General features: G+C 43.0%; 2 protein-coding genes and 1 long non-coding RNA gene across 6 annotated transcripts in view; 2 read left to right on the forward strand and 1 right to left on the reverse strand.

The window, feature by feature from the left end:
* The first annotated feature begins 1,063 nt into the window (after window positions 1-1,063).
* On the forward strand, window positions 1,064-104,111 carry AATF (apoptosis antagonizing transcription factor). 3 transcript variants are annotated; one of them, XM_082440026.1, is made up of 12 exons: window positions 1,064-1,312; window positions 2,337-2,528; window positions 4,960-5,388; window positions 5,842-5,979; window positions 38,117-38,231; window positions 39,804-40,011; window positions 40,550-40,714; window positions 43,029-43,112; window positions 69,729-69,796; window positions 72,026-72,106; window positions 80,001-80,072; window positions 103,824-104,111. In XM_082440026.1, the coding sequence occupies exons 1-12, from the start codon at window positions 1,222-1,224 to the stop codon at window positions 103,885-103,887; spliced, it is 1,707 nt and encodes a 568-aa protein (XP_082296152.1). In that variant the 5' UTR covers window positions 1,064-1,221; the 3' UTR covers window positions 103,888-104,111. The 3 variants fall into 3 exon arrangements, with proteins under 3 accessions (XP_082296152.1, XP_082296154.1, XP_082296153.1); XM_082440028.1 differs by lacking the exon at window positions 103,824-104,111 and adding an exon at window positions 76,971-77,066 and having other exon boundaries at window positions 80,001-80,051; XM_082440027.1 differs by lacking the exon at window positions 80,001-80,072.
* Window positions 11,167-19,722, forward strand: LOC309649804. Its single transcript, XR_014257311.1, has 2 exons — window positions 11,167-14,718; window positions 19,390-19,722. It is a non-coding gene; the product is annotated as an uncharacterized lncRNA (long non-coding RNA).
* A 16,915-nt stretch (window positions 104,112-121,026) lies between the features above and the next one.
* LOC309649735 (acetyl-CoA carboxylase 1-like) overlaps window positions 121,027-144,179 on the reverse strand; it is a 24,616-nt gene continuing 1,463 nt past the window's right edge. Inside the window, exons 2-6 of one of the 2 annotated variants that reach the window (XM_082440165.1) lie at window positions 133,010-133,164; window positions 132,181-132,351; window positions 125,330-125,466; window positions 123,258-123,377; window positions 121,027-122,183 (exon numbers count right to left, since the gene is read on the reverse strand). In XM_082440165.1, coding sequence (XP_082296291.1) covers window positions 122,141-122,183; window positions 123,258-123,377; window positions 125,330-125,466; window positions 132,181-132,351; window positions 133,010-133,164 — 626 coding nt within the window. In that variant the 3' untranslated portion in view covers window positions 121,027-122,140. The remainder of the gene's footprint in view (window positions 122,184-123,257; window positions 123,378-125,329; window positions 125,467-132,180; window positions 132,352-133,009; window positions 133,165-144,179) is intronic. The other variant, XM_082440166.1, reaches the window with a different exon arrangement.

Raw genomic sequence — 144,179 nt, forward strand, 5'->3', positions numbered from 1 at the left:
GCCTGGGCTGTTCCCAGGAAGGGCACAGGGCACCCCTGACCCTGTTTTCTGGATCCATTTGAGGCAGTGTCCGTTTAGGGGCTTCTAGGTCTTTACAGGTGACCTCAAACAGATACTGGAAGGATAGACCACTTTCTACTCCCCTGATCATCCCTTTTTGCAGTTTCTGTTTACATGTTTGTCTGCCCCCCTAGGCTGATCACTGCCAGAAGAGAATCTAACTTACTCATCTTTGTATCTCATTTAGCAGTGCCTGCCACATAGCGGGCAGTCAGGGAATGCTCGATGAAGGAAAGAGCATATAAAGGGATTGTATTTTTCTATGTGCCTGGGTGCAGTTAAATTGATCCTATTGGGTCTTTATATTTTGAGTCTACCTGTGCCCCTCTAACTGTAGACCTGAGTTTTCCCGCATCTGTGCACTGCTTTCAAGTGTCTGAGTATGCCCTCATCCTTGAACAGCAAGGATATCAATACCGATGGGTGTGCAGTAGAGTAATCCCCACTCCATCCCTTTTCCCTGCACAGACAAGGCTACTTGCAGAAGCTACAGAATCAATCTTTATTTACGCACAGCTATAGCGCTTGCTAATTCGTATTAATAAAAATGCCAGTAGTGAACCGCACACTTACACATGCCCATCCCTGAGGCACGATTTCCAAATCGTGGCCATCGCGGGGCCAGAGGCGTGTGCCCGGTCCCAGACTCCTCCAAATTGTGAAATGCCAAACCTTCTTTTGGTCCCAGTCTGTGCGTGCCCTAAAGCACACGTAAGCCTCGAGACGCTTACCCTTTACTCCTCCTCCTTCCCAAATCAGCCACCACGGGTCACACTTTATTTCTAAGCAAATCTTGGACAAATCTTGAGACATACTTTATACAAGAGGACACAGGCTGCTCGCAAGGCTCTCTCGGCTCGGGGCCAGCGGCGGTGCCGTGCCCTTGCGCGCTCCCGCGCTGCCCAACGCACCCCCTCGGCTCACGCGCACGCGCACACGCACACGCGTCAGCCTTCCGGGCGCTTCCGCCTTCATCCTAGCAACGCCCGTAGTGACGCAAGCCCCGCCCCCTCCCGGGAGCCTCCCGGAAGTTGCCGGCCCGGAGCTGGGTGCGCGGCTCCGGGCGTCCCTGGTTGCGCTGGGGCTCAGTCTCTGGGCGAGAGGACTCGGAAGGGGGAGAGCGACATTCAGTAGTGCGGCGCAGGGCGAGACCTGGTGACAATGGCGGGGCCGCAGCCTCTAGCGCTGCAGCTGGAACAGTTGTTGAACCCGCGACCGCGCGAGGCGGATCCTGAGGCAGACCCGGAGGAGGGTGAGGCCTGATGGGGGCAAGGCCACGTGCGGAGCCGTGGGCCGGGCCCAGTGCGGACCCGGGCGGCGTGTGAGGGGCCGGCAGCTGGGCCTCGCCGCCTAGCCTACTCTCCTAACCCTGGCGCAGAGGAAATCTGCTTCCCGGGAGGGTGGCCCCCGGGGCTGGGGAGGAGGGCTTCGGGATCCTTCGGACGTGCGTTCTAGATTTGGTGCTCGGGTGGGCGGAGCGTCCGGAGGACTCAGGCTTGGGTTAACTGTTGATCCAGTGCTGTTGCAGGCAGCCAGAGTCTGGTAGCAGGTTGGAAGTTATCTTTCAGGATGCCCTTACTGGCATTGCGTTAGAAATGAGAAGAAAAAGTCTCATCCTTTTCAAAAAAAAAACTCTGCCTGTCCCTGAGAACCTACTTGGAGGATGAAGGAAGAAGTCGGCTTCCATGGTGCCGTTTAAGCCTTTTCAGGCTTCAGCACACTTGCTTAGCGGCTGACGAATGATATTTCTGATCTGTAAGCTGATGTTCAAGGTCTAGTTGGGAGTAATCCTCCTTTAGGCTTGAGTCAGAGAAGTGTGAGGAAGGGAGAATACGGAGGGATAAATGTGAGTGCTGGACCGTTTCTTAGGAATAATTAGTTGAGGGAACTGGGGCTGTTTAGCCAGGATAAGCAAAAAAAAAAAACAAAAACAAAACTCCCTGAGGGATGGGCTGGAGTGGGATAGAACATGATGATGGCTGACTTAAAATATTTGAGCTGACTGTCACACATGGAAGAGGGATTAGACTAGTTTTCTATGATCCAAGGCCTGGAAATATATCCTTCTAGTAGATGCAGAGAGTCAGCTTTCTGTACAGGAACAGCAGCAAGGTAGCAAGTGGTCTGCCTTGGGAGGTGATGAGGTCCCTGTTCTTGGAAGTTGGTGGGGATTTTGTAGAGGACGTTCAAGCGTGAATTTAGAGGGCTGAACGGGGTTGCCATTTAAGTTTGTTCTAACCAGGAGATTCTCATTACTTTTCCCCCTCCCCCGACAGCCACTGCTGCCAGAGTGATTGACAGGTTTGATGAAGGGGAAGATGGGGAAGGTGATTTCCTGGCGGTGGGTAGCATTAGAAAGCTGGCATCAGCCTCCCTCTTGGACACAGACAAGAGGTATTCTGGCAAGACCACCTCTAGAAGAGCTTGGAAGGAAGACCATTGGGAGCAGACTCTGCCAGGTTCATCTGGTGAGTAGACGTATTTCCATGGTACTCTTTCTTTCCTGATTTTTTGGGGTTAAATTTGTTTTTTGGTTTTTTTTTTGATGCTCTCTGCAGAACTAGTCCGGATGCCCCACTTACTGTCTTAGGAGAGACCACTGATTTGGCATTAGAAAGGGCCCTTTGAAGTACTGAATTTCACTTTGTAAGGAATCTGAAGTCTGGAGCTATTAAGTTGCTATACTCCTAATGTTTGCACTATTGGCTCACCCTAAAACGGAGTGAGAGAAAAGGCCTTGCATATTTGGATTTCGGAGAGGGCTATGTGTTGACAAAGCATCGTGTCTGATGGGCATGCTGCTCATGGATTTTGGCCCTTTTCCTTTGGTCTGTCAAGTCTTGCATCGAGTCACTGGATAATATTAATTTGTGACACTCATTTTTTGCCACTGTAAAAATTTCATAATCCTTTCCTGTTCCCTGCAACAATTAGGAGGATGTGAGCTTATAGTTTTAAAGACTGTGAGTTTCTCAGAGTGGAAGAAGGGGGCGGGATATGGTGATTATTGAGTGGATGCTGTTTGTTTTCCTTTAGAGAGGTCAGAGGGACCATGTTGAGAATCCACAGATCATATAAAAGAAACAATCACTCATGCTGTGATATCCATGATTTAGTCCCTGGTACAGTCCTTGGGGATCCCAGATGATAAGCTCATTTCGTATTCTTTGCTTAGAGAATGATAAACAGAACAGTCCTGGGACCAATATAATATTTATTGAGCTCTCACCACGTGTCAGGCACTGTGGTAAGTCCTTTAAATTCTAAGAGCCTGCTACATAGTAAGTCCTCAGAAAATGTTACCACCGTATCGTTACATGTATTATCTCATTTAATCCTCCCAACAGCCCTGTGAGGTTGGTACTGTTTATCCCCATTTTACAGATAAGGAAATTGAGGGGCACATTGGTTAAGTAACTTGCTCAAGGTCATATATCTAGTAAGTGCAGGCTGGAACTCAAATAAGGCAGTCTGACTCTAAGATCTATACTTTAAACTACTACTCTGTGAATATTTCTTACTTGAGAAATGGCATACATTTAAAGAACTTAAAGGATTATTTCTCTTTACTATTTGGCACTTAGTTTCTGTATATATATATGTTTTTGACAGCCTTCTCTGTCTTGAGTTTATATATTGTTACTTAAAGAAGTACTTAAGACATCATGTTTTCATAAAAATCTTTATTTCATGAAGAAAGTTGTTGGTAACAGGTCCTTGTATGATTATGCTTCCTGTGTTCTACCATGGAAGAGATTGGATAATCATTAAAGACCTGTAAGTATCAGGATACGGCAAGCATAAGTAAAATCAGGAGCCATAACTAATATTCCATTTACTGAAGGATCAAGTTCAGACTCCTTCCTGTGGAAGACAAGACCCCTCCTGATTTGGTCCCTGAGCAACTCTCTGGGCTCATATCCCAGCATTCTGTACCCCAGTGCACTTTTGTGTGCTGGACCTTTGCATCTGCTGCTTTTCCTTTCCTTCCCTCTTCTCTGTCTGATGACCTGTTACTTATGCTTAATAAGTAAAACTATAATGTGTCCTTCACATGAAGCCATCTTTCACCCTTCTCTATACACTGTACTAATGATATTGTAATGTAGTTATTGGTTATGCATATCTACCACTCCTAGCAGACTGTGAACCCGTCCCCACAGATATTACATTCTGTTTGTCAGTCTCTAGTTTTATTCCATGGCTGGTTCATAATAGGTGCTTAATAAGTGTTTAATAAGCATCACTAGGGTGATAGAGATTGTGCATTTGGGACAGTTAGTGATAAACTCTATTTTTTCAGATGCAGGTTTGGGAAAACCAGTATTCCCTCACACCAGATGAAATCTGACCATTTTTCAAGGTCCAGATCAAAGGCTGCCTTTTCCTTATAACCTTGCTTAAATTCACTTGCTCCACAGTTAAAATCTCTTCCTCCTCTTGACTACCAAAACTTTGTCAAAGTGCTTTTAATTCTTCTCTGTATTATAGTTTTTATGGGTCTGTCTTTCCCACTAGAGCCTTTCAGTAGGATAGGACCCATGTTTTTTGTTTTTTTGTTTGTTTGTTTATTTTTTTTTGGCCGTGCCGTGTGGCATGCAGGATCTTAGTTCCCCAACCAGGGATCGAACCCGAGCCCCCTCCATTGGAAGCGTGGAGTCTTAACCACTGGACCGCCAGGGAAATCCCATAGGACCCATGTTTTATTCATTTTTGTTTCTCCCTTAACATTTTAGAGATAGTAGATGTGTAATAAATATTTGTTGAGTTGCATTGAATACAGTAATACTTTTTTTTTTTGGATACGTGTCATGATCCTTTAGTTAAGATGAAAGATATGGCCTAGTATTTGTTTTAAGATAACTTTTTTTTTTTTTCCTTCTTCCCTCCCTTGTTCAGATAAAGAAATATCTGATGAGGAAGGGTCTGGAGATGGAGATTCAGAGGGTCTGGGCCTGGAGGAATCGGGGGAGGACGCCATGAGTGCTGAGGAACAGGAGTGTGGTGATGGTGACAGTAGCCTGGCCTGGAAAAAGAGGAGCAGAGGCCACTCCAGGAAGGCGTCGGGCTTCAGTGTCCAGAGCATCAGTGACTTTGAAAAATTTACCGAGGGAATGGATGGCCTCGGTAGCAGTGAGGAGGAGGAGGAAGACGAAGAGCGGGAGAGTGGTATGGAAGAAGGGGATGGTGAGGAAGACTTCGAAGGTGAGAGTGAGGAAGACAAGGCTGAAGACAGGACCAGTGAGGACGACGGGGTGGTGATGACCTTCTCCGAGGTCAGAGTTTCCGAGGAAGTGGAGAAAGGCCAAGCTGTGAAGAACCAGATAGGTTTGTACACGGCTTGCTGTTTGCTTGTTTTGAGTGTCCACATTTGATCTCCTTTTTGTTTGTTTGTGGCTGTTTGCTCTCTCCTGTGTCCTTCCAGTTAGTTGGTGACGTGCCCCACTTACCTAGAGGCCCAAAGTGCCATTCCCCTGCGCTTGGCCTGCTGTTGCTTCACTCAGCTGCTTTGCTGGTTCTGCTCTAGTACTTCTGGCAGCTGTGGAAGGTTGAAGAGAAGAGCGTCGTCTCCTCTTGTTGGGCCGTAGCATTCTCTCGCTCATGTAGCAAGTCAGTTTGCGTCCAGACACTGGATTTCTTTCCTGTAATAAATAGTTTCCATGGCTTGAAGCTGATAAAGCCATGCTGCTTAGGGACTGCTTTGATTTCCATTCCCTCCCCCTCTCCCTGCCGCAGGAAGATTTTATTAACTGAAGAATGGAATTCTTTTTTCTTTCTCAGCACTGTGGGACCAGCTCTTGGAAGGAAGGATAAAGCTACAAAAAGCTCTGCTGACCACCAATCAGCTTCCTCAACCGGATGTTTTCCCTATTTTCAAGGACAAAGGTGGCCCAGAATTTGCCAGCGCCTTAAAAAACAGTAAGGATACTTATCCCGTATTGGGATGCTTAGAACCACTGGGGATCATTGGGATATACTGGGATTGTGTTCACAGCACCACAGAGTTGAAAAGACTTGGCTTTAGTCATAATATGGTATAAAATAGTGATTTTCAACTTAAAAAAAAATAGCAGTATAATTCTCTTATCAAATGAAGGCAACTTTGATCGAAACAGGTTGGATGCTTGAGTCATGTCTTTTCCTCTTTTTTCCAGCCCTGCTCTCACTTTCCCCTTCCCCTCCTCTTGGCTTTCTGAGCTACTACTTTAGTGCTCAGGGAAAAACCACTGGCACAGAACGAAAGGGAGACAGTGAATGACTAACCTCAGTTCGTTTAACTTGTATATCACGTGCTTAAAGGATGCCTTTCTTTGTTGGGTGGTTTCTAGAACAACATGCTGAGATGACCTTACTCCTGTCTCCCTTTGGGTTACGGAGGGTGATGAAGGATGGTGACCGCAGAGGGAGGAAAAAGTTGTGAAAGAGAATTGCTGGGCTGTAAAGTCCAAGAATTTTAGAAGAGCAAAGGAATTTAGCAATTATTTGGCTCCCAACCCCCTCATTTTACAGAGGAGAGAGCCAAAGCCCAAAGAGAATGAGTTGCCCAAAGTTGCAGAGCTCGATCATGCACGGCAGAGACAGCCGCCTCCAGCTTTTCTGCCTTACGATCTAGGGGCTGCCTTCTGCACCACGCTGCCTCCTGGGTGCCCAGTGGCACCAGAGGACTGGGGCCGAGGAGAGAGATGTGGGGTGAGCGCACGGAGGCTGGACTCTCCATCCCTTACTTGCACGCCGAGACTTAGTGTTGTCATTTGCTCTTTCAAACTTGTTTTTTTGTTTTTTTAATTTATTTTATTTATTTATTTTTTGTCTGCGTTGGTTCTTCTTTGCTGCGCGCAGGCTTTCTCAGTTGTGGCGAGCAGGGGCTACTCTTGGTTACGGTGTACAGGCTTCTCATTGCGGTGGCTTCTCTCCTTGCGGAGCACGGGCTGCTCTCGGCGCGTGGGCTTCAGTAGTTGTGGCACGTGGGCTCAGTAGTTGTGGGTCACGGGCTCTAGAGTGCAGACTCAGTAGTTGTGGTGCACAGGCCTAGTCGCTCTGCGGCATGTGGGATCTTCCCGGACCAGGGCTCGAACCCATGTCCCCTGCATTGGCAGGCGGATTCTTAACCACTGCGCCACCAGGGAAGCCCTCAAACTTGTTTTTATAATATCGTGGAGTTAGCCTGAGAAGGGGCCTGAGGAGGACATCAGTCTGATTTGGCGTCTGCCTCTTGGTAGAATCACCTTAAACCATTTAAGATAAATGGGTAGGATTTCTAGGGTAAGGAATTGTGTGAACCTTTCTTGGAGGGGACTGCTTGGTTTAATTAGGAATTACTTCCCAAGGGCCAGTTTTTTTTTTTTTTTTTTTTTTAAAGATTGATTGATTGATTGATTGATTGATTGCTATGTTGGGTCTTCGTTTCTGTGCTAGGGCTTTCTATAGTTGCGGCAAGCGGGGGCCACTCTTCATCGCGGTGCGCGGGCCTCTCACTATCGTGGCCTCTCTTGTTGTGGAGTACAGGCTCCAGACGCGCAGGCTCAGTAGTTGTGGCTCACGGGCCTAGTTGCTCCACGGCATGTGGGATCTTCCCAGACCAGGGCTCGAACCCGTGTCCCCTGCATTGGCAGGCAGATTCTCAACCACTGCGCCACCAGGGAAGCCCAGGGCCAGTCTTTAGATTGTGTGTCTTGACACACTTGAAGTCAGGAACCCTGCAGATACTGTGAGGGTGGGTCTTTTGTAACCCCTCCTCCAGCTCTTCCCCGCTGCCTCCCTCAAATAAATGATAGCTTGGTGGTTTTCAGCATTTTTGAGATTTTTGGAGCACTTCTCTGCTATTTTTAATGCCCTAGTGCCCTGATTTCCGGTATGCCTTTGGAATGAGACCTAGACTACTCTAGATTAAATGTCTTAAATGTTTCACAATAAGGCCTTTTCCATTTTGTTACTCATTACTCTTCTTGCTTGAGCCAACCCTGCCCCTGCTTTTTTGGGGATTCATCTCAAAGTGTAGATATTTTAAGGGTTAGTCAGTGCTCTGTATAAGGGATGCATTCTTACTCTTGGATACAGTTCAGTTTTTTTAGCTGTTTTAATGTTATTTAACTTTTATTTTGCAACAGTTCCGATCTTTTTAAACACTTTAAAAAAATTTTTTATTTTATTTTATTTTTTTATTTTTTGACCGTGGCATGTAGGATCTTAGTTCCCCCACCAGGGATCGAACCCACGTCCCCTGCATTGGGAGCGCTGTGCCTTAACCACTGGACCGCCAGGGAATTCCCCGATCTCTTTAATCTGTCTCTTTTTGTACTTAACCAATTGCTTCTTTGCCTCGTTGATGAATTCCAGTTAATCTGACAGATGTCTCCTAATCCGACTAGATGGGTTGCAGCGAAAGAGGGAGAAGAAAGGAATGTTTATTTGGTATCACATATTCTAAGGTGGGAGGGTGGAGAGTTTTCTTTTTTTTGAAATTTTTATTGGAGTATAGTTCATTTACAATGTTGTGTTAGTTTCAGGTGTACAGCAAAGTGAATCAGTTATACATATATCCACTCTTTTTTAGATTCTTTTCCCACATAGGCCATTGTGGAATTGAGTATTGAGTAGAGTTCCCTGTGCTATACAGTAGGTCCTTATTAGTTATCTAGGAGCGTTTTCTGGTTACCAGAATTTCTATGCATCTGAAGGGTAGGTAATTCTTGTTTCTACCTTTATGACAATATAATATAATATGTTGTGTATTTCCCTATCTTGGTGAACAGAGTTTAAGAAAAACTTCTTGGTTACGTTACGGTGGATGAACAGTTTATACTATGTTATACAGCTGGTGTGGAACATAGGCTGAATTTGTACTGACCCCAAAACAAACACTGGAACTAACTTTCTTTAATTAAATCTCTTTTCAGTTTGGTTGGTCTTACAGTAAGGTCAGACTGCCTGGGTTTAGATTCCATCTCAGCAGTGGATTAGCTGAATGACCTGGAACAAGTTACTTAACTTCACAGTAAGATGGGGATAATATGATTGTGAAGATTAAAGGACGTAATCGATATAAAGCATTAGCACAGTGTCTGGCACACTGCACACCACAAATGTTAAGTACATGCATTCTCTTCTTCTGCGGAAAGAGGCATTTGGCAGTGTTCAGCCCTGTGAATGACGGTCCTCACTGTAACTAACCATCGTCCCCACTGTCTCCAGTGTTTTTTGACTTTTTGTTAGTGTTCAAATTCCCTATATAATTTAAATTAACCATTTGTTTTGGAAAATGGGTAGTGTTATATTCTTTTATTATTATTATTATTATTTTTAAATAAATTTATTTGTTTACTTTTGGCTGCGTTGGGTCTTCATTGCTGTGCGCGGGCTTCCTCTAGTTGTGTTGAGCGGGGGCTACTCTTCGTTGTGGTGCGCAGGCTTCTCATTGCGGAGCACGGGCTCTAGGCATGTGGGCTTCAGTAGTTGTGGCATACAGGCTCAGTAGTTGTGACTCGTGGGCTTCAGTAGTTGTGGCATGTGGACTTCAGTAGTTGTGGCACGTGGGCTCAGTAGTTGTGGCTCGCGGGCTCTAGAGCGCAGGCTCAGTAGTTGTGGCGCACGGGCTTAGTTGCTTCGCGGCATATGGGATCTTCCCGGACCAGGGCTCGCACCCGTGTCCCCTGCATTGGCAGGCGGATTCTCAACCACTGCACCACCAGGGAAGCCCAGTAGTGTTATATTCTACTGTAATACTTACGATTCAGCTTTGGCCTCTATGACTGTGAGAAGGTGATCAGAGGTTTCCTTATTGCCAGACGCAGCTGCTGCCTCCCTGAAGCTTTCAACCTCTCCTTGAAATTTTTCCCTTAGGTTTTGGTGCTACTGCATGTGATGTGTGGGTTCTCCTGCTTTTCTAACTCCTCTTTTATCCTCTCAGTGTCAGTTTCACTGCATTTAAGATCCTGTTCTCAGGCTGTGTTTTCTTGGCATATTCTCTCCTTGGCTCTGTCATTTACTCTCATAGTCCTAACAGTAGCCTCTAGAACAGAGCAGACTTCCAGCTGTATTTCAGCCACAGTCAAGTCCTGAGCAGCATGCCTGTGTACCCTAAGCACCTTAAGCTCTACTTTTCAGAAACTAAACAAATATCTCCTTTCTTCCCCAACACACTTAGTCCCCAAATCACCCTGATATTACATGTTGGTGATTATACCTCTCGATGTGAAATAATTTCAGAGGCATTTTTTGATATTTTAGTAGTTGCATAAGTGGTAAGTCATGAAGTAACCTTAGCAAAATGAAGGGATTTTCCATGCACAAAACCATTCCTCTAAAGAGGTTAGCTTTTTCCTCTCTGATTTTCTTTTAAAAACTTCTATAGCATTAGGAGGCGGTTCTTTTATGTTGGTAGCAGCAATGTATAAGGAAAAGGCATGTTATTTAAGGAAACCTCAGCATGAGTTGTTTAAAACTTTTCATTATGGAATCAAACCTATATAAAAGTAGAGAGAATTGTATAGTGAACCCATATACCTTTACCAGCTAAACACTTATCAAGTCACGGTGTATCTTATTTCATCTACTTATACTAACTCACCCCCTACTTCTGCTTTATTTTGAAGCAAACACCAGACATCCTATCATTTTATCAGTAAATCAGCATGGATCTCTAAGAGAAAAGCATTTAAAAAAAAAAAATCACAATATCATCCCACACAAAAACACTTAACAGTGATTTCTTAATAAGCATAACTGGTTTGAATGGAGGGGGAATGGAGGGAGCATTCCTGTAACAGGCGCTCTCTATTGTCTTTTCAGAGTTTGCTCTATAACTTTAAATGAAATGATTAAAGGAAAGCCAAACTTCAGCCATAATAAGTTGACCTTTTAGTGAAATGCATGTTATTAATGTATTTAATGAGATGCAGTACAGATTGCAGTGAGCACCATGTTTCATTATAGGTCTAAAATGCAATATCATTAAAGACCTTTAATAGAAACAATGGTTGACATTTTGATATTTCCTATAAGCAAAAACTCCCCAAGAACACAGTATAATGTAATATAAATATAGAGGAAGTGTTGAGATTTTTTACTTGCTTAAGAATATAAACACAAATTCCACTATTAAGAAGTTACGTTTTGCTTGCGCCCCACCCCCCTCGCCCCCATCTTCCCATTTCTAGTTCGAGTTCACCCTCTCATCCCTCTGTGGCCCTTCCCCCAGCCCCTCAACTACTGTGACTTGAATAGACTAAAAATTTTAATGCCAATTTGACCACAGCACTAATAGACACCTTAAAGAACAACTTTTAAAATTTTGAGTAAGTCATGGCAATCGGAATCTTGATAGATAATGTTTCTGTTTTGTTTTTTAAATTTTATGTATTTTTAAGTAGGCAGTGTATTCACATGGCTCAAAATTCAAAAGATGCTAATGACTCTGTAGAGAAAATCCTCCTTCCCACCCCGTACCCCTGCCACCCAGTCCCCTATCCCATAGGCAACCAATATTGTCAGCAAAATTCCCCTTTGTTAATTACTCAGCTGCCTTAGGTGACAAATCCATGAACATCTATTTCAGTGTTCTCTCCATTAACGCTTGGTGGGTTCATGACAGAGTTCTCACAGATGATCTGTAGAACCCTGAAATATTCGTAATTACTTGGGATAGGTTTAAGTATTGCTTGGGACGAAGGCACTTGCAAGCTTCTCCAAGTGTAGCATTGTGTAGGATTAAGGACTCTTATTACTGTAGACTTCATCTAGCCAAGATGGTGTGAGGAAGATTGATCTTTTTGTTTCAGCTGATGGCTATTATTTTTTAAAATAGCTTTACTGTTCTAATTATAAAATCATGTCATGCCTACTTCAGAAATTCAGAAAATACATAAGAGCATAAAGAAGAAAATAAGGATTACCTGTAGTCTTACTACCCAGAGGTAACCAACAGTTGTCATTTTGATGAATATCCTTTCAGACCTTTTTCTGTGTTTACACACACATACACACACACACTTTTTTAAACAAACATGGAATCTTACAAATATGTACTATTTTGTAAGCTTATTTTTTTCTACTTAACATATTTCATGTCAGTATATTTAGATGTACATCAGCATTTTCAGTGGCTACAGAATATTCCATTTTATTGATTTACTGCAGTTTATTTAGCCAATCTGTATTGATGGATACTCAGGTTTATTTCAGCCTTTCACTTTTATAAAGCATGCTTTGATAAACACTCTTGTACATACATATTCGAGCATTTTGCCTAAAAGTAGCACTGTCCAATATAAATATAGTTCAAGTCACATACGGATTTTAAATTTCCTAGTAATCAAATTTTTAGAAAATTGTAAAAAGAAACAGGTAAAATTAATTTTTGTAACATATTTTACTTAATGTAGTATATAACAAATACAAGTTTAACATATAGTCAATATTTAAATACTAATGAGATGTCTTATGTATATTTTTTCATGTCAAGTCTTTGAAATCCAGAGTGTATTCTACATTTACAGTTCATCTTGATTTGGGCTAACCACATTTCGAGTCCTCAGTAGCCACATGTGACTAGTGGATACTGATTTGGACAGCACAGATCTACATTCCTGGAAATTCGATTGCTGGGACAAAGGGATTGTACTTTTGTTTCTTTTTTAAGGCTTTTGGAAGATACTGCCAAGTTGGCCCTTAGAAGAATTATAACCATTTAATTCTCATCTGTAACAGTTGTTTTCCTGGACTCGTGCCACCGCAGAGTATTACTGATCCTCTTATTTTTCCTAAACTGTAGGTGAGAAATGAAGGCAATCATTTCTTGATAACTTTCTGTTTGATATTTACATAATACCTCTTGACTTAGCTTTGAAATCTATGCTATGTTTCGTCTGTTTCTTAGAGAATGAGTTCTACGTAGGAAGACTTTTGGTCCCTATTGAGCTACTACCTAATTTGTCCAACGTGGTTAATTAGGCATTTATACTATGTAGAAAGTAAAGTGGGGTCAACAGAGCAAGTGCTTTTCCAAAGCAACCGAGTGGGGGACCCAGGAGGAGAGTGTCAGATTCTTTCACCCACCCTGAAAAGATGAGCCCTAGATGGCTCACGGAGCTGTGGAAGCTTGAAAACTACTGCAGCCAATCTCGTCAGAACATCTGTTTTATTGTTTTGGGTTTCTTGGGAATTAAGGTTGTCTTCAGGCCTGAAACACTCTTTAATTGTGATGAGTTAAATAAGGAAGCAACCCGGACTTGTAGTAGTACTAGTAGTAGGCAGTAATAGTAGTAGGTAGTACTAGTAGTAAGTAGTAGTCGTCATCGTCGTCGTAGTAGTAGTAACATACGTAGTAGGATTGCCCTATCCGCTGGATTCACAGTGAAGTCATACACATCAGTGTATGTTGGAGTCTCTTTATATGGACATTTTATGAACTCACCTTTAACCATATATGCCTGGCCAAAAGAAAAAGAGGGAGAGAGAAACAGCTTAAGTAGTGCCGGTGATTCTGCCTGCCGTCATTCTCAGTGTGCTCATGCCGTGGAGTAAGCATGGGTGGCAGGTGGAGTCTGTGGCTGCCGTAGTTCTTCTTTGTTCCGGGTACCTCTCCGGTGAGCACCTCGTCAGACAGACTGCGAATCTAGTGGTTACAGTTACAGCCTGCAGTCTTTGTCCAGCACGGTCCCCAAATGTAATCATCTTGTGCTTAATCGACGAAGCGGCTGTAGTGTTGGAGGGGAGAAACTGACCATGTTGAACCTGGACAGAGACTGTGGTGCTGTACTTTCTGGGCAGTTTTTGGGATTTTTAAAGCAGTTTTGTGAGAACTTGATTTTTGCTTTATCCTCAGACTTTAGAACCTGACCACTGCAAAAAGATGCTCCTCTATTATTGTTATTTGTGTCTTAACACTTATTCTTAAATCACTTTATTAAAATTATACATGAATATGATAAATAGTACAGAAGCATTCAGGAAGACAACAGTCCTTTGCCTTACCTTCAGTCTCATTTTATTTCGTTTTCCTTTTATAATTTTAAATAATTTGTTTAGATCTCTATTTCTTGATTTCTTTATCCTCTGGTATGAAAGATGAGAATGCTACTGACAGGTGAAGACGAAGACTGAGCAGTGACCATTTCATTTAGCAACATGGTGGCCATCCTCTACCTTGAAGAGCAGTTTTGGTGGGGTGGGAGGGATGCAGGCTTGACTGGGATGGGTTTGTGAGAGGACGGAAAAAAGGGATCTGAGATAGTGAGTATAGACAGCTCTTTGTAGGAATGTTACTTTAGAGGGGAGCAGAGAAATGGGAGGTTAGATGGAGAAGGATGTGGAGTCGAGAGAAGTGTTTTGTTTTTGAGATGGGAGCAATCACAGCATGTTTGTATGTTGATAAGAGTGATGCAGCAGAGGGGAAATTGATGATGATGGGGGGGGATATCTGTAGCAATGTCCTTGAAGAGGTATGTGAGATGGGACTAGGGCACGAGAACGGTGGCCTTTGATAGTGGGGACAGTTTAATCATAGTGACAGGTGGGAAGACAGTATACGAGTAGACACAGATAGGTAGGAGTCTCTGAAAGTTCTCTTTTGATTGTTCTATTTTCTTTGAACTAGAAACCAAGGTCATAAATTGCGAATGAGGAGTAAGGAAGGAAGGTGGTAGAAATCTGGAGGAAAAGGTATGAGGTAGTCATTCCATTCTTCTTCCACTACATTTTTACATTCTGCCCTGCAACTGCAACCAAGATTCCCGTGCTCTATCCATATGTTGACTCTGGGAGTTGAAAACCAGTCAACTGCATTTACAGTGTGTTATTATCATGTAAATAAGGGTATAATACCAGGGCAGGGAGGGACTGGAAAATTACTTTTTCTTTCCTGTGTGTTCAGAGGCCTGTGTGTAGGAGTATGTTCCTAGTTCAGTACAAGTTCCTAGTTCCTAGTTTAAGTAGATTTTTTATAAACCTCCATCAGTTGCTTAAAATCATGCTGTATTTTAGTTTGCTTCACATTTGTTTTTTTCTTCTTTTTATTTTTTTGTGTTTCTTTTTTCTTTTGTTGTTTTTGTTTTTTGATTCACATTTGGACTGTTTATCTATTATGTCATTTTTTCCCTAGGTCTCTAGATTTTCTTCTTTTCCCCTGATGGCTCAGTTTTATCATCTCAATCCTTCTTCCCCCCAACTTTAAATCATGCGGTCTCTCCTCTTACATTCTCCCAGTTTGAGTGGATTGTTCTCTGGGTCTAGCGCACCGGGTCCTCCTGGGACTTCCTTTCCTTGCTCTTCTAAGGTGGAGCTGTGTTCTGGCTCTTCCTGTATCTCAGTTTGTCAATTTGGTGCCAAACATGGATGGGGGAGTAAATGATCTGATTTTTTGCAGATTTAAAACATGCTCTGCCTCATTTGTCATTGATATCAATATATTCTTCATGGATTGGGTATAAATTTCTGGGTTGAAAATTACTTTCGCTCAGAACTTGAAGGTACTGCCCTGTATTAGTTTCCTATTGTTTTTTGTTTTTAATATTTAATTAATTAATTATTTATTTTGGCTGCACTGGGTCTTAGTTGCAGCATGCGGGATCTTTAGTTGCGGCATGCGAACTGTTAGTTGCGGCATGCATGCAGGATCTAGTTCCCCAACCAGGGATTGAACTCGGGTCCCCTGCATTGGGAGCTTTGGGGTCTTACCCACTGGACCTCCAGGGAAGTCCCAGTTTCCTATTGTTACTACAACAAATTACCACAAACTTGGTGGCTTAAAACAGCAGAACTTTATTGTCTCACAGTCCTGGAGGCTAGAAAATCCTAAAACCCAGGTGTCAGCAGGGCTGTGCTCCTTCCAGAGACTCTGGGGGAGCATCTGTTTCCTTGCTTTTTCCAGCTTCTCGAGGCTGCCTGCATTCCTTGGCTCATGGCTCTTTTCCATCTTCAAAACCAGCAATCCCGTCACACCAAGTGTTCCTTTTCTGACTCTGACCCTATCACCTCTCTCGTAAGGACTTCCTGTTTACATTGGGCCCACCTGGCTAACTCAGGATCCTCTCCCCATCGCAGATCCTTAACTTAATCACACCTGCGAAGTCCTTTTGCCTTGTAAAGTAACGTATTCACAGGTTCTGGGGATTAGAATGGCATGTGGACGTCTTTGGGGACCATTGTTCAGCCTTCCACGTGCGCTCTTGTCTTCTGTCATCCAGATGTTGTCCAAGAGAAGGTGGTTGCTGGTTTGAGTCTCATTCCTTTGTAGGTGACTTGTTTTTGTTCTCTGGAAATGTTTGGGATCTTCTGTTTATTCTTGGTGTTCTGAAATTGCCCGAAGCTATGTCTAGGTATGGGTCCTTTATTATTAATTGTGTTGAGTACTTACTGGGCCCTTTTAATCTGAAGATTGTGTGGTCTTTCAGTTTTGGGAAAATCTCTTCTAATATTTCTTTGCTAATTTCCTTCCCTCCATCATCTCTGCTCTCTTTTAGGTATTAAACTGGATTAGTGTTGTTTTTTCTCTGACATGTTCCATCTTTCTGTGATTTTCTGTGTCTGTGTTCAGAAAAATTTTGAGTTTGATTTCCTAGTTCTTTTTTTTTTTGCAATCATATTTTTAATCACTAAAAGATCTTTTGTTTTCTGAGTGTTCCTTTTCTATATAATTAATATACTTAGAGTATATTATGTACATTTAAAGTTCTTTTGCTTTTGTTTTATATTCACTTTAGTTCTTAGAAGTATCCCTATCTCCACCAGCTTTTCTGTTTACTCTGGACTTTTTTCCTCTCTTTTACATTTTTATCCAAGTTAAACATGTATACAATTTAAAGAGTCAAATAATTCTACAGAGCTTGTTATGAAAACTAGTGTCTGCTGACTGTACACTCCACTACCTTGCCATACATAACCCACTCTCCTAAAGCAACAATCATATTTTAAATTATTATTATTATTTTTTGAATTCATGAATTTATCTCCGTATCTCTAATTGACATGTTTCATTTCTACTAGATTTTTCAGTTTTAGGCATTATTTATTGACTCCTCATTATGAAAATGAGGATTTAGCCCTTGTTCCTACTACACTCATGCACACTTTCTGTCCCTTCCTGGTTATATTGTAATTTGGTTAGATCAGGAGTCAGTGTTTACATTATTATGTCTGTGTAAACACTGTTCACAGCTGAGCCGTGTAGTATATATGCCGTGATTACTTTTCCTTTCCCACACATCATTTTGTTTTCTAGAGTTAATAACTGTTACTTTTTTGTTTATTTTGTTTTCTATGCTGTAATTCAAGCCTGAACTTTTCTCTAGTTGTCTAAATCTCCCCTCAAGATAATCAGTTGCATCAGCTCTTCCGCCAGCTTACCTTCCTAAAGAAGTCTCTCCCAGAACCTTTTTTTTAAAAAATTGTATTTATTTATTTATGGCTGTGTTGGGTCTTCGTTGCTGCGCGTGGGCTTTCTCTAGTTGCGGCGAGCGGGGGCTACTCTTCGTTGCGGTGCATGGGCTTCTCATCGCGGTGGCTTCTCTTGTTGAGGAGCACGGGCTCTAGGCGCACGGACTTCAGTAGTTGTGGCTCGTGGGCTCTAGAGCACAGGCTTCAGTAGTTGTGGCGCACGGGCATGCTCTGTGGCATGTGGGATCTTCCTGGACCAGGGCTCGAACCTGTGTCTCCTGCACTGGCAGACGGATTCTTAACCACTGTGCCACCAGGGAAGCCCCGTCTCCCAGAACCTTTTGACCTGCTCTAATCTGGACTGTTACCCTTCTCCGGTGCCTGGCCGTCATGCTGGGATCTCCCTGCACCACCATCCTAGGGATTACCTTCACTTCCCACTTGTGTGAATCTCCTTGTCAGGATCTTTCTTGGCTTATTACCTTATTTTGGTGAAGCACACCCTCTAATAGCTTGCTGAGGAAGGATGCACGAGAGGGAAACTTTTTTAGACCTTGATTGTCTGAAAGTACCTTTACTCTATCATCACAATTGATTGGTTCGCCGACTGTGTATAGTAGTCTATAGAATATTCCTTTGCCTCCCACCTTCCGAAGTTGCTGTTGGTGAGTCAGAAGCCATTCTGATCCCTGATCTTACTGTTTTTTCCTCCCTGTTTTGAATTCTTTGTCCAAAGAATTCTGGAATTTCATGACGCTGCACCGTGGTGTGGATGTGTTTCATCATTGTGCAGAGTGCCTGCAGGCCTTTTCAGGCTGGAGACTCGTATCTTTCAGTCCTCGGAAATTTTCTTGAAATTATTTTGTTAGTGATTTTTCTTCCCTCTGTTTTCTTTTTCTGCAAGGCCTATCATTTGGTGTTAGACTTTTCCTCTGATTTTCTTCTTTTTTTTTTCTCTTCAGTTTTCCAGTTCTTTCTCTCTGTCTTTTTTTTCTTTTCTCTCCCCCCCGCACTTCCTAAGACATTTCCTCAGCTTTATTTTCTCATCTGTTGAGTATTTTTATTTCTTGTCATACATTTTATTTCTCTGGGGATATACCTGGTGTATATATGTATGTATAGTCTTAAGAGTTCTTCCTGAGTAGTCTGTTTACTCCAGGATGCTTTCTTTTCTTTTGTTTTAACCTGGGTATAATACGTTAGATGTTTTCTTCAAATATTTGGTGATCTTTTGTCCGCTGTTGACTTTCAAGAGTGGGTTACTCAAAAGCTGATTAGTAGCTTTGTATGTTTGGATGAGGCTCTTTGTCTGTGGTTTCCATTGTAAAGTGATCTGTCTGGGCCATGTGGGGAAACCCCCATGTCAGTATTTTTAGATCTTTGCTCTTTATGGGATCTTAGTTGCTAGAGAACTTCTAATCTCCTGCCTGGCTGCCAGCATTGTAGGAGGCGGGTAGGCTGGGGGGTCTCAGCATTCAATCTGTGAACTTCTGCTTATTTCCCCGTTTCGAGAACTATGCCCTTGCCTCAACTGTGTCTGGTGTCCCCCTATCCAGAGACCCTATGTTTAACTCTCTTCAAGGGATAAACCTCTAAACGTCTGCCTGAGTAAAGAGGTGTGTCGACTGTTTGTAGCCCTACCTTCCTCTACTCTCCTAGAGGTGCCCAGCACTGCTAGTTCTTGAATCTTCTGGGGTTGTATTTGTGGACCGTGAGGGGATTGCTTCTTTTTCTTCACTGCCAGCACCAAGGTCAACTAGCTCAGGTTTGCTAAGTCAGTTATTTGTCCATCTGCTTAAAAAAAAAAAACTGGTTTACTGAGCTCTAATTGACATACAGTAAACTGCATATAGGTCCCATTCCTGTAACCCTAACCCTGTAAACAGCATCCCTGGAAAGAGTTGTCTGTACTCACTGTCTTGAATCCCTTTCTCTTGTTCTCTCGTGAACACGTTCCAGTCAAGCCTGCATCCCTCTTGCTCCACCAAAACTGCTCCTCAGGGTCACAGATGGCCACCACGTTGCTGAGTTAAATGGTCAGTTCTCAGTCCTCGTCTTGCTTCACCTGTCAGCAGCCTCTGTACAATCTGACCTCTGTGTGCACCACGAAGCCATCACCACAGTCAAGACGATGAGCATATTCCTCATCCCCAGAAGTTCCTCAGCCTCTTTGTAACCTCTCTTTCTGTCCCTCCCCGTTCCTCGGCAACCAATAATCTACTCTCTGTCACTGTAGATTCGTTTGCATTTGCTAGAGTTTTGTATAAATGGAATCACACAGGTTGTACTCTTTTTTGTCTGTCTTTCACTCAGTGTAATTATTTTGAGATTCAGCCCTGTTTTTGCCTATATCAGCAGTTCATTGCTGAGTAGTAGTCCATTATATGGATAGAGCACATTTGCTTTGTTTTGTTCCTGGTTTTTAGCTGTTATGGATGAAGCTGGCATGAACATTTGTGTGCATGTTTTTGTGTGGACATATACTTCCATGCCTCCTGGAGAACTAAGAACGGAATGGCTGGGTCACGTGGTAAATATGTTTAATTTTCATAGAAACTGCCAAGCTGTTTTCTAAAGTGGTTATACCATTTTATAGTCCTACCAGCAGTGTATAAAAGTTCCACTTGCTTCACATCCTTATTAACAGTTGGCATGGTCAGTCTTTTTAATTTCAGACATTCTAATAACCGTGTAGTCATTGGCTTTTTAGCTTACAAAACTTAGTTGCTGTCATCTCTCTTATCCAGGTATACCTCGGAGATATTGCAGGTTCATTTCCAAACCACTGCAATAAAGCGAATATCTCAATAAAGTGAGTCACATGACTGTTTTGGTTTCCCAGTGCGTATAAAAGTTATGGCTACACTCTACTATTAAGTGTATAATAGCGATAGCATTATGTCTAAAAAAAAATCTGCATACCTTAATTAAAAAATGCTTTAGCGCTACAAAATGCTGTCATCTGAGCCTTCAGTGAGTTGTAATCTTTTGGCCGGTGGAGGGTCGTGCCTTGATGTTGATGGCTGCTGACTGATTGCGGGGAGGTGGGGGGGGGTGTTTGCTGAAGGCAGGGGGTGGGGCGTGGCAATTTCTTAAAATAAGACAACAATGAAGTTTGCCGCAGTGATTGACTCTTCCTTTCACGAATGATTTGTCTGTCGCAGGTGATGCTGTTTGATAGCGTTTTACTCACAGTAGAACCTCTTTCAAAATTGGAGTCAGTCCTCTCAAACCCTCCCACTGCTTTATCAGCTAAGTTCATGTAATGTTCTAAATCCTTTGTTGTCATTTCAACAATCAGTTGAGTTCACCGTCTTATATGGGCATGGTTTGTGGCACCCTGAGACAGTCACAACTGTAACATGAAACATCACTGATCACAGATCACCGAAACAGATATGATAATAATGGAAACGCTTGAAATATTGTGAGACTAACCAAACTGTGACACAGAGACACGAAGTGAGCAAATGCGTTGGGAAATGGTGCCTATAGACTCGCTCGATAGAGGGTTGCCAGAAACCTTCAATTTGTAAAACACACAGTATCTGCGAAGTGCAGTGAAACAAGGTATGCTTGTACTTTGTCCTTCCTTTGTGGGTTTATTCCTTTTAAATTTATTTTAGCCAGTGGAATAAAATAGAGAGTTCAGAAATAGATTCTCACAAATACAGGCAATTGACTTTTCACAAAGGTGCAGAGGTAGTGGAGAAAAGATAGTCTTTTCAACAAATGGTGCTAGTACAATAGTACATTCATTTGCAAAAAAAGTGAACTTCAACCTACAGCTCATACTTCATACAAAAGTTAACACAAAATAGTTCATCAACTTGAATGTTAAGCATAAAACTATAAAGTGTTTTGAAGAACACATGGGAGAAAAATCTTCATGACCTTTGGTTAGAGAGAGTTCTTAGATCATCAAAAGCATAATCCTTAAAAGAACAAACTGATGATTGGACTAAATCAGAAGTAAATCTTTTGCTCTGTGAAAGACGCATTAACAGAATGAAAAGAAAGCTACAGACTGAAAGAAAATATTTGCAAATCACTCATCTGACAAAGGATTTGTGTCCAGGATATATAAAGAACTCTCAAAACCCAACAATAAAAAATACCCTTTAAAAAAAAAGGGCAAAATACTTGAACAGAAACTTTACCAAGGAAGATATATGATGACAAATAAGCACATGAAAAGGTGTTTATTTAACATAATCATTAGTGTTGATGGAAATGCAAATTAAAACCACAAGGAGATGCCCCTATATACCTATTAGAATGACTAAAAACAAACACCTGACAACATCAAGTGTCAGCAAGGGTGCAGAGCAGCTGGAACTTCCATGCATTGCTGGTGGGAATGCAAAATGGTATAGCCACTTTGGAAGAAAGCTTAGCAGTTTTTTATAAAGTTAAACGTATATTTATGAGATGATCGAGCAGTCCTACTTTTAGATATTTTCCCTAGAGAAATGAAAACATACGTCCACACAAAGACTTGTATGTGTGTGTTTATAGCAGCATTAATCATAATCACCAAAAACTGGAAATAGCTCAAATGTCCTTCAGTAGACAAACGGATAAATTGTGGTACATTACTCAGCAATAAAAAGGAGCAAAATATTGATAAACGCAGAAGCACTGATGAATCTCAAAGGTATTATGCTAGTGAAAGACGCCAGTCTCAAAATATTATACATATACTTTAACATTCCATTTATATGACATTTTGGGAAAAGTAAAACTAAAGGGACGGAGAATAGATCAGTGGCTGGCAGAGGTTAGGGGTGGGGGAAGGGTTTGACTACAAAGGGGCAGCCCTGCTTTCTTCTTTGTTTCCTGTAAGTTTCTATTTTCCTCTTCGGTAGCCTCATTTCCTTGGAGTGTTTCGGGCCTAAATTTTGTCCACTGGCTTGCCGCTGAACCCTTCTGCTTGGCTTGATTGTGAACATTTTGCTTAGATTGAGGGAGGGGTGTAAATAGTTGTGTGGTTATTCCCACATAACTCTGGGAATATTTCTTATGGTAATGGGTACATGATACAGTACTTCTAGGGATGGAGGAATGGGCTACATCAACCTGTAGTGTCATTTTTGCTTGAAAAATATATCTCTGGTACTAAAACCTTACCCAGAAGAGAATAATAGATTATGCAGAGCTTCTAGATTTTGATGTGGGTTAGAACTGAAAAATGAGATGTCTTTAAACTCCTTTTCCTTCTCTCTTTGATAAGTGATATAATGTGGTTTGGACACTCAGAGATTCCTGAGATTCCAGGTTCTGGTTGATGATTTACTGCAAAATTGCTTATAAATTGAAGTAGAAAATGTTTTGCAGACCTGGCAGCTTTCTGGCTTCACACCCATTTGTCACCCAGCATTTCCCTTTGTGTATAGAACAAGAATTAATTAGACTGCACTGCAGGAAAAGTTTACGGCTATAATTTATATAGGATGAATTTCTTTTTAAAGAGACAGCATTGTTTTGTTATACCTATATACATATAAGTGTGTATATATATAAAGTGAGTTTTTTCCCTTAAAGCAGTGTCTGTGAGCTTCTGGAGTGAACAGTCATTTTTCTTCTTAATGCTAGATGTTGGTGGAATAGATGCTTTTATGGTGATTGCTTTCTGATTAAACTGTTGAGGTTTTTGTTTCTTGTTTTTAAATTCATTGTGTACTAGTGAGCAGGCCTCAGTTTTAGGTTTGCATTTTACACATTGGTCAGACTTGTCTGGTTTCCAGAGCTTTGTATTCTTTTGGTCTCTTCAAAGATTTAGGATTGTGTCTTTTTTTTAGGGTCTTGCTCATTCAATTAATGTTTTCATAATCAATGCAAGTCAGAACTTGCAATTTGTTCCTGATTTGCACATTAAAGAGCTCCATTAATTAAGAATCTTGGTGTTTGGCATGTTCCTGCAGGATCTGTGCCTTATTTACATGGTAAGAGTGCAAGATGCAAGTTTCTCAGTTGTAGTGGCAATTGCAGTTAATCCTGCTTTTTCTTTCCTCTTCTTTTTTTTGGCTTGTGAATGACAATTAATTCACAACTCATTGAAACTACTTAGGGATACATTGTACCAAAGTAGGAACAAGGGATCCAAATGTAGGGGGCCACAGGAAGAGCAGAAAGTAAATCCTTTGTTTAAAGGGAAAAAAAACCTCTGAAACACATAGAGAATTTATGTGTTTGGTTTTTGTTGGTTGTTTCACTTGTCTAAAATGTAGGAGGCATAATTCTGTTTACTCTGAATTTGCAGATTTTTTTTTCCCTCTTGGTAATAATAGTTGTACTGATAAATGAGGTTGCCTTTCATAATCCGAATAACCCCAGACATTTGGAAGAACATACCCCTATGCTTATGTCAAGTATGCTGTTTCATAATATTCCTTTTTTGAGTTTCTTTCTCATGAGATCACTTTCCAAAGTGTTTGGGTTCTGTTACCGTTTCTTTTGGATGCCTTGGTCAAAGCTGGAGGTGGTCTCCATCTTGATATGTTAGATGGTATAAAAGCAGTTGGAAATGTGAAATCAGATCACTGGCTTAGCAGGTTCCTGCTTTCCAGTTTCAACCATGGCTAATGCTTACCTACTCATAATGTATTTTCCCAACAGTAGCTAGTCCATCTTTAAAAATACCATGAGAAGCTGCAAAGCATTTTTCGAAAGAGTGGAGACGTTTTTTCCCCTGATATTTATGAAACTTGCTAGGGCTTTTATGGGACTTAATTTAATTTGTCCTTATACTCTTCCATTACAATATATATGTAAAATCTTTACATATATCTTTATATATAAAGGTATGTATAAAATCTTCACTGTAAAAAAAAAAAATACATAAACAGTAGAGATGTATGTAAAAGAAAAAGTGAAAGTTCTTCCACTTTCCCAAATCCCCATACCTCCTTCTCAGAGAAAACAATGGAGGTGTATTCTTGCAGATATTTTAATATATTTAATATATATTTTCTTCCACTGTATATATTTTTCCATTAAGCTTTAATGGAAGTTTGACAAGGAGAGGAGATTGGGAGGTGTGGGGAAAAAAAGCAAAGGCTATTATTATATTAGTTATAAATTATCTTAGAGAAAGTCAGTATGTCATGATACCTTTAAGACATAATTCTCTCTTGATTATTATAATTATTATATTTATTACCTGTCCCCAAATAAGTTTGCCCATATTACTTGCTTTGAAAGTTTGTTATGCTTGGACTACACTTGACTTTCGTTTGAGTTCTTTGGTAATTTTTCATTTGCTCTCATGTAGTATTGATTGTTTCGCTTGGTGTTTAGTCTCAAATCTCCCAGATTCTATTTTTCTTGAGGCAGTTGAATAAATTTGCTTCTCGATAAGTCCAAAATGCTACTATTTTGAGAGGAGTTTTTACTAGCTATTCATACGGTTTCATGCAAGGAAAATTTTTATAGGTAGAGGGGCTGTTCAGATAATCTTAAAGATTCTTTCATCCTTAAGATGGCGCATAATCTATGCTACGTGAATGTCAGCAGTGGTGGGGCTTTGGAAGAGGGCAGAGACAAACGTGCTAACTCGAGTGATTAGAAAGCATTTCCCGTGTCCTCAGTAAGGCTCATGCGGTAGAAGGACATGAGGGAAAAGAAATCAGAAGTGACCATTTGAGAATCGGGATGGTTAATTTACTTCTATCTTGGTATTTTATTGAGCAAGTACAATGCAGGGTGCCACTATCCTCTAAAAATAATAAAAATAGCTCCCATTTGTTAGTTGGCACTACTCCCCATGCACTGTATTAAGTTTTTACGAATGTCTCATTTAGTTTTCATGGCAGCCTGTGAAATAGGGGCTGGCTGATAACTATGTTGTACAGACGAGGACATCAAGTCTTAGGTTAAGTAACCTGGTTAAGGCCACACAGTTAGAGGCAAGGCCAGTATGACGTCTGCTTTGCTTCAGAACCACTGCTCTAGGGTATGACATCTGCTTTGCTTCAGAACCACTGCTCTAGGCCATCACTATGCACATAGTCTGAACTACTCTAATCTGTGTTTTTTTTTTTTTTTAAATCTTCTCTTTAAAGAAAGTATGAGGGAATAAAGAAATGGAATAAATGCCAAAGCTTAAAGGAATGAAGGCAGGAGAGATATGGAGATGAGTTTGTTGTAAAACAGAAGGCTTAGAGTGTGAGTCGTAAATGTATCCTTCAATTTTTCTAAAGATCATTCCTGCGTACTGCTTTTTCAGTAAGAGAGCTAGAAGGGCCCTTGGGGGATCAGATGATCTAGTCCCTCCCCTATAGGCAGGCAAGACTTTTTTTCAGTGATAAAGAAAAAGATAAAAATGTGTTTTTCTTATTAGAAATGTGCTACATATTCATTATATAAAATTTAGAAAATGGCCAAGGGAAAGTAAGGAAATAATCTTCCTCAATCTCAGCAGCTGGAGTTATGTATTTTTAATATTTTGGTATATGGTATAAATATTTTCTGGTTTCCTCTCCCCCTGTGGGTGTGTAGTTAGAACAAAAATGGAACCATATTCTATATTCTGTTTTGCAGTCTGCTTTTTTCTACTTAACAGAGATCATGAATATTTTTCCATGTCATTAAATATTGTTCTACAGCATTATTTTTAATGGCAGCAGAGACTTTCCATCATACGGGTAGTTTAACTAGTTCTTTATTGTTGGACATTTGGATTGTTTCCAGTTTTTCATTTTTATAAATAATGCAATAAACATTATTGTTAGTAAATCTTTACTCACATCTGTGCTTATTTTGTTTCATAAAATAAATTTCTATATGTGGAATTAGTACATGTTCTAAGGATATACACAATTTTAAGGCATTTGATCTGTATGGCCAATTCGCCCTCCAGAAAAGCTGGATCAGTTTACATTCTCATCTTCTTTATATGAATGTCAGTCTCCCTTATCCTTGTCAACCCTGGATATTATAATTTTGTTTCATCTTTGTCACTTTGGTAGGTGGAAAATGGTTTCTGCTTCTTTTAATTTGCATTTTTAAAAAATTTACATTTCCCAGTGTTTAACGAGGGTAAACATTTTTTCCTTACATTTATTGGTCTTTTGTATTTCTTTTGTGAGTCATACAGGGAAAATTTTAAATTAGTTCTGGGGATGGGTGATCTCCTTTTCAATCAAATGTATGGCCACTTCTAATTTCTCCTGCTTTTATTTTAATCTGTCTTTTTGTTTGATTATTCTGTTGACAGGAAGAGTTATAGCTACCTCAGAAGACCTCTCTGTATTCTTGAATATATTTATTTAATCTTAATCAGCTTTTTAAAAAAATTATTAAAGTGAAGTTTGTAGTAAAAAAAAATTCTTTTTCAAACAGTACTAATTATCCCCCTCCCCCTGACCTAATCCTGAAATACGTAACATGGGTTGTGAAAGTCCTCTTTTTCCTTTCTATTAATAGTGCTCTTCAGAGGGAACTCTCTCTAGCAGTTTGGTGTATATTCTTCTAGGTATTTATGTCAATTGAACCTTTTTTTAAACCGTAAATGCGATCATAAGGATACGTTGAACTAGAACCATCTTCCCATGTTAATAAATGTCTTAACTGTTCTTTCTTTAAAAAAAATACTATGCTATCTTTGTTTTCATTTTCTTTTTCCTGAAGTATTTTAAAGCACTCATCATCATGTCATTTTGCCTCTAAATACTTCTATCAATAGCTCTAAAAAGTAAGACTGTTTCCTGTGTAACCCTGTCATCTCCCCTAACCAAATCACTACTTCCTAACAGTCCTAAGTAATATGTCCACTCCATACTCAGATTACTTCAGTTATCCCCCAAAGTATTTATGGTTTAGTGTATTCAAACCAAATTCTGTTTATACTTACCCTTTTCAACAGCTGCCCAGAAAGTTATCTGGCTAAATACCCTATAAATGGGCACTTAAGATGTTTGCTGTTTTTACCTATTATAAATAATGCTAAAAAATAATGTTTTTTTACCCACCTCTTTGCTTTCTTATCTGATTATTTCTCTAGAATTAATTTCTAGAAGTGGAATAGTAGGGTCAGGAGGTATGCGTGTGTAAAACTTTGATACATTTTGCCAGATTGCTTTCTGCATCCGTTGTGCTAATTAACTCTTATCAGTTGTGTATGGAGAGTGCCCCTTCACATTCTTGCCAGCATCAAGCACTATCAGAAAAGTATCACATTGTTTTAATTTTTTTTTTTAAGTAAAGCTAAGCATCTTTTTTTGGATGTATTTGGCCATTTGAATTTTGGAGACTATTAATCCATTTCTTAACATTTTCTTTTTCGGGTTAAGCAAATATTCTTTTGTCTTACCGGACCTGCCTTCCATCCGTATGATTTGGGCTTTCTTTAGTTTCTCCACTTTGTTTTTTCAAGTGTGAGGAGCAAATTTAGATATAGCATTTTAGCAGAAACTCACTACTGTTTTTTGTTTGTTTGTTTTTTTAATTTATTTATTTGGCTGCTCTGGGTCTTAGTTGCAGCATGCAGGATCTAGTTCCCTAACCGGGGATCGAACCCGGACCCCCTGTATTGGGAGCGTGGAGTCTTAACCACTGGACCACCAGGGAAGTCCCCTCACGAGTGTTTTTTTATTGTGTCGTGGTATTGAGAAGGGCAGTTTTGTCATTTTTTTGGAATTGAAAACTTCATTTAGTTTGCCAGGTAGTTTTGATACGTATCCCATAAGGGTACATTGATCTAGAAAATGAAAAACATGCAGTTTTTTTTTTTTAAAGCTTGTAGTAGTGTTTCATTTTCTTCATCTGTGTAATGGTGATATAATAATAGTATGTACCTGAAAGGATTGTTGTGAGGATTTAAATGAGTTAATACATGAAAAGTGCTCAGGCTGGTGTCTGGTACTTAGTAGGTCCTTGATAAGTGTTAGCTATTAATCTTAATAGTGGTAATAGTTTTTTTCTTAGGCTATAGCTCTGTGGCCACAGTATTTGTTTCCCTCTTCTTAAAAGGGTTATATAAATAAATACTGGTACTGTACTTATAGTTAGTTCTTTGGAGATTTGAAATGCACACACAAAAAGCACATGCCAGGAAGAATATTAGGATGTCATTTTTATTCAGTTTTTCATTCAACAACGTGGAGTCTGCCGTTTGCCAACACCCAGTATACCAAGGTGAGCGGTTCAGTCCCTGCCTCAGGATGCTCACAGCAAGGTGTGGAGATAGGTAAACCACTTTTAAAGCATCATTTAAATGTTTTTACATGAAAGCAACGTCTCAACGTGTTTCATTTTTGGGTTGATGAATAAGCAGTGCTTACCTTCACTAATATTAAAAGGAACGCAAATAAAATAATCTTTTATTTTCTGAGCCTCAGTTTATGCAAGTGGCGATAATGACTGTTTTCATGAGAATGCATTGTAACATGCCTAACAAAAATTGTTAATTATTTTCATGTTTGTAAGTTCTTAAATCTGATACAGTGGTTTTGAGACTCTTAGGAGTAGCCTATACATCTTATAGTTGGCGTGTTCAAATAAGGAAAAAGTTAAGTTTGATTACCTTGCTTCCGTTAACAAAAGGTCCGTTTGTTGAGGATACACAGTTATGGAAGGTAGCAAATAGGGAGTCCACATTTTGTTTGCTTGTCAGCATTTAGATTTGGAAATGATAGTGTAGTTAGATGTTCTGTCATGTGACTTGGGCATCAGTTCTCTGGAACTGAAATATTTGTAGAGTACTTTTTATGGCCCAAGTGATGTGGTGGCTGCTAGAGTGGCAGGACAAGGTCTGTGTCTCAAGCAGCTTACAACGTGCACAGTACAATATGTGTTGTAGCAATGCTGTGAAGGATACTGAGAGAGGAAGGATTAACTGCATGGGAACCCCCATTTCTAGACCCATACTGTATAGAGAATTTGGGCCCTTGGTTCGAGACAGTTCACTACCTGTTTATTTAAAGGCTTTTTAATATGAAAGGATCAGACTATTTTATATGAAACAGAAGGTTACTTGGATTGTGGTTTTAATTTCATTTTTAACAAGTTCCCTTACTTCAGAGTTTAAACTTTAATAGTATTTTAAATTGTAAGAGTAATATGTGCTTATAAAATATTCAAACAGTTCAAAAGTGTATCAAATAAAAATGAAAGTATCCCCACTCTCCCAGGGTAACTCCTATATTAGACAGTTTAAGCAATTACTTGTAAATAAACTTGGATTTTAAGTACCTCGTGCTCTGAGCATTTACCCTTTCTGTTTAAAGGGGAAAAATAAATTTCCCTTTTCAGGTAGGTACTCTGGAACAATGGAGGTTGTCTAGGAACTGTGAAATGGAAGGTAGCTAGTGGGTTTCGGGAAGTACATTGATCAGTTAGATTGCTGTGTCCTGTAGGGCTTTTTAAGGATTTATTGACACACTTCATCAAGGTATTTGAGAGTATTCAGGGAAACCTAAGATATTCTGCACTTCTTTTCCCTTCCTTACACATTCATACCCTGGTCAGAAATTACAGCTTGAGTGGGACGTCCCTCCACTCAAATGCACACTATCTATCATGTTACTTAGTGCGACAGTAATGTAAAATGGGAAGGATTTTTCCTTTTGGTTTCTTTCTGTGAGGGGTCTCACCCAACATATTTTATCCTATGTCTCTTCATCTCTCCCTTATTTCAACTTCCACTTACTCCCCAATTCCCTACATCATTCTCCTAAGAGAAAAAATAAGTTTTGTCCACCGAGTCTTCTTTCTTACTTGATTTAATGTGTCTTGGGCTGAATGTTTCTCACAAAAATACTTTGCATTCAGAATTAGCCCATCAAATCGTTTCCTCCATAGCCCCCTGCACAGACTGCATGCCTTCCGCCATGGGGCTCCCTGAGGTCGCAAAACCCAAGTCTGCTTTTGGCTTAGTTGTCATGATTTTAGAGTATAAGTCCCCACGCTCTGCTTTGGAAAAGTTATCCTGGTGGTGATTTTGTACCATTAAAAAAAAAAATCCTACTTTTGGTTCACACAACCAACCAACACAGTGGGACAGAACTTCTTCTACTGTTCCAGTCGAAACGTGGTCCTCCTAAGAGCACATCCGTTTCTCTAAATCGGGGGATATATATGTGCCCACACCTGTGTATGCGTATACCTACATGGATATATAAAAATTCTAGTTGCACCCACCCTGGAAATGATAGCGACTCATCCACACAGTGGGTGTTAAGGAATTTGTAACCTGCAGTGCTCTTTCTTACTGGTAACGCCATTCTGCTTGGGGAATATAGAACAAGCCCAAACAGTAATACTGACAGAATTCGGAATTATGATACAGTGCAGCCTTCACGTAATTCTTTGTTGAAGAAGTTAGGGCCTAAATGTTAAGGCTTATTGTTATTCCGAGTTGATAATCTCTGCCTTGCTTTAATAATTTTTCCTCATGCCTGGGTAGCCCGCGAGTTGCACAATAATCACTCACACAGCTTTGTAATCAATGCCCAAAGTAATAGGATTCCTCTGGCCACCGGCAATTAATAAATTTGTGTCTTTTTTAAAACACTAGCAAGTCGGGCCTGAAATACGACTGACTGGCTCTCCTCATTTGCATATTTATTGCAGTGGAAAAATTCTTACCAGATGATTGATGCTGAGCCTGCCTCTTGAATTCCAAGCAGCACATTATTATGAAATGAAAAATGCCGGCCATACAGTTGATTAAAGTTGAAGACAGTGGAATCGGTGTTTTTTAAGATTGTGGGAGAATTAAAGGCATATTTTAATGGATGTTGACAAGAAGTGAACTAACAAAAGCAAAGCAAAGGATTTGCTTGAAAAGATTTAATCAAACGTCTTTCTTGGGGGATTAATTGCCGGGGATGACTACTGCAAGTGGCAGGCTTGTATGGATTTGAATGAAAAGTATTGTTCTCAGGCCAGTATATCGTGTGTCCTTTTGACCTATAGTTTAGCTGCAGTCCTAGAGTTACTTTGGAAGGAGGAAAAAAAAAAATGCCCTTGTGATCTGTATATTCTACCTCAATGTATATATCCGGGGTAATAGGAATGTGGGAGTTTATATTACTTGCACATAAATAATTGTATGTTTGCATATTTACTTTAAAAATAATTGTGTGGATATTTAAAAACTGATAAGGTGAGCTTTATTTTACTTTATACATTTGCTCTTCCCGTTGCCCTCCATCCCCTTGCCAGAAGTTTTACTTATTGGTTTATAATCTAATTAATGAACTGTGTGCCCATGTCCAAACTTATTCTCTGCCTACAGTTTTGTTTACGTCAAGCAGCCTAGATGAATCAGGGAAAAAAATAAAGCTGTTAAGTGAAAATGGTTTTTAGATCGGTGACATTTTATATATAGAATGCTTGCATATGGGTAGCATGTAAATGAATACTTAATATAGGAATGTGTGAATACTAGTTCAGTCCTAGTGCTGTAGAGCAGAACAAGCAGAGCTAGAGATTTTCACCATGTGAAAGACGCTGATTTTGTGATAGTAATATACTTTCTCTTTCTACAGCATTAAAAAATTTGCAGAATACCTTAATATATAAAAGCGTTTGTTATTTTTCACCTTAATTCTGCAAGATAAGCAGGCAAAGGATTATCTACATTTTATAGATGAGACCATTGGGACTTGAAGAGATTAAATTGGTCCACTCAGTGGAAAATGACTAGTTAGTGATAGTGTCAGTTAGGATACAGGGCTCCTGACCCTTAGTAAAGTACTCTTTCTTTTTATTCTCTACTTGGGAAATTATTCCTAAAGCCAGTGCCCAGATGCTTGGGTTGAATCGTGGTAATAAGGTGAGGCACATGTCCTTCTTAATCTCCTCTTAAGGGAAAAGCCTCTGGAAATGGACCATGTAAGACAAAATAAACATATATGTCCTTGACAGTCGCCATTTGTTTTGTGGCCAGGTGCCCTAACTTCTTCAACAAAGAATTACGTGAAGGCTCCACTGTATCATAATTCCAAATTCTGTCAGTATTACTGTTTGGGCTTGTTCTTTTGAACAAGAAGAAAGTATCTGCAGCTTTTCTTAACTTTTAACTCAGATGCTAATTGGGAGAAAAACTAGAGGTGAACTAGAAACTGTTGATTCCATTCCCTTTCTCATTCATAGGGTTGAACAAGTAGAATTCAGCCCTATATGAATGCTAAAGAGAGTTGCTTGTTTTGGTTTGGTTTTTGGCTGGGAAGAATTCACTATTGGATTTGAGCCTCTAGGAGAGAGTCTTTCCTCACCCTCATCAGCTGTGGCTTCCAGGAGGCCTACCACGACCAGCAGAGGATTGCTCATCGTCTCTTCAGGTTTTACATAAAATTTTACTAGAAGGAAATGTGGCCCTAATACCACAAAGAAACGAGAATTGGGCTCTGGCTTCTAAATCTCTTCGCAGGAGGTTGTCCATGTGTTGGCCACAGGTGACTTGACTTTGATAAACATTTTTTTTTGTTGTTGTTGTTGGTTAGAAGCACAGAATTGCAGATTTCATCTCTGGTAGGTCTCTTGACACTTTGATGCATGGTGGTGCTATCCCTGAATGGAGCTTAAATACTTTAGGGCTACTTTCTGACTGGGTGAAGGGGTGTATAAAATGAGAACATATGAGAGAGTATTAACAGAAAGGCACACTTTGATTTACTGATATTGGCTCTCTACTTTCTTGTTGGATTGATATGCTGTCTAATATATCTGCAATGGATTTTTTAAAACTGACTTGAACAAAAAAAAAAGGGCTTGTGTAGCTACTTGAAAGTGGCCCTTAAAAGTAGTAGTCTTTTTGTTGGACGTTTTCACAATTCTTAGTTATGTTACATGTGAGAGTCAAATTATGACTTGCTTGTTGGGGGGCAAGCAGCTGTAAACATTATGAACTGCTTTGCAGCTTCTTCCCTGCATGGTTCTTGATCTCATATTTTAGATCATGGACATATGGTACCTAGAGGAAGTAAAGGACAGGCACTTGATTTTCCTGTTCTTATAATTTTTTATTGTGGTAAAAAGACACATAACATGAAATTTACCATCCTGTTTTAAGTGTACAGTTCAGTAGTACTAAATATATTCACATTGTTGTGCAGCCAGTCTCCAGAACTTTTTGATTTTGCAGAACTAAAACTCTATACCCATTAAACAACAACTCTCCATTTCCCTCTCCCCCCAGCCCCTGGCAAGCACTGTTTCTGTTTCTACGAATTGGACTACTCTAGGTACCTCATATAAGTGGGATGATACAGTATTTGTCCTTCTGTGACTGGCTTATTTCACTTAGCATAATGTCCTCAAGGTTCATCCGTGTGGTAACATGTGTCAGAATTCCTCTCCTTTTTAAGGCTGAATAATATTCCATTGTTCTTTTGGACTAGGCTCCAGGTTGAAGGAAGGTAGACGATTTTTTTCTGTAGAGAGATAGACTGGGATGGTAGAATTATTACAACTTTGGTCTTAGGATTTTTTTTTTTTTAAATGATTATTCTATGTTTATTTTTATTTGCTTTATTTATGGCTGTGTTGGGTCTTCGTTTCTGTCCGAGGGCTTTCTCCAGTTGCGGCAAGCGGGGGCCACTCTTCATCGCGGTGCGCGGGCCTCTCACCATCGCGGCCTCTCTTGTAGCGGAGCACAGGCTCCAGACGCGCAGGCTCAGTAACTGTGGCTCACGGGCCCAGCCGCTCCATGGCATGTGGGATCCTCCCAGACCAGGGCTCGAACCCGTGTCCCCTGCATTGGCAGGCAGATTCTCAACCACTGCGCCACCAGGGAAGCCCGGTCTTAGGATTTTTTAAGGTGTTTTTAAAAAGTGTGGTAAAATAGATATGACATAAAATTTACCATTTTTAATCATTTTAAAGTGTACAGTTCAGTAGCAGGTACGTTTGCATTGTTATGCAACCAGCCATTACCACCGTCCATTTCAAAACCTTTTTCATCATCCCAAATTGAAACTCTGTGTCCATTAAACAATAAGTCCCCACTCCCACCTCTCCCCAGCCCTTGGTAACCACCCTTCTATTTTCTGTTTGACCATTTTTTTAGATACTTCATATAAGTGTAATCACACAATATCTGTCCTTTTGCAACTGACTTATTTCACATAGCCTAATATTTTCAAGGTTTAGTCTTGGGAATTTTGAAGACTACTTTGCAAATGCAAAATTGATTTGTGGTTTCACTTTGGAGAACATGGGCTCTCTTAAGATGTAGCTCTTTCTAGAAAAGGAGGTAAAAACAATGGTTCATATTTGCACAGAATTTGGATGAGAGGAGATTTCTGCATTTTCATGGGCTTCCTTCCAAGTATTAGTGTCTCTTCTATTTTCTTAAGGTTCTGGCTGTAACATAACTTTCAGAACCTTAGCTATATGGAATCTCTGTTTATAATTTTCAGCTCTTTTCATAGATGATCATTTGTGGTAACCTAATATTTGTAGTTATTTTTTTTTCTTTTAAATTTTATTTATTTATTTATGGCTGTGTTGGGTCTTCGTTTCTGTGCGAGGGCTTTCTCCAGTTGCGGCAAGCAGGGGCCACCCTTCATCGTGGTGCGCGGACCTCTCACTATCGTGGCCTCTCTTGTTGCGGAGCACAGGCTCCAGACGCGCAGGCTCAGTAATTGTGGCTCACGGGCTTAGTTGCTCCGCGGCATGTGGGATCTTCCCAGACTAGGGCTCGAACCTGTGTCCCCTGCATTGGCAGGCGGATTCTTAACCACTGCGCCACCAGGGAAGCCCTGTAGTTATTTGTATTCTCTGCTTTCCTCATTACTTTAATTTTGCATTATCCTAGTTACACACTTAGCACATTTAAAGTAATTCTTGTCTTTAAAATTATTATATCTTTATTCTTTTTATTCTTCTTGCCTACTTCTCATCTTGTTTGTACCTAATCCATTTCCCCAAAACTGTCCGAAGATTAATTCTGTGTTACTTTTTTCTTCTTCATGAGAGTAACTTTTTATTTTTATATTTGGTGGAAAGGTTTTTTTTGTTTGTTTGTTTTGTTAAGATTCAGAGTAACAGGTTGAGAACCTGGGTTTAGAACACAAGGCATTTTTGATTTTTTTCAGGTAATATTTAGGTATTGCAGGTCCCCCCAAGTGGTGTGGATATGTACTGATTATAAAAGGATTAGAAAGTGGAATTCAGAAAAGGTGTGATCAAGGGTCTTCTGTTACATTAAACAAGCAAGTTGTATTTATATAGTCTTTTTTTTTGGATACAAGAACAATATTTTATTTTATTATTTTTATTAATTAATTAATTTTTTTGGGCTGCATCGGGTCTTTTTTTTTTTTTTTTTTTTTTGGCTGTGTTGGGTCTTCATTGCTGCGTGCGGGCTTCTCATTGTGGTGGCTTCTCTTGTTGCGGAGCATGGGCTCTAGGCGCGTAGGCTTCAGTAGTTGTGGCATGCGGGCTCAGTAGTTGTGGCTTGCAGTCTCTAGAGTGCAGGCTCAGTAGTTATGGTGCATGGGCTTAGTTGCTCCACGGCATGTGGGATCTTCCCAGAGCAGGGATTGAACCCGTGTCCCCTGCATTGGCAGGCAGATTCTTAACTGCTGCGCCACCAGGGAAGTCCCTGCGACGGGTCTTAGTTGTGGCATGCGGGATCTTGGTTGCGGCATGTGGGATCTTTCATTGTGGCTCACGGACTTCTCTAGTTACAGCGCTCAGGCTTCTCTCTAGTTGTGGCGCGTGGGCTCCAGGGTGTGCGGACTTGGTAGTTGCGGCGTGGAGGCTTACTTGCCCCGAGGCATGTGGGATCTTAGTTCCCTGACCAGGGATTGAACCCAAATCCACTGCATTGGAAGGCGGATTCTTAATCACTGGACCACCAGGGAAGTCCCTATATAGTCTTATATGGAGATTATTGGAGGAATGCAAAGTAGCTGTTGGGTCATTGAGTTCCTTCTGACCAGTCTGAGGAGGCTTTCTCAGGTAAGCTCCTAGCCAAATGTTAAAATGGAATGCTGCAGCGTGATCTGTTTGGAGAACTTGTCTGAGTCATGTGTTGGTGTCCCATTGATGAAATAGGTTGAGATGTAAAATAGTGAGGAAGCTACTCATGCTGGGCAAGGTAGAAGCAGAAGAGATAGAATCAAATTCATAAAAATCACTTAAACTGAAGTTCGTGTGGGCTGAAGTTAGTCTGGAATATAAAATAAAAATGAATGTAGGGATTGCTAAATGAGAGTAAGGATGCTTGTGAGAAGATTACAGTTACTAAAGGAAAGCGGGAAGGAGTGATCGAAGCATAGCCAGAGACAGATGGACAACTGTTAGTGACAGGAAGTATGGAAACCACAGGATTTAGCAACTGGCTGAATATATCGAATAAGGGCACCAAAATGTCAGTGATCTCCTGTGAAAACACATTAAACAGAGGTGAGAGAATCAGACAAAGGAGAAGTATTAGGTTGGAAGAAAGAAGTCCTGTTTCTGACGTGGTGAGTTTGAGGGAGTGACGGAGCATCCATGTGAACGTTTTCTTGGCAGTTGCTGGAAATGTGAAAGTTTGATTATAAAGAGAGATGTCTGAGTGCTGTCAAAACTTAACTAGTAGTTATCAATGTCTATTTAGCCCCTTTAGTAGGATTTTGCTGATAAAGAAGGTAAGAGTTTGGTTCTCAGAGGGCCAGATTTTATTCTGAAAGTTCTTGGTCATAGACTTTAACCTTAATCCTGACCAGTTTTATTACACGTGCCTCCTGTTGGTTGTGAGGAGAATGAGGTGAGAACATATTCTTGGTGTGCAAATTTTTAATACACAGTTCAGCACAGTGGAACCTCCATATCCTTGGGTTCCGCATCCACGGATTCAACCAATTTTGGATCAAAAATACTTGGAAAGAAAAAATGTCAGAAGGTTCCAAAAAGCAAAACTTGAATTTGCAGCACTCTAGCAACTATTTACATAGTATTCACAATGATTTTTATAGCATTTACATTGTACTAGTTGTAAGTAATCTAGAGATGATTTAAAGTATGTGGGAGGATGCGTGTAGGTTACATGCAAATACTAGGCCCTTTCATATAGGGAACTTGAGCATCCATGGGTTTCGTTATCCTGGGGGAGAGCTCCTAGAACCAATCCCCTGCGGATACCGAGGGATGACTGTACTGCAAACAGTAAGTCATTAACTTGGGTTTCTACTCATGAACTGGAACCTTCCTTAAGGGTATGTGTTGGGAGATTGAATGAATGAGGTGGTAGCTCACACCAGAGGCAAAGGAGATCTCCTGGGGGAGGGTGGTGGTGGTGGTAGGGACCCCAGGACTAAGCTGTGCTCTTTAGAAGAGAAGGAATTGCTTAAGGAGTTGATCAGTAAAGGGATAATCCAAGAGGTCAATGGGTAACCTGTAGAAAAATATCTGAGAAAGAAGCACCAAAGGAAAAAAATGATTGGTTATGATGACAGGCAAGGAAGGAGTTTGTCAAACTTACTAAATTTAAGAGCTCACAGTTTACTGCAGACGCTCTTCTGAGTACCTTACACATTGTTACCTTGCTTGTTCCTCACAACGACCCTATGAGGTAGGTGCTGTTATTATTTCCTTTCAGGAATTCTGTATTTCAGAGAGTTCTCAGTCCCGGCGTACCCTGTGCCCACCCCCTCAGCCAGTACTGCTCAGGAGTCCAGTGTCATAAGCATCACCTACTTTGGAGAACTGTAGATAATTAACTGTTCCTTCTCTCTGCTTTCTTTCCCAGGTCACAAGGCACTTAAAGCATTGTTGAGGTCATTGGTAGATCTTCAGGAAGAGTTGCTTTTCCAGTATCCAGACACTAGATCTCTAGTAGATGGAACAAAGCCCAAAGCAGAAAGGTAAGGAGGGAATGGAACTATGGAATTGCTTATTTTCTTTTCATCTGAATGGTTTCCCATTATTTATGAAAAAGAAAGTCAGGTCCTTTCCAGGCAGATATCGGACTTAATGTTAGTAAAATAGAAGGAGCCTCTTACGTTTAATTGGTGGCCAGGATGACACGTAAATTGGGAATTAGGTTTTGGATTTTTATGCATAGTTGTGCCTAAGCTTCTTTGTAAGCTTCTGCAAAAATCTTGCCTTCTTTTTAGGTCTAGTGAGATTATAGGTGAAAGCACATTTTTAACATGAACACTTAATTAATGTTTATGAAGCACTTTGTTGCCCATACATGAAATTGCCGGTCACAACTGTTGACTTTTCAGTGAAGGAAGAAGCAGTTATTGCGAAGGGTGGAAAAATTTCAGGAAATAGCAGAAAGAACCATTTTTTCCCTTCCTGAAATTATCACAGTTGATGAAGGTTCTCCTCCACCTCCCCCCTTTGTTTGAGCCTGCCGCATAGGGCACCTGCCTGCTGTTTTCCGTTGGGCTTCCCCTCTGCTCCATACCTTTCTACTGAATTAGTTGGAATGGCAAAGGAGAGGAGCTCGCATTCAGTAAGCACTTCCTGCGCACTGGGGTTGGTGGTCCAGGCAGTGTAGCTGGCTCCGTAGCTGTAGGCTCTCGTGTTCCCTCGCACGGTTGAGGGTATTACAGTCTAGCTCGGATTCTGTGGCCTACCCCTTTGAGTTTTCTTCACATTCTGCTTCTCTTCATTTGGTTTGACCAATATTACTCAGCTTTCCTGAGCAATTGGTTACAGGGAGACATATTTCCCTTATTGATTTGGGGATTGAGGTCATAAAAGTATGATTATATGTTTAATTTTTAAAGACCTCCTGTAGCGGTATAGGCCTGGTTCATGTGCATTTCTAATAATGTTTTTAACAACCTCATTTATTTTTATAGTTGGCTTGCTTTTTAAAAAATATTTTGAAACCATCTATTTTTATATTTATTTGGAAAGTTACACGAGTTTTTGTTTGACCTCACGAACGTTTTCTTCCAGCAACTACAAAAAAGCTGTCCTCACATCTCCCGTGCTATTTAAGATGCAGACAGCATAGGGAAGGCACAAATACTCTTGACTGCATGTGGGCCTAGGTTTTGTTTTTTTTAATTAATTAATTAATTAATTTTACTTTTGGCTGCATTGGGCCTTCGTTGCGTGTGGGCTTTCTCTAGTTGCAGTTGCATGGGCTTCTCATTGCGGTGGCTTCTTCTTGTTGCAGAGCATGGGCTCTAGGTGTGTGGGTTTCAGTAGTTGTGACACAAGGGCTCAGTAGTTGTGGCTCGCGGGCTCCAGAGTGCAGGCTTAGTAGTTGTGGCGCACTGGCTTAGTTGCTCTGTGGGATGTGGGATCTTCCCGGACCAGGGCTCGAACCCGTGTCCCCTGCATTGGCAGGCAGATTCTTAACCACTACGCCACCAGGGAAGTCCCACGCGGAAGTTTTTTTTTTTTTTTTTTCGAAGTTTTTATTTAGGTAACGTTTATTTACATTGGACTCAGTGTTCTTACTGGTTTTCCAGTGAGGAGGAGATTTCCAGTGAAGATGAAGAGCTCGTAGCAGAGAAGAAGCAGCAGCAGCAGAGGAGGGCCCCAGCAAAGAGGAAGCTGGAGACTGAGGACTACCCCAGCTTCATAGCGAAGCGCTTCGCCGACTTCACCGTCTACAGGAACCGCACGCTCCAGAAGTGGCATGATAAGACCAAGCTGGCTTCTGGAAAACTGGGGAAGGCAAGTGTGTGCACTCGTGTGTGTAAGGCAGATCATGGCAACCTGAAGCAGCTGTGAGAAATTGGAAGTACAGCTCCCTTATGTGGATGATGCCTCAGTGTCATAGTAATCAGTCATTTCTGTAGAAAAATTTACTGAACCCTAACGCTAACCCTAACCCTAATCCATTGGGGTTTATGCCATTCAGGCATGGGATTTCAGCTTTATTAGAAAAAGTATTTTATTCTAGAAGTTGTGGTCTTGTAAGTGTTGGAAATACAAAGTACTTTAAAGAAATGGACTTTAAAACAATTATTATTAAAGGAGCCGAAGTTAATCTCTGGGTATAGGAAACTAATATGACCTGCTTAGGGACTAATTTTTTTTTTTTTTTTCTGAGAACAATTAGAGCCATTCAGAAACTCAGTCTTTAACAGAAAGTCCCTCCTGGAAGGAGGATTGTCTGTTTCTCTGCTGACACAGAAAGATAGGGAAACCAACGTAGCTGCCTTCAGCAGAGACTTTCCACGTTATCTGACACTGGTTAATGTTGTTGCAGGGTTTTGGTGCCTTTGAACGTTCAATCTTGACTCAGATTGATCATATTCTGATGGACAAAGAAAGATTACTTCGAAGGACACAGACCAAGCGCTCTATCTACCGAGTTCTTGGCAAACCTGAGCCGGCAGCCCAGCCTGTCCCAGAGAGTTTGCCAGGACAGCCGGTAAGAACTGCGATGCATGGTGATTATGGGAGCAGTTTCTAGGAGGCTAATTAACTGAAAAATCTTATCATCTCCTTGTAGGTATTCCTCTGGGTATAAGAAGTCAGTGAAAGAAAGGGAAAAAAGCACTACTTTCCTAGATTGTTGAGAAACTGAGAATATGTGGGAGGGGAAAGTTTTTTAAAAATGAAGCTATTATTGTGTGTAGCCTTCTCTTAATTTTGAGTTTGAGCTGAGTCTGGTCATGGAAGCATTTGTAATCCAATTTATTTTTTTTAAATAAATTTATTTATTTTATTTGCTTATTTTTGGCTGCATTGGGTCTTTGTTGCTGTGCACGGGCTTTCTCTAGTTGCGATGATCAGGGGCTACTCTTCGTTGCAGTGCATGGGCTTCTCATTGCGGTGACTTCTCTTGTTGCAGAGCACAGGCTCTAGGAATGTGGGCTTCAGTAGTTGTGGCTCACGGGCTCTAGAGTGCAGGCTCACTAGTTGTGGCTCACGGGCTTAGTTGCTCCACGGCATGTGGGATCTTCCCGGACCAGGGCTCGAACTTGTGTCCCCTGCGTTGGCAGGCGGATTCTTAACCACTGTGCCACCAGGGGAGCCCTGTAATCCAATTTTTATTTATTTTTAGCTGTGTTGGGTCTTCGTTTCTGTGCGAGGGCTTTCTCTAGTTGCGGCGAGCGGGGGCCACTCTTCATCGCGGTGCGCGGGCCTCTCACTGTCGCAGCCTCTCTCGTTGCGGAGCACAGGCTCCAGACGCGCAGGCTCAGTAATTGTGGCTCACGGGCCTAGTTGCTCCGCTGCATGTGGGATCTTCCCAGACCAGGGCTCGAACCCGTGTCCCCTGCGTTGGCAGGCAGATTCTCAACCACTGCGCCACCAGGGAAGCCCCAATCCAATTTTTAAAATTCCGTTTTAAAGATTTTTCTTTAGAAATGCCAGTATCGAAGCGAGCGTGTACTTTAGGCTTTCCTTTGGATGTTTAGACGCTCCAGAAGAGGATCCAGGATTGGAATAGGCAGATTCTTCTGTCTAAAGGAAACTTTTATTTATAGTAGAAATATATACTTAATATATTTTTTAAGTTCAGGAGAATTTAAAATGAAAAGTAAAATTCCCCCTAGTCTAAAAAGTCCACTCCTCAGGTTTAACCAATGTTCATAGTTGTAACACACTTCCAGGTATTTTCTATTTATATATATAAATATATACACACACACACACACACACACACACACACACACACATGCATATAACACGTACGCACTTATAAAAATATGGTTGTCTTTTTTTAACTAAATGGGTTGGATATATATATGTGTGTGTGTATAAATATATAAAATGTTATAAACTATATGTAAAATCTTACAACTTTCTAAACTATTCTAGATACTTTTCCATGTCATTACATGTAGATCTACCTCATTTTTCCTCATGGCTAGAGTATTCCATTGTATGGATGTGTACTATAATTTATTTGAACAGTGGATATTTATGTTGTCTCTAGTTTTAGAAACTGTGCTATAGGAAACATTCCTGAGCATTTTTATTTTGGTATTTGTGTGAACATATGGATAGACTTCTAGAAGTGGAAATGTTAAATCAAAGAGAATATACATTTTAAAACCTGATAGATGTTGTAAAATTGCCTCAAAAAGGCTGCATTAATTTCCAATCCCACCAGCTGTGTTTTCCTACTGAAGATTGCCAGTTTTAGAGGTGAAAAATGATGTCTTCTCATTTTAATTTGCATGTATTTAATTAGAATTAGATTAAACATATTTTTGTATAACTGTTGACTGCTTGTGTTTTTTTTCTGTCAAGTGCCTATTAATGTTTTGCCCATTTTTCAGTTGCATTGTTTTTGTTCTTCAACTTTTAAAAATTAATTAATTTATTTATTTTTGGTTGCATTGGGTCTTCGTTGCTGTGCGGGGGCTTCTCATTGCGGTGGCTTCTCTTGTTGCGGAGCACAGGCTCTAGGCACGTGGGCTTCAGTAGTTGTGATATGAGGTCTCAGTAGTTGTGGTCCGTGGGCTCTAGAGCGCAGGCTCGGTAGTTGTGGTGCACAGGCTTAGTTGTTCTGTGGCATGTGGGATCTTCCCAGACCAGGGCTTGAACCCATGTCCCCTGCATTGGCAGGTGGATTCTTAACCACTGCACCACTAGGGAAGTCCTTGTTCTTTAATTTGAAGAGCTCTTTATATCTTAAGGAAAATAGTGCTTTGACTGTTATACACATTATTTATAGTAGCTGCATTACTTTGGTAACCTCATTGGGATTCACTCTTTCCTTCTCATTGATATAGGAGATCCTTCCTCAAGCCCCTGCCAGTGCCCACCTGAAGGACCTGGATGAAGAAATCTTTGATGATGATGACTTTTATCACCAGGTATGATTTTTACACTCTTTTCTTTTGTTATAAATCAGGCTTTAGCATTTTAAAACAGCTGATAGAATTCTCTGACTAAAAGGTAGCTTACTTTGGAAGGATAGAGTCAGATAGGGAGTTAGAACTCTTGTGTTCAGAATCGACTTACTGTGTAGTTCTGGATTTATTGCTTTACTTTTATATTTTTCCTTTTGTAATGAAAATAGCTACAGCTACGTTGTTAGTTGTTGCAGAGTGTGAATTATTTGTAAAACAGTTTCAACTTCTTTGTATCAGATGGTTTATTCTCTCTCAGCAGCTTTTGATGATGTTAATGGAGGATTTTTTTTGTTTGGTTTCTTGTCCTATTACTATTAGATAAGGATATGGAGCTGAAGGGCCGGGATCCCAGAATTCTTGAATTGCACTTCTGGTTCTATTAACCTATTAAGTCTGTTCTCTTAAAACTTTTGTGTATGTGTGCATGTTCACATCAGTTAAGTATTTATATTTATTGAGATTGTCTGCTACTGTTGATTATAATAAGTGTAGTGCTTTGAAGATAGAAGGAATTGCTAGAGGTTGAAATCTAGTCCCGTTCTCAATATCTCTTCACAAACATTTCCCCCGTTCTTTCCCTGACGCTGTGATCTGCTGTTGTGCTGCTCTTTTTTTTTTTTTTTTTAATTTTATTTATTTATTTATTTATTTTTGGCTGTGTTGAGCCTTCGCTGCTGCGTGCTGGCTTTCTCTAGCTGCGGGGAGCGGGGGCTGCTCTTCATTGCGGTGCGCGGGCTTCTCATTGCGGTGGCTTCTCTTGTTGCGGAGCACGGGCTCTAGGCACGCGGGCTTCAGTAGTTGTGGCATGTGGGCTCAGTCGCTGTGGCTCATAGGCTCTAGAGCGCAGGCTCAGTAGTTGTGGTGCACAGGCTTAGTTGCTCCGTGGCATGTGGGATCTTCCCGGCCCAGGGCTCGAACCCGTGTCCCGTGCATTGGCAGGTGGATTCTCACCCACTGCGCCACCAGGGAAGCCCTGTGCTGCTCTTTTTGATGATGGTGGTGACCGTTAAGGTAGACTAAACATCCAGGCTGTTCTAAAGAACTAAAATAATTTCCTGTAATCCTGGGTATCTTGATAAGTCATGCTTCTTAATGAAATGTGCTTTAGGATGCACCCTCTCTAGCTCTGGAGAGTTGAGGATGCTGTTCAGCAGTGATAAACCAGTTTTGATTGAGCCATTATTTTATCAAGATGAATTTTTATTTTCCTCTGCTGAATTTTTAGTGTTAACTTTTGCCGAAGAATTTGCAGATGCTTGTTGGAGGTTTAGCTATGACGACAGTACTATGTAGTATATGGAATACGAAGGAAGGAACTTAGGAAAATTACACTGTGAAGCAAGTAGGACAAGCGATTCTATATTGGGGATGCCTCTGGTTTTGCCCTAAAAAAAAAAAGAGAGAGACTTTTAATTAATCTTGCTGTTCACTCTGTGATGTTCAATAAAATTATTGCTGTAAGTCTCAAAAGTAATGATGAGAGGGTATAGGAAAGAGGATTGATGTAGCCCCAGGTGTTCCTAGTCAGAGGTCCTGATTCCTTTTTCCTTTTGTTCTCTTATTATATCCATTTGTCAGAAGAATAGGGGATTCTGTTTTGTTCTAGAGTGTCCAAGGAAGTACCTGATATGGGATATTAATGCTGTATAATTGTGTGAGATCATGGGAGACAGTCAAAAATATTCCAGTCTTCATTAATTGAAGTGTACATTGTTCAATGGAAAGTGCATCATAAATTAAATAGGCTTAATAAAATAAACTGAAATTACTGGGGGAGACGTTGCTTCCCCTGGCAATCCTTAGTCTGAAAGATATATATATTTATATATTTTTATATATATATATAGAGAGAGAGAGAGAGAGTTTTTTTTTGGCCTGGAGGTCTGCTGAAAAAGAAATAGCATTACTTGATTGGCCCTTCATCCCAATTAATAATTTTAACTTTGATAAATTCTGATTTCAGTTATGACTAGTCACATCTTAGCTTTTCCCCTTGCTGGTTAATTGGGGTGCTGGGGTTAATCTAAATTAAAACTTAAACTAATAGAGGTCAGCAAGGCAGCTGAAACACCTGAGTGAAACAAATGGGGCTGCCAGGTGCAACTTTATCTTGGCTGTTTCCCAAGAGGGAAGTGGCAGCAAATTGGAGTTGTTTCAGCCTTCTGTAAAGGTGAATGATGGGTGACACTTGTTAATGTACAGCATCTCCGGAAGCATTCCAGATTGCTTTGCTGCCGTACCAACTGCTGCCATCCATGCACAGTCAGTAGGAACTGGACCAGTTGCCAACATCTGGCAGCACAGCAAGGAATGGGTGCAAGTCTCGAAACCCTGCAGATTCTAAATATGGTGCTTAGAAGTGTGCAGGCTTTAATCACTTACCACTCTTTGGCAGCAGGCTACGACAGCTTATCCTAGCCTCGTACATCACATCCCGACATCTGCTGAGCCGCAAGGCAGCTGCACATTCATTTTCTTTTCTTGCCTTTTCTCTTTGCCTCCTGTTCCTCTTCTTCCCACTACCATCCCCCCTGCCCCCACCCTGCCTTCCTCCCTTCAGTTTTTCTCCCCCTCCCCAATATGCTTCTTGGGAGAGATGATCTGTAAAGATTACTGCTTCATTGTGTGCAAGTAATTGTGGTGATGCCAGGCCCTTGACAGACACAACATAGCACCTGTTCTGCTGACCTGGTTAATTTCTTCTGTTGAGTGGGATTTGCCAGAGATTGGAGCTGAAGCCAGTTCAATGATAAGGCTAAAGAAAATGGCTGTATGTTTTCTGTCACCTCCCAATTAAATTGGCTTCATAAAGTGCTTTCCTTTATTTGTCAGGGTAGTAAGCCTGAGCTAAGTGTTGCATTCAGAAGTGGTACAATGTATTACAATGGGCCTGTGAGTTTTCATTTGTGTTTTTTTATGTGGTCATAGGGAAGAGCTGGGTGGTGAATATAATACATCTGCCTTTTTTTAAAAAGATAAACCATACTTGAAGCCAGACTCTCTGGGTCCATGTTTTGTAAGGAAGAGATTATAGCCACATTGAATTTTAATGTTTCATTGTAAGGGTTTAAAGGCTTACTTGGTTAATTCAGGTGTCACAAGGCTTTGTAAATGCCCTCACCGTTGAGAATGGTGTTCAGGGTCAGAACACCCAACACATACACACTCTCTTTGTTTCACAATGGGCCTTAAGTTACTACAACTTACAAAATATGTCTGCATTATTTAATAAAGGTACATGTATATGTGTATGTGTGTATAAGCATATACATGGGGGGGGGGACCCTGAGGAGTATCAGATATTGTAAGTAATCATCCCGTTTTTGAGCTGAAAAGAACCACACAAGAACCTGAGTCCCTGAGATGTTAAGTAACTTCATGCAAGTCATATAGTAAATGGCAACACTAGTACTTGACCTCAAGACTGCTTAGGCCAAGTCCTGTTCTTCACATACCTTTATTTCTTAAATATTTCATTCGTGAGCCATAAAAAGGCTTCACTATAGTATTACAGTTTTCAGTTCGTAAAAAACTAAGCTTCATTTTCTTAGAACCAGAAGAAATATTATGTGTGTTAGAAAGTAATTTTTTTCCCTTTGAAGGCAAATGATTTATTAAACTCCTGGTTTCTTAACAATTCTAATGAAAAAATTAGCCTTCTAGTTGTGTTACTGGTTTGTTTGGAAACTGGAGTTGCTGAAAGCCCAAAGTGTGCCCAGTGGTGACCGTTTCAGGAGGGAAACTGTTCACTGGCTGCAAACATTGCCGAATCTCACCCGCTGATGGAATCAGTTTGCATCTGGCTTAGCTCTTGTCAGAGCTCATCCCTGAAGATGAGTTCACAAAAGATGAAGGTTGCAAATGACCATGAAGGATGAGCCATTCAGAAATGTGTTCAGTATCTATTTTTCATTTTCACGATCCCGTTTGCTACTTTTTTAACATCAAGTGCTTTTAAGATGTGTTGTCTGTATCTCCATTTAAAGTTTTTGTTTGTTTTGATTTGCTTTTTTTAAACCATCCATTGATTTTTGACTTGATAGGCCTGAGTTCTTAAAGAATCGAGGAAGGACTAATGTTTACTGAACACTAGTTATGTGCCAGCTCCTGGACTGAGTAGACAGGTACTTGACTCACGTCTTTATTTAATCCTCCCAAGATCTCCATGTTGAGATATGACTGCACTTAGTAATATGCTGTGTAGTAAAGTGACTGGTTTTATTCTTTTCGTAGCCAAGACCTCAAACTAGTTTCTTGTCACCTCGTGAGGTATTTTGTTCTGAAACGACTAATTGAGCTTAGATATTGACAGATTGATACCTGGATTTCTGAGGGTTCATTAGGATTTTGTATGTTGCTTCTAGCTCTGTTTAGTTTTGATCTGGTTTGTCCTGTCACTTTGAATTTAACCAGGAGCGTCTGGAGAAAGGCATAATAGGTTCTGTTCTTTAGATGACCACTTTGATGGGTTAAATCTCTCCTTTCATTTGCCATCAGGACATGTCTGTAACTGACCCTGCCACACGCTGGACTTTTGTGTCCAAGACATTTGATAATGCCATAAACAAGTAATTACTAATTCAGTGAACTATTAAAAGTCAATAATGTTAAGAAATAGAGAAGAGGCAAGCTTTCTGACAAGCTGGTTTACTTTAATTAAATTGGTGAGTGATTAATATGGACGGCTGATGTGGTGGCTTTAATTGTATGCATTTGGATCGTAGTGTGAATAAGGAATGTGTGAAGCCATTCCTACGGTTAAGGCAATACTGTGTTCTTGCTGGCATGTATCTTTCCAGCAGTTCAGTTGATGGCTAAGAGTATGCTTTAAGGTTTGATTTGAACCTCCTCCTTTTAATTTGTTGTGGAAAACAGATCCCTTCTGTTCAGAGCAGTATTTCATTTTTAGGTTGACTTTGAAATGTTGCTGTTATTTAAGATGTGGATGATGTTTCTTAAAATTTTGATAACATTTATTACGTATAGACCTTTATGGTGACTTTAGAGAGGACGTGTATGTGAAGTACACAAATTTGAAGATTGAAATTACAGTTAAAGTTATAGGAGAGAGGGACTTCCCTGCTGGCGCAGTGGTTAAGAATCCGCCTGCCAATGCAGGGGACACAGGTTTAATCCCTGGTCCGGGAAGATCCCACATGCCGCGGAGCAACTAAGCCCGTGCGCCGCAACTACTGAGCCTGCACGCCTAGAGCCCACGAGCCACAACTACTGAAGCCCGCACATCTAGAGCCTGTGCTCCGCAACAAGAGAAGCCACCGCAATGAGAAGCCCGCGCACCGCAACGAAGAGTAGCCCCCGCTCGCCACAGCTAGAGAAAGCCCACGTGCAACAACGAAGACCCAACGCAGCCAAAAAAAAAAAAAGTTATAGGAGAGAGTTAATCAGTTAGATTTCTTTAAGACATAATAAAGGTGTTAAACAAACTCCAAACCAATATCAATGTCCAATTAAGCCCCAGTTTTAATAATTACAAGATTATTTTTTGACCATGTGTAAGAATTTTATTTGAGATGCATTCTAGTTCCTGTGCTGCTGTTGTTGATCTGTCAGTGTTTAGACCCAATACGGTATCAGCATCGGCACTGGATGGCATTGGATGGCATTGGGTTGCCAGCGTGGGCTCACTGTTGTGCAGGCTGCACAGAACAGGAGCCCAGAAGCCACATTTTAAACTCAAGGTCGAGAAATTTCATCACAGGGCAGCGTCAGGGTAAGGCACACACGACTGGCTCTGATTTCTTTCAGTTTCCTTGCTTTAAAAAACACCGGAGCCTGACTTCAGTACTACTGCTTCGTTTAGACAAAGGTAAAAAAAACCTCAGAACAAAGCCTAAAATAGTACATTTGATGGAGCCAGCTAGGAAACAGATAAGAATTGGCTTAGAACTATCGAAGAAACTTTTCGAACATAAGTGGTGCCTTGGCAGTTTACTAGGCAAATATGTGGCCAAAATTGCGTTTTCTATACTACTAATAAGCCCAGTGTCAGCTGGCTGAGTGTAAATTAAACACAGGACTCCAGCAGTATTTTAGTAGACCCAAGTAAAGAATTTAGCACTTCAGAAATGGGGAACACTACCTGTTTACTAAAGTAGGCATGATGTCTCCTTGTGAAATTATATTCAATGTATAGCTCCTTTAAAGTAAATTATAGGGACCATGACTTAGCATAGAAAGGGGAAGTTAATAAGCATCTTAAAATATGTGTATTGTAGATCTAGAATAGAACCTAATTGCTGTAAAGTTAGATAGCGTCTTTGAAAATCATCAATGCCAAACGACTTTTTACAAACTAGGGCCTAGAGGAAGTAAGTGACTAGGATAGGATCACCTCATTTAGGACATTGAAACCCATGTGCTCTTGTTCCCAGTTTGATTTTCTTTCTAGCATATTCTGCCGCCTTTTGATCTGACACACTTAAAAATCCACTTGAGCGTTTCCTTTTCAGATTTATATCTGTTTAGGAAATTGGAGATCCAGTGTATCTGTTTGCATTCTGACAATTCACATGTTACCACTTTTGTGCAATTATGAACTTCATTCACTTAACAACTGCTGTACCAGATGCTAGGTTTACAAAGACTAATAAGAGAAAACCCCTGCCCAAGGAATTTGTGTCATCTGACGAGCAAGATTCTCCTCAATTTTGTATAGTCACACAGCTCCTCTTGAAAAGTATGACTTTGGTAAAATTTAAGTGGTGAAAATAAATGGTGCAAGAGAGCAATCAGGTCCTTGATATAAAAACGTACATGTAGTTGCCTAGTGTTGTCTTACCACAAATGTGCCTCAGACATTCGTTAGCATACAGGTTTTTCCCTCAACAGACACCTGATCTAATTCCTAAAGTCATGTCTCAATAACCTGTAAAAGACTCTAAGAGATGCTGTTAGATATAAACTCTGGATAATAGTATAAATTCACTATTTTCCAGGCATATAGTCATTGTTAGAAGCCAGTATTGAGATGCCGGTATCCACTGAAACCAATTTCAGATTAGAAGAGCATTCAGGGGACTCCCCTGGTTGTCCAGTGGGTAAGACTACATGCTCCCAATGCAGGGGGCCTGGGTTTGATCCCTGGTCGGCGAACTAGATCCTGCATGCCGCAACTAAGAGTCCGCAGGCCGCAACTAAGCAGTCCGCACACCGCAACTGAGACCGGGCACAGCCAAAATAAATAAATAAATATTAAAAAAGAAGAAGAAGAAGAGGAAGAGCATTCAGGGAGACACTGCTTTGGGAAAGATCCCTGGTCTTCTCCTTACTTGCTGCAAGTAATAATAAATCCTTCCTTCTCCTCCACCAAAAAAAAAGGAAAAAAAGAAGAGCATATTCAGGTTGATGATGGGTATTTGAGGGTTCATTTTGCTGTAGCCAACTTTTGTGTATTTTTGAAGTTTTCTGTAATAAAAAGTTAAGGAGAAGAAAAGCCTTCAGATTTCTTTCCTCCATCAATTGTTTCAGCAAATAGGTGAGTATCTACTGTATATTTATTGAGTAACTGTTGTTCTAGGCTGTGCTGCCTAATGCAGTAGCCGCTAGCCACGTGTAGCTATTTAAATTGTAGTTAATTAATTAAAATAAGGTTGAAAATTCAGTTTGTCAGTCATGCGAGCCCCATTTCAAGTGCTGCAGCCACGTGTGCTAGTGGCTACTGTAGTGGACAGTGCAAACACTGAGCATTCCCAGCATCACAGAAAGGTCTCTCGGAGCTCTTTTAGGGGCTGGAACAAAGCCAGGTCCTGCCCTCATGAGCATTCATTCTAGCTTAGAGACAGGATGATAGTGTGAGCCTGCAGTGGAAAACCATTAAAGAAGGGGGTCTAGGGTAGGGATGGGATGGTCCAGGGATAAGGTGGTATTTGAGCAGAGCAGGAAGGGCAGAGAGCAACAGAACCATGTAGGTATTGGGGGAAGAGCGTTGGGGACAAAGGGAATGGCAAGTGCCAAGTCTCTGAGACATTGCAGAGGCTAGCATGTTCCAGGAAAGTCGGGGAGGCCAGTGCCACTGGGGTGAGTAGGTAAGAAAGAGTGGGCTAGGAGAGGAAGTCAGAGAGGTAATGGGGGGCCAGGTCCTGAAGGACCTTGTAGGCCACTGTAAGGCTTTGGCTTTCACTGTGACTGAGATGGGAAGCCACTAGAGGGTTCTGAACAGAGGAGTGACAAGATTGGACTGATATTTTTGAAGAATCGCTCTGATGACTGTGTTGAGAATAAACTCTAAGGAGGCAGGGTGGCAAACAGGAAATAGGAGACTCTCATGATAGTCTGGGCAAGGGATGGTGGTGGCCGGAACTAGGATGCTTTGGAGGGACTGCTGAGAAGTGGTTGGACTCTGAATTTATGCTGAAAGTGGAACTGACAGGATTGGTTGATAGGTTGTGTGTGGAGTGTGGAAAAGAGGTGTCCAGGACTTCAAGATTTTTGGTCTGAGCAATTGGATGGATGAAGTTTCTGTTTACTGAGATGGGGAAAAACAGTGAGAGAAGCTAGTTTGGAGGAGAAATCTGGAACTCAGCTTTGGTTATACTAGGTTTTTTTCCCCCCATGGACCTGTGTTGGCTTTAATTATTTTGATTCTAAATCAGTTACATTAAGTTTAAGATACCTCTGAAGCATTCATAGGGAGCTGTTGAAGAGGTAGTTATGCATATAATTTTGGAGTCCATGGAGAGGTCTGAACAGAAGGTGTGAGTCTTAGAGCCATCAGATTGTATTTAATACCGTGAGACTGGATAAGATCACCTAGGGATTGAAGGTAGAGAGAAAAAGGGAAGAGATTCAAAGCCTAAATCCTGGGGCATTCCAAAATTTAGAGGCTGGGGAGCGAGAGGACCCAGCAAAGGTGTTTGAGAAGGTGAGAGAGAATAAAGGAAGAGTGATTTCCCAGGTTCCATATCAAAGTGTTTCAAGAAGGAGGGAATCCAGTATCATCCTGATACCAAAACCAGGCAAAAACATCACAAAGAAAGAAGATTGCAGACCAATATCTCTAATGAATATAGATGTAAAAGTCAACAATCTACTAGCAAACTCAGTCCAGCAACACATAAAGAAGATTATATACCATGACTAAGTGGGATTTAGCCCAGGAACGCAAGATTGTTTTAGCATCAAAAATCAATGTGGGACTTCTCTGGTGGCGCAGCGGTTAAGAATCTGCCTGCCAGTGCAGGGGACATGGATTCGAGCCCGGGTCCGGGAAGATCCCACATGCCGCGGAGCAATTAAGCCCGTGCACCACAACTACTGAGCCTGCGCTCTAGAGCCCACGGGCCACAACTACTGAGCCCGTGCACCTAGAGCCCCTGCTCCGCAACAAGAGAAGCCACTGCAATGAGAAGCCCGTGTACCACAAGGAAGAGTAGCCCCTGCTCGCTGCAACTAGAGAAAGCCTGCGTGCAGCAATGAAGACCCAATGCAGCCAAAAATAAATAAATAAATAAATAAATGTAAATAATCAGTTTATGTATGTATACATATAGGTGATTCACTTTGTTGTGCAGCAGAAACTAACAACATTGTAAAGCAATTATACTCCAATAAAGATATTAAAAAATCAATTAATGTAATATACCGTATTGATAGATAAGGACCAAAACCACATGATCATCTCAATAGATGTAGAAAAATATTTGACATCCTTTCATGATTAAAAAAAAAAACACTCAACAAACTAGGGATAGAAGAGAACTTCCTTACCTAGTAAAGAACATCTGTGAAAACCCATAGCTAACATCCTATTCAGTGGTAAGACAGAAAGCTTTCCCCTAAGATTAGGAATATGGCAAGGATGTCCACTCTTGCCGCTAATATTCAACATTGTAGTGGAGTTTCTAGCCAGGGCAGTTAGACAAGATAAAGAAATAAAAGGCATCCAAATTGGAAAAGAAGTAAAACTATCTCTTATTTGCAGATGGCATGATCCTATATATATAGAATCCCAAAGAAGCCACCAGAAAGCTGCTAGCTCTAATAAACAAATCTAGCAGAGTTGCAGGATACAAGATGAACACACAAAAATCAGTTGTGTTTCTATACACCAGCAGTAAGCAATCTGAAAAGGAAACTAAGAAAGCTATTCCATTTACAGTAGCATCCAAAAGCGTAAAATACCTGAGAATAAATTTAACCAAGAAGGTAAAAGACTTGTATGTGGAAAGCTATAAACATTGCTGAAGGAAATTTTAAAAGACCTAAATAAATGGAAAGCCATCCCATGTTCTTGGATTAGAAGACTTCATGTTGTTAAGATGACAGTACTCCCCTAATTGATCTACAGATTCAACATAATCTCTATCAGAATCCCAGCTGCCCTTCTGCAGAAATTGGTGAGCTGATCCTAAAATTCATATGGAAATGCAAGGGACCCAGAATAGCCAAAACAATCTTGAAAAATATCAAAGTTGGAGGACTCATTAATTTCAAAACTTACTGCAAAGCTACAGTAATAAAGATGTTGTGGTACTGGTATAAGGTTAGGCATATAGATCAATAGAATACAATTGAGAATCCAGAAATAAACCTTTACGTTTATGGTCAGTTGATTTTTGACAGGGGTGCCAAGACAATTCGATGGGGAGAGAAGTCTTTTGAATAAACAATGCTAGGACAACTGGATATCCACGTGCAAAAGAATGAAGCTAGAGCCCTCCCTCATACCTACACAAAGATTAACTTGAAGTAGATCATATACGTAAATACAAGAGCTAGAACTATAAAACTTTTAGAAGAAAACACAGGAATAAATCTTCATGACCTTTGGTTAGGAAATAGTTTCTTAAATATGACAACAAAAGCACAAGTGACAAAATGAAAAACAGATACATTGGACTTCATTGAAATTGAAAACTTTTGAGCTGTGAAAGTTACCATCAGGAGTGTGAAAAGACCCACAGAATGGGAGAAAATATTTGCAAATCATATATTTGATAAAGGACTGGTATCTAGAATATATAAAGAACTCTTACACTCAATAATAAAAGCAAATAACCTACTGAAAAATGGCAAATTATCTGAATAAACATTTCTCCAAAGAAGATATTTAAGTGACCAGTAAGGAAGAGATGCTCACCGTCGTTAGTCTTTAGGGAAATGCAAACCAGAACAACAGTGAATACTACTTTTCACTATAGGATAGCTATAATCAAAAAAGACAGATGAGGGAATTCCGTGATGGTCCAGCGGTTAGGGCTCCATGCTTCCACTGAAGGGGCATGGGTTCAATCCCTGGTCTGGGAACTAAGATCCCGAGTGCCGCACAGCGCGGCCAGAAAGAAAAACAACAACAACAAAAGAACACCAAAACAGAAAAAAAGACAGATGATAAGCTTTGGGAGGGTATGGAGAATTTGGAACCCTCATACATTGCTGGGGGGAATATAAATTGGTGCAGCCTCTATGGAATATAGTTTGGTAGTTGCTCAAATCATTAAATGTAGAGTTACCATATGACCTAGCAATTCTACTCTTAGGTATATACCCAAAAGAAATAAAATTATATGTCCACACAGAACTTGTACCTGAATATTTGCAGCATTATTCATAATAGCCACAAAGGAAACAACCCAAATGGCTGTCAACTGATAAATGGATAAACAAAATGTGGTATATCCATATAATAGAATATTATTCGGCCATAAATAGGATAAAGTACTGATCCTTGTTGCTACAACATGGATAAACCTTGAAAGCATTGTGATAAGTTAAGTGAAGCAAGGGATTCACAAAAGACCACCATATATTATATGATTTATGAAATGCTCTGAATAGGCACATTTATAGAAACAGAAAGTGGATTAGTGGTTGTTTAGGGCTGGGAGTGTTGGGGTGAAAGGGGGAGTAACAGCTAATGAGTAATGGGTTTCTTTTGGGAGTGATAAAAATATTCTAAAATTGATTGTGGCGATGGTTGCACAACTCGGTGAATATACAAAACCATTGAATCGTACAATTTAAATTGGTGAATTGTATGGTATGTGAATGGTATCTGAATAAAGTTTTTTTTTTTTTTTAAAGAAGAGAGTGACATACTATGTTAAATGTTGCAGATAGATCAAGTAAGATAAGGAGTGAGAATTGACCATTCGTTTTATTTATTTATTTTTTAAGATTTTTTTTTTTGTTTTTGATGTGGACCATTTTTAAAGTCTTTATTGAATTTGTTACAATATTGCTTCTGTTTTATGTTTTTGGTTTTTTGGCCGAGGGGCATGTGGAATCTTAGCTCCCTGACCAGGGATCGAACCCGCACCCCCTGCGTTGGAAGGCAAAGTCTTAACCACTGGACCGTCAGGGAAGTCCTGACCATTCGTTTTAGCACCATGGAAGCCATTGGTGACCTTCACAAAAACTGTTTTGGTAGAGTGATGAAGCGGCTTCAAGAGAGAACGGAGGGAGAAAAGTTGGAGACAGTGAGTGTAGACAGTCTCGAGGCGGCTTGTGCTAAAGGGAACAAATGGGGTAGCAGAGGGTCCGGAGCGAGTTTTTTGTTTGGTTCTAAGGTAGATGTCCTTTGTATGCTGTTTGTTTCCTGATGGAAATGATCCAGTAGAGGACAGCATGCATGTTTCAGGAATGAGGTCAGAACTGCTGGTGAGTACACAGTAGAGAGGGGATGGTCTGATGGACAGTTCGTCCGTAGGTATTGGAGGGAAGGCAGGGGTGTAGCTGCCCTTGCAAATAGCTGTGGGGTGGGAGCATGTGGAGGTTCTTATCGGAGTGCAGGGGCTGGAGGTTGAGAAAGGAGGAGGTGTGGCAGAGTCACCTAAGCGAGCGGGAGAGTGAGTAGATGGGGAAACGAGTGGAGTTATCCGGTAGCGCTGAAGACCCACATAAGGCTGGTGGAAATGATTTTAAAGTGAGTGAGACCAGTTCACTCCTTCTTGTCTTTTTCTCCAGTCAGCTCAGCCACATGGATGCAGGTACTGAGATTTAACATGGTTTGGGGTTTTGCCAAGGAAGTACAGGTACATGATCCCTTATCTGCAATTCTCAAAATTCAAAGAGTTCTGAAAACTCATAGTATTTTGTTTTGTTTGTTTTGGGAAGTTTGGTAGAACATTGTGGTGGCAACATCTGATCTGAATGGTTCTGAAGCTATATAAACCTGTAAGGCTTTTATTTGTTCCACTTAGTGGAAATGTTCATGTATTTTGCTGCAGAAATATATTAATGTGTTTGACTTCGGGTTGCTGCCCCAGGCTTTACTGGGACATTTATGGTATATACACTGTATCACCTTCCCCCAAATCGAGAAAGTTCTGGATTCCAAGACACATCAATCCTCAAGGGATTGTTAATCTGTATGACAAAGGGACAGCGTGCAGGGGAGTCGAGGATGTTTACCAGGAGTGACTATCCTGATGGACTGTGGAATTACATGCACCTGAGTAAGGAGAGAAGGGAGCATGTGAGGAGCGGAGGAGGCATGCTGAACAGGTGGCAGGATCAATGGGTTATCGATCCCGGTGGGGCTGAAGAATTACTGGAGTCTGAATCCTGGAAAGAGAGGTGGAGGTTTGTTTCAGCTGGGCTCTTAATCCTTAAAGGACATAATTACAGAATACAAGTTGGTACTGCCCTTTTGGTTTCTTACTTGTGAATCCTTTTTAGTAAGATCTCTAGTTCTGAGTGACTCCCTCTTTATTCTTTCGGTACAAACGATATATTGTATGGTGTCATTAAAAGAATCATTGCCAAAGAATGCCCAGAAATAGTCAGTGATTGAGCTGGTGTCCCAAAGGATATATAAGCCCTCTCCTCACCTTTTTTTTTTTTTTTTTTTAATTTTTATTTATTTATTTATTTATTTTTGGCTGTGTTGGGTCTTCGTTTCTGTGCGAGGGCTTTCTCTAGTTGCGGCGAGCGGGGGCCAGTCTTCATCGCGGTGCGCGGGCCTCTCACTCTCGCAGCCTCTCTTGTTGCGGAGCACAGGCTCCAGACGCGCAGGCTCAGTAGCTGTGGCGCACGGGCCTAGTTGCTCCGTGGCATGTGGGATCTTCCCAGACCAGGGCTCGAACCCATGTCCCCTGCACTGGCAGGCAGATTCTCAACCACTGCGCCACCAGGGAAGCCCCTCACCTTTTTTATAGGTAGAATAAATATACATATACACAAACACCAGGACATCTGCCTGGTGACCAAGGGACAGAATACTGGAAATGGGGGCTGTTGGAAGTTCTAAACAATAGCACTCCTGGCACGTTGTAACTTTTGGTATAGATTAGGAAGAGTGGGTTAATGCAGTCACTTAGTCCTTGTACAATTCTTTTTATGTGTAGGAAAAAGAAAGGAAAAGCAAATTGGCAAAAAGAAGTTCTTTAGCAGTCGAATTGCCTAATTCTCACTCTGTCTTCACACATCAGAGCCTAATACTGATAGTGATTTACTTACACTTCTAGTTAATAAGTAGACATTGGGAGACACTATATATCACACCTAATAGAACATATGGGGTCTGATGAGAAAGTTTTCTGTTTTGACTAATAAATTTTAACCCAAATGGCCAAGCCAAGTGAAATATCATGGCCTTTGAAATATTTTAGAACTTGTGCTGAGAAAACAGCGTGACTTTATTCAGTGAATGGATTTATCATCCCTTCCAAATCGCAGGCCTTAGCTCCAGCTCTGGAGTGGAGGCACGAGGCAACACTGAATCAGAAAGTGGAAAAACTAGTCAATCCTTAGAGACCAAGGGCAGTGAGGCAGAGTTAGCTGACTTTTTCAGTGGTAGCCTCTAGCTTTACATTTTCTGATTTTAGTAAGCAAAGGTGGGTTATCTGTAACTTCAGTAGTAAGATGCACTTGGGTTTTATTCATACACCCTGATTTCCCTCCATTCTTCCCTGTGTTATTATTCTGGTAGGTATTGTACTTGCCACTGCAGAAGTTGGGTGCTTTTCATCTTTGATCACAATATCTAGAACTCAACTCTTTCCTTTTAGAAATATCATTGAATAGTCACTGTGTATGAGGCCGTGTGCAGAGTTCTGTGGGAGGAGAGAATTTGAGTGAGAGTGTACCCTGCCCTCAAGACGCTTACAGCCAAGCAAGGGAGACGACATGAACTTAGACAACCAGAGTGCTTGGCGAGGGGGTGATAAAGAATTCAGGAGAGGGAGAGATTAATAACAGTCTGGGAGAATTAGAGAAGGCTGCCGGGAGGAGATGGCATTTGATCCAGGCCCTTGCAAAAGGATAGAGAGGGTGATCTGGAGGGTGAGGTTGAGGGGCAGGCTGAGGAGGAGGGGACTGTGGGAGCAGAGGTGGTGGGGTGGTCACAGATCATGGAAAGGGAAGAGCAGTTAGTTGTCCTAATAGAATAAATGATAAGGGAGAGCATCGCTTTTGCCCCAATTTAGCATGGCCTAGTTTGGGAGAGCTCTGCAAGTAATAGCCTACTTGGCAAGTATTGACTCACTATTTTTTGTGAATCTTCTGTGCTTTTTACATTTTCTTCCTTCCATTCTGCTTTTCCTTCATTTTATGTCTTATTTGTTATCTACTGTTGACAACCAGTAGAAAGGAACATTGAATTACTGTACTTGTTCATTGCTGTTGTTAGCAGCTGTCGTGATTCAGCTCTGGAAGGTGTTGAATTTTCTTGTCCCAAATTGCATTTTGTGATTATCTGATGAGTATTGTTATCTGATGTTGACAGTGTTTCTCTTTATTGGAATATTTACATTTTGCTAAGTGCTTTACTTTTATCATCTTTTAAAATCACAAATCAACTTTATGAGGTACAGTTACTATGAGGAAACTGAGTCTCACTCAGAGAGGTCATATAACTTGTCCCAAACTACGCAGCTAGTAACGGGCATAGCTGGAATTCAGAACCCAGATATGTCAGACTCCAAAGCCCTGGCGTTTTACAGACTCATTGGCAAATGTTTACAGTTACATTGAACCATGGGGCGCACTCACTCACGGAATTGAAAGCTCATATCTGGAAACATGAGATCTCAGAAAATGGGAGATGGAAACCTGCAACTGAGATTTGACAAACCTGTTTCATAGATAAAAGATATTTAAATAGAAAATGCTATACTGAAATTAATTCAGATCTTTATTATAAAGATGTCAAGACACCTTTCTTGTAGTAAAAAACCAACTTGAAGATACTACAGGAAGGGGTCAGGGTGTGGGGGAGTGGTTAGAGGAAGCACAAAAGATCTGTTTCCCCTCTTCTTTTCCCGAGAAGAACCAAGTTTTTTCTTTGGGAAATGAGACCCAAGAGGGAGGCTAGATCTACATCATTTTAACAGTAAAATAATGAGAGGTGTTTAAGATCTTTCCATTCATTTGGATTAAATAGTTTTTTGTTTCTGTTTTTTTAAATTCAGGTACTCTTGGGATGGTTAAAAAAAAGGGTAATTCCTACCCACTTAAACCACCCAGTTCTCTAGGCCCTGTGTGAGATGTGAGAGAAGGAGAATATTGTTTGGGGGAGGAAGTGCTGGTAATGGGTAGTGATTAAAACAAGGATGTTCCTCAGTTGCTTGGGTAGCTAGTGGTGCTCTGGATTAGAGGCAGGGTATTACAGAGTACGATTCCTTTTGTTTAAAAACAAAAGGAGTGTGTGTGTGTTTGTGTGTGTGTGTGTGTGGGGGGCGGGTAAAGTAAACAAAAATTTGGTATTTTCTACCAGAAGCACTTTTTCCCCCTCTGTGTGTATGTATGTTTATTGAGCTGCTTCTATGGCCAGTGGACGGGATAGAGTGGTGAGCACAGTCAGATACATTCTCTGCTCTCTGTGAGGTAGACAGTCGGCCAGTGGAGGAAATAGACAGTAGACACGTAATCCACTAATAAAATGTAAATTAAGTACAGCAAGAACATCACGTGAATGCGTATGGAGGGGTGCAGTTAAGAGAGGCTTTCCTGAGGTGGTTGAGCTGAGATTTAGCGAATGAGAGAAGGTGGGATGTAAGCCGGTTAATGGCTAGGGAAGCTAGGGAAGCATGTTCCAGGCAGTTGCAGGTGCAAAGAAGGGCTGCATGGTGGGAGCGAGCCTGGGAGCATTTCAGGTACAAAAGGAGTGCTGGTGGGACTGGAGCACCGAGGTGGAAGGTTAGGCTGGAGACGTAGGTAGAGGGGCCTTTAGGCTGCAATAAGAATTTTATACTCTGGCATACTTGGCATTTTGAAAATATTACTCTGCCTATAAGCAGCAGAACAAAATGAAGGAGGGGCAAGTGTAAATGTCAGGAATCGTTACACTAACTCAGGTGAGACCACGTCTGTTTCGTTCTTCATTGTTTCCCCAGTGTACTAAATGTTTATGGAATGAATGAAGATGATGATAGCCTATACTAGGGTACAGGCAACGGAGATAGAGAAAAATGGACAGGTTCATGAATTGGTGGATCACATATATAAATCTCAGAGATAGATTAGATATTGAGTGTAAGGGAAAAGGAATTCCAGGGATAACTCTTAGGTCATTGAAGCCTTGAAAACAGAATGAAATTCTTGGGGGGGGGAGCATATGGAGTGAGAAGAAAAGAAAGCTTGGGACTTCCCTGGTGGCACAGTGGTTAGAAATCCACCTGCCAATGCAGGGGACACAGGTTCAAGCCCTGGTCCGGGAGGATCCCACACGCTGCGGAGCAACTGAGCCTGTGAGCAACAACTACTGAGCCTGCGAGCCACAACTACTGAGCATGTGTGCGACAACTACTGAAGCCCGTGCTCCACAACAAGAGAGGCCACCGCAATGAGAAGCCCGCGCACCACAACAGAGTAGGCCCTGCTCACCGCAACCAGAGAAAGCCTGCGCAGAGCAACGAAGACCCAGCACAGCCAAAAATAAATAAATAAATAAATTAATTAATTAATTTAAAAAATAAAGAAAGCTTGGAACTGAGTCTTGAGGGATGTTAGCATTTAATGTTTGGGTAGAGGAGCTGGCTGAATATGGCGTAAAACGAAGGAGGTGCCTCAGAGATGCCAAGAAAAGGGTGTTTCAGGAAGGTGAGATGTCCAGCGTCACTTGCTGCTTCAAGAAGTCTAGAAGGATGAGTCGTGACAGATGTCCATTGGACCCGGGCATCTTGAGACCTGGGCCTGAGGTGTTTCAGTAGAATAATGGAGGCAGAACTGTTGGGTGGTGCAGAGTTGGTTGAGGAGTGAGTGGGCAATGTGCAAAGGGGACAGAGAAAAAATAGTTACCTACGGACAGTGGGTCATCTTATGGCGATTTTATACTATATAGGTGTGGACAATATAGTATATGTGGATTTATCTTTTGTATGCTTCAAATATAGTATGAAAATTGCAGATGACTCCTTTTGGGTATAATTTGAAAGACTGGAGATCGGAGAACTTAAAAAAAAAGGGTAGTAAAGCAGGAGTTAGAGCAGAAATAGATATTTCTTCAGTAAGAATTCTTGTAGGAGCTAGAGAGGAAGCTGAAGGAAGAGTAAACCCAAGCCTTATGAATCCACTTTTTATATCTATCAGTAAGGGAGGGGCTGAAACACATGTAAGAGGGGTTGACTGCACTTCTTTCATGTGCTATGTATTGGAGAGGGAGTTTGAAAAATCCTGACTCAGCGAGGCTAAGTAAGTTACATACAGGGTTGCCCCAACCTTTTTTCCATCTCAAGCATCTGTGGCTATGAACCATGGAAACCTGAGAGGTAGGAGTCAGTAACTGTGGGTTACAAATTCAGAAAGCCAGGGAATATGAGGCTATAAAACCAAATGCTTTAAAAATTACTTGGATTTTTGATAAGGGTGCCAAAACAATTCAATGGGGAAAAGGATAGTCTTTGAAGGGACTTCCCTGGTGGCGCAGTGGTTAAGAATCTGCCTGCCAATGCAGGGAACATGGATTCCATCCCTGATCTGGGCAGATCCCACATGCTGCAGAGCAGCTAAGCCCGTGTACCACAGCTCCTGAGCCTGCGCTCTAGAGCCCGTGCTCCACAACAACAGAAGCCACCACAATGAGAAGCCCACGCACCACAACAAGGAGTAGCCCCGGCTCGCCGCAACTAGAGAAAGCCCGCACACAGCAACGAAGACCCAACGCAGCCAAAAAAAAAAAAAAAAAAAAAAAAGCACAAAAAACAATGTATTCAAATAAAAGTAAATCTATAAAAAAAATTAAGCTGTTAAAAAAAAAAAAAGAATAGTCTTTGAACAAATGGTGCATTTGGATATCCACATGCAATAGAATGAAGTCGGACCCCTACCTCATACCACACATAAAAGTTAACTCAGACTGTATCCTAGATCTAAATATAAGAACTAAAATTATAAAGCTCTTAGAAGAAAACGTGGGAGTAAATCTTCATGACCTTGGGTTAGGCAGTGGCTTCTTAGATACAATACCAAATACACCAATGACAAAAGAAAAAATTGGACCACATCAAAGTTAAAAACTTCGATGACAATCCACAGAATGGGTGTTAATAAGGGACTGGTATCCAGAGTATATAAAGAACTCTTAAAACTCAATCATAAACAGACAACCTAATTAAAGAACGGGCAAATTCTGCATAGACATTTCTCCAAAGAAGATATGCAAATGGCCAGTAAGCACAGAACGATGATTAACTTCATTTGCCATCAGGGAAATGCAAATCAAAACCACAATGAGATAATACTTTACACCCACTAGGGTGGCTATAATGAAAAAGTCAGGTAATAGCAAGTGCTGGCAAGGATGTGGAGAAGTTGAACCCCTCATATGCTGGTAGTGGGAAGGTAAAGTGATGCAGCATTTTTGGAAGACAGTCTGGCAGTTCCTCAAAATGTTAAATGTAGAGTTAACTGCATGACCTAGCAATTCTCCTCTTAGGTATAAACCCAAGAGAGATGGAAGCATATGTCCACACAAAGACTAGTACATGAATGTTCATAGCAGCATTATTCATAATAGCCATAAAGTGGAAGTAACCCAAATGTCCCTCAATGGTGAATGGCTAAACAAAATGTGGTATATACATACAAAGGAATATTTTTTTTATGCACATCATTACAAAAATACTCTGTATGATCAATTTTATTACAAACATGAAATTTTAAAGAATTTTTATTGGAGTATAGTTGATTTACAATGTTGTATTAGTTTCAGGTGTACAGCAAAGTGATTCAGTTATACATATACACCTATCTACTCTTTTTTTAGATTCTTTTCCCATATAGGCCATTACCGAGTATTGAGTAGAGTTCCCTGTGCTATACAGTTGGTCCTTATTAGTTATCTGCTTTATATATAGTAGTGCGTATGTGTCATTCCCAGTCTCCCAGTTTATCCCCCACCCCCCGCTTATTGTGACCGTAAGCTTGTTTTCTACATCTGTGGCTCCACGCAGCGGTGGACGATGCCATGGCATCCGCGAAGGAATGTTACTCAGCCATAAAAAGGAAGGAAGTACCAACATATGCTACAATGTGAATAAAGCTTGAAAACCTGTTAAGTGAAATAAGCCAGTCATATATTATATGATTCTCTTTATATGAGATGTCCAGAATGGGCATCTCTATAAAGACAGAAGGGTTAGTGGTTGCTTAGGGCTACTGGGGTATGTGGCTGGTGGATACTGGGGATGACAGCTAGTATGGGGTTTCTTTTAGGTGGGATGAAAATGTTCTGAAATTAAATATGATTGCACAGTTCTGAATTTACTAGAAAGTGCTGAATTATATACACTCTGAATGGGTGAATTGTATGGTAAGTGAATTATAGCTCAATAAAGTTGTAAACAGTTATTTGGCATTATCTGCAGCAAATCAAAATAAATGTTATTGGTATTATTTCTAGTATGTTTTCATGTTTTATTTTAGGGAACAGAAAAATATTCATAAGAGCTTTAATCAGTATATCCTTGATCCTCCTGTCCTGTAGGAATTGTAAAATTTCTCAGTGTGAATTTGCAGACTGGAAGGATTTTCCAGAAACATCTATACTCTTTCCTCTGGACATTGCTAAATAAATACCGGCAGATTCTTCTTGGGTTCTCCATTACCTAAGAAATGTTAAAATACTGTTGTGCTGAGAAGTCCTGGAGGGTAAAACCTTCTGATACTTTAAGGTTTTTTTTTTTTTTTTTTCCTTTATATAGTTACTTGCATGTTTTTATTTTTTTATTTTTTTAGAAGAGGGAACACTTTTATTTGTTTATTTATTTATTTTTGGCTGCATTGGGTCTTGGTTGCTGTGCGCGGGCTTTCTCTAGTTGAGGCAAGCGGGCTTCTCATTGTGGTGGCTTCTCTTGTTGCGGAGCACGGGCTCTAGGCAAGCGGGCTTCAGTAGTTGTGGCACGCAGGCTCAGTAGTTGTGGCGCATGGGCTTAGTTGCTCTGTGGCATGTGGGATCTTCCCGGACTAAGGCTCGAACCCGTGTCCCCTGCATTGGCAGGTGGACTCTTAACCACTGCACCACCAGGGAAGTGCTACTTACATGGTTTTAAATGACTTGTTTATATGACTGTTGATTTATTGATGTCTGTCATTTTTCAAATCCTCTCTTGATTTCCCATTGTGGTAGTGAGGCCCTGCTCCCTCCTCACTCCCAATACTTCAGTTCTCCATTCTCCTGTTGTACTTATTGTCACAGTTTGTGAAAACAATTGTTTCCAATATTATGATTAAATAAATGTTCACAAATGATGTACTATGGTTACATTTCCTTACAAATTTGTTTTTTCCTAGAGCAAATAATACCCGCTTTTAAAAGATGTACTTAACCTATCATTTTCCCCCTTTCTCCTGGAGCTCCCTGGACTCTTCCTTTCTGGGACAGGCTCTCTGGGGCTGTGCCATCTGTAGCCCTGGGACTTGCCTCACTTCTTTCCTGAGGTAGACCTGTTTTCTAACATCTCCTGTCTTCGTCCTTCTTGCCGTATGCTCTCATTTTACTGAGGCACATCTTCCTGTGAAAGAGTGTGTGGAAAGTAAATTGTTGAGTTCTTGCCTATGTGAAATGCTTTATGTAACTCTCATACTTGGTTAGTCTTTTGGCTGTGGTATGGAACTTGAGGTTGACAGTTATTTTCCTCAGAATTTTGAAGGCCTTGCTCTGCCGTCCTCTGGCATCCGTTATTGCTACTGAGATGTCTAATCCCATTTAGATTTACAGTCCTTAAAATTTAGGGTGACTGTATAATTCATTGTCAGAACTAGGACCCTTGAGGTGCTAGCCTGAAAGAATAGCAGGACAGCAGGCATTAACCAGGACTCTGGGGTCGCTGGGGCCATGTGGACACCCTCTTTACATGTGACCTATTTTTCCTCTAACCATTTAGGATCTTCTCTTTGCTTCTGGAGTTCCACATTTCATGATGATGTGTCTTACAAAAGGTCTTTTTTCCTTCATTGCACTAGGTTGCACTAGGTTGTGGTGGGTTCATTCTCGTCCTTCGATTTGGGGAAGTTTTTAAAATTATTTCATTAATAATTTTCTCCCAGCCTTTGTTAGGCAGGTGTTTGACATTCTGGATTATCCTCTAAGTTTTTTTCTTCTCTCACAAATAATAAAGGGAATATCATCTTTTTACCTTCTTGTTTTATATCTAAGAGATTTTTGTACATTTATCTTCCAGTTATTCTATTGAAATTTTTAAATATTTCTGTTTTGCATTTAATTTCTTGTTTTATTCTTTTCTCATAGCATCCCGTTCTTGTGGAAATGTGTCTTCTCTCACTTCTCTGAGGTCATCCATCGTGAGTTCTTTTCTCTTTCTTTTCTTTTTCTTTTTTTTGTGTGCGTTTGTTCTCTGCATTGCTTTCTTGAGTCCCTTTTTCTTCTGTTTGTTCTGGTCTGTGTCTGAGGCTTTCCTCAGATGCTGGTCATCCTTAACTGTCCCTTCGTGTTTCAGAGTGAGGCACTCCAAAGTGTCTCTGAAACCTGGGCAGAGCTTTTTGGCTCCTTTATATATAATTTTGCTGTGAACGAACGTCTTGGTTGTCAGAACTTGGATATCTTATTTTCTGGGGAGATGGGGGATGACCATGCAGTTTCTCCAGAAAAGGCCCCTCTGCTCTCCTGCCTAGGAAATGTTACACATGGTGCTAGCGTGCTGTGTAGAGGGTGGGGGAAGGAGACAGAAGGTCCTAGAGATGAGCGTCGAGCCTTTCCCTTATGCCCCATCTCAGCCTTCCGTGCCTCGTATCTCTCAGTATGGAGCTTTTGGGGCTCAGTTTTTCCAGAGAATAAAGCTTCTTTTCTCGCTGTGGGGTAGTCACTTGGCTGTGTGGGGTAATGGAGAAAGCCCTGTGGTTCTGCCCCCACCCCCTTCTCCACCTGTCAGGGTAACTGCCCTCCAAGAGCTCATCTCACAGGGATTCTGTGGGCCTCATTAGCTCTACCCTCACCTTTATTCCCTCTGGACATTTGGGTGATAACTTCCTTTTACTCCTTCATCTCCTGACTGTCTTTGAAAATTTTGTGAAAAGCTACTCTCATTAGCTCTCCCTTTTCTCTTCTTTCCTTTTTTTTTTTAAAATTAATTAATTTATTTATTTATTTATTTTTGGCTTGTTCAGTCTTCGTTTCTGTGCAAGGGCTTTCTCTAGTTGCGGCGAGCAGGGGTCACTCTTCATCGTGGTGTGCGGGCCTCTCACTGTCGCGGCCTATCGTTGCGGAGCACAAGCTCCAGACGCGCAGGCTCAGTAGTTGTGGCACGCGGGCTTAGTTGCTCCGCGGCATGTGGGATCTTCCCGGATCAGGGCTCGAACCCGTGTCCCCTGCATTGGCAGGCAGATATTCAACCACTGCGCCACCAGGGAAGCCCTTTCTCTTCTTTCTTGCAGGTTAATACATTTATTTTTTTCCCTCTGCTGTCTTTTAGAGGAGTTGAGAAGGGAGAAGAGATAGACTAATGTGTTCAAAGTGCCATTTTTAACTGATTCTGGCACGCATTTTTCCAGACAAAGTATTATAAATGTTGATTAGATTCTGAATAGTACTATCGGTGCCATTCCTCACATACGTTGTTATGGGTTAAATAGGTTTTTGTGGGCTGACCTGGAAACCCAGCTACATCTATGATTTTCCCCTAGAACTAGAGAAACAATCAAGCCTTTCTGAATTGACTCTCTGGAGGAATTATAACAGACTGGAACAAAAATATTTCATATATCTCTCCATTTTCCAAATCACATAGAAAATTAGGACTATTGTATCATTATTGTTGAAATAAAAAGCTCCAGTAACTAACAGAAACCGGAATTTTAATGGAAAAGTTTGGTCATAAAGTTAAGCTATGAAAATTGAACTGAGAAGCAAAGCTAAGTTCTTCAGCAGTATCCCTAAAACTTCATTTTTCGGCAACTTTTTTGAAAGCATTTTTCCTAATTAAATTTAAGCCCAGTGATAGTCAGAGCTGTGGGAAATAGCAATAGCCACGAGAAGCATTTGTTTACTTATTTTCTTGCTGCTTTCTTATTCCTGCCTTGCACACAAAGGGTCTTCTGAAACATTGGACTGAATAAACTAGACTCAGCCAGATAGACCAATAAAACTCTCTTCCTAACCATGAATGACTAAGAATAGCTGTGAGACACTTGGGTAGTGAAAATGCAACCCAGAATATGTAAAGTACACAGGGTGCTTGAGAGTAAATGCTGCACCAGCTTGGTGTTGGAACTGCAGAGACCACTGCAAGTGTAACAGACCCACTGCGGTCATGCAGCTCCCGTTTCCAGCCTCCCACGTTGTGCTGGGGCAGCCTTCCCTGAGCGCTCCTTCCCAGTGGCCGTGATGGCCCCAGTCTCAAGGGATCAGAGACTATTAGGAAAACCAGGAATTGTGGCTGTTATCTCTTATGTGGCTGGAACGAGGTAAGGGCAATGAGATGTAGTGATTCCATTATTTTCCTTCTTTTTTATTTTGTTTTCTCTTCTCCTTTTTTATTAAAAGAAAAAAAGATTCTTTTTTTAACCTCTCCCCCCACCCCCAACCTTGCTTTTGACAGGATGTTGACTAGGAACCAGAGCCCATTTTGGCTTAGCCTTTAGGGCAGCTGTTTACAGAGTAGCGGTGTTACATAGGGTTCCTGTGTCGTATGTCTGTGTAACACTGGATTTGGATCTTGTATTTAGCTGCCAGAAGTGACTGTGATGAAGTAGCGGAGATAAACTGATAGATTGGCTGCCAGAAAGATGTTGGGAGTCAATCAGATAAACAGGGCAGAGAAATAGCTTGCTGTTTTCTAGTGATAATAAACCAGAGGCCTCTGCTCCCCACATTTTTAAACGTAATTGCCATCGTAGTAATAATGTCTAAAATAAGCAAATGAGAAAACATCACAGGAGGTTTTTTATTTGCGATTGAGATGTCCTTTTCCCTTTTGCAATAAAGTTTCGTCCTATATGGAAATGAATATTTTTACAAATTTGTTTTACTTCTTCCAGTGCCTACTTACATAAACAAATGGCAATTAGAGAGTGAACTACTTTCGTAGGAATTTATCCCTCCTTCCTTATCCTCCCACAGGCTTTGGCTGTTTAATTTGATGAACTATCTATATTGCTCCCATGCCTCACCTACAAAATAATTACTTATTTTTGTGAAGAAACAAGTTTTAAAGTCAAACCTGTGTTATTGACAGGTGATAAGGAGGAAGGAGTTTATTTTAGTGTCTTCCCTTGGATTTCTCTCAGAAGGTTTTTGGAATTTTAATCTCTGTTGCTGTTTCCCTGCACTTGTGTAGGAGAGATGATATCTAGTTTTATTATTGTAATTTAAAATTCTCCTTCTTTAGTGTTTAACTTTTAAATCCATTGCGTCTTCTCACTTGGGACTTTGAGATCCAATGCAAATTCTTCAGTCTGTGTGAAAGATACAGATTTAGGCTTTGATTGCATGCGGTGGAATACCCAGTATTAAGAGGAGAGTAGGAGAGTGATTTAGAGTTCCCATGGAGTTAATTGTGGGGATGAGAGACCGGCTGTCTGTGTTGTGTTTCCAGTACGCACATACGACTTTCTTTAGGTTCCTTCTCAAAGTTGTAGCGGCTGTGAATGTGTTGGTGTCATATACGGTTAAATTATTTATTAGTAAGCATGCTAGGGTACCAGCTGTGGAAAGCAAGAGAGTGAAGTCTACACTTTTAGTTATATCTAATAAAGGCTTTTTGCCTAAGGAAGACCTTCCTGACTGCTGGAGGTTATAGGTCAGAAGTTAACCATGTACCATTATCCTATTGGTGAGAAGCTGATGTGTTTTCCTCTTTGCCACCCAGCCCTTCCCACCTGACCTTTTATAGATTCTCCACTGGTATCGATGAGGTGGACAAAACTAATCATAAAAACAATGAAGGGAATGTTGCATACTCATTGATCCATTTGAAATGAACTGCAGTACAATAAGTCTTTCAAATGGACTTTGTTCTCAGCTATTGCTTATAGCTCTTTTTAAAGATATATAAATATGAAAGGGTTAATGGGAATTCAGTCATGCTCTTGCCACTGAGTTGTCCCTTATTGATTGTAGTTTAGAGCTGTCACTATGCCATTCAGAATCCCTCCTGTGCCCTTTTAAAGTCAGTTGGTTCTGGGAGATGATAAATAAATCACTTGCTTTCCTTTTTCCCCTAGCTCCTTCGAGAACTCATAGAACGGAAGACCAGCTCCTTGGATCCCAATGATCAGGTGGCCATGGGAAGGTAATTTAGATATGGCTTTCTATTCATACAAGTAACCTGTATAATAGTTTCTCCCTCTGAGTCTCCTTAATTCAGCCTCCAACGCAATGATTGGCCCTATAATTATAAAAGTTGAGAGTTCCCTGGTGGCCTAGTGGTTAGGATTCCGGACTTTCACTGCCGTGGCCCAGGTTCAATCCCTAGTCAGGGAACTGAGATCCCACAAGTCGTGCGGCACAGCCGAAAAGAAAAAGGTAAGCTAGATAACAAGAGCTAGACAGACAAAGTGATGGAAATTGTTTACCCTACATTGCCTTAAGTGCAGTTTGACTAAGAGATTATAAAATGCCTATAGGTGTTTATTTTAGGGTTTGTTTCACAAAGTCCTTCTTAATCTCTTTGCTCTCTGATTTGGGCTGTGATTATATCTGTATCAATCTCTGACCAGTGGGTAAAAAGCATCCACCCAAATGCGTGGTCTCAGCTGTCAGGACGTGGCACTGTGCACAACAGGTTCCTTGCTCTGGGAGAGTCTGCCCTAATTTAGACCTCCGCCCCTTCAGTGAAAGCTGCTGCACAATTAGAAATGGAACGTGGCGGCATTACCCAGATGTCAGGGTAGAATGGAAAGTAGTGAAGGAAGGCCCTTGTGTGTATGCTTCATTCTGTGGTTGGAAAATAAAAAGGACATTTAGAGTGCTACCTAATGAATAGTGTACATTTAAATAGCCATGAGCCATAATTTGCAAAAGCATGAAAGGAAACAAAAGCTGCAAGTATCAGAATGGGATTCTGGGGCAGAGCAGCATTTTGAGATCACAATGAAAAATTTGTGTTGATGAAATAATTTTATGTGAGTAAAACATATGAATTTTAGGGTAGGATGTTGATATTTTGTATATCTCTGGAATGCTATAGAGAGCTGTTCACCATAAATTTAATGTGATAGAGCAAATTGCATTTAAGTGGTGATTATATTGTACATTTATCTGACTTTACAATAAAATAGATTATGGTAATTAAGATTATATTAAGATTACAGTAATTGGATTTCCCTGGATTTTTTTTTTTTTGATGTTAAATTTTCATTGTGTAAATCAGGTAAGATGACTAGCTGCTGCTGTTTTTCCTTTTTTTCCCCCACATTTGTTCATATGAGCAATATATGAAGATTTTCTTAGCCCAGTATCTTTTATTTGAAAAATTAATTTCTTTTAATCTAAGACGACTGCAGACTACCAAATGTAAAATAGATAGCTAGTGGGAAGCAGCTACATAGCACAGGGAGATCAGCTCGGTGCTTTGTTGTCCACCTAGAGGGGTGGGACAGGGAGGGTGGGAGGGAGACGCAAGAGGGAGGGGATATGGGGATATATGTATACGTATAGCTGATTCACTTTGTTGTACAGCAGAAACTAACACACCATTGTAAAGCAATTATACTCCAATAAAGATGTTAAAAAAATAAAAATAAAATAAAATGACTGCAGAATATGTGAATCTTGTTTGGATCCTGATTCAAACAAACAAACTGTAAAATTGAGACTACCTGGGAAATTTAGAGAGTGAATATTTGATAGTAAAGAATTATTGTCAACTTTTTTTAGGTGTGACAGTGGTATTGAGATTATATTGGGGCTCTTGGTATTGAGATTGTATTGCGGGAAAAAAAGCCCTTACCTTTGAACAACACATTCTGAAATATTATAGCTGAAATGAAAATTAAATAAATAAAATGACTGTAAAACTAGTATCAATAGTGGATAATTCTTAACACTTAGCAAAAAGTGGGAAGCACAAGAAAAAGCACTTGGGCATTAACAATGGGAAAATTAGATTTAAAGAATTCATGTGCTCAAACCAAACAGCAGCTGCAGTATTAGTCATAGAACAGGCCGCGCAGCTAAAACATTAAAAGCAAACCCAAGCAACTATACTCAGTTTGATGGGTTTTCCTGCAGACTGGTAGATTTAGTGCTTGTCACAGTAACTCCAAATACTAAGGAGCATTGTTAACCAAATTTGCTGTAGAATTTCCCAGCTGCCATTTGTTTTTGTTTTTGTTTTTGTTTCTTTAAGCCATTGCACAAATCCTCTTCTGTTGATTAGTCCCCCGGACTATCTTGAGGAAGTTGATGTAGGTTGATGATTTCTTTCTGCAGTGTTGTTAGTGAGAAAAATTCCCATTTGTCGATACATGTAACTATTTCCGTTAGTGATGATGCATAACATCGCTTGTGAATTTCCTAGGCAATGGCTTGCAATCCAGAAGTTACGAAGCAAAATCCACAAGAAAGTAGATAGGAAAGCCAGCAAAGGAAGGAAACTTCGGTGAGTTACTTTTTAGAAAAAACGTTAATCTTGTGTGTTGTTACCTCTTCTCTTGCATGTTGGCTGTTACATCGTTTTTCTATTTCCTTTGATGATTCTGTTTTTAAGGAGCAGAAAAATAACTAAAGCAATATTTGAAGCTTTTTTGAGACTCCGTTTTTTTTTACTCTGTAACGGAAAGATAGTTTCAGTTACTTCTTGTTCTTCTGTTGTGAATGGATGGGTTAAATGATATTTGCATTTCCCTGAAAGAGAAATAATAAGGAAATAAGACAAGATCGTTGAAATTGCCTTAGTTTTAAAAAATGATTTCTTTAGAACAATATAAAAATTGTATTTTGGAGTCTTATTTAGACATAGAATTATATTGGTCCATTTTCATGATGCCATACATGTACGCAATACGCTAAAAAGGTAAAAATGAAGGATTCCAGAGAATGTTAACACTGTGCTTAAATGAGATGAGGAATATAATTTGTATGAGAACAGAGAGATATTTCTGAGTGTAGGAAAGCCCTCAACCCTGTGAGCCCTTGAAGGAGTCTTAAAAGTATGGAGACAAAAGATGGGGCAAGAGTAGAAGTGACATTGCTATGCTTTCAGACTTAGATTCCTTGTAACTATTTTTATATATTACATAATATCACTCTCACAGGGCCTCAGTGTCAAAGAAACTACTTGTAATTCAGGTGCACATTGAAAAAAAAATGTTAAACTCATTGTGTTAGGACAGTTTTAGGCAGATAGCTAATCCCACATCCTTATTAGAGCCTGCCTGTCATTAAATTCCCTTTAGACAAATGTGGATCTGTCTCATTTTTAAATATCTTCAGAGAAGCAGATTTCACTACTTCAATTAACCTGTTTTAGTATTTAACAAAACTCATCAGGAAATGCTTATTTTTCTTTAACTTTGCAGAAGTGCAAAGTAGCTTTTCATTATCATTTGATTGAAAGTCACTTTTCCTAAATCTCAGGTTAAATTGTTATAATTTGTTTATGTTTTTTCATATGTTGGAGTTTCCAAGTCTTCATACTTCTCCAAGTTTGTTTTCAGTGTACTGGTTAAGAGCATGGTCTCAAGAGCCTGACTGCCTGAGTTTGAATCCCAGCTTTGACAGTCTGGGATATGACACTCTAGTAGTTACTCCGAGCAAGACCCTTAAACTCTCTGTGCTAGTTTCTTCATCTGTAGAATGGGGGTGATAATAGTACGAGACTTGTAGGGTTGCTGTGAGGTTTAAATGAGTAAGTATATATACAGCTTTTAGAACAGTGCCAGGGACACAGCAAGCACTATATACCTGTCTGTTGCCATCATTCCTATCATTATTATTGCTGTTATTATTCCAAGACTGGATCAGTCTCCTCCTGGAATGTTCATTTACTTACTCACTCACATACATGCCTCTTTTGTACCTGTCTCTTCTGCACCTTCCCCCCGCCCCGGAAGGATTTAAAGGAGAATGCTATTACTAGTACTTTGTAATTGACCAGGCTGATTAAGTACCTATTCTTTAAGTTTGAGATTAGACTTCTCTCCAATACTGTGCTTTTAAAATTATAGCTTTGAGAAAGACAAATACTCTGTGTTATCACTTGTATGTGGAATCTAAAAAATGAAACAAACGAATGTACATAACAAAACAGAAAGAGGCTCACAGATACAGAGAACAAACCAGTGCTTACCAGTGGGGAGAGGGAAGGAGGGAGGGGCAAGATAGGGGTATGGGATTAAGAGACACAAACTACTGTGTATAAAATAAATAAGCAGCAAGCATATATTGTACAGCACAGGGAATATAGCCATTATTTTATAGTAACTTTAGATGGAGTATAATCTGTAAAAATATTGAATCACTGTGTTGTACACCTGAAACTAATAATATTGTACATCAACTGTACTTCTGATTAATTAATTTAATAGCTTTGTGAGGCTTTAAATGTCGTCTAGAGGGAGGAGCCCGGGATTTCAAATCAGGGGACTGGCTCTGTCTGGCTCCATGATTTTGGTTGGTCTTTATTCTCTGAGCCTCACTTTTCTCATTTAATAAGTGGAGATACTCATCCCTACTTTATAGATTTGGTTTGAGGATCAAAACAAGGTGAATATGTCTGGTACATAGGAAGCATTCGAAAACGTTAGTTTCTTTGGTTTCTTGTGTTTATCTGTTGACGTTGCTGTTGCAAATATACACTCTTCAGAAGAACAGAGTGGGAAAAAATGCCTTTTCTACATTGTCATATTTTTATGAGTTTTAAAACTATTAGGGCAAGTAGCTATAATTGTGTGTCCCTTGAGGGCAAGCATTGTACTGGTTTTTCAAGACAGTTCCAGTCTTAGCCGTCTACCGTAGTGCCTCGTAGACATGTTTTTGGATGATTATAACAGTAAAATTAACACGCTTGTCAGGTAAGACTCTCTGTAAGATGCAGCATCCACACTTCTCAGTGTGAAGTGAGCAGACTAGGAAGAGTTAGCCTAGGGACAGGCCACAAAGAATAATGTTTGCCAAAACACGGACTTGAGAGTGTACACGTCCATTTTGGGAACTGCAGTTCATTTGTTTTGGCAGAGACTTAAAGTGAGTATGGGGGAATGGCAGGAGAGGAGGCTGTATGAATAAGTGAGTGCTAGATCGTGGTCACGCTCAGAATTCGGACTTTATTTTATAGACTGTAGCGAGTCATTGAAAAATAAGGAAGCCTGAGCACCTGTCACAGATTGGAGGAGACTTAAGGAGACACCACAATTAGGTGCAATGTGGGGTCCTAGGTTGGATCCTGGAAAAGAAAAAGGACACCAGGGTAAAAATGGGTGAAGTCGGGCTTCCCTGGTGGTGCAGTGGTTGAGAGTCTGCCTGCCAATGCAGGGGACACGGGTTCGAGCCCTGGTCTGGGAAGATCCCACATGCCGCGGAGCAGCTAGGCCCGTGAGCCACAATTGCTGAGCCTGCGTGTCTGGAGCCTGTGCTCCGCAACAAGAGAGGCCGCGATAGTGAGAGGCCCATGCACCGCGATGAAGAGTGGCCCCCGCTTGCCACAACTGGAGAAAGCCCTCGCACAGAAACAAAGACCCAACACAGACATAAATAAATAAATAAATAAATTTAAAAAAAAGGGGGTGAAGTTTGAATAAGGTCTATGGTTTAGTTAATAGTATTGTACCAATGTTAATTGTTTCCTAATAGTACTGTAGGAAATGTTTCCTAATTTGTTTCCTAATAGTATTGTAGGAAACAATTAACAATGTTAATTGTTTCCTAATAGTATTGTACCAATGTTGTTTCCTAATTTTGATAATTACACTATATTTGTGTAAGCTGTTAACATTTGAGGAAGCTAGGTGAGGATATACATGAGTTCTCTGCACTAGTTTTGCAACTTTTCTATAAGCCTAAAATTACTGCCAAATAAGAAGTAAAAAGAAAAGTAATAAATAAGGTCATGTGCTTTGAATTGTTTTGCAGTTTTATCATCCGTATTCACCTGGCTCTCTTTGTGAACATGAATGAGTGGGATGTGGTCAGAATCAGAGTGATCTTGTTAGCAATAGCGACAACTAACATTTATAAAACTCTGTTGGGCGCTGCAAAGCAATTGACATGCCGAGGTAGAAAAGGCATAGGCTCTGATGCTAAACTGTCCGGGTTTGAAATCTGACACTTCCACTTACTGGCCTTTAGACCTTGGGCAAGATACTTTACATCTTTGTGCTTCAGTTTCCTCATATGTCAACCTAGCATGATGATAAAAGGCACATCTCATAGGATTGTTATGCAGATTGAATTAGCTAATTCATGTAAAGTAGTTTGGAAGGTAAGTAACTCACCCAGCGTTACAGAACTAGCAAGCACAAACTTGGATTTGAGCTAGTTGGTCTGATTCCAGAGCCCATGCTTCTAACCTGTGGCTATTGAGTTGTTTCTCTGGCCAGGACCTTTGCAGACACCAAAATGATACCTTGACTACATTAGAATTCTGCCATGACGGATTTAACAAGGGGCCCAGGCTAGATGAGAATATCATAAATAACTTCCTTAAATTAGACCCCTGGAAGAGCTGGTGGGATGTGCCAGCTGTCATCACTGGTACTAGATTCCACCAGTGAGCAAGCTTTGCTCTGTGTGATAGGGTTGGAGAGAGAAGAAATGTCCTAGCAAAGATGAACATCACCTTGTGGAAACCTTAGTTTAAATGGTAGCAGGTCAGTGGCATCATCCTGGTCAGACTGGGTGTGGCAATTTGCTAGTTGGATGCTAGAAAATAACTTATAAAAAAAAAATTTTTGGTTTTGGGAAGTAATTATAATTATTGATTATCAGTCTTTTACTCAGCATTATCTGTAAGTGGATTTGATCATGATTTAAGCAGAATTCATAATGTAAATGAATTAAACTCTCGGGCCTTTAATAATGAGGTGTCATACTGTGTTTTGTGTTTGTCTATTCTTCTGCAACAAAATTATATTTATCTCTTCTTAGTATGGTTGGTAAAAGGTATTTTAATACTAAAACATGCATCCATCCTCAGTAGCACTGAGATTAGGTAAAATGCATTGTATTAAGTACACATTACTAAATCTGATTACTTCTTAAAGCCTGTCTTTCATCATGCAGCTAATAGTTATTGAATATATTTTATTAAAGTGTAAAGGTATTCCACGGAGCAGTGCCATCCAATAAAAATATCTTTACATGTGTAATTTTAAATGTTCTAGTAGCCACAATTAAAAAGGGGAAAAAATGAAACAAGTGAACTTAATAATATATTTCACGAAACCCAATATATAAAAAATATTATTTCAACAATTTATTGTTTTAAAAATTATTAGTGATATATTTTACATTTTTTTCATCTCAAGTTTTCAAAATCTGGAGCACATCTCAGTTTGGCACATTTCAGGTGCTCAGTAGCCACGTGTGGCCAGTGACTCCGGATTGGACAACACAACTATAAGGTATAGTTCATAGTCTTTGTCTAGACAGTAAATTAAACCTGTATTTGGACACAGCCAAGAATAGTTTTCATTTTTTCAGATGAACAGTGAAGTTTGGCGAAGCCTAAAGACATTAAAATATATTTATTAATTGTACTTAGGCTTTATACTTAAATAAAAAGGTTATGTAAATAATTATATTCTTGTACGTTAACGTAACCTTTGGGAGGGCATTTACCTTACTTTTTCAATTTTAAATATGCATACTTTTCGATTCACCAGCAAAGCAATTACACATCTCAAAATTTATCCCATGAAATGTGTGAACAAACATACAATAATTTATATGTAAGAATCTTCACGTTAGCTAAGTCAGAAAGAGAAAGACAAATACCATGTGATATCTCTTATATGTGGGATGTAAAATATGACACAAATGAACTTATCTACAAAACAGAAACAGACGCACAGACATAGAGAACAGACTTGTGGTTGCCGAGTGGGGGGCAGTGGGGGAGGGATGGACTGGGAGTTTGGGATTAGCAGATGCAAACTAGTACATATAGGATGGATACACCACAAGGTCCTACTGTATAGCACACGGAACTATATCCAATATCCTGCGATAAACCATAATGGAAAAGAATATGAAAAGGAATTTGTGTGTGTGTGTAACTGAATCACTTTGCTATGCAGCAGAAATTAACACAATTTTGTAAATCAACTATGTGTCAATAAAATAAATTTCTAAAAAAGTTTAAAAAAGTCTTCACTTTTGCACTGTTTAATATGGTTTTTAAAGGGGATAGACTGTATAATGCCTGTCAGTAGGAGGTTTAATAAATTATAATATATTGACATGACAGAATATCCTGTAACTGTGAAAAAGAATAGAATATGACAAAGTGGAAAACATAATGCAGAATATTAAGTATATTACAGTCTCATTTTTATGTGAAAATATATAAAGTTTATATTTGTCTTATATATGGAGAATGCCACAGACAAACTTAACAATGATTAACAGTGATTTAATTAACAGTGATTATTTCTGGGGGATAGGACTACAGGGAACTTGTCAGCTCTCTATACATTTCCGAATTTGGAATTATATATTATTTTTTATAATTAGGAGATAGCGGACATTAAAAAAGTATAGTGAACAGATATTTTGTTGTTGCATCTTATAAAAAGTGAAGAATTGGAAGCAATATGAATGTTCAAATATATGAAAATATATTTATGGTACTTCCATTCCTGGAATTTTGTATATAGCTTTGAGATACAATGCTAAGTGAAAAAACAGATATGAAATTATGTGTGTGTATGGATTACTATATAAAATGAACATAATAACCAAAATATTAACAAAATAATAATATTAATAAATATTAATAACAGTTCTTCTCTAGGTGGAAGAACTATGTATATATTTTTGTGTGTGCTCAGTTGGTTTGTTTTCCAAATTTTCTGTAATGAATTATACTTTTTGTATTACTCTTGGTAATGGGAAAAACCTCATCACTATTATTCTTTTAAATTCAATTGTTAAAAAAATGAATGAAATTTGGGAGGCTTGGCTATTGGTGGTGTAGTAGAGAATCAAATTCTTTGATGTGTGTAAAAATGTTTTTAAAACTGTAAAACATTACACATGTGAAAATATTTATATCATATTTTTTTGTGCATAGTGTTTTGCCCAAGAACAGTTTTTCTGGTTAGAATTTTATTGGGCTGGGCTAAAAGTTCATTTGGGTTTTCCGTAACATGGAAAAACCCAAATGAACTTTTTGGCCAACCAATATACTATGCATCTTGTCCTTCAGCTTCTCCTTTTATAATGAACAGAAAGGGATACCTTCTTTGAATTCTCTTTGGTGTAATTTCTTCTGTATAAGGTCAAATATTTGTTCAGCCCCCCTTCACCAGAGGATCTCAGAGCACTTTGTACAAAAATACCCCTTTTTTCTATTGGTGGGAGATGGAGGTGACATAACTTAAATTTCTGTAATACCTTGACTGAAGATCTAGGGATCAGACTTGTTATGTATTCAGTTGCACGCATCATTTAAAGATGGGCGAGGGGTTTCCCTGGTGGCGCAGTGGTTAGGAATCCGCCTGCCAATGCAGGGAACACGTGTTCGAGCCCTGCTCTGGGAAGATCCCACATGCCGCGGAGCAACTAAGCCCCTGTGCCACGACTACTGAGCCTGCTCTCTAGAGCCCGTGAGCCACAACTACTGAGCCCGTGTGCCACATCTACTGAAGCCCGCGCACCTAGAGCCTGTGCTCCGCAACGAGAGAAGCCACCTCAATGAGAAGCCTGCGCACCGCAGTGAAGAGAAGCCCCCGCTCGCCGCAGCTAGAGAAAGCCTGCGCACAGCAACGAAGACCCAATGCAGCCCAAAAAAAAAAAAAAAAAACGGCAAAATGAAAGACCCGGTGGCGCTAGTGAGTGAAGGTGATTCTAGAAGCCTTTTCTGACTCAAGGAGCTAGTGAGTGATGGTGGTGGTGAGGTGTTCCATTTGAATGTTATGCCACTACCTGTGCTACTGCCAGTAGGTAGCTTTAATGACACTGAAAAATGATTAAGATGTATGTAGAGGAGGGGAAGATGAGGTAGTCAACTCCTCATTGTCTTTTGTCTGGAGTGATGTTTAAGGGGTAGTATATTGCTCAGGGGCACAGGTGTATCTACTCTTTTTTTGGGCTTTGGAGCTCTGTTGAACTACTGTCATTCACAATGTGCTTTTATCACACGTTTCTCCTGTAGTTTTAAGGAAAAAGTGTTTTTATGGTCGTGAGTGGTTCGTGCCTATGAATTGTTCCCTGTTACACTCCGGATCCAGATATACCTGTGATCAGTTCTGGAGTTTGTTACCTGGTAGGGTGTATTTCCTTTTCTAGGTTAATAGCTACTAATGTTGCTGCCTGTTTGTTTCCTACTGTATTAGGTTTCACGTCCTTAGCAAGCTTCTGAGCTTCATGGCACCTATTGACCATACCACAATGAATGATGATGCCAGGTGAGTAATAGATTAATTATATGTCTCAAATGGCTTCATGACAGCCCAATACTGACCAGTTCTGCAGCCTGTCGCCCTCCCCATTTCTTCTTATCAGTGAACCATTTGTCACTGGCATCATAGCAAGGGTCCTTGTCACATCCCTTCACTCCCATCATTACTGTAAGACCAAAACAGAATTTCCGTGAATCTCAGTGCTGCCTCTGGTGGGTTTTTTGTTTGTTTTTGCTGTTTTGTTTTGTTTTTAACTTTAGCCACCTGCCTAGGACATCGGAGCTCTTCTCTAGACGGATGGGTTAGGACAGCACACACACTTGTTTCATGTGTTTGGGGGTTTTATGCATATGTTCTCCTTTTAAAAATGGGTCTAGAGATTGCTCTAGAGATGTGCATTATGTTGTGTTTGTTCAGGCTGCTGTTGAGGTTTTTTGTTTTTTTTGAGTATTTTTACAAAAGAAGTACGTGCTCATTTTACAAAGCTGAAACAAGATAGAAATGTGTACAGAAGAAAATGTATACGTGTACTCAATTCGGAGATAACCACTTTTTAAAGAATCATTCCTTCTGTATTTATTAGTTGGCATTCTACTACATCATAATATTTTTATAATATTATTTATCTATCCATATTCCTTCTCCTTGATTTATTTAGCATTTATTTATTCATTTATATCAGTATGGATTCATGCTCTCCTATTTTATTCAATTAATTATGATCCGTTACTGTCATTATTTATTTTGATTTAAAATTGTCTCAGATTAATAGAAGCCCCTTCAAGCTGGCTTGCATCTTTTTGAGATGTCCCCAATTACTCCTTGAGTGCTTCCTTACTTTCCACCACAGCAAGGTGTTCTAGGCTCATCTTCTATTTTCTCTGTTCCAGCCCTGGAATCAGTCTTTCTCCAAGGAGTCCTCACTCTTTTTAGTGAATTGCGGTTTTTAGAACCTAAGGTCTGGGTGCTGGGGTACTCATCGTTCTGGGTGTCATTGTTCGTAGGCGCTCTCAGCGTATAGAGGTAGGAAATGCGTGTATATACACATACCCGTACATAGGAGACAACCACTTTTAGTATCTCAGAATATTTCCTTTCAGTCTTTGAGTTCCCTTTTAGTATGTTCTGGTTTTTCTTTTTATATAATTAAAATTATATTCAACAATATAGAATTATAGTCTGTATTGTGATTTTTTTCTTTAAATATTTTGTATACTGTGATCATTTCTTGTCATTAAAATTATTCAAAAATTTAAATGACTGTGTAATATTTTTATAATATTACCTATTTAGCCATTCACTAATTGTTGGAAATTTAAATTGTTTTTAATTATCATTGTTGTAATGCTGTGGTAGACATTTTAAAACGTAAGTTTTCACCAAGTGAAATTATTGGTCATAATGTAGGCATGTGTGGGTTTTGCCAGCTTTATCCCTCAAGCTACATTCAACCTTTTTATTTGAGAGTATTTAGTTTGCTAATAAACCCCATCAGATTTCCCCCCTTGCTTGAAAAGTAGTAGATGTGCAAGTTTAGTTGAACACAATGATTATCAATTTTTTGTTTGCATTTGTTCAGTGCTTTGAGTACAAAATAGCTTAGGGGTGGCGCTGAGTCCATTTATACGCACATCTTTCTGACTTCCTATGCTCTCCTGTGCTTTGCAAATGAATGCCTTTGTCTGGCTGGGTTTTGTTTGTTTGTTTTTCCATTTATTTCTGGGTCTAATCTGTTTTTAAAAATAATAGAGTGAGGGACTTCCCTGGTGGTGCAGTGGTTAAGAATCCGCCTGCCAATACAGGGGACACAGGTTCGAGCCCTGGTCCAGGAAGATCATACATGCCATACATAGAGCAACTAAGCCCGTGTGCCACAACTACTGAGCCTGCACTCTAGAGCCCAAGAGCCACAACTGCTGAGCCCCTGCTCCACAACTACTGAAGCCTGTGAGTCCTAGAGCCCATGCGCTGCAACTACTGAGCCCATGCGCCGCAACTACTGAGCCCATGCGCCGCAACTGCTGAGCCCACGCACCAGAACTACTGAAGCCCATGCCCTCTAGGGCCCACGTGCCACAACTACTGAGCCCGCGTACTGCAACTGCTGAGGCCTGTGCGCCTAGAGCCCATGCTCCACAACAAGAGAAGCCACCGAGAAGCCACCACGATGAGAAGCCCGTGCACCGCAACGAAGAGTAGCCCCCGCTTGCCACAACTAGAGAAAGCCCACGTGCAGCAACGAAGACCCAGCGCAGCCAATAAATAAGTAAATAAATAAGTAAATAAATAAATAAAAACGAGAAAAATTAAAAAAATAATAGAGTAAAATGAATGCTTCTTAGGTTCTCTGTCAGGATGACATGAAAAAATTACTTCAATAGAAAAGGAAAACTAGGCACTTAAAAACTAAAATCCATTAAGGTAACATTATTATCCCAGGCATAAAGTGAAATCTAGTTTAAGTATTGGTGGCATCTTTTGAATATAGTACTACTAGATCATTTAGAAATCGATTGTCATTCCTAGCTGGGATTTTTCTTGAATCACCTGATACCCCTGGACACTCAGGTTTCCAGAATCTTGTTTATTCACTCATAGTTTTTGTTTTTGTTTTTTTTTTCCACTCATAGTTTTTAAGGGTCTACTATATGCTAGACATAAAGTTTATTTGAAAACGACGTTATTATTTAGGATTATGTTGGGCTTGGTCTGCAAGAAACATATAAAATATGACTACAGAGGTATAAGCAAATGGGAGTTTATTTTTCTGACAGAATAATCCTAGGGGTGGCAGGTAATTACTGGCAGTGGTTTTTCCCTTTTCAGTAGTATTAAGGCCAGCATACCTTGGTCTTCCCCCTGTGGTCGCAAGGTGGTTGCTGCAGCTTTAGCCATCAAGTATGCATTCCAGTCAGGAAGAAGAGGAAAGGAGTGGTGTCAGCCATACTGATTTTCTTTTGTCAGAATGCCCTCCAAAAACGACTTCTCATATCTCATTGGCCATAACTCTGTTATGTTGCCACTTCAGGTAGAGCAGGCAAGGGAGGAGGAGGGGTTGGGAATGTGTTTGCTGGGTAACAGTGTGGCATTTGGTGTTGGGGATGGGGGGAAGCTATCCCTTGTGGATGTTGCTAATTATCAGCATTGTTCTCCAGCTGGTTTAGCCACTTTGTAACAAGGAATTTACTAAAAGTGTTACAGCTGGAGAACTGAGCATTTGTTTTTACCAAGTACACTCCCTTTGCATTGTGTTTCTTGAGGACACAGAGGCAGACATCCACGTTACTGCTCGTGCTCCATGGTCTGAATAGGCCAGACTAACTATAGGCAGAGTAAGTGAGTATTAGCTCTTTCTGCTTCTGGTATCAAATATTCCAGGGCCCGTAGGTAGTGTTAGGTAGTATCTTTTTTTTAAAAACTGTATGTATCTTAAGAAGGAGGCCGTCATAGCTTCGCCTATTTTGTTTTTTGTTTAGGTAATTCCATAACTGGAAATAATCCAGCACTGTTCTATTTGGTTTCTCACCTTGTACGCCACAAAATATTGAGGAATGGGAAACTTTCATTTCAGCATCAGTGCATACTATTGGTACTTTTCTCCAAGTGAATGGTTCTGGTTTTGATAAGTTACAGATATGTCATTCTTTTTTTTTTTTTTTTTTAACAATGGTATAGATTTATTGAAGGTAAAGTTCTGGGAAAAATTCAACCCATTTTTATAGTTGTATCTATGGTAGAGTAGAACAAAGTTACAGATATGTCATTCTTGGTGTGCATGTATGAATAGAGAATTTTTTATGATTTTGAAGTAGAGAAAGGCTTTGTAAGCACGACACGAAGGCCAGAAGCCACGGGGAAAGTACTAGTAGCTATGACTACATAAGAGTCACAGTGAAAAAGATATCAAAAACAAAGTTATAAGTAAATGACAAACTGGGAAGAAAAAGTTCAATGTAACATTACTGTGTAAGAATGCTATGGAAAGAGTTTTTACAGATCTCTAAGAATATCCCAATAAAAGTAATGGGTAAAGCATGTCAACAAGCAAACTTAGAAATCATAAAAGAAAAACCGCAAATGGCCAAAAAATATAAAGACTGTCAATCTCATTAATCAAATAAATGGATATTAAAATAATGAGATTTCATTTTTTTCTTATTAAATTGGAAAACATTAAAAGAGTGATAATCACTAACGTCGATGGTGTGAGGAAACAGACGCTTTCATTTACTGTTGTTAGGAATGTAAATGGCAAAATCATTTTGGAGGGCTATTTGGCAATGTTTTTCAAAATTTTAAATGTAAATGTATCTGTTGACCCAGAGAAATCCACTTCTAGGAATTGACCTAAGGAGACCTAAGGAAATAGCAAGTTCGCAAATATTTTTATATCAAGGATCTTTATTGCAACATTGTTTATAATGGGGAAAAATAAGAAACAATCCAAATGACCATCAGTAGGGAACTAGTTAAAATAAATCACAGAAAATCATTCAATGAAGTTATAAGCAACTGTTAAAGGAGGAAGTGGAGCTGTAAGTATTAACATAATGTTTAATGTAATAAGTAGGCTACAGAATACTATATCATAATCCTACTTTTGAGTAAATAAACATGTATGATTGAAAAAAAAAGTGGCGCCTTACAAAAAATATATATATATATTATACTGTCATGGAAAGATCTCCAGGTTATTTTGTTAACTAGAAAAAGAAACATCCATTTATGTAATATCCATTTATGTTTTTAAAATAAATATTAAACAGCTGTATATGTATACATATGTATGGATATGTTATAGAGCTTAGGAAAATGCCCGGAAAGGCCATACATAAATAATATTTAAAATGTTTACCTACAGGGAGGGGACTGGGAGGAGGAAGGGGCAAAGGGAGGTTTTCAACTTTTTTTTTTTTTTCATACATCTATTTTGCTCTAATTTCCTGCCATGAGGATGCATTCATATTAACTGTCACTAAAAAAAATAAGAAGCTCTGAAACAGTGTACACCAAACTCTTCACATGTTTATTGCTGGGCAGGGTGCAGTAGAAGACACATTTTACTTTCTAGTCTATTATTTCTGTAGTATTTGATTTTTTTTTTTGCAATAAACTTGTATTGCTTTTTATCAACAGAATAGGACATGTTCATTTTGAAAATCATATCTATAATATAAAGAGGAGGTGGGAAGGTCCTGATTTTCTCTATTGAATTATTACATAAATGAAAGAGCTTCTTTCCCTTAAGGCTTCTGCCCTGTGAGCCATTTGGATAAAACTGGCTTTTGAATACCCGAGTAGCTTCTGTCCCAGCCCACCCCTCCCCTTTTTTAATCATGGTGAAAAATTACATAACAAAATTTCCAGCCCTTTTGATTTCTTATTCTCAGAGGCCACTCTACCTGGGGTTCCTACCATACCCAGGTCTGGAGAGAGAAGCCCTTCTCTTTAGTTGTGTCTTGGGTCCAATTTGTTGCTCCACACGTGTGCCTAAGTTGGATTAATACCCAGTATTAATAAAGAGAGGAGAAGGGGGGAATCCCAGTATGATTACTCATCCTTGAATCCCCCATGTCCGTTGTCCAGTTTGAGCTCAAATTTGGACTTGGTCAAATTGAATTGAGACTAGAACATAGCTTTCATTAAGGGAGAGAGAGCAGAGATCTTTAACACAGGGTATTAAAATACCCTTAGTGGAGGAAGAAGTACTATCTGTAAAAGGATCTTTAGAAAGGTAGTGGCGTCTTCATATTTCTGCTGATACGTATTCTTTTCTCATGCTAGGAAATTTTCTCTTCAAGCAATCTATATTTTAAAAAGTCTTTTTAAATGCAGAGTAGCCCAGTTTGCTCCTGTATTACCAGATTTCCCTTTGGGGCGTCTCTAGGTAAGCTTTGCATACTGATTGAAATGCCTTTACAGGCCCTCAGGTTTCCTTTGCTAGTGAAAGTCTCATGTAACCCCTGACACTTCTGCTGGTCCGGTAGTAGGAGGTAGGCAGGTGGTTTCTATTGCAGGCCTGATGAATGCTCCCAGTTCTGGGAGGAGAGGCGTTGGTGGTATGGTGGTTAGCATAGCTGCCTTTCAGTACTGGGAGGAAAGAAAAGAAATTCAACTTTGCCCCTGTATCATGTGTTGCGTGCGAGAGAGGGGTTACCATGAGTCTAAAAAGGATCGCTGGCTTTGCTGGACCCTCAGGTACTCTTGGCACGGGGCAACACATCTCCCAGAGCAGCTCCTGTTTGCCCTTCAGAGTCATCTTTGCAAAGAGGGCAGAAGTGTCATGTGATGCTGTAGAGGCAGAGTTATCAGTGGGCTGAGGAGGACAAAGGGCTTGCTGTCTCATTGGCAGAGAATCCCTCTAAGCATATTGTCACCACTGAGAACAGGTCAGTGTGTTACTTGCATGATTTACAGGATTGCTGTTCACTTCTCTGACTACTGAAGTTATTCTAAGCTTATCAAGGACATTTTAGAAGCAGAGCTCACTTTACATGGTGTGAAAGCCCTGGAGTGCTGTTAAGACCAGAGGGAGGGTGAAGTGAAAATTCAGGTGATCTTTTATTATCGTTCTAACAAAATGAAGAATTTGTCGGTTGTGGAAATAATCATCTGGGGTTTTGCCTGTGTTTTTGAAAGACCCTCTGAGGCAGACTTTTAAAGAAGTTTGTTCTTTTTCGTTTGCTGGGTAGATGTAGGTCAGATAGTAAAATGCTAGCGTGACAAGTAGGAGAAGTAAATTCTGAGTAAGACTCTGAGACAGGTCGAGATGTGTTCCTCAGAACTGGCCACCGCCCCAGATTTGGGACGGGGAATGCATGGGAACTGCTTACTCTGTCAGCGTGGGTTTTGTTGTCAGCACAGAACAGGTCTAAGCGGCAGCAGTCAGTCTGGTGCCTAAGAAAATTGGTGTTTGCCTTGCACTTACTGCTGCTTCAGAGAGCATTTATTAGATAAACCCAGTTCTGGTACTGTTCATTGAAAGGGTAGGTTATTGTATTTTCCTAAGAAGCTTTTTTTCTCGTTACAAAAATGATAGCAATATCAACATTTTGTAGGTACTCCATTCCTTTGCAAAGAACTTAAATTCTCAGTAGGAACAGCAAGAATTTTCATTTTAACCCCCCACTCTCTGCCCCCAGATAAAAAACCACTTTCCCCTCTCTTTTTATAAAGCTACTGGCTTTAGAAAGAACAAGGAGAGAATCCTTTAATGATAACTGCTAAGCACCAAATACATTATTGTTTTACATCTGGAGTTTTAGAAATGTACAAATGTAATCCAGCCTTGTAAGGTGCTTTGTCAACATCACTGCCACGTTGTTCTTGAAGTGCCTCGGTATAATAGAATTTGTACAGGCAGTTTATCTTCCGCGTGCCATTTTTGTGTGTGGGTCTGTACCCTAAGTATGGGCACATTCTACCACTCTCCTGATGGTGTTCTTTTCTCCCTAATTGGTAATCCAGAGGTTACTTAGACCATTTTTGATTCCCCGTTACCTACTTTACCCCCCCCCCCCATTTTTATTAGCCATAATGCACCGAATCGTGGTGAAATATTCTGATGAAGTTTGCTTAGCATTTGAGAGCACATCAGCTAATAACCCCGGAAATACCCTCCATAGAGCATTTTTCGTTGGTTAAAAACTTGAGAGCAAGAATGGTTAAGATATAGAGGTTTTTTCTGAGGCTTCTTATCTCCTAAAAAGACACAGGTTGTTCTGACAGGTGAAACAAGCCCGAGCAAATATGCAACATTGATCTAATCAGCAGGAACGAGCTCGAAACTTGCACTGGTGCTGTCTTTCCCCAGCATCATTAAAGGCTCCCATTACTCTTATTAGAGGTTCCCTCTTTTCCTTATCAGATTACAGAATGAACATAACTCATGGCAGTGATTTGATCTCTTGTTAAAGAGGATTACAGCTTTGCATTAACTCGGATTGACACAGTTTATAATTTGCTTGTTGATGCTCAGGCGGGCGGCATCACACGTTTGACCCCCCAGCAGTGCTGAAGGGAAAGGACCCCCATATATCATCATTAAAGATGGCGTCCAGCACGGAGCGAGGGGGCCTGGGGCCTTCCTCCTCCAGAAACGTCAGAAAGGACAAAGAGAACATTCTCAAGTTCAAACCTGACACTTGGGCCAGAGTTTTAAAACTGGATTGCAAAGAAAGCACTGCTCTCGTTTCTTCCATATTTCCTGGTTCGCTGGTTTGCAGTCCTCACACAGTTCTAAAGAATTTGCATTCTCAAATTCAAGCCTTGGTTCCAAGCAGGTTGTAGAGAGAGAAAAGCACATTTTCTAGAAGAGATTGTAGATGCTGAACAGATAAATCTTTCCCCAGAATAGGGTTTCTTAACTATAGTTCTCATTTCTGCAGTCAAATTCCCATCATTTCTTCAAAAGATTGTGAATCTTATTCTTCTCCCAAAGGGATATTTCACATTCATTAAAGTGAGTGTAAATGTTTCTCTTAAGGAATTATTATTTTTAAGTTTTTGTATTCTATTATTATTGTCTTTTAAAATGTAATATCTTACAGATACTGTATTAGTCACAATGAAGTAACTTGCAAGGAGGTAGGCCACAGCTAATGTTTTTCACCTGAATTTAGATTAGTCATCCATTCATATTATGAATACATTTCCCACAGTGATCACTGAGCCACCTGAGCAGCTTGGGTTGCTAAGATGTGCAGATCACCTCAGTTTTTGTGTTCATCCTTTGCTCTCATTTATCCACCCTAAGTCTGCCACCCTATTTCTGATTGGCAGTGAAATGGCATGGAATGATAACTTCATATTCCACTTATTATTATTTTTTTTGGATCTCAGTTCCTTGACCAGGGATTGAACTCAGGCCACGGCAGTGAAAGCCCGGAATCCTAACCACTAGGCCACCAGGGAACTCCCTCAGATTCCACTTACTGAACATTTACTATATGTCAGACACTGTTCTAAACTCTTCATATGTATTTTCATTCGGTCCTTATAAGAAACCACTAAAGTGGTTGACCTTATCTGTGTTCTATGCTAAGAATACTGAGGCACAGAGCAGTTGAGTAATTTGCCCAAGACAAACAGCAAGTTTGTAGGGGAGCTGGTTTATGCATCTGGGAGTGTAGCTCCTGACCCCTGCCCCTGTTTTCAAGAAATCAGCAAGCTTATTTATTTTATTTATTTATTTTTGGCTGTGTTGAGTCTTCGTTGCTGCGCCTGGGCTTTCTCTAGTTGTGCTGAGCGGGAGCTACTCTTCGTTGCGGTGCGTGGGCTTCTCATTGCGGTGGCTTCTCTTGTTGCGGAGCACGGGCTCTAGGCGTGCGGGCTTCAGTAGTTGTGGCTCGCGGGCCCTAGAGCGCAGGCTTAGCAGTTGTGGTGCACGGGCCTAGTTGCTCCGTGGCATGTGGGATCTCCGCGGAGACGGGCTCAAACCCGTGTCGCCTGCATTGGCAGGCAGATTCTTAACCACTGCGCCACCAGGGAAGCCCAAGAAGTCAGCAAGCTTTTATGAGACTGACACGCTGCCTGCTTTGCTAAGAGGGCAGACAGCAAGCTTTTAGAAATACGTGGGAATCCTGTGCCAAAGGGAAGCTGCCTCCCCACCCACGGCACACATACACAGAGCCTTTCTCTCCATTAAAAACTTGTTTGGATTAAAATGATTGTTTCTTTCTGTTATAATAAAGATGCTTTCTATATAAGAAGGTTTTACCTGTTAAGCCATTCACAGTTTAGTGTGAATCACTGAATTTCCAGGCCTGCTCTTATGGTTACACCATTCTTTGATTCCAAAGACCCTAAACCTCATAATTAGCTTTGAAACCTGGTCCGGTGTATTCAGTCCATTTGCTCTTGACAGTTCTCTTTCTCCCGGATTCAGGTGCCTGTCACCTTCTTTCCTTAGAGACTACATTTTTCCCCTATAATAAAAACAAAAGGGACTTCCCTGGCAGTCCAGGGGTTAAGACTTTGCCTTCCAGTGCAGGGGATGCGGGTTCGATCCTTGGTCGGGGAGCTAAGATCCCACATTACCTCACGGCCAAAAAACCAAAACATAAATCAGAAGCAATATTGTAACAAATTCAATAAAGACTTTAAAATGGTCCACATCAAAAAGAATCTTGGGCTTCCCTGGTGGCGCAGTGGTTAAGAATCCGCCTGCCAGTGCAGGGAACACGGGTTCGAGCCCTAGTCCGGGAAGATCCCACATGCAGCGGAGCAGCTAAGCCCGTGTGCCACAGCTACTGAGCCAGCGCTCTAGACCCCGCGAGCCACAACTACTGAAGCCTGCGCGCCTAGAGCCTGTGCTCAGCAACAAGAGAAGCCACCGCAGTGAGAAGCCCACGCATCGCAACGAAGAGTAGCCCCTGCTCACCGCAACTAGAGAAAGCCCGCGCGCAGCAACAAAGACCCAGTGCAGCCAAAAATAAATAAATAAATCAATTTATTTTTTTAAAAAATCTTAAAAACAAAAACAGAACCTTCTTATGGAAGAAAATTTGGAAAATACAGAAAGGACAAAGGAAATTCATGTTACCTGCTACTAGGAATTGAATATTATTACTACTACTAATATATATTTTCTTGCAGAACTTTTTGTGTGTATATTTTATAAAGATATATTCATATATGTTTGAATCCCTTTTTCCAGTTAACTTTATATTATAAGCATTTTAATACCATTAAATATTTTAAAGACATCTTAATGACTTTATAATATTCAATTATGGAATATTTATTCTTAGACGTTTAGGTTATTTCTGATTGTTTTCATTTCTCTTTAAGGAATGCTGCAGTGAACATATTTGTATAGAAATCCATGTTCTAGGTTTTGCTTGTATCTTTAGGTTCTAAGGAGTAGAAGGGTAATTCCTGGGTCAAAGGCAAAAACTTAAAAAAAAATTTTTTTTTATTGCAGTATAGTTGTTTTACAATGTCGTGTTAGTTTCTGGTGTATAGCAAAGTGATTCAGTTATATATGTACTTTCAGGGGTTCGTGATGGGTTGTACTGATTTACATCCCCCCTCCCCCCACCTGAGGCTCATGTCATTTACCTTTGCTGATACGGAGAGTTCAACAACAGTGACACTTTACTGAGGCCCTGCAGTGTGCTAGGCACTGGGCTAAGTATCTAATGTTTATTTTCTCATTTAATCATAGCCTTGAAGAGTCTGTATGTTTATTAATCATTTGTATTTCTGTTTTTATCCTTTGTCCAGTTTTTCCTTTGGGTTTAATTTTTCTTTGCAGTTTGTGTGAATTCTACATATTATGATTATATACCATATTTCCTATTTTTTGTAGCTCTCCCCGTTTGCTCACCTGTTGGTATTAACGATCTTTATTGGTCATATGTAAGTTTTACTTTTTATGTGATCTAATAGATAACACCTTTTTCTTAGGAGTGTTTTTCATTGCGTTTATGCTTAGGCATTCCCTCCCGGATCCCAGGGTGAGCTGTTTGCTGATATTTTCTCTTGCTTTTTTCTGATTTCTTACGTTTGGTCTGCTTGGAACTTTATTTTCGTATATCATTCAGTGGTCTCTACTCTCCAGTCCTACGGCTTTGTGAGCCCAGATTTTTTTTCTTCCCACATAGACTGTTAACACCAACAGCTTCTTGACCCCCCGTCTGATTTAATTAGTTCTGTGCATCGTTGCCAGATTGCACCTTCCTAAAATACCACTTAGAAAACGCTATTCCTTGTCGCCTACAGCGTAAAAGCCACACTCGAACCTGCCACTCAAGGCCTGCAGTGATTTGTCACCCTGCTACCTTTCTCTCCTCACCACCTGGTTTGGTGTGCACGTTCTTTGTGCTGTTCTGCCGGCCCCCGAGGTCCCAGCACACACTCCCTCCTCCTCCCGCTTGTGTCTCTTAATTCTGCTCACCCCTGCCCTGCCTGCATCCTTTCCTGTTGCAGGGTCCGTAGTCCTTGGTACACACCAGCCTTTCCAGAGAGCCTTTAATGGTTCCCCACCCCCGACTGAGGTGTGGCTCTTTTGTCCTTGAACCCCTGTTTTATTTGTTCCTCTCTAACTGTACTTATTACAGTTCACAAAAACACTTATTCGGGTTTTTTTCTTGCTAAGAATGCTTCATTTATAAGTCAAAGTACAATAGTATGCGTATGTTTACTATAATCCTGTGTTTGGTATTATCGAGTTAGATGACTTGGAGAGATTTTAGTAAAAATGTATGGTATTATACTCATACATTTGCAATAATATATTTTGATTCCAATTGAATCCTGCCTTACTTACTATATAGCATTTTTGTAGCAGAAGTTTTATTTGCAAAACAATTTAAGTCTTTTCCCAGTTGATGTCAGCCTTCTCTGGGCTAGAGAACTGACTCGGGATCCTTGAGCACCTGTTCTGCCCCAGCTCACAGACAGTGTGACCTTGAAGAAATCTTCTCTCTGGGCCTTAGTTTCCTTCTTTATAAAGTGAAAATAGTCCTTCTTGCTTATTAGAGTCTTGAGAATGAAATGTTCTTTATAATTTTTTTGTTTCTGAGAAGGACTGTTTTAATGATATCTGTACAAATAGGTAAATAAACAAAATTTACATTTTCCCATGTGTACATATTATGTCATTGTTCCTTTGCCTGCAACGCAGACATACCCATTTCTGTGCAAACCTGAGAAGAGTTGGCTGTAGGTCTCCTGTCTGAAATGCCTTTAAAGGCCTTCAGCTTATGAGTCTGTTGCTTGTAAGCAATTTGCTGGTAAGATTATTTTTGCAAACAATCCCTATAAGATGAATGAACAAAGGCTTCTTGCCTCTTTTACTAAAATCTCTCCAAGTCATCTAACTCTAATATACAGATCTTCATCGACTTACAGTGGGGTTACATCTCGATAAACCTATTGCAGTTTAAAAATAACATAAGTCGAAAATGCATTTAATACACCTGAGCTACTGACATCACTGCCTGAACCTCGCCCACCTTAACCGTGCTCAGAACACTCACATTAGCCTGCAGTTGGGCAGAATCATCCAACACAAAGCCTATTTCATAATAAAGTGTTGAGTGTCTCATGTCATTGATCGAATACTGTACTGAGAGTGAACAACGGGAGGGCTGTCTGGGCACAGAGTGGTTGTCAGTGTGTCGGTTGTCCAGCCCCGTGATCGTGTGGCTGACCGGGGGCTGCGCTGCCCAGCATCCCAAGAGGGGATCTGCCGCACATCCCCGGCCCGGAAAGAGAGAGGTCACAGCTCAAAACTGGAAGTACACTTTCTACTAAGTGCACATTGCTTTCGCACCATCGTAAAGTGGAAACATCCTGAGTCGAGCCGTTGTAAGTCGGGGACCGTCCACACTTTGCCCTGTTCCCACGGCACTCTGTACACGGCAGTTCACCGGCCGTGCAGACCCTAATCCTCTCCACGCGAGGATGTCGCACCGCCTGAGAGCCGGCTCCATAGTTTGTTCTTCGCTCCTGGCCACATTGGAAAAGCCCTAGAAATAAGGAGAGTCCAGCTCTGGGACTTGTCATGCCCAGTCCTTTACTTAGAGAGTTTTGGAGGTCTTTTAACTTAGGATGAACCCTGGGAAAAGATCTTTCAAGAACACTCTTGTATTTCAATTGCTCCCAAGGGTGTACACCACAAACTTGTTCATACTGTTGGTTTTCTCCTGCCCATCTTGGCTGTGATAACCATACCGGGTTTGGTTTCTGGTGGCCCTTCTACAAATTATTAGTTACTGTGGAAACATGGAGTGTTCAGACAGGGCTCAGTGATGACCAGTTCTCATTGTAGGTCAGCTTTTTTGGAATGCTCTCAGGATTTGTTTGGTTTAAGAAGACAGTTCTGGAATGACTCCTGTACGTGCATTAACAAGGCATAATAGTCCTTGGTTCCCTTTTGTTATTTTTAGTGTTGGTATTAAGTGTCACAGCAAAAAAAAGATATTTAGAGAAAGGGCATTGCCTGAGTGTACTTGGAGTTCCAGGTGCTGGGAAGCAGGGCATTTGTAATGGGAAGCTGTTACTAACTACCCTGGAAACAAGGTCTTGAATGAGCCAACCACACCTTGTGTTTTATCCATTGTCTTCCTCTGGGGAGCAGAACACTTTATAAACATTAACTCTTTTACCCTCTGGGCACATCCACTTAAAAGGTAAATAAGACTGAAGGCTCTTTCTTCTCCAATATAGATGAGGAAACGTCAGCCCAGAGAGGGAAATTACTGGATCCGAAGAAGGGGAGGCGTTCGTGGCCTGGGGTGTTTGGAGTCCGCACCTTGGACCTGGCAGCCTGGTGGCCACAGGAGCTGCCCCTTTCTGCTTCCCGGAGGCGGGCGAGGGCTGGGCCTTCTGTCGCGCGTGGGATGTGAAAGGCTGCAGGGAGGAGCAGCTGTCCTTCAGCGCTCCGTGCTCCTCTACAAGAAGGGAGAGATCAATACACATTTTCTCCTACGGCGCTGGCGGCGCTCGGCCTCCTCGTCCTCGCCCGCCTCTCCATCCTGCAGGGGAGGCGCAGCCGGGCCGCAGAACAGAGTCACCAGCTTCCAGGGGCAGAAACGCAGACCTCTCGTTCTGCACGGAGCAGCCAGGCTTTTAAAAACCAGTCCCATAACTGGCCAAGGTCATCAGATTGCTGACTTCAGTGACTAGCTGGTGAACCGAGTTGCGTGGGTGGGGAGGTGGCCAGTTGCAGACACCCGGAAGCTGATGGCTCCTGGGCACTCCTCGTGGGGTTAGTTGCCCCGGCAGGTGTCTGGGAGAAACCTTTTTTCCAAATTTCTCTCTGATTTACGGAGGAGAGGAGGAAGTTCTTTGAAGGAAACCATTAAAAACCAAGAAAGAGTGACAGAGGGAGGGCATCAGTTTGCATTCTGTCAATTAATATAAGTGAACTGTCCAAACAAGATCCCTATCTCAGGGAGGATTTTATTTTTTAATCAGAAAATGTGGTGTTGGTACCTATAACTTTGTAGCTTCCTACCATTAAACAGTTAAGTGTTGGACATGAATAACAGAATCTGCTGCCATGATTAACAAAGGTAGTTGAGGTGGCAGAATCGCCCTGCAGGGCCTGGTGCCGTCAGTGGCCAGTTTATTGGAGTTGGATGCAGTGCGAAGGTGGGACGTGGGCCCTCTGGCCGTAGGCGGCTTTTGCACCCAGGAGATCGGCAGGGCTGAGAGCGTGGATGAGTTGGCCAGGGGAGGGGTCGAGAGAGAAGGGAGGAGGGCCTAGAACAGAACCCAGGAGAAGGGCTATGGGAGGAAGATAAAAAAGACCAAGAGGGCAGAGCAGAAACAGAACGCGGGCGGGCGCACCCTGGGGGGAGCGTGTGGATGGTGACCTTTGTGTCCTGCGGGCTGGTGTTTGTGTGCTCAGTAGTTGCCGCTTGTATGTTCGGATTAGGACTGGGTATTTTTTGGTAAAGTAAGTAATGGAATGCCTTGCTGAAACTCTGTGGGTTGACGACAGATACCCTTGTTAATTTCTGTGTGTTTTGATCCCCTCAGAGTAGCCTTAAACTGGAGCTGAGAGAAGCATCATACGCCCGCCCCTGCCTGGCCCTGGGTCATTGGGCAGCGGTCCTGATAGGGATACAAATGTAACTCAGTGTCAGCCTCCCCTTCCGTGGGGTTGAAGGAAGTGATTCACGTCTAAGCAGTGAAGCATCCCCTGGCTTTTAACAGGAGCTGTTAGAGGGGCTGCTGTTTGGACAAGGAGCTTCATCTTCCTGAAGCCAGCAGCCACAAAGCCATAAACACAACACCAGCCAACTCTATTGCCAGCATCGCGGGGGCTTGTGGCGTTAATATTAAACATCGCCAGCAAGGCAGAGAGCTCCGCAGCCCAGCCACAGAATAAAAATAAATAAAAGTAAAGAGAAGACCCCACTAAAAGCGGTGAGATGATTTGTCGTCTTCCCTTTGTGAGGCCATTTGTCTTCTCTCGCGTCAAATCTGTTATAAAACAGTCAAACTGTGAAAGTGGAAATCATCCCAGGAATATGGAATATTAATGCACAGGAGAGGAGGCGACATCCCTTTTGTCAACAGTCCCTCCCACCCCCCTCCACTTTTTTGCAAGTCCCACCAAGGTAAATTATTTTTCTTTAAAAGAATTTGAAAGGCTTGAAACTAGTGGTAGGGATGATGGAAGTTTCAAGTGTTTTTCTTCCTTGTGTAAGTGGAGTGAATTTGTAACTGGCTTGGGAGCAAGGAGGGAGCGCAAGTGGGGAGAAAACCTTTACAGATTCACCCCTCGCTCCCTCTCACCTCTCCTTCCTCCTCCCAGCCGTTCAGTTCCTTTGTTTGGGGCCTGAACCTGCATCTTTGAACATTTATAAATCTTGAGTCTGTCTGATCTTTAGGAGACGGGCCAGAGGCCGTGTCATCATCTGTAATTTAAAGCTGTAGGGCTAAAAGCATTTGCAGAGGTTTGAAGGACCTGGTTCTGACCTGACCAAAGGAGCGAAATGGAACAGACCTTCCCGAGTCTCCTTCAAGCACTGGGGAGGATGGCGAGGAGAGCAGACACTCTAGGTAATTTATGGCCAGTTTGCTGGGAGCCTTGGTAGTTAGTTGCCTGGTCCACTGAGAAATGCGTCGTGTGCTGCCACCTTGTGGCAGATTTGGGCAGCTGCGGTGGGCTGCCTTGGAGCTTGTGAAGAGTTGAGCCTGGTTCTGATGGGAGATTTGCTTTGGGTCCAGATTTAGGTAATTAGTGATAGGTGAGGGCATTCTCTGAGTCACTATTACTTTGCCAACTTGATCCTGTTAAGAAATAAGACCTCAGTAAGAGAAGGTCGCTTTCTTCTCTTTTCATGTTTCTTGTGTGTGTGTGTGTGTGTGTGTGTGTGTGTGTGTGTGTGTGTGTTATTTTTTAGTATGCAGTTGTGCCGGCGTTTCGGGAGAGAAGCCCGAGACCCACTTTTTGTTAAGTGCTGGCCTTTCGGCTGCATTCAAAAATTCTGAGTCTTCTACTCGTTTTGTTTTACGTCATCCTACGTGATGCTCCCTCCGTTACAGGACGTACTTCTGTCCCTTCGCCTGCATTGTCCTCCTCACAACGCAGGCTCCCTGAGAGATGAAGGCCCGGAGTGTGGGCCCTGCCTCTGATCCCGCTGCTGTGATGTGCACGTGGGCCCCAGGAGCGCAGGGCAGCCTCCTGCCATCTGGACCAATATAGTCCCCCTCTTAGGTCATAGAAACAGTTCTCAGGCGTCTTTCTCTCGCCTGTAAAGTCTCTGATACAGAGTAGAGTGGATTGGGGTCAGAGGAGGCAGAAGGAATGAAAGGTTAAGGGAGGTGCCGTCGCGTCTCTAGTATCTGGGGAGCAGACCTCAAGGCAGCCAGAAGGTTAGGTTGGGAGGACCCCTTGGTTTGGTGCCAAGTGATGACTGGCAAGATATCTTTTTCAGCTGGCACTTGGGATGCCCTGGGCACGCTGGCAGGCAGAACAGAGAGACTGGAAGCTCTGTGAGGGCAGGAAAGGACGGGCTGAGAACAGAGGAGGTGGTAGAGCTCGCCCCGCGCACCTGGGCCGCCTGGACTGTCCAGACACGTGGGTGTGGGCTCGGAGAGCGAGGGCCTGCCCGTCAGCTCCTCGGCAACCTGGAGGGCTCCGAGGGGTTCCGCCAGGCCAGCAGGAGGACTCCAGCTCTGTCATGGCGGGAATGGAGTGAACTGTTTTCTTTTCACCCAGAAGAGACCAGATTTAGTCAGGGGAAGGCAGCAGTGGTTGAAATGCTGCCACGGGGAGGAGCAAGGAGCTGTCCCTCCTGGCTCCGGAGGACTGGACTGTGGGAGGGTCCCACAGCAGCAGAGGGGCGCCCGGCGAGAGGGAGAACATTGCCACCTCTCCGAGTGGAGTGGGCTGTCCAGACGGAGTTACCTGATACGTTCACCTTCCCCACGCAGGTTCCGCCGCGTTGTTCTTGTCTCTGTAATCCTACGAAAACCTAGCAGAGCAAATAGGCGTTCCTGTGTGTTTTATGAATTTATTATACCTTTGTGTTATACTTTGAGGGCAGGGACCATCCTCACGTAATACACATTTATAAGCCTCTACAGCACTAACAAGTAAAATGTTTTCCAAACACAAACGTGAAAAACATGCATCAGTAACATTGCCAGTGATTTTTAAAAGTACATCTGCAGTCAGCAACCACAGTGGTCAGCGTGAGTTTCTGTTCTTGCTGTGTCTGGACTGACTCGCAGGGATTCGGGTTTCGTTGAGGTTCTGCTGGACACGAGTGCTGCTGGAATTGGAGCCCTTAGTCTCACTTTCCCTTTGTGCGTTTCGTCACCCTTGGATTCTCAAATGTATGTCTAAGACATCAAGTTCCGCAGAAGCACGCGGCACAGGGCCCTCGGGTGTGCAGGGAAGGGGAGGGGATTATGGGGGAGGGAGGGCCCCCCCGCACACTCTGGGATGCGTCTTGTATATTTAGGGAGGACAACCCCCCGTCCCCCCCAGTGAAGCAACTAATGAACAATCTCAAATTAATCAAGGACAGATTCTGTGTATAGTTTTAATCAGGAAAGCAGCGATATTGTTTCTAGGGGCACACCCTGAAATCCCTGCGTATTGTACTTGCTCGGAGAATGGGATGTACTTTTGGAGGCTGTGCAGGTTTCTTTGGGGAGCGGTGGCCTGGCTGCTTTCTCCCTGCTGTCTGCTCGCCTTTGGCCCCAGGGCCAGGGGGGTGCAGCTTGGGGGTGTCCGGGCCGGAGGAGGAGGAGGAGGAGCGGGGTGTCTGGGGCGAGGCCTGGGCGGCTCCTTCAGTCCCAGGTGCCGCGAGCTCCTGACCGAGCCAGCTGCCCCCCCGCACAGATCCTCTGCAGGGTTCAGGTGGCTCCTTTGTACTGTTTGCCCCGATGATGGCGTGGAAGCCCCTGGTCTGTGTCGCGGTCAGTGAGGAGTGCGCGTGGCTGGATGGCACCATGACGCACGTCCACCCGCGTCTCATTTAGGGCTGCTTCAAACCTCGCCCGCCACTCAAGTGATGGCATCTCACAGCCAGCTCGACCGGGCGCGCTTAAGTCTCTTCACAAGAGTCACATAATAAATAAGCCGAATCCCAGTACACACACACACACACACACACACACACACACACACACACACACACACACACACACACACACTCTGTCTTTATGGAAGATGGCTACTAATCCATGATCATTTTTTTCCAGAAACAGGTTTTATGATAATATAGTAAAAATATTAAATTAGAAAATGCCTCACTAAAGGTTATAAAACCTTACTACATTAGAGATAGGTAATTATCCCCTCTATAGCCTAAATGACAGTTTAAAAGAAATAAAAATGTTAGTGCTCATTACTTGCTTTTGTAGTTGCAATAAAGGGTAAGTTAAATTTTAATTCAAGGAAGAGCCCCTGCTACCGACCTTCTACCTTAGGTCCAAGTCCTGTTAATTACTCTGCAGGTTATTCTCCTGCATGATACCCACATTAATACATTTTCTACAGTGGACATTCCCACTGGCCATTGAGGCCAGGAGTGTGGGGGGAGGGTGACAGAGGGGGGAAGGCATTTCAGCTCAGTGATTCAAATCTTGATTCTTAATGTGATAGGGAGCAGGAATTATATATTTTTAAAAAACCAACTTCGTTATGCATAGCCTTAAGGGGACCTCAAGTATTAAACTATACACTTACCCTGGAGAATCGGACGGAGATGAGGTTAACCTGAAGGACTGATAGCTCAGCTTCTCTGGGCGGCTCAGTCCCGGTTAGGAAGGATGCTGCAGGGAAAGGCGCTTTGTGCAGCAGAAGGCAGCCCGACCCTCTGTCCCATGGTGGCTTTTCATCCCCTAGTTCTGTTTTTAGTTTTGTGTTCCCGCCTTGGGATGGGATAGGGATATGGACGCAGCCTGTTTCTTTCCAGTGCCTTCCCCTGCCCTGAGCACTGGCCCCAGGTCTAGCATCTGCCTGGGTCTGGGGCAACGCTCAGGACGCCCTCCGCCTCAGTCTTCCTCCTGGGCCGTGCAGAAATCTTCCCACCGGAAAGGAGACAGAGAGGTGGCAGGAATCAGATTTCCAGCTCTTTCCTGAGAGGCTCTCAGCAGCCCTGCCTGAGAGCCTGCCCGAGCCGGAGCTGCCAGTCCTCCTTCTCCCTCGCCTTTCGCAGTTGTCCTCTCCAGACACGAAGCCCCTCCTTACCCTGACATGGGACGTTACTCTGGAGTGGGGAACCTCACAAAAGGACCGGTCAAAATACGGTGTAGGCATTGCAACCGGCCGTGACCCAGGACTGGGTAACAGAGCCCTGCCGGTCAGGTGGCTTCCAGGTCTTTATTCTCAGCAAAATTGCAGGAGAACCTAATTGAGTTGTCAGCTGGTAGATCATTAAAACTAAGTTTTGGTGGTAGATCACTCTGTGATTGGGGGGTGGTTAATTCAGAAGGAATTAAAAGAATTGAGTATCATTGCTATAACAAAACTCTCCCATTCCCACATCTACTTGTTTGTGTGGCAAGGTTTCTCATCACTTCTGTCTACAAAAACTAAAAAATTGGAATAGAATTGGTGCTGAACCCTCTTTCATTCTAGCAATAAATTATATTCATCCATGGAATGGGAATGGAGGGGAAAGCCTCGTCCATATCATTGAGAGATAATTTCCAGTAACATTTTACATATTTATGTATATTAAAATTTTACCAAAATTATACTACATTTTATTATATTGTTATTGTATATATCAGTTATATCCTAATAATAATTGTAATGATAACACAATCCAGAAGTAATTTTTAGAAATTACTTAGAGCCTTATGGTCCCAAGAAATGAAAATATTTCAACTTTTCAAATTTCAGAAAGTGTTTCAATTTGCATACTTATTTTTGTGGCCAAGAAGTATGATAGTGTGATCAATAAAAGACTTTCAAGCATAAAACAATTATATTAGGACAAAAATCTGTAGGGAAAAATCAAATGGAAATACAAGTTTAAAAAGAGAAAGATGCTGTAAAATTTCCAAATTAAAGAGTTTGTTTATGTGTTGTTTAAGTGAGTGATGATGGGTATCAGATCAGTATGGCATATAGATTCCATTGGGCGTTATTACAAAATGGATGTAAGAGTTATTTTAAAAGTTGGTATTCACAGATTTGTGGTAATTATATCCTTTGTGACTATTAACTTCATCAAGAAAAATATTATATGTCAACTTAAAAATGTGTGCAGGGGCTGTGGGATTTTGTAGAGTTCTGTTAGGGGGTACGCAGAGAGACTCGAGGACCAGCCCCTGGACCCCACCCTTCGTGGCCGTGGTTTTCCCAGCTCTGTCCCCGGCGGGTCCTCCGCAGGGAAAAAGAAGGGCTTGGGCCGAGCTGAGCAGCCGGAGTCTGGGGGTCTTCATCCTGGTGATACTCCTGGACCCCAGGAAGGTCTGCTTTGTCCATCTCTAGAGTCCTTAGAGTTGGGGCTGAGGGGGATGGAGGCGGGGGAAGAGGAGACGGGAACAGGAAAGTCTTTTAGGAGGCTGTCACCGCATTCTGGGTAAGAGATGGTAAGATCTGAAATAACGGAGCCTGGAGGAGCAGGGAAGTTTGAGATACTTTGAAGGTAAAAACGGTCACTGATTGGTGGTCATGGGTGAGGGAGACTTAAAGTTGAAATTGCTTGGGGATTCTTAGATTGGAATAATCCCTTACTCATATTTTCTCCCTTTTCTGTAAAAATATTTTAAGAGCCCAGACCACTCAGCTTTCCAGGTTGCTTTGCCATGAACAGCTGCATGTTTGTCAGCTTTGCCCACCTGAGTGTGAAATGATGTTCTATCAAAACGTGGGTTTCAGCATTTCCCTCTCTGCTCCTGACACGTGAACCCTGCTGCGGGCAGTAACTGCCGCGTTAGCCCAGACGGTTTGCCGATGTCACTGCGCGGAGAGGAAGCATTTGCTCGGTGGTAATGATGGGGTCTGGTGCAGGCGAGCACGGCGAGGCTGGGAAGGGATGATTGTGAAGGGCTAAATGGTATGGTGCCTCTGCAGCTCCCTCTCATCAGATGTCTCAGCCTTAAAGCCACACTGTCCTCTTTGTCATGGCGACTCTCCCCTTAACACCATTTAATTTCTTTGTGGAACTGGCTAGAGAGACTTGTACTTATTGGCAAGTAGGCAGGCCATCGCGTGATAAAGTGACGCCTGGGCAGGGCATCTCTGTCCTTTGTGTGATGGAGCTGGTGATTTGGCAGCCACTGCCTCTGGAAGGGAGGCTGCCTGCCTCTCATTTGCATGTGGTCTGAAGCTGCCTTCCGCCTTTGTACGCGCGTGTCCGGGCCGGCCAAGGCCGAGCCAGGCAGATGTGTACAGCTCAGGAACAAAAGAGACCCTGGAGCTCCGGGTGAACCTGCATCCTTTGTTTATAGGTCCAGGGGCACCATGGTCGGCTGAGGGCACCAGCAAATTCTTGGCAATAAAATTCCTATAATAATACAGGAGACCCACTGTTTTCTGGCTGCACTTTCCCTGCCTGCCACGTGGTCCCCAGCATGATAAGGTTTGTTTATATCCGTGGCTTCTGCGGTTCCTTCTTTAAGACTTTTCCCTTTCAAAAAGTTTTAATATGCTATTCCTATTGCTGGGTTTTCTAATTATTATGTCTCTTTTGGTACACACCACTATAGTAAGGTGACTTCAAAAACAGACTTGTAAGTTTTTGTGTTGAAGTCTAGCAGGACCAAAAATAGCTGTTTGAAGGGTGGGGTTTTTTTTGTCTTCTGTTTTGTTTTGAAAATCAGATTTGCTGCTGATGACTGTCAGATGATGAGAGCAGTTCTGTCAGGAAAAGCCTGTTTTCCTAACAAGGAGGGCAGGCTGTAGATCTTGAAAACACAAGCAGAGCAGGCACAGCTTTCTCCGAGGTCGTTTACTCGCTGGTCCATGGCCTTCGCCCAGGTGCCTTCCCTCCTTCCCGGAGGGCACGGGCGTGGTCCCCGCCTCCCCGTGGGTTTGACCTGCTTGGACCCTCCTGGCTCCTGGCATCTCCACAGGGAGACTCTGCCCTCCATCCAGGGAAGTGTTCTGGAGCTGCGGGCTCGGTGCCGGTGCTGGGAGGGCCTCGCCCACCCCCGACAGGTGCCTTTGGCCAGGTGGTGGTGGAAACAGAGGTGGCAAGTGGTCACTTACTTCATTTTCAGGGACGCAAGACCCTGGCATGTTAGGATTTTTTTTTTAACATCAGACCCAGCTTTAGAAATAAATTAGCCAATCGAATTATTTATTAGATGGAGAATAGTGGAAGGGCCGGGGCGTGGGGAAGAGCCTTGGTGCCCGAGCAGCTGCACGTGTGCTGGTAATTGGAATCTTGTTGCTGGGTCATTTTCATTGTTTTTCAAGTACTGCCAAGTCCAAGAAAATGTATGAAAACTGAATTATATCCCCTACATCCCATGTCTGATTGAATCCTCCTCCTCGTGCGGCAGTCTCATACATCCTATTAAAATATTCAATCTTGTTTTCTTACTTGAAGAGCCTGTGTGTAAAGGGCAAACTTATAGAAAACTCGTTCCCTGGAGACAGGGCATCCAGCCACGCTGGACTATTTACATACTCTGCTGTTTGGCCGCTTCTAGGTTCCTTCCCTCCTTCGTATTTGTGAATAAGAGCTGTGGGATGCATTTTTAATTATGTGGCTGTGTTTCCAATGGAAGAATCAGACTGGGGTATTTCCCAGCTTCTTGGTTCTTTTTTAACCTTGAAAAGTTAACCAACGCGTTAACCAGTTTGTTTCGTTTGTCTTCCAGGACAGAGCTGTATCGATCTCTTTTTGGCCAACTCAGCCCCCCTGACGAAGGCCACAGGGACTGACAGCGCCCATGTCCCTCTGGCCCGAGGCCTGAGGCAGGACCTCCGCACACCCAGCCCCAAATAGAGGAACTCGGGAAATCCCGGGAACGTGTGCTGTTCAGAACACGGGCCTGACGAGTGCCCGGAAACCTGGATCCAGCATCTGTGTCACCAGTGCGTCCGTGTGCAAAGGGCTTGCCCCCCACGGCCTTGAACCACCACAAATAAAGAGTGTTTTTACTGTTGCCGCCGCTGCCACACTCGATTCCTTAAGCAGCACAGAGTGAGTGATGTGGCGTTCCCGCAGGGTGACAGGTTCTTTGGGAGGGTTTTCATTGTTTTCCCAGCCAAATGGCCGCCTTTCACAATATAAAATACTTCATGGAAGGAATAATCCTAGGGTAGATGCCGCTTTCGGGGTGAGTCACCTTTAGCGATTGATCGCGGCCATGAGGAGCAGGGAGTCCCCCAAAACCTGTCAGCTCTGCCCCGGAGGCATTGTAGCTTGGAGGTATCTGCCTATTTGTTGCTAAATACAAATCTCTGACTTCTTTTTTGTTTCCTCTTTTCACCCATAAAGATTCTTCCAGAGTCCTTTTCCATTCTCACCATTCCTAAATCACTTTATTGAGATTAGCTCTGGTGTAAATCTAGCAGGGGGAAATGATTCACTTGTTTTTCATCCAAAGGTCAAAAGCTGGAAATTAAATCCTCATAAGGGGGATTTATTGGCCTGCTGTGGTCAGTATGCAATGAGACGATCTTGCATAAGTAATGTGTGCATGCCCGCACTCAAGGCCGACCATCTCCCGGGTCCTTTGCCCAAATCTGTATTTTGAGCTATGGAATTAAAGGAATGTTGCGTACAGGCAGCTGAGGGCAGTCGTAGTTGATAACTAGTCATTGTTTTTAGAGTCAGGTTTTGGTATTGTTTTAAAATGTCAAAACCAAGTGACAGATTTTTGTGCCCAGGAATCCCACGTGTCACTGACATGGTGTCTGGGGACTGCGACACAGCGCCTAGAGGCTGGGCTCCAAACGAAGTGAGTCTGGGATGTAATCTGCATCACAGTTTAGTATTAACATCTGAGTGTGTCTGCTGGGCTCGGACGGGGCAAATGGGGGGAGGAGGATTTCTCCATCTCACATTAATTGGACCTTGGTACATCCTGATCTGTTTTTCTTGTCTTGGTAAGTTACCTCTTGGGCTTGATTGTCAAGGAAACGTTTAATTTTCAGTGTGTCTCCAGTTACCTAAAAGATCACTCAACAGAAATAGAAGATTTCCCCCACAGTCACTCCCTTCACCGTGATCACTTTTTAAAATATAGACCATCCAACCCCATCCATCTAGCCTGAGGATCCCGGATAAACCCACGTTAGAACAGCAAGTAAGTAACCTCTTAACCCGGCACTTCCCGTGAGCATGATGCAGACCCACGATTCCTAAAGAGATGCAACCTTTGTCACAGTCACTCTCTACCTGATGAAGAAAAAAATTTAAGGCAGGTCCTTCAAAATATTTGGAGTCCATCATGTTTAATTAAAATGAATTAAAATCAGGAGAGATGAGAAAGAACGGATAGAATTTTCAGTAAAGGGAGGCTTGCATTTTAAAATTCAGAGGACCACCCTCCTTCCAGCCAAGAATAAATTGGAAACTATTTTAATTGACACGGATACTGCAATTCAACTGTTACTAGAAAGACAGATTAGTTGATTGATTTGCATTTTAATAAAACGAATACTTTACATTTTGGTGGCTAATGCTGATTTTGAAATGAGTTGAGAACTGTTATCAAGAGTTTCAATCCAGGGTCCTTTTTCAGTGTTGACTGAAGCATTCCTCCCTTTTGTGCGGAGTTGGCTTATTTTCTTTTCGTCCAGTTGACTCCTTCACGCATGACCCTCCTAAACCACAGCCCCGGAAGACACCATCAGAGCAGTGAGGAAACCGCAGGGCCCACCCAGCCTAGGTTTGCACCCGGGGCCAGAAGCAGGCCATGGGCTTTGCCCTTCGGGATAGAGAAGCTAAGGCTGGTTTCTCGTCTTAGTTTATTTTACATCAAACATTAATTACAGAAAAGTGGAAGGAACAAATGGAAATAAGACTTGGCTGTAATCCCACCACTCAGAAAGATCCCCTTCTCGTAGCTAACCTGTATTCCTTCGCAGCCCTCTTCAGTATAGATGCTGTGATACCCAGTAGACTCCTCTCTGGGGGGAGGGCCCAGGGAGCAGTGCAGGTGGAAGACTTCGTTTTTCCTTCTGGACCGTTAGACATGTTACCCTTTTAAAAACAGTAAAAACAAAGTGCCCGTGCAGCATGTCCCCCTCCGCATAACACACGTATACCACCCGTTGAGAACCAGTGGTACGTTGTATTCTGCATTTTAATATTAATAGTGGATGGGAAGGTTGTTTCCACGTTTTTGCAGATCTCATTGAAGTATTTTAACTGCTAACTAATTCCATTGGGGGCATGTCTCTTCAGCACTGAACCAGATCCCCTCTTGTTGAACACTTAAATTGTTATAATTATTTGCTATTATGAATAATGTTAAAGGAAAATATTTGTGCATAAAGCTTGTTTGTTGTCTTTTAAAATTTTTTGGCATAGTTTTTTTTGGCATAGATTTTTGGGAGTAAAGTGAACCAAGTGAAAGAGTCCAAATATTTCAAACGCTCTTGGTCCCTATGACGGAGGCTTGTCTTAGGGCCCGTGCACTTCTCACCTGCCCTAGGATGGACCATCTGCAACAAAGGGTGTTGAAAGGCAGAGAGGAGGTTGGCCCTGGAGTCTGATCCTGTGGTTTATTTCTTGCTCCCCAGGGAACCCTTCAAATCAGCATCCTCCTCTGGGAGGATTAAAGAGCTGCTGCCTGTAATGTGCTTTGAGATGCTCCAATGAAAGATGGTGGACAAATAGGAAGTGACACCATCCTCTCCCTCCCCAACCTTCCTATCTGTTTTCTGGCTGCTAGATCGCATATAATTTGCTCTCCACCCTCCCCACTGGTTTTCATGCTCTTGCTACTTTCAATGCCTTCATCCTGGGGATCTCTCTGGTGGGTTTTCCTTGCCTTGTATGAGTTTATGTTCCTCCCCATACTGTCTTTGGTGCATAGCCATTCTTTCCAGGTCACCGACCAAGAACACTTGTTGAGCATCACTTGGAAACCCTGAGAGCCAACAGAACACCAGAGAAAGCCAGCTCCGACCAGTTCAGCAACAGACACTGCATCTCCAGTTCAGAAAAGTTTCCTTTTAGTGGTTGAGTTTCCTGGTCTCCACATATGACTTCTACAAGATTATTGCCTCTTTATCTCTTACCATTTCATCCAAAGGGAGCTGAGTTTGAGGCTCAGTGGATCCAAATGGGACATTCGTCAACCTTCACCACCACGGAGGGGTCACTGTGTATGTGGGACACCAAGATCTGTGTCTCCCTGGGCCAGGCTCACAGGTGAGGAGCAAAACTATAGAGAGGAGAGGTAAAGGGTGTCATGGAGAAGCCTGAGGCTGTGGCTGCAGAAATGTGGGTGTTTTATGCCAGGGCAGCTGGCGCCCGTCTGCTGACACCCTGATAGGCTACCCTGTGCACGTGGCGTTTAAGAAAGGCAAATACAAGCAGTGAGCCTTGTCTAAAGTGAATGAACCTTGTTTTCTGCATCTGAGTTTGTGTTTTTGCTTTTTGATTTATGTGTGTGTTTGTGTACCGGGGGGCGGCAGTTGTGCTAGGCATTAAGTTGAGTTTGCCTTGGTCATTCTCTTTTTTTGTTTAAATCTTATCTATCTCATTTCCTTTCTTTCTTCCTTTTTTTTTTTGCTTTGTCTTTCTTCATAACATTTCAGAAATAATTGCCAGTAATTTGGTAAGTTCATTAACTAATTCTTAAGTCCAGGGGATCCATATCGCCCTACTGATTTGTGTATGTTCAGTTTGTCCAACAGCCGTATTGATGAAGCCCTCGTTACCTGCTCCTTGTCTGGAGAGGAGGGGAATGGTGCAAATGCAGAGTGAGTATGCCTTATCTAACTTCGTTTTTCTTGCATATCTGTAGATTTCCTTTACTGGGTCATCGCCTCAGCGGCATTTATATTCCTGAGAAGTTTGCTTGGTTTATTTCCCTGGTTCAGGGTTCTCAGTTCATTTGTTGAGGTCACGGACACTGAATTCTCAGAAAAGAGAATTTAAAAGAACGTAGAGAAAAAACAAAACAAAACCAATCCCACATTACCGATAGGGTAGAGAAAGAATATAAGGTCCCCGATAGGCACGGTGACAGTAACACATAAAGATTCCTGCCCACCCTCCTCCATCCCTGTCTTTCTCTTTACGGCTGGGTCGGAAATGAGCTCAGCCTGCCCTCGGCCGGTAGGCTCCCCGCCACGTGGTGCTGGCTGCTTCTGCCGCCCTCATCTACCCTCCCCGAGGTGTTTAGGGGTGTGTTACCGGCTCTCACAGAGACTTGGGGGCACAGAATTCATCCTTGAAGGGGCTGATGTGACATTCTGAGTCAAGGATTGATTTGAACAGAAGGTGGCGTAATGGCAAGAACCTTGGATCAGAAATCAGACCTGCCAGGTGTGACCTTGAGGAAGTCTTTTGACCTCTGGGCCTCAGGGGTCCTCCTCAGTACTGGGAGGGTCAGCCACGCTGGTTCCTGAGGACCTCCTCGTCCTAAAGCAGCGGTTTCTATGGAAAGGCAGCTTGGGTCTAGCACCAATGCAGGAATGTTTTTGCCATCCATTCATTCAGGTATGTGTTGACCTCCTGCTGTGTGCCAGGCGCTGGGGGAGGTTTACAGAGCACAGGGTTGTTTGGGCAGCTGACCTGGTCTCTAGTGGGGCTCTGTTCCCCTCTTCAGTCGAGTGAGTCCTGAATTCTCTAACTTCGGTCTGATCAGACCCATTACCTGCGCTGGAGTTGCCTCTGTTAATCCTGGCGGGAGTCCTGGCAGCCCAGGCTCTGGCCGTTTTTCAGGCTCAGCATCACTCTCCCAGGGCTCCTGCTCTACAGGGCGAGAGCTCGGCGGGGCAGGAGGGCAGCAGCCCTGGTGCTCGTGGGCTTCCAAGAGCCAGACCCTGGGATGGCCCGGGGCGTTAGTACGCAGGTGGGGCTGACGCTGAGCGCCCCGCACCTAGGCCGCTGCTCCGTGGCTCCCGCTCCTCCACGGCGAGGGCGGCTCCGGGCTCCAGGGCTTCTTGCGCCCTCGTGGCCCGCTGCCTTCCCCTCTTACCCTCCTGGGGAGCCTCTTCTAACCCCAGGCGCGTCCAGAGGGCCTAGACCACAGCTGTCCAGTAGCACTTCCGGGGAGGATGGGAGCCCAGGCAGTCAGTAGTCACCAGCCACGTGTGGCTTTTGCGCCCTTGCAGCGTGGCTGGTGGCCACCGGATTGGCTAGATGAGGTCGACGCGGGTACTTCCCAGCCTTTCACAAGTCCCAGCAAACGCCAGAGCTGGAGCCGGGTAAGTGCTAACAGGTGAGGCGGCGAGAGCTGCCGCTGTCCCGAGGCCGAGGGGCCCAGCCGGGTCGGGGGCCCTGCTCCAGGCTCGGCAGCGGCCGAGAGTGTGACCTGGGGCTCACGAGGGGGCAGGAAGCGAGGGGTTTCCCGCCTCGGTGCCCAGCGTGGCCGAGGGGAGCCTGGGAGCGAACCCGGCCCCGCTCTCCTCCTGAGGGTTGAGGCCGGGAACGGACTCCCTGAGGCCATAAAATTATTTTCCAGTTTGACTTGTGTCCTTTAAAGTTGTAGCGCACTGCACTTGGTTTCAAGAGCTAAACGTAAGGCTAATGCGGAACACTTTCCATGTGATAACTCCGAGTTCATATTGTTGGGGGAGATAAGCCGTAGGAGCAGGTGCTTTTGAATTCACTTATCGGCGTTCGCGCAGCCTCCGCGCCGCCTCGCCCCCCACCTGGGCGCTGTGAGGTTCCGGGAGGGTCTCGGCAGCGGAGGCTTTTCATCTGCTGACCTCGCTGCAAAGGTCAGGCCTTTGTTCGCGGCGGGAGCGCGGGCCCAGGTGTGCGCCGGCCCGAGGGGAGGGGAGGGGAGGGGAGGCGAGGGGAGGGGAGCGCAGCCCTGCGGAGAGTCTGCGTGTTAAGCTCACATCCTGGTCTTCGAGGAGGAGGGTAAGGGGACGAATGCAAGGCCTAGTTCTCAGTTATGTAATTAAACCGAGATGTGCCTTTCTGAAGGAGCAAAAAGAGGCCAAGGACAGCTTAATTGAAACCTTAAGATTGCTTCTCCAGGAGTGGCCCGAGCAAGTGGGCCGAGGCAGACTGTCACCGTCTGGCTGGCGGGCCACGTGGCCCCGCAGGTGCCGTCCACGGGGGGTGGGGGGTGGGGGGGTTCGCTTGGCACGGGAGCCTCCCCTTCGCTTCCTGGGAGGATGAGCCTTTGGTTCCTCGGGTCCCAACGGGGAGGTCCACACGGGAACTGGCCGCGCTGATGCCGCCTGGGCTCGGCACTGACCCTCCCGTCGCCCTGTGGGTCCCTAAATAGCAGTGCCTCGCAGCTCCCCCCGACCGGTCTCGAGGGCCTTTAAAAGGCACGCCTCTCTCAGCGAGGCCGTCGGCCAGGCCGGCTGTTACGAAGTCGTTCATTACCAGATAAGTGACGGCGAAACAGTGACGCTTTATTAACTGCAGACAGGGCTGCTCCTGAGAACCCAAGCGTGCGCTCTTGATACCTGTGTATCTACTTGCTCCGGACTGGAGGGACTCTCCTCCTCTCTCCTTCCCTCTATCCCACCCCCAGAAGAGAATTTCAACTTTAAGACAAACAACTTCATTTACAAGTGTGTCTCTAATTAGCTGCAGAATTAGGAAAGCTGAGTTTCCCCCCATAGATCGGCTAAACCCTCGAGGGAGACTGGTGGGATAGAGAGAATCGCATTTCCAATTATTTTGTTGAATTGCTAATTTAGTTATTGTGCCTGGTGTAATTGTGATGGGTATTGGGTGTGCAATTCAATTTGTTTTAAATATTTGTGGGAAGGCTGATCAGTAATGGAGCTGACCTATTTTGTGGCCCAAATTGAGAAAAAAAAAGCCTAAAACACAACAGCCACAAAGATATAGTTTGTTTCCATTTTTATTCTGATGTCTCTCATCCTCTTAAGACCATTGATGCAACAAAAGGATTAAATTAAAAGATGACAGCACTTTGATCTTCTCCCTTTGAAAGCTTAACTGTCCTTGGTCGTTTAACATGCAGATATTTTAGGGTGGAGTTTCAGACGCAAGGCTGGAGTTGAGAGGTTTCTGCCTCTCATAATTGCGCTTTTGTGTGTGCCTAGACGTGGTTTGGGTGGTTGACTTTTGTATGCGCGTGTATCAGGCGGTGGAGGTAGTGTCTACAGCACCCAGGGCCAAATCAGTCCAGCTCCTGGGGTTGGGAGACCCTGTGGGAAGGCAGGCACCTTCCCTCCAGGCAGCGCCGCTCACAGGGGTCGGCAACCCGGGCAGTGTTTGCATCTGCTCTGCCCCGGGTAGGCTGTGCTGGTGGTTAGTTGAGCCTGTGTGCTTGTGACCAGGGTTATGTGTGAAGTCCCCTCACTGCTGGCTGTGACGCCAGGCGGAGCTCCCTGACGGCCGGCCGAGCTCGAATTTCCCTCTTCAGGGTCTCCCCACCACTCAGCCAGCGTCTGGACCAGCAGGAGTACCTGTGATGTAATATTGTTTACATGCCTGTCGGGTGCTGAGTAAATCAATCCAGCCTGGGCCTGGAGCAGGGCTGTGGCTTGTAGGGAAGAGCATCAGCTAGGGCTCTGCTGGGACTTCAGGTCACAGAAACGAAGTGCAGGACTCTGCCTGGTTATTGTGAAACGTGCGTGTGAGTACCAGGTTTTGTGACGGCCAAGGTTGCTTGCAGGTGACTGGAGCCCTCACCCCTGGTGTCATCCTGCTGGGCCTCTGCTGGGTCCCAGCAAGGCCTTCTCAGACACAGGCAGGGCTTGGTTGGGTGAGATCAGAGGGTGGTAGACCAGAATAGATTTGGAGGAAAAGTAGTAATAAAATGGGTCATAGAAGCAAAATGATCCTAAAAAGATCATTTTGTAACTCGATTAACTTAGAAAGGTACCAGGGTCAGTCTCTGTGTTTAGCTGCTGAATAGAAGTTTAAACTTTATTCCTACATGAGAGATCACCAGGGGTCCTGCTTTTCTCTCAACAAGACTTTCTCAAGGAACTGGGAGGGAAGAGCTAGAGGACACAGCTCTGGATCTGGAGGAGGATCTGAGTCCTGTGGGAGGGTAGACAGGAAGACAGTCATTGCACAGGCGATGCTGTGAGCTGAATATAAACCACTCCCTGGGGAGTCTGCGAGGGTCTCCGCACAGAGAACCGTGGGTGTCGGAGGAGGGGTTTGCTCTGTGGAGCAGAGGCAGGAGGGCAGACTGTTGGGTGTTGGTGGTAAGGTTAGTGCACTCCTACTCCTTGCTGGTTACGGTTTTTTGCAGCTTTGATATTGAGGTGTAATTTACTTAGCATAAAATTCACTCATTGTAAATGTACAATTACAGGATTTTTAGTAAGTATGTAGAGCTGTGCTACCATCAGCACACTCCATTTTTAGAACATTTCATCACCCCAGCAAATAACTGTGCTGGTTTGCAGTCAATCCTCAATCCCATCCCCGCCCCAGGGCAATGACTGATCAGCTTTCTGTAGCTATAGATTTGTCTTTCCTGGATGTTTCATTTAAATAGGATCATATTGTACAATATGTAGTCTTTGTGTGCGGCTTCTTTCACTGAGCTTAATGGTTCAGCCAGCAGAGCATATGTGGTTAATTTGTTTCTTTTTGTTGCTGACTGGCACCCAGTGTATGGATACACCATATTTTATCTATCTCTTTGCCTACTGATGACCATTTGGGTTGTTTCCAGATTTTGGCCATTGTGTATAAAGCTGATATAAACAATCACAAGTCTTTGTGGAACATGTTTTCATTTCTCTTGGCTGGATACCTAGGTGTGGAATTTTTTTTTTTTTTCATTGAGGTATAGTTGCTTTACAATGTTGTGTTAGTTTCTGAATTGCTGGGTCATATGGTAAGTTTATGTTTAAGCTTTTGAGAAACGGCCAAAATGTTTTCCACAGTGGCTGCACTTTACACTCCCAGCAGCAATGTGAGAGTTCCAGTTGCTCCACAGCCTCACTCCTTATTGTCTATATTGTGATTATAGCCATTCTAGTGAGCAGTGGGCTCTCATTGTGGCTTTAATTTCTATTTCCTTAATGACTAGTGATGTGGAACAGCTTTTCATGTGTTTATTAGCCATTCATGTATCTGCCTTCTTTGGTGAAACGTCTTTTCAGATCTTTGGCTCATTTTTTTTTTTAATTAATTTATTTATTTTTGGCTGAGTTGGGTCTTCGTTTCTGTGCAAGGGCTTTCTCTAGTTGCGGCGAGCGGGGGCCACTCTTCATCGCGGTGCGCGGGCCTCTCACTGTCGCGGCCTCTCTTGTTGCGGAGCACAGGCTCCAGACGCGCAGGCTCAGTCGTTGTGGCTCACGGGCCCAGTTGCTCCGAGGCATGTGGGATCTTCCCAGACCAGGGCTCAAACCCGTGTCCCCTGCATTGGCAGGCAGACTCTCAACCACTGCGCCCCCAGGGAAGCCCCTTTGGCTCATTTTTAATTGAGTTGCTTGTCTTATTACATCATAAGAATTCTTTATATATTCTAAATACAGATTCCTTATCAGAAAATGATTTGCAGATATTTTCTCCCAGTCTATAGTGAGCCTTTTCATTTTCTTAATGTTGTCTTTTGAATCATAAACATTTAAAATTTTGATGTTCTAATTTATCAGTTTTTTTTTCTTTTATGGATTGTTTTTGGTGTCAGATCTAAAAAATCTTAACGTGACCCAAGGTCATAAAGATTTTTCTCCTGTTTTCCTCCGAAGTTTTATAGTTTTAACTCTTACATTTAGGTTTATAATCCATTTTGAGTTAATTTTTGCATATGATGTGAGGGTCTAAAAATATAATTTTGCATGTGCATATCCAATTGTCCCAGTATCATTTGTCGGAAAGACTATTTTTCCCCTTGTTGAACTGCCTTAACTCCTTTGTAGAAAATCAACTGACCATAAATGTGAGGATTTATTTCCAGCCTCTTAATTTTGTTCCATTCTATTTGCCTGTTTTTACACCAGTGAAAGTTTTGTAATTGGATAGTTTAATTCCTCCAAATTTTTATCAAAATCATTTTGGCTATTCTGGGTCCATTGTATTTCCATGTACATTTTGGGATAAATTTGTTAATTTCTATAACAACGCCTGCTGGGATTTTGATAGGGATTACATTGAATCTATAGATCAATTTAAGGAGAATTGCCATCTTAACAATGTTGTCTTCCAACAATGTTGTATTCCATGAACATGGAATATCTCCTCATTTATTTATATTCAGTTTCTCTCAGCAGTGTTTTATAATTTTCAGTGTACAGATCTTGCAGTTCTTTTGTCAAATTTATTCCTGAGTATTTTATTGTTTTTGATGATATTGTCAATTAAATGTTTTTCCTTAATTTCATTTTTGGATTGTTCCTTGCTAGTATATAGAAATGCAGTTGATTTATTTGGTGGTTCTAGTTTTAAAAAATGGATTCCTCCCACAGGATCATTTCATCTGTGAATAAAGACAGTTTTAATCCTTTCTTTCCAATATATAAGCCTTTAATTTTTATTTATTTAGCCTATTGCACTGGCTAGAACCTCTGATACAATGCTGAGTAGAAGTGGCAAGGGTTAATATTCTTGCCTTATTCCTGATCTTAAGAGGAAAAATATTCAGTCTTTCACCGTTAAGTATCACATTAGTTGAGGTTTTTCATATAAGCCCTTTGTCAGGTTGAGGAAATTCCTTTCTCTTCATAGTTTGCAGAAAATTTTTATCTGGAATGGCTGTTGGAGTTCACGAAATGCTTTTTCTGCATCTATTGAGATGATCATGTGGTTTTTGTCCTTTATTCTATTAATACGGTGTATTACATTAGTTCATTTGGATGTTAAACGCACTTTGCAGTCCTGGGACAAATCACATCTGGCTATGGTGTATAATTTTTTAAAAATATACTAGCAAATATGTTCAATTTGCTAGTATTTGCTAAGGATTTTTCTGTCTATCTTAATGAGAGATATTGGTCTATAGTTTTCCTTTCTTTTGATGTCTTTGTTGGCTTTGGTATCAGGATAATACTGGCCTCTAGAATGAATTGGAAAATGTTCTCTTCTGTTCTCCAAAAAAGTTTGTGAAAGATTGGTATTTCTTCTTTAAATATTTGATAGCAAATTCAACAGTGAAATCTTCCAGGACTGGGCTTTTCTTTGTGAGAAGGTTTTTAATTACTAATTTATTTTTTTTTTAATGTGTTAAAGGTCTATTCAGATTTTCTGTTTCCTCTCAAGTCAGTTTTGGTGAATTTGTGTCTTTCTAGGACATTTTATTTAAGTTGTCTAATTTGTTGGCATAGAGTGGCTTATAAAATTCCTTTATAATCCTTTTAATTTCAGTACAAGGTCACTAGTAGGGTCTCCTCTTTCATTTCTGATTTTGGAAATTTTGTCTTCTCTCTTTTCATCTTGTTTGTCAATTAAAAAAGATCTTTTCAAAGCACTGACTTTTGGTTTTATTAATTTTTCTCTATTTTTTGTTTTCTATCTCATCAGTTACCACTCTAGTCTTTATTTTTTCATTCATTCTGCTCGCTTTGGGTTCAGTTTGTTCTTTTTTACCCCCCCGTTTCTTAGGATGGAAGTTATTGATCCAAGGGCCTGTTACTGTTGAATTGTCTATTTATTCTTTTTTTTTTCTGGCTGCATTGGGTCTTTGTTGCTGCGCGCGGGCTTTCTCTAGTTGTGGCGAGCAGGGGCTACTCTTTGTTGCAGTGCGCAGGCTTCTCACTGCAGTGGCTTCTCTTGTTGTAGAGCACGGGCTCTAGGCATGCGGGCTTCAGTAGTTGCAGTACATGGGCTCAATAGTTGTGGCTCACGGGCTTTGGAGTGCAGGCTCAGTAGTTGTGGCACACGGGCTTAGTTGCTCCGTGGCATGTGGGATCTTCCTGGACCAGGAATCAAACCCGTGTCCCCTGCAATGGCAGGCGGATTCTTAACCACTGCACCACCCGGGAAGTCCTGCTATTCTTTTATTAACTTCTGTTAATTTTTCCCTTATGTATTTTGGGGCTCTGTTTTTAGGTGTGTATACATTTATAATTGTTGTAGCTCCTGACAAATTGATGCTTTAATCATTATAATTTTTCCTCTTTGTCTCTAGTGATATTTATCTTAATGTATATTTTCTCCAATGTTAATGTAGCCACTCCAGCTCTCCTATGGTTACTGTTTATATGGTATATGGTTTTCTATACTTTGTCTTTGAATCTAAAGTGTGTTCCTTGTAGACAGCATAGAGTTGAGTTTTCTGTATCTAGTCTGAGAGTGTCTGCCTTTTGATTGGAGTGTTTAGTCCTTTCAAACTTAGTGTAGTTACTGATAAGTTTTTTGTCCGTTTGTTCCTCCTTTATTGCCTTCTTTTGTGTTAAGTAGTATGCCATTTTAATTCCATTGTTGTTTTGTTTACCATGGATTTATTCTTTTTTAAAAATTGTGGTAAAATACTTAAAATTTACTATCTTAACCATTTTAAAGTGTACAGTTCAGTAATGTTAAGTATATTCCCATTGTTGTGCAACAGATCTCCAGAACTTACTCATTTTGTAAAAACTGAAACTCTATACCCATTAAGCAATAACTCCCCATTTTCCTCTCCCTCAGCCCCTGGTAACCACCATTGTACATTCTTTTTCATGAATTTTAACTACTTTATTTTTTATTTAAAAAAAATTTTGGCCACACCATGCGGCATGCAGGATCTTAGTTCCCCGACCAGGGATTGAGCCCGTGCCCCCTACATTGGAAGGGCAGAGTCTTACCCGCTGGACTACCAGGGAAATCCCTTGACTACTTTAGATATCTCATATAAATGGAATCATACAGTATTTGTCTTTTTTGTGACTGGCTTATTTCACGAAGCATAATGTTCTCTGCTTTCAATTCTTTTGGATATATATCTAGAATTGGGATTGTTGGGTCATACAGTAATTCTATTTTTAATTTTTTTCAGGAATTGCCACACTGTTTTCCATAGTGGTTGCACCATTTTACAATTTCACCAACAGTGCAAAGGGTTCTAATTTCTCTACATCTTTGCCAACACTATTTTCTGGTTTTTTGATAGAAGCCATCGTGATGGGTGTGGGGTGATATCTCATTGTGATTGATTTGCATTTCTCTAAAGATTAGTGATGCTGAGCATCTTTTCGTGTGCTTTTTGGCCATTTGTATATAATCTTAAGAGAAATGTCTATTCAAGTTGTATGCCCATTTTAAAATCAAGTTATTTGGGTTTTTCTGTTGTTGAATTGTAGAAGTTCTTTATATATTCTGCATATTAACCCCCTATTAGATATATCATTTGCATTTACTATATATTTTTAAGTTATTTTCTTAGTGGCTGTTCTAGGGATTACACTACAATCTATTTGAGATAAATACTAACTTCTGGTAAAATATAGAAATTTGTTTTTGATATAGCTTAATTTTTCTTCCCCTTTGTCTAATTATCATATCACGTTTATATATGCTATAGACCCCCAAAATATAGCAATATAATTATTGTTTTATGTAATTTTATTTCTTTTACAAAGTTAAAAGAGAACACACACACACTGTCTTTTATATTTACTCATATATTTACCTTTTCAAGTGCCTCTCCATATCTTTGTGTAGATTCAAATTACCATCTGGAATCATCTGAATGGTTGCCTTTAATTCTTATAAAGCAAATTTTCTATCAGTGAATTCTTCCCCTTTTTTGGTGGTGGTGGGGGATATCTTTATTTCATCTTTGTTTTGCTGGATATAGGATTTTTGGTTGACAGTTGTTTGTTTAAATTCTTGTAGCACTTTGAATATATCAGCCCACTGCCTTCTGGCTTCCATTGCTGTTATTTGTCATTTATTATTTGTTTTGTTGTTCCTCTATATATGATGAGTTGTTTTTCTCTAGCTTTTTTCAAGACTTTGTCTTTTAACAGGTTGGCTATGAAGTGTCTAGGTATAGATCTTTTTGTATTTATCCTTCTTGGGATCTATTGAGCTTCTTGGATCTGCAGGTTGTTTTCCATCATATTTGGAAGGTTTCAGCCATGATTTGATTTTTCCTGTCCCTTTGTCTACTCTCCTTCTGGCATTCCCATTACACATCAATTGTTATACCTGATGTTGTTGTATGGATCTCTGAGGCTCTGTTCATTTTTCATTCTTTCTTCTTTCTGTTCTTCATGTTGGATACTTTCTATTGCTCTATCTTCAAGTTCACAGATTCTTTCTTCTGCCTTCCTGAGTTTACTATTTAGTCCCTCTAGTTAATTTTTCATTTGTTATTGTACTTTACAACTCCAGAATTTCTTTTTTTTCATTGTGGTAAAATATACATAACATAAACTTTACCATTTTAACAGTTTTTAAGTGCACAGTTCAGCAGCATTAAGTACATTCACTTTGTTGTGCAACCATCACCACTGTCCATCTCCAGAACTTTTTCATCATCCCAAACTGAAACCGTACACTCATTAAACAATAACTCCCCATTTCCTCCTCCCTACAGCCCCTAGTAACCCCTATTCTACTTTCTGTCTCTGTGAATTTGATAATTCTCCATACCTCATATAAGTGGAATCGCACAATATTTCCCATTTTGTATCTGGCATAATGTGTCACTTGCATAATGTCTTCAAGGGTGAAAGCTCTCTTCTAGGTTGCATTCATCTTGTTGTATCCCCACATGGTCACAAAAGTACTTGTTAGTATGGGCAAAAATGCTGTTAGCTTTTTCTTAATTCAGGGCCTGGATGTCTTTGTTTCCGTCTCTCCTCACCCCAATCCTTCCTGGTCACCCCAGAAGGCCAGTCATAGAATCAGGATGTCTGGGATTAGGCCCATCATCCGACCCACTTTGAGCTGCCATCTGTCTCATCTCCTTACAGTTCCTAATGGGCTGAGCCCACTGGGTGGGTCCAAGTCCCCTCAGAGCTGAGGCTCCGTAATCATTCCACCCCTCCACCAACCACAGGGAATCCCATGTTTTGGAAGATTTTGTTTACTGAAATACTGCATTTATGAAGATGTCCTGTTTCCATTATTTATTATTATTAACTGCCCATTGGAGCTTTTGGCCAGCATGAGGAATCCAGTACCATTTCCTGGGTAGGTAAATCTCTTAGTTATCAGAAAAACAACAGCATGGTGAGCCTTGGTCACCTGACTGAGGCACATGTAGGATTTGTGGAGTATTAAAAATAGTGGACAGTCGCCCATTACTATTTCTGTGCTTCCTGGGGTGGCCTGGGCTTACTCTCCTGGGTGACCCCTGCAGCTCAGGGACATACACATGTGGAGCTGAGCTTGGAGCCAGATTTCTTGGCACCCAAGGTTGTGCTCTTTTCATTTAATTAGGCTGATTTCTAAACCTTCTTACCCAATCTTCCCATACCCCCAAACCATCAAAGGTGACCCACTCTCTTCAGGAACATACCTTTGTTTCCTGGCCCAGCACTTAAAGCTCATCATGCTCTACTGCCTACTTGCTTTTTCACATTTCATTGTCCCTCCTCCCCCAGATGACTGCTGTGCTCCTAGCCAACATTCCTAGTGTCTCTTGAATAACTGCAGGTGCGAGCGCTTGACTGGGGGCACCTGCCTTACTCTCCCAGCTGGAAGCCTCTCTGCCCGTAGGCTTCAGCCCTGCACTGTCGTCTGCACACTCATGTGGTCCTTAGCACTCTCTGCCTCACCATGTGGATCAGGGCAGGCCTGGGTTTTACCTTCTTGTGCCCAGGCTGAGGAGCCAGCATTTGAATGAAGGTTCACCTCCAGCTCAGCACCTCTCCAGGCCTCTCACCACAGCCTGCTGCGAAGGAGCACGCGAAGGGTCCTCCCTGTGATGGTCGTGAGGTGCTGGCATTTGTCACTGTGTTCTTGTTTTTCAGTTGGGGAAAGATGTGTGGGCCCAGCTTAGATCCCATTTCCCAAAAGACTGAACCCTCGCTGTTCAACCTTTTCCTTATTACCCCAAAGTAATACTGATGAAAGCTTTAAACTTTCTTTTATTAAAAAGACTGATGAAGGAAATGGCATTCCCCAACAACGGATGAAAGCACTGTACGTATCAGGCAAGTTCCCAGAGGCAGCAGTGCAATCTTCCCATTCATCTTGCTGACCTTCCTGAGAACCACCAACGGGTGCTGGCCGAGAGCAGGGATGGCGCCAAGTTTACACTTGGGGTCTGGTTCTCGGCTGCCTGCTTAGCGGGGAGAGAAGGCCCAAGGCCTCTGCGCCACCCAGCATCCCCCGCCCATGGAGAGCAGCAGCTGGAGGCAAAAAGCGGCACCTTCCCCCGGATCCTGAATCTCCCTTCCTGCTCCCCTTTCTAGAATATCTAGCATAGGGTGATTGAAACTGATATTTTGTAAACTGCCAAAAGCCACCCTTTGCTTTGCTGTACATCCTAAAGAAAGAGACGGACACAGCACCAAGTTTAATAGTCAGCAAAGGCCGGTGCTTCCCCTCCCTCCTCTCTTGTGGCCCGTGCCTTTCTCTGCAGATGTTATTCCTGCTTCAACCACATGGATTCATAGAAACTGAGGCAGAGGGTTGAAGGCACACAAGCCTGAGTTTCCTGCCCCTAGTACCTTTTTGTGCCCAAAGTTAGCGTTCAAAAGCCATGAAGTAGCTAAATTATTCAGAGAATCTAAAACCTCTCCATAAAGGGGGCCCGAAGTGGTCTCTGAAAATGGTTTGCTATTCACTTGACCCAGAAAATGCCACAAATCACGCAAACCCAGAGGTTCAAACCTCGTGTTCACTTCAAGACCCATGAAACTGCCCAGCCTATCAAGGGTACGTGGACCCGAAAACTGCCCAGGTGGGGAATGGTGTCGTTTGCAGGAGCACCACACGCCACTCTGTCCTTACACTGGCTCTGCTTTCGGCAGGGGTAGGGCTTGCCCTTACAAAGCTCCCCTACTCAGAGTGGAACCAGAGTGAGGTGCTGGGCGTGGGCTAAAGTGACACACAGTGACTCATCTACAAACGTGGAGGTTTATTTCAACAAAACATGAAAAGAATACATTTGACTGAAGCTCCTTGCTCATCAGGCTGTGCGTCCCTCGAGTGCTCAGTGAGACACGTGAAGGCTGCTTTGTGACCGAAGTGAGCGGACAACGTGGTGATCCTAGCTCAGGCGGGTCTCAGCTGATACATCGCTCACCCTCCTCCTGCCTCGGTAACCTCCTGTGTGTAACGGGCTGTGTCTCTTCCTGACTTCTCCATGGGAAAGAGCCCTGGCCAGGTAAGACCTAAAGTGAGGCGCCCTGGGGATGGGGGGTGGTGAGCATCGCCGAGTTCTAGAGACTAAATGTATTCATTTAATGTGTCATAATTTTGTTGGGGGCTGGGGGGAGGTAAACAAGTGTCACCCGCCCTCTGCCCCGAAGAAATGCCAGGGCAAGCACAGGACTCCACACCACCTGTAGGTGTGTGGAATTTTATTTATTGTAGAAAAGTGTAGAGGAATTATCTGGTCAAAAGGTGAATCCACACTTACTGGGTAAGCGAACACCAGCAACAGTGGACGTGCTTCCTGGACTGAAAATTGTTCCCCACCTTCTCCCGCCCTTCTTGGCTTGGATGGCGCCGGGCCGAGGCTCCAGGCTCCCGGGGGCAGGTGGCAACCCATCCAGCCACACGGTGCCCATCTGCACAAACAGTTCCCGAGGAGAGGAGTGGAGCTCTTCCTTGTGCGTGAACTGTAGGGTTAAGGCTCAAAACCGTAGCTCGTCCGGAAGTATTCGTGCTGCTGCTTCTCAGACGTCGTAGTGACGTCCCCCTTGGTCATCAGTGACAAGTGCGGTTAGATGCACTGTAGGAACTGGATGCCGCCCCGGCCCTGATCACCTGCCACTCTTGCTTTAGGAACACCGACGGGGGGATCAGTCAGCTCTCTCCTTGAATAAACTGGTTGTTGAAAATAAACTCTCCATCACCCATGAGGAGGCCAGGGAGGGACCCGTGGGCCTGGAAGACAGCAGCACCATGATGGGGTTGTGGATAATCTTAAGGTCACATGGATTCTGTGTTCCCTGGAAGCCTCCCCAAAGCGGGGAAGGCCAGTTCCCAGCGCCGAGAGCACTGATGTCACCAGGGCTCCTTTCCATGGCTGTGGGGAGACCGGCTGTGCCTGTGTACATTCAAGGAAGAGATGAGACCCAAAGTGAGTAAGAGTGTCAGCTGCGGGAAGAGTGGCCCCAGAAACAGAGACGATGGCCCTGTAGGCACCATTAACCTCCTGTAACGATCAAAGCTCCAGGCTTAATAGTAACAACCTTCCGCGTCCTAAAGAGAGACTGGCTGCCCCGCTCTCGCTGTCGCATGGCGACTACTTTCCATCAGTGACGGGAAGGGCAGCTCGCCTGGCTCCTCCTCTGCCCACTCGGGCTACGGCACTGCCCGTGGGACCCCCGGGCATCTCAGCTAGCCGAGCAGCGGCACTCGGGGCAGTGGCAGGTCAGCCATCTCTGCGCTTGTTCTGAGAAGGGAGCCCCCGGGTGAGGCCCCTAAATCGACAACAGTGACTTGGACTCTTTGCTTTCTCTGCTTCTTGGATCGTGGTTTTGCCCTCATCTTTGAGTTCCATGGAGCTTGCAGATTTCATGCTCTAATTTTTATTCATAAGCAGTACCTTGGCGTGATGAAACTGGGTGCCTGGTGTGGACCGGGCTGAGTGTGGGGTGAGAAACAACAGACCCGAGGCTTCCTCCTCTCCCACGCCTGCTACTGGGCCTGTGGCCTCAGCCCCGGCCCTCCTCTGCTGCCGGTGGCTGCAGGCTCACGGGGCCAGGGGCAAGCGCGGGCTGCTGACTGCCGGGCAACAGCTCCCACTTGCCGGGGCCGGACCGAGGGGCGGGCAGGACAGGAGGGTGGCCCTGCTGGGTGTAGTAAGACCTCTGGGTACGTGCTTGTACCCGTCATTGCCTTCTTGGGTCCTGGGCAGGGAGAGAGGACTGCCGTCACAGCCAGGGTAATAATAAATACTGAACGGGGTAGGTGTGACCGGTGGGCTGGAGTGGGGGCTTGTGACCCTACGTCCCAGTATGTCATGCGTAACCTGAAAACATCGAGGGGAAGCAAAATGCCACTTTGATTCCAGTGCTGGTCTCCTGTGCCTTCTAATTACAGTGGCTTCAGGTGTGAAAGGCAGCTCTAGCCCTTTTCTCCGGAGGCAGGGCAGGGGTGGGCAGAAAGCTCTTCCTACGTTGACGGGGAGTCCATCGTGGAGAGGATCCGAACGACTTCTGCTCGCTGCGTGGGCGAGATGTGCTGGGTCATGTGGACGATGGAATCCATGGCAACCTCTGGATTGGCCTGTACCAAGCTGGAGGGGAAGATTCGGGACGGTGAGGACGAGAGAGAGGCAGCAGGGCCTAGATCAGAGTAGCTTCAGAACTGCCCAGGAAACCTGCTCCCAGAGTCCACTGCAGACCCTGCAAACCCTGCCTCACCTGATTCGTTTTCCTACGTGAAAAATGTCCCCAGCAGCAAGGTACCACAAGAACCCGAAACATTTTGCTATGTCAGAAAGTGAGGAAGTAACCTCAAAAAACAAAAACAAAAACCCCGATGGGGTCATGTCGCAAAGATAGTGGACCCAGCCTGAAGGTGCTCCCACTGGCTAAATCTGCGACATTTGGGGCATAAAAATAATGAATTACAAATCATTGAAAAAAGACATTCACTAGTCTACACCAATAACGAATATATAATAAATGGAGGAGGAGAGGACTTTTGCTTACAGGAGAATTGGGGTGGTGAGATGTGATTGTGCAGGATGTGCAGGAGTTGGAACACTGTCATTTTGCAACCTCACTGTAAAGACTGCATCAGGGACTTACCTGGTGGCACAGTAGCTGAGAATCTGCCTGCCAACGCGGGGGACACGGGTTCGAGCCCTGGTCTGGGAAGATCCCACATGCTGCAGAGCAACTAAGCCCGTGCGCCACAACTACTGAGCCTGCGCTCTAGAGCCTGCGTGCCACAGCTACTGAAGCCCGCACGCCTAGAGTCCGGGCTCCACAAGAGAAGCCACCGCAATGAGAAGCCCACGCACCACCACCGAAAGTAGACCCCGCTCACCACAACTAGAGAGAGCCCGCGTGCAGCGACGAAGACCCAACGCAGCCCAAAATAAAAATAAATAAATAAATTAAAAAAAAAAAAAAAAGACCGGATCAGGCAAGAATCAGCCCTGGATGCTAAATCTAGGTGGAAATTCTGATGAGCAGGAATTTGCATGGCCTTTAAGTGTCTCTCCTCAGGCTGCTTATTAGGTTCAAGGGGGACGGGAAAATCAGGAATTATACAGTGTAGAAGTTGAGTAACAGCTTGATCAGGCGATGGAAACTAACACTGGGACAGGCAGATGACATCATGTGCCTCCAGATATGGTGCCTCGTGAAGGCCAAATCATCATGGATGTAATATTCTGGCTACAAATGCACAGCCTGAATCTAATCATGAGGAAACATCAGACAAACTCAAAATGAGCAATGTCTACAAATGGTGGTTTAGATAAAATGTTCAATTTATAAAAATTAATCATTTTACTATGGTTATGTAAGAGAATATCCCTATTAGCAAAGGCATACTGAACTATTGGGGGTAAAGGGCCATGATGGGCCATGACATATGTAACTTACCCTTAAATGGTTCAGAAAAAGAAATATATATACACACACACACACACACATATATGAGTGTGCTTACTCTTATATAAAAGAGTAAGCACATACACAAATGATACATCAAAAAGGGTAAAACGTAAATACCAGGCACATTTGGGTACAGATTTGTTCTCTGTACTGTTTTCAGTTTTGCATTTTTTCTGTAAATGAAATGTGTCCGAATAAAAAGTTTAAAAAATGTCCCCAGCAGTCTCCACCACCCAGCCTGTGGAGAAGACGGAAGCCTCTAGAACACAACTAACTCTTGGCTGGGGGAGGGGAGGAGGTACTTTCCCAGGAAACTCTGACGCAATCAGCTTTTCCTCACAGAATCGTTCATCCAGTTTGAGTGTCTGCATTTGGAGCTAATAGTTGGGCACAATGAACTAAGCCATCGTTGCTAAGTGCCCCTGGGGGCCAGCAGCTGAGCGAGAATGTGCTTCAGGGCTCTTCTGATCTGTGGCTCAGCCACAGCGTCTCAAACAGAACGGGACCACAAAGACTACGCGGCCTCATCACCTCACGGTTTGCCCTCGAGTCACTCGTCCCCGAGAAGCGAGCCCCACTTCCACCCAGGAGCACTCCCACCCGCCCCCGCGGGTCTCACCTGCGGATCTGCTTGAGGACGTAGTCTCTGCTGATGTACTTGATGTTCTCCTCTATTACCGAGCGAGCGCCATCCTCCTCTGCCAGCTGTTTCTCCAGCCACTCCACCAGGTCCTTGTTGTTGTCCCAGACGTAGGCCTGCAAACAGATGACGCCTGCTTGGACACCGGGGCCCAGGCCAGGCTGGACACCCGGACTAGTCTGCATCTGGGAAGTGCACCGCAAAAGCCTGCTCGACGTAAACAAGTCGTTCCCAGCTCTCCATTACTGTTGGCTTTGCAGGAGGAGGAAGCAGGCCTCAAGACAGGAGCCTTCCTCGTCTTCCCTGCCCGGCTTTTGAAGTGTCCACCTGGGCCCCCCAGAGGCATCCGTGCTCACACGGACGCTGGTCCCGTCCCCCTACCTGTTCCACAAAGGCTACGGGAATTTAGTCCCCTGACCGATTGTTTAGTGAAGTGCAGACTGAGAGGGAAATGTTGTTTACTTGGTGTTTTTAAAGTGAAATGTGTGCTTTTTGAGGAACTGAGTCACGATTCTTAAATTTAAGTCTCTAGTCGCAGCAGGGTGTGTGGCAGGTGAGCAGCCTGGCCGTGGAGGCCTCCTGCCATGGAGCTGGAGGAGGCCAGAGGTGAGGGGAGTCCTGCCGCAGGGCCGGAAACCTAAACCCCAGTTCGTTCTCTGTGAGGGTTTTCCAAAGGGTCAGGATGTCCATCACCCTGAAAGTCTCAACAAACCACCTCTCACCTCCTCCTTTCAAGATCATTTAGCTGAGCATTTCCCAGGTAGTTGACTACATAATAATTCAGGAGTGTGTTAGAAACCTAATAGCCTTCTCCTGGCTCTCTGTCTCCGCTCATTTTCTTTACAAATCATTTAGGAATCGTTTTGTTAATGGTTTCCGGAAAACCAAGTACCGCCATTAGGGCTCATTCATATTTATGTCATTTTGTTTGGGTAATTAAACACAAAGCTCGTCATTTAAAGGTGCGCTGTCCTCCTCTGTTATCACTAACCGAGTCAAAGTCAGAATGACAATGAGTTTGGCGCTGTAATTTAATAGGTGGGTGCGTTAGGGAGCTCGGGAGGTGGCTCAGGAAGCCTGAATTCCAGCAGAGGCGCCGAGCCACGGCTGGGACCCCAGGGCCTGCAAAGCACGGAGGGTGCGTTCTCAGCGCCCGCCAGAGGCGTCACGCAGGAGGAGACTGGGCGCTGAGCTGTTTCCTAAGGTTCTACTTCGGGCCTTTCAAAATAATGGTTTCTTTTCAGACTCTCGCTTCCCGATCTCCACCTTGGCCGGCGAGTTCGCGGTGCTGCTTGTTTATTATATGTCCTGTAACTGACGTCCACGTTTCTAACAACCCTTAAGGAGTCCTTCACAGTTGAAGGATTAAGGAGCCCCCAGGATTAAGGATCAGCAACGTGCCTTTTCTAGTTCTTGTGTCCAGTTCTTTTTCTGGCCCCAGATTTGTCCATCTCTGTTTGTAATCACTGACAAGAAGATCAGCTCTCCTGGTCAGGGTGGTGCGGCCCGGACAGTGAGAAGCTGAGGGGGCCTTCCCACCTCTCCGTGCTGCAGGTCCTGCCCGGCACCTCTGAGGCTGAACACACAAGCGTTTTGCACATCAATCTCTACTGACAAGGGTGGCGGTGGTGATGTTTCCCACAGTGTGGCCGTCTCAACTCTCACGCGCCAGCTCCTGCCCACCCCACACATGGACGGATGCGCCTGCACTCCTAAGCACTGCCCCTGAACTCCGACGTTTCCATCTCCATCATGGTAATTTGGACTTCTGCACATGCCCTTACTTATGAGGATTTGGGGTGAGGAAAAAAGAAAACAATGCGTGCTTCTTGGGTTTCAGAATGGAAAAAAAAAACTAGATTTACCCAAGAATCCCAAAGCCTTTAGTTTAAGAGAATATTTAATACTCTTATTAATCATTTTTAATCCGTTTGCTTTTAATTAAGAAACAGCATGATGCTTTCCTATCAACATATGCCAGGGAGCAGATTAATTGTGGCTTAAGATAACTCTCCTTGATTGGTGTAATGTATTAGCTAACGAGATGCCTGCTTCTAACGATGCTCAGACACTGCACTGGAAAGCCAGCGCCCTCCAGAGAAAACTCTTCTGCCGCCCCTCCTGTAGCCAGAATACGCTAGGTATTTAAATTAAACATTGAAAAAGCTCCCAGACAGAATTAAAGCAACACATTCCAAGTTTTTGAAAATATAGGCCCCTTATATGAAAGATTTGCTGTTCACTCAAAATACGACTGGGTGATGACCACCAAGTCAAACCCTGGTCAAGTTTTGACCACAGCACAGAGCACACGGAGGCCATGGGGTCGCAATCCTAGCCAACAGCGTTTTTAGCAAGAATCAACAAACGCAGGCGCCACGGCACCACAGGTTTTTTGTAACAGACCTGGGAGGGTTTCCTCTACTGTGTGAGCGTGCTTCCCCCATGAGGGTCAGGGAGTCTGCAGTTCCTCGTTTGCCCTCCAGGAACAGAGCTGTGGGAATCATCATTCCGGCCAGAAGGACGGGCAACCCTATGCTGTTTACATTTCCCTCCTTAAATTTATGAGAACGTGGCTGATTATTCCCACTGTGGATTGTAACCACGTGTGACGTGCTGGGTGCTAACCTCATGACAGGCCTGGGCCCCTATGTCACCTGCCTGCCCTCATCCCAGTCAGAACATTTTAATACCAATGAAATATCAATAATTAAACGTCACAACAGTGGCCTTACAGTATGTGTTCAGCTGGCACTTTATCCCGCTCTGCATCAGTGGGTCAGTATCTCTGGCACTACTCAGCTCACTAATTGTATGTAGTAATTAGTCTATCTTACAAAATCTAAATGACCTGTTTGTTTGGAAAGTTTCACTTCTAACGTATCGGATTGCTGTTAAGCCCTCCTTAGTCAATGGTACAGCAGGGCCTGGGAGTGACCAGGGCACAGGCTGATGGATGTGAGCCCTGATTACCATGCCCTGCAGATAAGTCACCTTGTGAGCTGCCTGGAGACACCTCAGCAAAGTGATTTTTTCTGAGGCTTTGGAGTACAATAGCAAGTAGCCATGTGGGCTGGGGTGGCCTGCTGGCCCCACTTCCTGAGAGCCACTCCAGCCTCAGCCTCAGGCCCAAGCCATGCTGCCCAGGTTCTGCCTCACCTTTTCGCTCCCTGGCCCTAGATCAGAAATTTGGTGCATGAGACTTATCCACGGGAAGCTTGGGGACAGTAGAAGTCAAACAACCCTATCAATGGTGCTTTTTCCTCTACCTTCCTCACAGGGGCCTCCACTGACGATTCATCTCATTTGGAAATCCAGACTAAGAATGAATGGGTTGGGACTTCCCCGGTGGCGCCGTGGTTAAGAATCTGCCTGCCAATGCAGGGGACACAGGTTCAAGCCCTGGTCCGGGAAAATCCCACATGCCACAGAGACACTAAGCCCGTGCGCCGCAACTACTGAGCCTGCACTCTAGAGCCTGTGAGCCACAACTACTGGGCCCTCATGCCACAACTACTGAAGCCTGCGTGCCTAGAGCCCGTGCTCCACAACAAGAGAAGCCACCGCAATGAGAAGCCCGCGCACCGCAACAAAGAGTAGCCCCTGCTCGCTGCAACTAGAGAAAGCCCGCGAGCAGCAACGAAGACCCAACACAGCCAAAAAATAAAAATTAAAAAAAGAGTGAATGGGTAGCTTCCTGGACAGTAAGGGTGCCTGTGGCATCCTAGATCATGGATAAATTAGAGCACGCCAAGTCAGAAAACACCGACTGAGAATCTACTGGGCACATGGCTCCCATCAAGACCATTTCAGCTGCACTGAAACTCTCAGTCCACCTTCTAACGTGCTGTGCTGAGGGAGGAGGAAACTGAGCGCCAGACATGGTGCCTGATACTTACGATGTCCTATAAAACGCACTAAACCTCGTGAGATAAACATCCCTATTTTTACACATGAGGAAAGGGAGGCTTAAGTATGTCTAAGCCAGTAAATTGTAAAGCTGGGATCCAAAAATTGTGAGATTCCAAATACCACATTCTTCTCAATTTCTACCACTTGGGCTTGGGGGAAAAATCAGCTTGTCTGAAAAACCACATACCTTAAACTATGGATCTAAGAATCAGGAGAAGAAACGTGCCCATGAAACAGATGTGTGCCTTGTTCTTATGACCCAATTTAAATCTAAGCTCTCGCTATTTTTTCAGGGAGCTCTGGTGATGCTTCTCTTCTGCCTGCAGTGAAACTGTGAACCATAAACCCTACTATCCCCTACAATGGGACTGTCCCTGTGGACTCAGACAGCATCCCGTAACTCATGGTAACTCAGACTCCTCTAAGGGAAACAAAAGAATTCTACTGCTCAGTCATATAACATCACAGTGTGAATCTCTTTTTTCAGGATTAAGATTTTTACAAAAAAACAAAACTCTATGAAGAAAACACACAGCAAGGACCAGAGGGTCACTTCTTGAGGCAAAGCCAGGTTTAGACCTTGGGAGAGACAGCATACAATATCCATCCCTGACTGAAGAATCGAGGAAAGGCGCCAGTTTTGGGGTTTCGGCCGTTCCCAAGCACCGAGCAGACTTGGTCCCTCGGAGGCAGCCACTCGGCTTTTGAACACGGCAATACTTTCTTCTCTCAAGGGCGCTGCAGATTTTATCACCAGCCCCACACTAAACCGGGTCCTGCTGAGCCCGCAGAATCCGGAAGGAGGTTTCAAAGCCACATTGTGGGACCACCTGCCCTTCCTCTCTCTCCTCGACTGTCCTCCTGGACTGAGAGCTCAGGGGGACGCTCTCTTCTGTAGACGGGGGGCAGGGGAGACGGCCTCGGTTCTTGGGTACGTTTGAGTCCCAGAGCCTCTGGCCTCCCCTCCTCAGCCATGGGGCCAGGCTGTCTTCTACACTTGATCTCCAGCCAGGAGTCTGTGCACACAGGTGACTGTTTTCTCCATCGACAAGATGGCGATGACCTGCTTCTCCAGACACGCTGTCCCGTGGGAGTGGGATGTTAAGGCGCAACTGAAGGGCCTGTGCGCTGGCTTCACGCTCGGAGAGGAGCCGTCCTTCCCCGCATCCTTGTGCCCACTGAGGCCGTGCACGTCCGTTAGTGACTAATGGCGGAGGAAGGCGTGCGGGCCTCTCCTGGCTGCACACGCACACTCCATTGACCTGGCCGGCCGCTCCTAACTGGAGAACAGCCTCTTATTTTACACTTGCGTGACTTTCAATGCCAACTTCCACTGGAAGCTGCCAGTGGCCACTGACAAAATTGTCTCACTCAATTATGATGCCAAAGAGTGACCTTAACCTGAACCACATGTCGCATGAGGCTGCACGTCTGAAATATTTATCCAAGGAAGCTTTTCGGTCATAAAGAAACGGGTAGACTTAACACAGAGGTGAATGTTAGAAGCACCCCGACTCACTGACTTTAAAACTGACAGCAAATCTTGGGGTTCCTTCCTGGGAACAGTCAGCAGAGACCTCAAGCAACACTTCCCAGGAGGAGGCGGGTGTGCCCTCCATCCGGCCCTCCAGCAGTTCTCTAAGCCGGCAGTCACCAACTGTTTTCGATCACATAGCTATCAGGAAAAGAGACAAGTGTATTTCCAGCACATACTACCCATATTCTGCTAAAATGTATATATGATGTATATGATTTAATCCAGATACTAACTATGAATAAAGGTTGATTTCTTTCTTTTTCTTAGTAAAAATAAATAGAAATAAAAGTCCCAACTTTTTCTTCCCATCCTCCCATGGACCGTCTCGTGTAGCCCAGGATTCCAGAAGCAAATGCTGGTGCCTGGCTGTCCCGGCCTCAGACCTGTCCCGGCCTCAGCCCCGGGGCAGGAGCACGAGGGACACCATCTCGGCGGGCACTGCTCCAAGGTGTGTGCCTTCCCCGCGAGATCACCCCCAGGAGATGCCAGATCCGTAGTTCCCTACAGGGTGGACGTCTCCTTCCAGCTCGGATTTGCAATCAGAAGACCTTCAGCTGGAGTCACAGTGTCTGCCGCCTGAATCACCATCCCCTCCTGTTAGGCTTCTGCTCGTGCCCCCTCAGCGCCGCCCTCCACGCAGCCCCCCGAGTGGTCTCTCTACAACACGCATCACAGTATGTCCCTCTGCCGCTTCAAATTCTCAGTGGCTTCCCAGGCCTCGGGACAAAGTCCCAGCCCCTCCACGTGGCTCTCCTGGCCCTACGCCATCCCGGGCTCTGAGCCGTCCTGAAATTCCTGCAGTGCCTTGGGTGCACGGTACTCTTGCTGTCAGGCTTGGAGCATGCGGTTCCTTCTGCCTGGAACATTCCTCCTGTCTCTTAATCCAGCCTTTTCCTCTGGTTCATTCCTACTTTGTTTTCAGGTCTCTGCTGAGACATTACTTCTAGAAGTCTTCCCAGACTCTGCCCTCCCTTCCCACACAGCAGATCAGGTAGCCCTTCTCTGTGCTCTACGATGCCCTGGGTTTGCCATGTTTGACGTTGGCCTCACTGTTGTATGTGACCCCTTGAATCTGTCTCCCTGCCTTGGTGGTGAGCTCTGCGAGGACAGGAGCATATGCCTGCCTCCTTCACGGTCTGGTGTACAGGAAGCATTCAGAAAGGTTTGCTGAATGATTGACTGAGCTGCAAAGAACACCCTACCACCTCCTCTCACAAGCCGTCAGGACATATTACTGTGGGGAGGACACAGGCCGAGGCCCACATCTCCCTTCCACTCCCGAGGCCCGGGGATTCTTAGATAACAAGCCTTGCGGTGCCAGGGGCTGGCGGGGGGCGGTGAGGAGCAGAACGTGAAGGCTCCTCCAAGGGGGCCCACCTACCTTCACTGTCCCTTCCACTTCCACAAACCAGCGCCTTAACATTGCCTGGATCTGGCCGTCGGTCAGCTCGGGGTTGGCGTTGTGGATTTTCTTCTTGACCAGGTCCTCCAGCAAGAGACGCCTCAGCCTCCAGTAGAAGAAGGTGCGGGATGTCTTCCAATCCAGGATGTCCTGCACCCAGGCAACAGTAAGCTTAGTCGCCCCAGCTCGGTGCCCAGCGGGGACCCCACGGGCACAAACCCTACCCTCCAGCGAGCCCTCAGAGACTCAAGAGTGGCCGCGAGCTCCCAGCCCCTGCAGACGGCTGCCCAGTTCGGAGCGCAGCCCCACGCCCCGCCGACCGCAGCACTGCACGGGGAGGGGCCTGGCCATCACTCGGCCCACAAGGAGCTGAGATGTTCGGGGGTGCAGGGCTCAGACTCCCGGGTAACAGCGCGGGGCTGGTTTTGAGCAGGCGGTTCAGACAGCTTGCACGCAGGTCAAGTGTGAGCTAGCCGCTGCTGGGACCTTGACATTGGGGTAACCCACAGCCTGAGGACCCCCGGGCAGCTGTCCCCAGTGGAGTGTCTGGGACTCAGTTTCTCGCCAGCAAAATGGAGCCTGTCTCCTGAGGAGTCCCCAGGAACCTAACTCATAAGCTGTTTTAGGATGGTAGTGGGCACAGAAAAAGGGGAAAGTCTCTCCAGAAGAGCTGAACACGGTTTGATCTGCACACGCTGTTTTAATGCAGCCCCGACAGCTCCCTGCGTGGGAGCCCGTGGGCGCGAGACAGACACGGGCTGGTGGCGGGTCTCTGACAAGTGAGGAGAAGTGGCGACGCCGTACTTACGTTGATAACACCCTTCTCCTGCATCCGGCCCGGCGTGTCGTGCAGGTCAGCGAACTGCACGGCTACCTGGTGGTAAATGGGAAGGAGGAATTCCTCCCGCTCCTTCAGCTTGCTCTCCAGCTCCTTCCGCTCGGCCGCGCTTAGCTCGGGGGTGCCTGCGGGGAGACAGACCGTCGGGCTGGGTGGGCTGGGGAGACAGACCGTCGGGCTGGGCGGGCCGGGGGGACAGACCGTTGGGCTGGGCGGGCCCGGACTCTCTGCTCAGGGGCAGCCACAGTCACGGGAAGCTCTGAGGCCCAGCTCTCCAGCGTCTTCACCACCTCTCTGCTGGCAACTGGACTCTGCCAGATGCCAGACCTGTCCCTGCCTGGCCATGGGGCTCCCGTGTCCTCCCTTCCCTGTGGGGCTGACAACTATGAAAGCAACCTGGGGGGGGCCCACTCCCCGAGCGGGTGCCAGCCCGTGCCCCTCACCACCTCTCTGACAGCGGGCCCCTCATCCCCACGAAGGGCACCGTGCCGTGCCCTGCTGACCAGCACGAGAGCGGCCGGACCGCTCCGGGTGTGGGACACGCTGGGGGGGGGGCACGCCCTGCGCCTCCGCACACAGACCAGCAGCTCTTCTTCCCCACGTCCACACCGTCACCTGCCCGCCTGGACAGGACCTGATGACTCCTCAGTTCGCAAGCTGCTTTACTTCACAGCTTTAATCTCAGGTTTGCATACTCTTAACCTGAAATTAGTAGAATCCGATCCAATTAGAGCCAGAGGCATGTGTCTCATGCCAGCTCGGTGGATTAGCCAGCCTCCTAGTCTCCTGCCTGGGCTGCTACTGCCAGAGCCAACCCCTGACCACAGTGACAAAGACATTCTAGTTCTTGGGCTAAAAGCACAGGAGGAGGGAAAAAGAGAAAGGCAGTCCACAAACCCCATTTGGATCCCCAAGTTTATGAGCACATGGCACCCTTACGCAACAGATGAGAGTTTGGACTCCTTATAACAAGCAGCCTCCAACCCCCACTCAGCAGTGTCCCAGGAGAGGCGCTGCTACGTTGTGCTTTTCTTCCTAATTACTCTCAGAATGGGACTTGCAATCAATACCGAGAATTTATCTGCCTGCCCAGTAAGGAGGAGTAAGTCTAACTGAAAGAGCAATAGGTGACAGCCCCTGGGGTTGGGGACAACCTCAAGTGCTTTGTCACCAAAGCTGACAAATAAATACATGACCACAGGTGATGGGATGCAAAAGAGAAAGGTCTATTTCAAGCATGTCTGTCTGGAACGGGCCTTGCTTTTTATGCCACTATGAATCACATGCCATAAACAGCCTTGGGCTGCTGAGTGAGCCGTATTATACCCAAACACATGTAGAACTCTAGTACCTAGCTTCAGTCTCATGAGGTTTTTGGATGCCCAAGTCCACCTTTTTTTTTTTTTTTTTTTTTTTAAACCCATCACTACTTTGAAACTGTGATGAAGAGTGCAGAGGGCTATCTTTCCTTGGGCTCTCACACAGAGGCAACCACTGACCCATCACGTTGGGCCCCTGACCCCTCAGCAGCCTTCTTTCCAAACCAGGTAAACAGCAGTGGGTCCCACACTGTGGGATGAGATGGAGGCCCGTTCATTCTAGGTGGACCTGCCTGGAGAGTTCCTGGGAGGAGAGCTGACCAGCTTCTTCTGAGATGAGATGGTCTCGGGTCTAACACCCTTGACAGGGAAGCAAACATTTTTCCTTCTCCAACCAAAGGAACCAAGACTCTTTGGAGAAACGATTTATTCCGGGGCTGGGGCAGGAGAAATATAAGATGAGCCTAGAGTGTATTGTCACAAAAAGCGGAGAAGCACTCAAAAACTGACTGGGACATGTTAAAAGGACACAGGAACCAGTGTGAAGGTGTTCTGACCGGCTAAATCTGTGACAATTTGAGCATCGGATAGAATATTTATGGAATTAAATAAGAACCCATGAGTCACCCTGACATAAATAAATGGGGGAGAAGGGAAGGGAAAGCCCTCTCTCTCCCCAGACTAACAATTAATAGAGAAGGAATGATGGAATTAGAAAATCACCATTTTACAGCCATCACAGTCATTGATTCTGCCAAGAATTATCAACAGATACTAAAACTAGTGGGTGAGCGTTTGAGGAGGAATAGGATATTTACATAGTTTCAAAGTAGCTTCTTACAAATTACTTACTAATTATAAAGGTGAAGATGGCAACTTTACAGTGGATTAACCCAGTGAACAAAACCTTAAAACAAGTAATCAGAGCTAACCAGCACCGAGAACAGGACAAGCTGACATCACGTGCCTCCTAATACGACATCCTGAGAAGGACATGACATCACTTTTGCAGTATTCCTGCCAAAAATGCATAATCTGAATCTAACCATGGAAAATATAAGACAGATTCAAATTGAGGAATGCTACAAAAAGTGGCTTGGACTCTTCAAAAAATGTCAAGATCATGAAAGACAAAGAAAGGCTAAAGAACTATTCCAGGTTAAAAGAGACAAAATACTGGACAACAAATTGCAACATGTGCTCTGAGATAAGATCTCAGATATGGACCCAAAAAAAAAAAAAAGGCTATAAAGGACATTATTGGGACAACCGGTAAAATTTTAATATGAATTATGGATTAGACAGCAGTATTGTATCAATGTTATAGCTTCTGATTTTAATAAATGTATTTTGCTTATGTAAAAGAAAGTCTGTGTTCTTAGAAACACACACTGAATATTTACGGATAAAGGATCGTGATGTCTACAGATTAGCTCACATGGTTCAAAGAAAACACGTATGTGTGCAGAAAGAGTGAGCGAGGGAGCTTGTGCATGTGAAAATTGTAAAGCAAGTCGAAGAAGATGGTTAACTGTAGGTGAACTGTACCATTCCTGTAACTTTCCTGTAAAATTATATCAAATGGAAAGTTAAAAAAATAAGTACAACTAAAAAAAAAAATTTATCCTCGCTCCCCAGTGCATATAATCAGTAATCAAAGCTATTATTTACAGGGCACTGAGCACTGTTCTAAGTGCTTTACATCTATTAACCCATTTAATCCTACAACAACCTTATGAGGTTGGTATTCCTATTCTCCTCATCTTACAGGTGAGGAAACTGGGGCACTGAGAATTTATGTAACTTACCAAGGTCACAAGCTAGAAAGGGGCAGAGGCAGGACCTGGACGTAGCAGCTTGGCTCCCAAAGCTTTTGAACACTGTGTTGTGTGTGTTTCTGGCTTATGTGTACAAGCGCTTCGGTACTAGTATCCCTTTAACTTCAGAAAAGGCTAAATGAGGATGGCAGACTCCTGCCTGATAAAGCTGAGGTTCCACCTCAGTCCCACCCCACGACTAGACCGAGACGGCATCTCCAATAATTCCCATTCTGTATGCAAGTCTCTAGGGTAGCGCCTCCTGTTACAGGCATACCTAGAGAATATTGCTAAAAAATGCCAAAACAAGTATAAAAACATCAAAACATAACATCAAAGATCACTGATCACAGATCACCATAAGAAATATAATAATAATGAAAAAGTTTGAAAGCACAGTAAAGCGAGTTATACCTGTACTGTATTTGTTATGGTGAAATCCAACAATGCTGTCAAGCAGGACTGCACACTATAGAGAAATCGTTTGTGAAGAGTCAATCGATGCAGCAAACCTCACTGGTGTCTTATTTTAAGAAATTGCCACGCTCCCCCCCACCAGCCTTCAGCGACCACCGCCCTGATCAGTCAGCAGCCACTAACGTCGAGGCAGGACCCTCCACCAGCAAAAAGATTATGATTCACGGAAGGCTCAGATAATGGTGAGCATTTTTTAGCACTAAAGTATTTTTAAATTAGAGTATGTACATTGTTTTTCAGATATAATGTTCTTGCACACTTATAGTGTAAACATAACTTTTCTATGCACTGGGAAACCAAAAAAGTCACGTGACTCGCTTTATTACGATATTCACTTTATTGTGGTGGTCTGGAAGTGAACTCGCAGTATCTCTGAGGCATTGCGAGATCATCAGGTAAAATCACAGCCCTGCTGGGGGGCGGGGGATGGCAGGACCGTGAATATGGCTGAATAGGGACTTCCAGACCCTCACAACGTTCTCCCTCAGGGTCAACAACATATATACATATATGCGCCCTGTATACAACACACACCATTTATTGAGCATTTCCTATGCGCCAGGCACTGCACTCCGTGATTTTAGGATCACACAGCTCATAAGTCACCACGCGCAGTTCAGACCCAGGTCTGGTCAGCTGCTAACACTGCTGCCAAGCGGAATACCTCAGAGTTGCTGAACGCTTTCCAAGTTGCTTCAGATACATCATCTCTAATCTTTATAATAACCCAACCTTACAGACAGGGTCTCTGTTTCACAAATGAGAAAACCAAGGCTCTGAAACGTAAAAGTGACTTGCCCAGTGACACCCAGCTCTTAAGTAGAAAAGTCAGGATTTACACTTGGGTCTGGCTGTCTCTGACGCCTGTGTTCTTCTACATTAAATGGTACTGAAAGTGGCCAAGCAGGAGACCTGGCAGTGGCCACAGAAGGGCAATTAGCTGGAGAGTTTGGTTCACTGTGTTAGGAGGAGTTGAGAGCACAGCTCAGCCCTGGGTGCAGAGCAGGGGGACTTCTGCACTTAGGAACAGAGCACTGGGGGAATAAGACCGTGGCTTTACCCAGCTGGAGGGACAGAGGAGGCTAATTCCTGGACTAACAAAATTCTCATCCACCCAATCAAGCTATCCTAGAGCTCTGAAAGAATACCAAAATAAACACCTACAATACTCTGGCCCTCCTGAGTGAGACTAGGAAGATCCCAGAGCATTCCCCCAAAGCCTGCCTTGTCTGATTCCTTTGGTGATGCCTCTGATTGCAGTTCAAGACCTACCTCAAAAAAGCATCAAAGCAAGGAAAAGACAGAAGTAGAGAATGTAAGTATTTTTAAATGCCCACGAGAAAGAGAAAGATTTGTGTGCTTTGTTTTAAGGGGGAAAAAAGGTTTTCTACATTTTATTTTCTAAAAATCAAAGGCTGCTCTTAAGGTAGTTTTACACCCTCCTGTAGCACACTGAGGGCCCCTCTCCTTGTACAGCAAAGCAGCCAGCCCCAGTAATGATTTAGGGGAGATTAACAAATATGTCAATGTCTATTTTCTGCTTAATTTAAAAGCAGCGTCTATAAAGATTTTTGACTTCTGAACCCTGCTCTCCTGAAAGAAAGAAGGTAAGAATGAGGAGGGGGATAAAGAGTGATTATCCTATCATTGATCGTTTGTCAGGAGCATTTCTTATTCACTGGACTATTGTAAAAAGCTAAGCTCTCGATCAATCCTATAAGCTCCCTGTACAATTAAATATCTTGGAATGGTTTTCTTTCTTTTCTAGCCAGATTGCAGGGCCTCAGGGTTTTTAGGAAAGCAAGCCAGTGTGTGTGTATGTGTGAGTGTGTTTAAGAATATGCTACAGAGAGGAAAGTCATTCTTTCTAGAATCCTACTTTAGGAAAAGGCTGAACTGGGAAAAGGGAAAAGAGAGGTAGGTCACTCCCATGCCTTCCTTCCCAAAATAAAGAGTCCCCACGAAATCCTAAAAATCCAACCTTACAATTAAAAATGTTTAAAGAGTTAAACGCAAGAGGTATTACTAGTCTGATCAAATGAAAGCTAACATTATTGAGATGTTACCAGATACTCGTGCTGTTTAAGTACTTTTCATCTCATTTCATCCTCACGACAACCCTAAAAGATTGCTGTGATCTTATCGATGGGGAAACTGAGGCACACAAAAAAAGTGAAGTAACTTGTCCAAGTCCACAAAGCCAGGAAATGATGGACCTGTGATTTGGCTTTAGGCAGTCTGGCTTCAGAGTCCATGCTTTTTAAATGAAACAAGTTAAATTGACCTGCAAGTGTCCACAGGACAGCAGCCTGTCAGGTATTCCAGGGGCCAGGACATAATGAAAAGCCACATCTCTCCTCCATGGGGTCAAAGCTGAAGAGAAGCTTTTGAGGAGACGGCTGATTTCTGCGGCAGGAGGTGCTTTTACCCAGCCTTGACCCTGGGGGAGGGCGGGAGGTGGCTAGCCTTACCGTATGGATGAGCAGACCACGGAGTAGGATTTGGGGGGAGGGTGAGACCTTCAAAGCTTAGAATAGAAATCAGAGTGGTAGGCTAAAAATTCTCTGCTCAGCCAAAGGCACTAGGTGACCTTGCAGAAATCTCTTTCCTTTTCTGAGCTATTTCTCATTAATGTAACAACCATCCTAATCTGGCAAACAGGAAAAATGTTGTATAAAAGGATGTGATATTAAAGTGTGTGTTCTTTTAATTCTTAACTTTTTTTTTTAGTTCTATCAAGAAGCCTATGTAAATTTAAACCCAATTTTAACTTTTATGTGCCCTTCCTCCTCCTCTGAAGAAGAAGGCAATTTGCTGTGATTGGTTAAATACTGCTAAAGAAAAGGACTAGATCACCCTCCCCACTAAGCTCCTGAATATCTCAGATATGAGAACACATACCCATTCCTCAACCTTAAGATTGAAAAATCAGCATAAAAAAGACTGGAATCTTATTAAGATTCAGAAGTACAAACATGAGTAGCTGTTTCAAAGATCTATGTAACCACATTTTCTATGTTGAAAGAAATTTCTCTAAAAGACAGTAAGATAGGGTGAAAAAAAAAAAAAACCTGCAAAACTATTTCCGTATCCATAACAGGTGTGCCTTTCTTTACACAAAAGCATTCTTGAAAAACTGCGGAAATCAGATTCTGTTTTAAATGCCTTAAGGGAGCTATTTAGAAGGAACCCTGCAGTGAATCCTTTGGTAAAGCAAATAATCCTTTTGTAATGGGAATAATTTCTCCCAGTGTATCTAGTTTTTTTTTTAAATCCCATTTTCATATATCTGCTTTTCTTCGAAGGGGGCCATAACTATCTAAATACAACTGTATATGCATATTGATTTTAACAGCAATCCTCTCAAGGGATGTTTAACCCTGAGGTTCCTTGCGATGGCGTTAGTGCTCTACTGTTCATATTTTTAAAAATCATTATAGTAAACCCAGAGATTTCCAAATGGGGATAAAAAAATATATTAGATACATTACTCCCCCTGCAGCCTTGTCCCCTGTGCCCCCGTGCAAACATCCCACACAAAAGAGTCAGGAAACAGCACAGAATTCTCTGAATTCTAGTGGCAATTAAGCCTGGCAGTCTGTACTATTTTCTTTCTCTAAGTTGCTCTTCCTAAGTCTGGCAGGTGGGAGGACAAGGATCTGGGTCATCTGGGACCAAGTGGGGAAGAGGGTCCCTCAGACGAGTTCTCATGACAGCCTCAGGCAGGCAGAAGCGTAGGTACAGTCTAACAAAATGCCTGCCAGGTCCCTCCAGCCTGAGGGAATTGTGGCTCACTCCTTCCTGGGAAGAGGCAAGCCCAGATGCTTCTATAAATACAATCAGATTAACAGATCACACCAAAAGGACGACCCCTTCTCCTTCCCAGAAAATGTTGTCACTATTGCACTAAATTGCATCAAGCCAAAGAGCTTCTGAATCGGTGTGACGAGGTGGGTTTTAAGCTGCTGCTAAACTTAAGGGAGGAGCCCATCATCTCTACCTTCATGATAGAAAGTCTTACGTTGTTTCTCAGCAGCCTACCTACCAAGGAGCCAGTGCTTGGAGGCCTTGGTGCCAGGGAGGACACTGTGTACAACAGGGGAGAGGGCCAGAGGCCACTCCCCAGGCTATTAGGACTTCTTTCTTTCCCATGATCAACTTTCCAGGTAAGGACACTGCTTTCTGCCTCAAATAAGCAACCTGGGCTCTTTTCAGCATCTTGAAGAGGGCACAAGAGATAGAAAAGCACACACAGCACAGAAACTTCGATCACCTCCGCCAGAAAAGCAGCTTAACCCTTGAGTCCCCGTAACTCAGGGAAGCATCCATTTCCTGTCATCCCGCTGGCTAAAGAGAAGGCTTGGGAGTGAGGCATTCCTGAGGATTTTCACAGACACATGCATCCTCCCCCGCAGCCACAATACTCCACCTACGCCCAGGGTGCCTCAGGCCGGGAGGCGTGCGGGGTGCGGGCTAGGGCCGAACGGCCAAGCAGGGGCCAGCAGTGGTGCTCGCCGCTGCCCGTGTCAGACCGTCACTCCCAGAACGCGCTCCGGCCACGTGGGCACGGCCAGTGCGCTGCATGGCAGGCTGCCCGGCTGTCTGGGAACAGGGCCACGACCAAGACGTGTGTCTGGAGCAGAATAAAGTTCCACCAAGCGGCTCCTTTGCCCAGGTGCTCTTTGTACTGAGGAGAGGGACGGCGGGGAGCTTACAGTGGCTTCACACTTGGGCCAGAGGGTTCTCTCTCTACCTAAATTGATTTGTCACTTCCCTCGGAACACAGAGGAAGATGAGGATCCAGAAGAGGCTCTCACGTCACAGCATCAAGAGGCCAGGCTGGGAAGGCTGTCCCGCTCCAAGGCCGCTGTCCTGCTCTAAGGCCGCTCTCCCTGTCCTGGAGGTACAAGGATATCAGAGAGACACAGGGGAGCCTTGGAGGGCTGCGCTCTGTTTCCAAAGAAGGAATTTAATTTCCTTAAGGCAACCAGAATGGTAGGACATTTTCCTCTCTGCACTGACTCTCCCAAGCCCCGGTTCTGAGAACCCAGGGTCAGAACTGGTCCAGCAATGCAAGACTCTGGTATTTGGTCTGACATCACATTTCTTGCTGGGGTAATTCTTCCCTTTACCTTTATCAGGGACCAATCTATGTACTATTTTCATACTCTCTGTTATAATCACAGAACTGTAAACTAGTAATTCACCACCTCTACCCAAACTAACTATATAAAATGACAAAAGGCCATTTAAAAAAAATAAGAATCCTGAAAGAGATGACGTTAGCTGTTCAGAAGTTAAATATTACTCATTATCCTTAGAGAGTATTTTGAGCACAGTCAATTACCATGCACTGGTTTGTCTAAGTGACCTGATGGCACGCTCCCCCGTGCAGAGGCCCATTTGGGAAGAGACTGGGAACACAGGGTAACATCTACTCCTCAGGCGTCCTCCTATGTCAGATTCCTCTCCGTGGAGTTGGCTTCAGATCACAAAGGGAAAGCACTCGTTTAAAGAACTCGTTTAGGGACTTCCCTGGTGGTGCAGTGGTTAAGAATCCACCTGCCAATGCAGGGGACACGGATTCGAGCCCTGGCCCGGGAAGATCCCACATGCCACAGAGCAACTAAGACCGTGAGCCACAACTACTGAGCCTGAGTTCTAGAGCCTGCAAGCCACAACTACTGAGCCCACGTGCCACAACTACTGAAGCCCACGCGCCTAGAGCCCGTGCTCCGCAACAAGAGAAGCCACCTCAATGAGAAGCCTGCACACCACAAGGAACAGTAGCCCTCACTCACCGCAACTAGAGAAAGCCCGCACGCAGCAACAAAGACCCAAAGCAGCCAAAAATAAATAAATAAATAAATACATTTATAAAAACAGAACTCCTGTTTACTTTTGATCAGGCTTAGTATTCAGCTGAGGTAAAAATCTGAGGAAATCCTGAGAAAGGTAGCACACAGGAAACCAGAATTCCCTTCTGGGCACTAGCGTACATTTACTTTGTACCTTGGATGACTTACTTAACTCTTCCTTCTGCCTCGATCTTCCAATCTGGAAACTGAGGTCATTTTTACCCACTTTGTGAAAAAGCATTTTGGCAGTCTGCTTCTAGGCACTGAGAAAGGAGCCAAAAGCCAATGTGAAACCAAAAGGAGCCAGGTTCACAAATGTTTCTTCTGTTACATCCCCACTGATCTCTTCTGTCACGAACACACCTGAACGTCTATGGTCTCCCTGACTGACTGAGAATACCTGAGACAAGACTGCTTCTTCTGCTTCTTTCGTATTTCCTTCCCTATACCACTCGCTCCCAAAGGGGCCTAAGCCACAGAAAATGCTCGATTACAAACATGGCATCTGCTTCTTCCACTGATTAGGATGGAAAGGAAACGATGCCAATCGCCATGTTTGAAAAATGCTTCGCAGATTCAAAGACAGAGCACATTCATCTGATCCTCACACGGGCTAGGTGGGAGCGTTACCCCCCTCTCTAGATGAAGAAGCTGATGTTTGGAGAAGTTAAACAACTTACCTGCAAGCAACGTACCCAGGACCTGTACGTAGTTATTTTTACTCCAGCTCCCCTGCTCATGCCCCAAGCTGCCCTGGGCCAGCGCCTGCTTCACATTTAGCCCACTAAGGATTCTTCCTCTAGTGCCGTTTTGGTCAAGGTTAAATAAATACGGTTTTCTTCAATGTGGATAGGAAATTGATAATGAGATGATTTGTAACAAATGACTAAACGGCCATCCCTTGGGAATCTCCTCCCTTTCCCCTTTCCGTGTTTCAAAAGTTAAAAGATGCTGGGTGAACCTGGGAGCGATATCACTTTCCTTCAAGAGGAAGACGCTTCAGCCCCCCACCCCTCACCATCCAGTCATTCTGCAAACAGATGTTAGAGAGGATCCCTCTTCCTACCATCCAGTTACTCTGAAGGGACGATGACAGCCACTGGGGGGTTAAAAAGAGGCAGTGAACCCCAGGTAATGAGCAGGAATTCAGCAGGCAGTGTAAGATAAATGGAGCTCTCTCTCTGCTGGAGTCAGCATGAACTGCGGCCCTGCGGCTTGTTTGTGGCAAATGGAGTGCGCGAAATATCAAAGGGCAGTGATCCAGAAGGAGACCGACTTTGACAAATTTTAAATTGGCCAGAAAGAAAATCAGGAAAAAAGAAGAAAAGGAAGAAAAAGAAGAAAAAAAAGAAAATTATGCAATTCGCTGTGTCCTGCAATTGTGGCGTTGCTGCCTTCGTGCAGAATTAGTGGTAAAAACGGCGATGGCGGCGATCGCTGGATGCTGGGAGCAATTATGAGCCATCTAAGTGAGATGCTTATCAGTGGCTGAAGCTTTTAGAGCTCTCTCTGTGTACAGTTGTGAGTAACTTGCTCTTGAGCTGCAGTTACTTTAATTAAAGTGTATGGGGTTGGTCAGAAGTAATTATCCTATTTGGAGAAGAAAGAGGAAAAAAAAAAAACCACCTCAATGATTCTGGGTGGCAATAGATTTTAGAAACAACTTTGC

This window comes from Balaenoptera physalus, assembly GCF_965194825.1.
Source record: "Balaenoptera physalus genome assembly, chromosome: 20".
Lineage (NCBI taxonomy): Eukaryota > Metazoa > Chordata > Mammalia > Artiodactyla > Balaenopteridae > Balaenoptera > Balaenoptera physalus.

Bases quoted from the DNA above. Each gene is read 5' to 3' on its own strand.
- AATF (XM_082440026.1), top strand. From the start codon at position 1,222: ATGGCGGGGCCGCAGCCTCTAGCGCTGCAGCTGGAACAGTTGTTGAAC. The intron at 40,715-43,028 runs GTAAGAACTGCG...TCATTGATATAG, and splicing joins AGAGTTTGCCAGGACAGCCG to GAGATCCTTCCTCAAGCCCC. The intron at 80,073-103,823 runs GTGAGTAATAGA...TTTGTCTTCCAG, and splicing joins ACAATGAATGATGATGCCAG to GACAGAGCTGTATCGATCTC.